The sequence below is a fragment of the Tympanuchus pallidicinctus genome, unplaced genomic scaffold (assembly GCF_026119805.1).
Source record: "Tympanuchus pallidicinctus isolate F22 unplaced genomic scaffold, pur_lepc_1.0 scaffold2, whole genome shotgun sequence".
NCBI lineage: Eukaryota > Metazoa > Chordata > Aves > Galliformes > Phasianidae > Tympanuchus > Tympanuchus pallidicinctus.
The window spans coordinates 8,060,877-8,173,116 of record NW_026294721.1 but is presented as its reverse complement, the minus strand read 5'-3'; the positions used below and the strand labels follow the sequence as shown (position 1 = coordinate 8,173,116).

At 40.2% G+C, this 112,240-nt stretch overlaps 1 protein-coding gene across 2 annotated transcripts; it reads right to left on the bottom strand.

The window, feature by feature from the left end:
* Positions 1-8,253: 8,253 nt before the first annotated feature.
* FAM193A (family with sequence similarity 193 member A) lies at positions 8,254-106,997 on the bottom strand. Of its 2 annotated transcripts, XM_052683049.1 has the most exons (25): positions 106,870-106,997; positions 80,652-80,717; positions 77,957-78,202; positions 75,779-75,945; positions 75,358-75,525; positions 71,993-72,227; positions 69,581-69,705; positions 64,632-64,776; positions 60,304-60,381; positions 58,691-58,803; positions 58,299-58,541; positions 56,246-56,399; positions 55,969-56,148; positions 51,312-51,563; positions 48,776-48,974; positions 47,219-47,491; positions 46,613-46,895; positions 45,229-45,415; positions 44,131-44,361; positions 41,598-42,441; positions 38,854-38,935; positions 33,199-36,548; positions 31,583-31,849; positions 12,286-12,506; positions 8,254-8,344 (listed from the first exon to the last, which is right to left on the bottom strand). In XM_052683049.1, the coding sequence occupies exons 3-22, from the start codon at positions 78,044-78,046 to the stop codon at positions 36,455-36,457; spliced, it is 4,143 nt and encodes a 1,380-aa protein (XP_052539009.1). In that variant the 5' UTR covers positions 78,047-78,202; positions 80,652-80,717; positions 106,870-106,997; the 3' UTR covers positions 8,254-8,344; positions 12,286-12,506; positions 31,583-31,849; positions 33,199-36,454. The 2 variants fall into 2 exon arrangements, with proteins under 2 accessions (XP_052539009.1, XP_052539008.1); XM_052683048.1 differs by having other exon boundaries at positions 31,583-36,548.
* Between the last annotated feature and the right edge of the window lie 5,243 nt (positions 106,998-112,240).

The following is a 112,240-nucleotide window of genomic DNA, read 5'->3' as shown; positions in this document are numbered from 1 at the left end:
ATCACACAGAGATGCCTGGGTGTTTTTTGTCCAGCTACCTTCATGACCAACTGAATCCCTTCTCCTAGAGTTGCTCCCTCTTTAGAATCACCCTCCTCAAGTTTTGCTCTCCAGCGCAGCATGAGTTCAGAGCTAGGATTGGCTCAGGGCTCCTGAGCAGCTCTCTCACTAACAATGTTTTCAGACCACAGATTCAGTCTGAGTGCTGGCAAGTTAGCCTTCGTGGCTGCTGGATTTAATGATACCATATTTAGGATGGGATTTCAAAGTAAATGCTATTTACTTACAAAGCCAGACTGTGCAGGTTGCCATGCAGAAATAGGCCCTAGCATATTATTGTGACAGCAAATGTAGGCGAGAGTGAATCACAGCAGAGACAACTGGGAGAAAACTCAGTGAGTCCTCACCCCAAAAGCCCCAAGAGAGAGAAGATCAACAATAAAGTTGCAGTACATATCATAAAGTGCAGAACTACAGAACCAAGAGCCTAAAAATCCTCTCATTTTTCAGCAACTTTAAGGCAATGCGTTTCACCCTCAAATGATTTATAGGGCATCAGATCTTTTAAAACAAGCCTTAAGTGATGGCCCAAGATTAAGTGCTCACTAATGATAAAACCAATGACAAGAATAAAATTTGTTCAAGAAGATACCTATGTTCTATGGCTGTTTTTTTTTTTTTTTTTTTAACTTCTATTTCCTGTGGCTTTGCTGCATGTATATATATAGAAAGCAAGGGAAATTCCAAACAGCGTGCTACACCATCGTACTCAGAACAGCAGTGCTGCTGATTCTAAAAAAGAGAAGTCTCAAATTCTTTTTCTATAAAATCAATGTGAATTCAAAGTGTGTTGTAGTAAAATTTCTTAGTAGCATGTTCCAGTAGCAATCAGCCTGTGAGTTTCAGCTAAAAATCTAAAGCATGAGAAATACCTACACATTATTAGGTCAAAGCAGCAAAGCAGAGAGATATGAGGTTAAGCAGCTCTCACTGCTGCTGTGTGCTCTGCTTCTCATCTGCACCTCACATCCCCGGCTAAGGGCAGTGCCCAGCCAAACTCATTCACTGTAGCTTTCTAGGCACACGCTGCCTGTGGGTGTCAGAGCTCCAGGAAAGTCAGGAGAGTTTCTGAAGCCAGTGGATGTTCAAGGCATCAAGGTTCAAAAATGGCTCTGAGCAATCTGTGCATTTGTGCAGAGGTATTGGTGTATCTCTGCTCCTGCTGCCATTCAGTGTGGTCTCTCCTTTTCTCATTCTTACGTCCACTTTTACCTCCTCATTTTACATTTATGGGCGAGAAGCCATTGGTGAAAGAACCTTTCATGACATGTGCTAGTTGTCCAGTGTCTATAATGGTTGCTGACCTCCCACAGCTTGTGGTATTACCACAGCACAGAAAGCACTGGACCAGTGGGGAGTTATGAGAAAGCTTATTTCTAGAAGGCATTAAAAAATAAACAAACAAAAACACAGCGTTAGAACATAGAAACATGATAAGCTTAAAGGCACTTGTTCCCCAGGCCAGTTCCTAGCATCAATCCAGGGACCAGGCCGGGCAGCGAGCAGGACAGCGCTGACTGCTCATGCTGTCACCCACCCCGTCAGTGCCACACCAACGCATCCAATCTCTTTGCTAAATCCTTAATGACACAAAAGGCATCTCTTCCCTCCTCCAAGAGCACCTTACTACCTTGGCTATACGCATGTATCATAGGCAGCTTTCACAGGTGGAACACACGTGTTGTGAGGTGAACCCTGCATCGGCCCCACCAAGTCTCCTCGTGGTTGAGAGACCAGCTTGTGCCTGGCTCCAGCTGTGCCCCCGCAGCCCTCCCCAGTCAGAGCCAGCTGCAACTCACCCCACAACAGCCACCTGCACCAGCCACCTGGGTCCCCAGCCCAGAGAGGCAAGGTGATGCTCACAAAGCGAGGCCATGCTATAGGGCAGGGCCTCCACCTCCATCCGGACACAGCTGAGCCCTGTCACTTGCTCCGCATCTCCTTGGAGCAAGGCACTGAAGCACATAAGAAAGGGGAACAAGTGAAGAAAGGAGCCACCCACAGCCCTCACCTCCACCATCACCTCTGAAAGAAGATCAGGCATCCACACAGGCATGCCCATGGACAACTGAACATCATCTACCAAGAGACAGGGAAAATAGGCAGGGCATAAGACCACAAGTGCAGATCTAGTTTAACAGCTCTCAGCATGGCGTACCCACTCCACCTCCTTCAAGGCCTGGTCGTGCCCCACCGAGTGGCAAGGACAGAGCTTTCCTAAGTTCTACCCTCTGCAATGACTTGCAGGTGACAACCAGACACCTGCAGAGAGGGATGGGGATCTTCGGTCCTGGCTGCACTGATATGGGGCCTCCCTTCCCTCTACCAAGAGCAGCCCTAATCTGAGCCCTACGCTGGTATAGTGTTGAATCCACCAGCATGTCACCTGTAGATGCACAAACTGCACACATTTTAGTAACTGTTATTTGAGTGCTGACTCCCCTCTGCTCTGCTAGAGACACGCAGCAAGCCCCTGAGGAGAACTGGTGCCTAGAAAACAAGAGCCAGAGCAGTCCCTATCCTTAACAGCTTTCAGTTGCACAAGACCACCTCTAACCTTCATGTCACAGTGGGACAGTCCCAGAGCCAAAAGATGACAGCAGCACAGGTGCTAGAGTCCACCCAGCCAGAGCCTTACTTACAACATAGCATTACCCCTAAAGCACATACTTTCCATGCAAGTAAACAATGCACCTAAACAGCATCTGCTACACGTGTGGTGGGAACTAAGGATGTGTTTTCAACCTCTCCCCATGTTCCCAGCTCACCTGGGCATGGCAGTGGGGAAGGTCTCCTTCCTGGAAACAGCTCCAGGGACACACATCCCCTGCTATTGGGTGGGCAAACCCTAACCTGGGAGGCACAGCCTGTACCTGGATCTCTGAATCAAACAGCTGCCCACTGTGAATGGCTAGGATGATTCTTTGGGTGAGGGATGTGTCCCATGTCCCCTGTCCCCAGCAAGGAGGCTGGGATGTGTGGGAAGACAGTGCTTTGCTGCAGGAACATCATAAGAAACAGGAATATGTACAAAGTATGCCTATATCAAGGTGTAAATGCTGTTAAAACTTTCATTTATCAGCTGCAGGAGTCCACATTGACTACAATTACAGAATTCAATTTAAAAACAAAAAAACAAAAACTCAGTGACCTACTCTAGTGCTCTTAATTGCTCTTAGAACAATAACCTTCCAGTTACCAGCATTCATTTGCTCAGGATGCTCTTAGCTGGGTGAGCAAGTTGTGAGGGAAAGAGGTACAAGAGTCCAGAGCATGTAGAGACCCTGCTAAGATGAGTTCTGGCCTCCTGTGAGAGCAAGCACAACCTAGAAGAGCAGCACCAATCAGTGTCCCAGACAGGAAGCTGCAGCACACAGCACCTGTGACTGAGATGAGGCCTATCTTCAGAAATGAAAAACAGCCCTCTGAAGAGCAGGTGTGGGATGAAAATGAAAGCAACACGGCAGCACAGAGGAGGGAGAGAGGAATGCAATGGCTTGAAATCAGGCAAGAGGGATGCATGTGCACAAGTCTGGTGCTTGTGCAAAGACGAAAAGGAAATTTAGTCTTTAGTTTCCCATCTTCTCACTGCCAGTCTTCTATCACTGAAAGAGAGATTCCAAAACCGTTGCAGGTATTGTGCTGGGAATAATAGGCATCCTCTGACACCTGAAAACTACTACGTGCAAGGCAGGAATTCATCTCTGCAGAGAGGCTCTGCAACACCCTGCTTTGCACTCACTGCCCGCCATAGAGTGGAGCCAGTCTGAGGAGAATATGGTGAAGCTTGCTTGAAAGAGACAGCAAAACAAGCAGGTGACACTGAGACAAGGCAGTGGGACCGCAGCACAGTGCTTTAAAGGCAGCTCTGTACACCGTCATCTTTTTAGATGAATCTCTGTGGCTGACATGAGGAGCCAGTGTGGGGTGCAGGCAGGCTTCCCCCTCCCACACAAGATCCATCCTTTGATAACCAGACGTGGAATCCCCTAAACTTGCTGCACAGTGGCAGCTCCTGGGAAGGCACAGCATGCAGTGGAAAAAATTGATTAGCACAGCCACCACCACCCCAAGAATGAGTGGCAACTGATTTTGTGAACTCTTCTGAGGCTTTGTTGTGTTGCACTTACATACCCTTTGCAGTGATGCATCCCCTCCCACAGAATGTCAAAGGCTTCAGCCCCTAAGAATAACCATTCAGGGCAGAAATAGCATGTGCTGTGCAGTGCTCCCATGCAGGGTGCACTTCATTGGTCTCATCATTCTCCTGAACTCAGGATTTGTGCTCATCTAGCCCTATGTTCCCATCTCCCACTGGTGGCATCTCCCTTCTCAGGTAGTTTTATCTCTGTGGTTTCCAGGTGACTTTTCAGGGAAAGTTTACTGGAGCTCCGTCCTTCCTGAAACAGCAGCAAAACTGAATAACCACATCCTCTTAGCACAGCCGAGGAACTTCAAAAGTGCAGTGTTGCAAAACAGCGTGCGGACACACTCCCTTCTGCCTCTGCTATACTCTTGCATGCACTAATATCAGTTCTTGCACACGATGCAGCAATAAGATTGAGAAATACTTAAGCAGTAAAACCAGTTCTAACAGGCTGAGTGCTGCTTTTTTTCTCCTCCTTGCAGTCAGCTTTGGAGTGAATCCCTGCAAAGATTCACTTGCACTGAGAGTATTTGCAAGTATTTCTATTTTGCTGCGATAGTTTTAAAACAAATACTCAGAATAGATAACTTCTAATAGGGAAGTTTCTTCCCTAATGAAAGGGGTACATAATACCCCCAGTACCTAGAGAAAAGGATCCCCATAAATAAGAAGCTAGGTATGCGTGCTTACAGTGACTCTTCCGCATCTTGGAGCGGTTGGTCTTCAAGCTATAATATGTTAATACTGCTATAAGGCTTCATATTAAATGGTTAAGATTTGACAAGACTTGAGAAGTCAAATTCCACTTTCCTCCTGTACTGTGTAGCTTTCAAGGAAAACAAGACTGTGATTTGTTTGAGCACTGAGCTTCATGGCAAAACACAAAAGCGTCCAACAGTTCTTATAGAGTGTGCTAACAGAAGTCAGAACAAGCTTTGTGCAAATATTGCAACTACTTCAATGCATTTTCAGTGAAGCACCCCTATGATTTGACTGAGAAAGTCCTTGACTGAGCATGCAAAAAAGTGGAGTTTCGTGCCACCTGTGTAGCCACTTCACAGAGTGAAGCTACAGGCTCTGCTGAGGCTCCTCTTCCCACAGGTCTCAAGCAAGCTACGTTTTTCCTCGTGCAGCAGACACTGAACAAGCAAGCTGTGAAATGTGACTGCACCGAAGCCGTCCCAGCCGGCTTTTGTGACAGCCAGCAAGTAGTCACATCCACCTGCACCTTCAGGCAGTTGCAGATTCCACGTGCCCAGTTTGAAGAGGCTATTTCTAAAGCCTGATGCACCACTACTGTTTAAGGCCATGCCAATGTTTGGGGTTATATACTTGAATCACTACAATGATCGTTCTGTGCAGAGCAGCACTGAGAACCTCTGAAAGCTATGCTGACTGAAAACCCCAGATACAGAATAAGAACACCTCCAGCATGGCCAACACCATTCCATTCCTTGTTTGCCTTGATCAGGCTGTGATCAGGATATCAACATCTCATTAACCTGTACTTCCAAATAGGTGTTGCTTCGGAAAGCAAAAGTTCAACCACTGAAGAGTTCAGAGAGCAACCTGTAACAGCTTTTCAGTGCATCATGCCAGCACAACCTGTAGTTCCACTGTTGCTTGTACAGCTGCAACTACTCCAATTAACACTGCTATTACTTAAGCATGAAGAGTCTGAGCTAGCTATACAAGAGGCTTAGAGCTGAGGCAGTTAACAAGCTCAGCTGTCAGCGTAAGCAGTTCAGGCTCCTTTTGCTGGAAAGCCAGAATCTCTGTGAAGCAAGAGCCACAGAGTGTGGGTTCAGAAGATGGCAACTTGTTCTCATGTCTGGAACCTAGGATTTCCACTCCAGCCCTTTGCAAGTGAGAAGTCAAATATAAAACAGGGTAATATAAACACACCAAAGGGTTACAAAAGTTCACTGGTGTGAAAAGTTAGGGTGACTGTGAAAAAAGATTATTATTTTTTTTTTTAAAGGAAATAAGCAGTGTAACAGTTTTCAGGCATTCCTAAAATTAATATTGGAAAAATCTGCTGCATGCAAAGAGAGTGATAAGAATTGAACTTCACAAAAGGTCAGTGGCACGGAGCCAGCATCAAAGTGAAATACAGAAGTAAAATTACTGGAACTTCTGAATGAAGACAGCAGGCCTGAATGTGAATAATTTTTTAAAAATCAAATTTATGACTCAGAATCCATGCCAAGTTTGCAAAAACCACCGAATAGTTGGGTGGAAGGAAGGAAGGTGAGAAGGAAGCTCTGCAGATGGTTTAAGTCCAACCCCATGCCAAAGTAGGCTCACCTACAGCAGGTCACCAAGGGCTGCAGCCAGTTTGGTTTTGATCATCCTCATTTGTCTGGATCACGTTCAAGCAAAACCATCCAAACAACAACAAAGCACAAAAAATAAAATGAAGCACCTGCTGATTTCAGTGAATTGTTATGCTTTAAAAACAATAAATAACAGATCTATTTTCTCTCCTTTACTCAGACCTCATCCTGAGAGAGATTTGTTTATTCAACTGTCACACACAACATTCAAGATCTACAAATAAAAAGACACACTATGGACATACAGAGGAGATGCCTAAAATCTCAGCTGAAACAGAACCCCAAAATTACACAGTTACTGGTGCTTAACAATCAGAAAAATGGCTTCTTTGGCACAGTTTCCAAGACAAACACTAATTTAAGTGCTTGTAAGGATGACTGCCCATTGCTGGCAGGGGTAGACAGTGAAGAGAAAAATAAACCCTTCACTTTTTTTTTTTCTTTTGACACTAAATAAATTCCTCAATGCACAGACTTAGAAAACCCAGCGAACAAACTGGTCCAAAGAGAGAGCCTTGAAACCCTATGAGGTCGAAAGCAGATACCTTTCCAATAACTTGGGTCCCCAAACTACAGCAAGGTAAAAGCCCCACCACTATGTTTTCACTATAAATCTCTCTCCTTACTGCATTTTTTAAAAGCTGTTATCCTTTATTTTCTGACTTCACAGTCTGTAGCTTCTGTATTTTTTGCTTTTTTTTTTTTTGAAGGTTTTATGGTAAACCTGGGGTACTGCAATTATTTCCATTTGTTTGTTGTGCCTGATTTCCTCACTACTCTATTGGATGATATTTCTAAAATTGTCCTTTGCAGTTGCTCTCCCACTTTGTGAAGACTATGAATCACACCAGATCATGTGCAAACTAGTGGGCGATAATAAAAATCCCTTACACTTGTTGTCAGTTTTTGTAGTATTCCCCCGTCGGTATTAAGATGTTGATGTGAGTCCTTTGTTCATCAAGGTGAGGAAATAGCAGCATTGACTGAGACTATGCAGTCACATTGGAAACTCTCACATGAGTTTGCAAGTGCATCACGAACACGGCCTTGCAGCCTGAGCGCTTTTCCTGGGCACAGAGGTGACCCAGTGATGCTGATCTTTGTCTAACTCAGAAACTAGAACTGCCATGGTTTTCTAACCCAGGATCTGAAGTGCCAATACTTACAGTGAAGGAAAGATGCTGCTCAGCATCAGTGTTACCAAACTGCTGAGCGTAATGACAGATATATATATATGTAATGATCTTGTGTATGTTCATTTGAGTCTCATTTGGGTACATATTACATTCAGGATTAAACTGAAAGAGGAAGACAAAGGAAGAAGCTGGACTCTAACCAAGAGAAAAGTATTGATACCTAATACGAGAAATGTACAACTACTCTGCCTCCTCTGTGTGTTAACAGCACTTAAACAACAAGTGATGGTGAGAATGGAGGAGCACGAGTTTAAACTAGGGAGTCATTCTCTAGGGATAAATTAATTTTTCCAAATGGCTGTGCTGCTACTATTCATCACCAAAGCACATATGAGAAGCTGCTGAAATGCTTTGAATTCTCAAACATACGTGGTCTTGTTTGGGAAGCGATGGAGGACAGATGAAAGTCCAGAGATCAAAAAGGACAAACGTCTTTAAAACAAAGGAAAAAATTGTCTAGCTTCAAATCCCTTACCTCCAGAAAAGAGCAAGCATGTGAAATCAAGTACCTACCTGACAGCAAGGAAGTGGTTTATTCTCGACAAATCCATGCTGGCAGCTACTCACGGTCAAACTGATCGTTTCCTCTTACAGAATAGCAGCTCCTAGGGACAGGAAAAAGAACAGATATCATAGAATCATACAATTATGAGACTGAGAGTGTCCATACCTTTTTGACATGTCATTTTCCATAAGTCAACTGAGAAAAGTATTACCTTGAGGTGTGCAAAAGCCAATCAATTGAACAATATATCATCTAGGTGACTTAAGGATTGGTCCTAGATCAAATACACAAATATTTCCATTACCACCAATGGAGCCAGGTCAGACATGTTAAAATTCACATGCAGATCTCAAGCTAACAGAAGGTGCTAGCACACAGCTGACAAATCAGAACAGCTTTGGCAAGCTGGACAGCTGGTTTGAAAAATGCAGACAATTCATCAAGGACACTGCAATGTTAGGTAATTTCAGGACTCATTAATTGCATAAACACAGGACAATCATTAACCCCATTAACAGGGCAATTCCTTAGAGCAGCTCAGAGGCTGGAATGAGTCACAGGTTGCTGTAAATAAGTCAGACATCAAACTGCAGAAAGCAAACAGGAGCTTTGTCAGCTGGATGATGAATTCCCTTCGTGCTACATAGCACTAGCAAAGTGCAGCTGCACTGTGCTTTGAAACCTCTACATCAAGAAAAACATGGGGAAAACAGACAAAAGAATGAGGGAGTTTCTAAGGAAAAGATTAGAAACTACGACAACAGGCCAGAAGACTTAGGAAAGCCAGGCTGTACCCTTGCTGAAGGCATGGAAGCTACAGTCTCCTTCCAGCCCAGCGAATTTCATCAGCTTTCCCAATTAGAAAACTCCTTGCAGTCTTCCCAGGAAAATTTTATCTTTCCTGCCATTGCTTGGGCTTGGATCTACATCCCTTCTCCAGGAAGGTTGTGAAGCCCCATGACAGCTGACAGCCCTGATTCCTCTACTCTGCCCTAGCGAGGCCTCATCTGGAGCACTGCGTCCAGTTCTGGGCTCCCCAGTACAAAAAAGACAGGGATCTCTTGGAAAGAGTCCAGCAGAGGGCCACAAAGATGGTGAAGGGCCTGGAGCATCTCTCCTATGAGGAAAGGCTGAGTGAACTGGGTCTGTTCAGCCTTGAGAAAAGAAGACTGAGAAGGGACCTGATCCAGGTCTATAAATATCTAAGGTGTGGGGGGCAGAATGGCGAGGCCAGACTGTTTTCAGTGGTGAGTGGAGACAGGACAAGGGGAAACGGCTGGAAACTGCAGCATAGGAAGTTCTGCACAAATGTGCGCAAGAACTTCTTTACAGTGAGGTGACGGAGCACTGGAACAGGCTGCCCAGGGAGGTGGTGGAGTCTCCTTCTCTGGAGATGTTCAAGACCTGCCTGGATGCCAACCTGTGTGACCTGCTGTAGGGAACCTGCTTTGGCAGGGGGTTGGACTCGATGATCTCTGGAGGTCCCTTCCAACCCCTACAATTCTGTGGTTCTGTGATCTCCAAGCCCAGTTCAGGCACTCCCAGGGATGGAGAAATCCCTCCCTCCATTTCAGTTGACACCAAGCACAGCAGCACCTTGCTGCTACCCCACCCTTCTCAGACACGGCATGCATCACACAGAACTCCTGTTCTGAACTCGAAGGAAGCCAGGCCATGCATTGCCTCCCATGCTTGCTCACAGCACTGCCCACAATGCATCGTCCAAATCCACATGTGCAAGTTAACACAACAGCACGTGTCTAGGGTCAGTACACGTGCATGTCTGCATCTGGTGCCAGGGCACAAACCTTTTCTGCTGTAGGGCACTACTGTGGCCAGTAGGCAGCTCAGGGATGCCTTCTGGTTCGGTCCTGAACTCCTCAACACTGATAGGCACAGGAAGGAATGTCAGCGTGGCTCTCCCAACTCCCAGGTTCACACAAACTTTCTTTCGGCTTTTCTCCTGGCAGAGCCAACAGTTCAACTGAGGTTAAATTTCAATAAATGTTTTTGTTCTTCTTGATCAGGTTTCTCCAAGATTAAATTAGCTTCACAAAACCTCACAAGTATCTCCAGTCCTGGCATTTTTAGTTATTTCAAATATTTAACCCTGTTTTAATTGCTTCCCTAAATACTGCAATTTGGAAATGACTTGTTCCATGTTTGCAAATTGCCTGCCTAAGAGCTGGGAAGCTGTGCTTCCTCAAACTCATATAAAATACAGAGGAACATTTTGTATCACCACGCACTACTCAGGACATCCAGCAAATTAACTTCCTTATTTGCCTGAACTGAATAAAAGACTGGGAAAGTTGCTCTTCCAGCCTCCCCAAGCCCCCAGCTGTGCAGACCTAAGTCATTCCTCTGATGCGCGTTTCAAGAAGCTGAATCCCTTCTGACAGCTACTCTGCTCCTCTTTGCAGCCACCTCTTTCCTTCTCCACATACCTAGGCTGAGCCTTTCATTTCTTTTCTCTTGGCCCTTGCACAAGGCACCACCACCTTTGGGCAGACAGACATAAGGACAGCTACCGTACATGCAGTTAGATTCAGCTATAGCACCCTCCTATCAGTTTTCACCTTCCTTCTTATCAACACTCTGGCAGTGAAGTCATCTTAATAACTTAGACTTTAACCAACATTGGTGACTAATGCAAAACAATAGGTGTGAAAAAAAAGTACACTCCCTGTGATTTCTCTTTTCTAGACTGAACAAGTTCAGCTCTCTCAGCCTGTCTCCACAGGAGAGGTGCTTCAGCCCTTTGATCATCTTTTTAGCCTTCCTCCAGACCCACTCAAACAGCTCCATATCTTCCTTGTGCCAGAGGCCCCAGACCTGGAGGCAGTACTTCAGATGGGGTCTCATGAGGGCAGAAGAAGAGGACAACCCCCTCCCCTTCCTTGGTGGCTGCCCCTCTTTTGATGCAGCCCAGGATAACGTTGGCCAAGCTGCAAGAGCGTACTCCTTCTCATCAACCAACACCTCACGTCCTTCTCTTCAGGGCTGCTCTCAACCTAACCTCTGCCCAGCATGTATTTGTGCTTGGTATTGCTTGACTCAGGTATTGCTTGACCTTGCACTTGCCCTTGTTGAACTTCACTTCTCAAATCAGTTAATGTCCCTCTGGAAAGCATGCCATTCCTCCAGTGTATCAACTGCACCACACAGCTTTGTGTTGACAAACTCTGAGACTGCATTCAATCTCACTTTCCATGTTGCCAGCAAAGACATTAAACAGTGTCTGTTCCAAAACTGACTCCTGAGAAAATGCCACTCATCACTGGTCTCCACTTGGATCATCTGGTCAATTTCTTTTCTACTGCGTGGTCCATCCATCAAATCCACGTCTCTCCAATTTAAGACAATGATGTCATGCAGGACAATGTCAAACACTTTGCATAAGTCCAACTGGATAACATCCATTGCTTTTCCCTTACCCCATGCTATAACTGCGTCATAGGAGGCCACCAAATTTGTTGGGCTCAATTTGCCATTAGTGAAGCCATGTTGACTGTCACCAGTCATGTTTGTTTTCCACGTGCCTTAGCTGTGTTCACAGGAGGAATGCCAGAAAAAAAATCACCCAGGAAAACAATGAGTAAAAGCAGGTGAAATAGAAGGAAACACAACATGCATTTGCCTCAGTCACAGTAAGTGACTCCACAGACACAGCAGAGTGGATGGAAGGTGACAGAATTCTTCAGAAATCCAAGTCAAGTGCTGCAGACTGAAGCCTTTTTTTTTTAATGTGCTGTTTCAAAACAAGGCTCTGTACAAATAAGCTACCTTTTACTAGCCTGCTATTTGTAAAAGAGATAAAAATGAATGGTTTCAGAAATAAGACCAGCATTCTTTAGAACTCATTAAGATTCTACAGAAATTCATGAAAAGCTTCAGCCATAGCACTGGTGACCTCCTGCTTTTAGCTTTCAGAGCTCTGCTGAACACCTGCATTTCTGGGTGGACTCTAGCATTTTTGTAGTAGTTTTTTTTGTACTTTTTGTAGGATCAAGAATGCATAAGCACACAACACCGACATACCAAGTCTTATGTTTTCACTTTCCTACAGAAGAGAGAGCAGTGCGAGCCAATGGCAGAATTCCTCAATTGCTGCAGAAGTCGTGGCAGTTTGCATCCCTTAAGCCTGCATTTGGGAAGGCTTTTGAAATCAGATTCCTCATGCAGCACAGATCAGATTGCCAACATCAGCTTCCTGTTTTCTTTTAAGCTCTTTTCTTCTTAAAATCAAAACTATTTTTTTCCTAAAAAAAAGAAAAAAAGGCAATTTTATTTTTGTAATCGGGCAAATTATCAGAACTCTGAAGAATGACTCAAGTGTCCTCCTTTGAAATCAGAAAAGGAACATAAACATTTTTAGGGAAGACCTTCCCCTCCTTTGCTCAGAAACTGGGAAGGGATAGAGGAAAAAGCTGAAAATGAGCACATATGGATCTGAAGGCAGTGGATACTGTAACTTGTAATAGCAACAATATAAAGACATCTCCTTCACTAGTAAATCATCTTGAGAATAACCACAGATTCATGTCTTAACTGTTATCTACTGGGATTTCCTTCCACTGTAAGTCTAAACTAGTACTCAGAGGAAGAATGTCTGTCATGAGCATTCCAGGAAATGTTACATCCTTTGGCATTTCAAGATCTGAGTTCTAAGCTCCCTGAAGATATCAAGGCAGGGATCAGATGCCACTGCAAGACAAAGTGGAGTGGGGAATTATCAGGGAAGGGTCAGACACTGTGGTAATTATTAATCCATTTCTCATTGTTAACTGAACAGCTTGGGTCACGTTCTAACAAATGAGATACAGACTACACATAGAACACAGAAAAAGGGAACAAAAAGAAACATATGCAGAAAGGTTGCCAAACAAAGACTAAATAAGCTCAGCCTTTTTAGGTGGGAAGAGAGATGACTAATGCCTTAAGTTATAAAACCATGAGTGAACAAGAAGGTAAACAGAGGATTATTCGTCGTTGGTTTTCATCATGCAAGAATTTGGCATCCACTGGAAAAAAAACCCACAGAATTACTGCGTGAAAAGGATTAGATTTGGGAATTCACTGCAGCGGGATGTTAGGAGTAGGAAAAGGAAGAGTGGTGTGAAAAATGAATAGATGAATTGAAGGAAGAAAGGTCTTTTGGATTGTAAGCACAAGTGAGGATGCATCATCTGTCTGAGGAAGTCCCTCAAACACTAATTGAAGAAAAACAGCAGGGAATCCTCAGGGAAGCTACATTAGCAACAGACCAAACAGTCCTCTCCATGTTATTCGTTACTGGCCTCTGCCAGAGGCTGAGCCTTAGGACCTTTATCAAGGATTGCCCCTTTGACAATTGGATATTAGCATGCACAGAAAGGGAGCAGTGCTCCACACTGCTTTTTGTTTCTGGAAGGTTCCTACTGCAAGGTCAAGGACTCCGGTTGGGGATTTGTGTAATTAATTTTAATTCTGCTCATTCTAACAAGATCAGAATATCTGGAAAACTGATAGAACAAAAGTCAGATTAGTAGATCACATAAGTCACTCTTACAACCACGAATCATCTGCTAGTGCACATATAGCAACAACCGTTTGAAAGACAAAGTGAAATTGCCAAGAGCCGGATGTTACAAATAGCTTTATGGATCCAGGTACCCCTACTCAATTTTTCCCAGAACGTGCACCAAAAAGGGCCAATCCAGGCAGCAATTCCACTGAATGGACAGATATGCCTATGATACAAAGCAAGCAGATGGTTGGCTTCTTGCATTTATTTACACTGCTTTCTTCTCTTAAATTACTCCCACGAATTACAAAACATCTGAAAGATTAACAATTAGATTTTTATTTAATCTCAAGACACCTCCAGCTTGTCTGTTCAGAAGAAGTAAATGTGTTTATTCAGTAGAGTGGATTCTAATATACCACCAGCACAAATATACAGCCTAAAACTCAAGTTTGCTGTATCAATTTTTTTTTTTTCTAAGAGGGACCTTTTTGAGCAAGACATTCTAATTGACTGGCAAACACACCAGTGAGCACAGCATTTGGTGAAAGTACTCAGAAGAGCCCTTTACAGTAGGTAGACTTAAGTACAGTCTGACAATGCACCTTGATTTGGCTAACAAGACAGAATAGCAATTCAAGATACCTGTGGTGCCACACATCACTCTCCACCCACCTCTCTGAATAGACCAGAGCAACGTAGATATGAATTTTTAGCATCTCCTCCACATCCTCCACCCCCAGGATTTTTTCTCTGTATGCCCACTGCATGACCTGGAGGAAGATGCATGTTTTGTGGTTTCCTATTGCCATAGCAAAATGAAATTCCCTTTGGTTAACCACCTGCCAGCTCTAGACCATGGCATTTGCTTCAAAACCCATGCAGGCAGTGTAACTGCCTTAGGACTTTCTCCACAAAATACTGCTGTTGGAGATTTGCTATTTCTAAAAATTCAGTGATGTTGTACCTATTACAGTCATTTTCTGGAGTTATTTGAACTTGCTCCCCCCCTCCCCCCCATTTTATCAGGGTAATTTTGAACATGACCATGCAAGAGAACTGAACGTTCACTTCCTCCTCTAGCTTGCTGAAATTCCCTGATTTCATCACACGCAGCATGCTGCAGAGCCTAAGGACACTGCACAGGAAGCTGAGAAGCACACTTTTTAAACCAGAGCCAAAGAATAACAGCTGCACGGGAAAGTCTGATATATGCTTTGCTGTAACTTATTCAAACAAGCTTTGCAAATAACCATGACCCAGGGGGCACATGCACACAAGAACACCTCAATTTATCACGAAACTCGGGCTGACAGAAGCAATTCCTGCTGGCAGTTATGAACTTCTCCTAGAACATCATGTTTTTAAACTTGTCACATCACAAAACTTGATGCAACAGAGAAACTCACCATGTCTTATCTAATATTTGACTAGGGGTTGCAAACCATTCCAGGAATGAAACAGAGGCATTAAGAGTCCTGTTAGTCACTGTGATACCATAATGCTTAAGTGTTACTTAAAGGGGGGAGCATATTGCATGTTTATAATGAATAGTTTAGCAAGTTCTCAAAGAAGTGACAATAAGAATCACCTCAGGTGACTTGCCTCAGAACTGACCCTTGAGAAACCAATAACACCAGAAAACCTAAATTGTGAAATTAAGGGTGAAGACACACACCTCCTCCTCAGCCTCATTTAAATAACTTTAAACACACTGGCCTAATGCATCTGTAGAGGAGCAGCAAATCTTTAGGTGTTAAGTTAAAGCAAACTACCAGCCACATTAATCTCTTGCAGAAATGCCAACTTCTTCTGTTATTGCACTGCTACCTACCAGTACAGTTCTGCTTGCCTCTATGCTGAGAGCAACCAGAATCAAAATCACAGCCCCATTACTAGGAACTGCAAACACACAGTGTTACTTACAGCTTCTCATTTCCATAAGATGAAGTCCATCTTTGGACTCCAAAGAGCATCCATAAATGCACCAGACTACATAACATTGCTGGGCACTTCCATTCATTCATTCAAAGAAATAAGCAAGCCATTCTCTGTCCCTGGACTCCCCTGACTGTATAGGAACAGGAAAGGGTTTCTCACATTTCCTTGACAGAAACACAGAGGCATCAAATTCACTCCTGAGACAGAAGTGTCAATGTCCAAAATAAAAAGCAGTGGCTGCACGCTAAAAGCTGTTACAAAATCAGTGTTAAAGCAACCCTTAGGGGCTGGCGTCACCGCGTAACCAAGAGGACTCAGAAGCAATGTGGAAATTCCATCCTTAAGTCATCAACTGCGACATCCCCTGGCAGTTTTCATCACTAGTACATCACGTCAAAAAAAATCTTTCATCTTGCAGTGTGGCCTCTTTTATGGCTTGTTACTTGAACATTACGTATGCAGTTTTTTCTAGCTTAATGTTCAGCCAGAGGCTACGACTTTTTTTTTTTTTTTTTCAAGTAGATTTTCAAATTCTTTTGGGTTTTCCCCCTTGTCTCCCCATCCAACTGCTGCAGTCTGTACCTGCGGTCAGAGCTGCTGTGTGCTAGACGTTATCTCACAGTCACGCAACCAGGGCTCTGCCTTATCTCACAGCCATGTGGGGCACATCGTCCATCCTGAACAGGTTCCTGATGCTGCTTGTCCCCCAGCCACCAGGCCTACGCCAGAAGCTTACAAACAATGGTGGCTACTCTTGTCATTTTCAGTAGGCAATCCATGAACCACAACCAGGCTCCTGATCGTGTTTCTGAGCCCTAGAGACACACAGTGCTGTAAAGGCTTTGGAGAGGCAAGACAGTGTTGAAGCAGTGCATGGACAAAAGAGAAGTGACCACACCTGACAATTCACACTGTATCAAAACACCTTTTTGCCATAATAGTTTCTTCTTTCTCCCACTCCAGCCTGCTTGTAATACTTTCAAACAATTCCTCTCTTGACTCTGGCACAAGCCATCTATCCAAAACAGAAATGTACACAGCAGCAAACATCAACACTGCAAAAACTCAAGGGGAAGGATGAGGTAGAGAAGATTGGAATGACAATCTCCTTACATGCAACATCACCTAAACTCCTTCACTCTGTTATGTGAATGATAGTTCTAAAGCATTAAATCCAAGTGGTTTTTGTCCTTTTCCTTGCTTGCAGGTAAGAGGTTTGAGACCTCAGAGCCTTTGAAAGATGCTGACTGATAAGTGTGGGGACCCAGTGCAGGCATCACACATGGGTGAGCTTTCACCTGCAAGCATGGGGACACAACAGCATCCTGGTGGGTGCAATTCCTGGGTATTGACAACAGCCACCTTCAGACCTGCTCCACATCCACACAAATTCTGACAGCCACTGTTATGACTTCCTGGAGCAGGGGGAATGGGGCCTCCTTAGCCATCAACTAAGCCCTACATAAAATGTAGTATAGCAATCAGACCTAGAGAGATTATAAGAAAGGTATGAATTACTGTAGAAAATAAATACTAACTTAAAACTCGTAGAAGTAGTAATTGGCTATTTTGCCAACCAACACCAGAAGCAGGATTTGACCCTTCACTGATTATCACAAATCTTGAGCCTAATTATTCCCAACAATGAATTGCAAAAGAATAGGGCTGGAAAACCTCAGATAAACCCAAGGAGTCAGAGCCAACAACTGCACAGGAAGAGACACTTCCAACAAGATGCAGCGTCACGCAAACCCACAGGTTCTTATTTTAATCTACAAGACTTTCTTCTTTCTAATCAACACAAAAATTTGTTTTTGTTCCATGAGGATGTTGTAAATAGGGTGCAAAAATTCTTGGATGTGAGAGAAAACTTGAACAGCTTCAGATGCTCCTGGACAAGACAGCATCTAGGCTTTTCAACAAAAATTCCAGTCTCAATTCTGATTTTATGTAACCTACTCTTAGGTCTTGTTCAAATGATTCTTTGTACCACTAAATTGAACTAACAAATTATTACCATCCTTTAACAACCTGAATAGTGAATACAACACACAACTAATGTTTTTTTTTCCTTCGATGCTTTTACCTATAAACTGTTGTATAACACAGAATTTTGTTTTTCTTGACCCCCAAGGACAGTTAACAATTAACAGTGATGACTCACTGTCTTTTGTTAATAAGTATTACTTAAAATTATCAAGTTGAATCAAATAAGAAACTCGCTGACCATTACTGACACAGCAGTATTTGTTTGCAATATCTAAAATCAGAGATAGCATGTTAGCAGAATGTCTAATAGATAGCATTATCTTTTAGCAGAAAAAAATAAGCCTAAGACTCACAGAGGAGAAAGATAAATAGCACACAACCAGAGATAATTCACAAATTCCCCAAAACTGGTCACCAACTAGAACACCACATTAGTACAAACAAATCAAACCCTGATTTTGTACCGATGCTGAAATGAGTTCACATTTTAGTAAAAATAAACAGTAGGCACTGGAAAGAAGAAAAGGATCATGACAGGTAGGCAACAAATAACAACTTGAAAAAGTTTCCAATTCATTCTCATTTGTAGTTCAATCTCATCAAAAGTCACAATGACCCCAGTGCACAACCTCTTCAGCACATGCACGGCCTGGATGAGATCTCCTGCTATTTGAGCTAATTGTTATGCAGGTGAAAGTCAAGTCCCTCACCTCCACCCTCACACAGATGAAAAACCCTAAGAGGAATTGATATGAGACTAAGCAAAGGCTGGCTCTTTGAGGCAGAGGCAGTGGAACATCTTGGGATTTCCTATTCAGTGTGTGCATTCCCATTGCAAAGCAGTGAAATTCTCAGGGCTGTGAAACTGTGCCACTTATGTGATCTTTCAGACAGTTTTGGGGAGGGGGATAATTCTGTGTGACGATTCTGTTGCTGTGGTTTGTAAAAGATGGTTTCCTGCCAGGCTGGGCCTTCAACACAAGTTTCATAAGAGAAAGAAAAAAAATGAAAAAGGTCTGACAAGCAAGCTAGACACAAGCTTAGACTCTCCAGGAAACCACAAAATAACCTTTCTGAAGATGGTAGAATGTGCTATTTCTACACACCTTTATCATCTTTTCAGATGAGTGATGGAGGAAGAGTGAGAGAGGAGAGCTGAGCACAAAAGCAGAGATGAATGAACACAGGCATGAAAGAAGCAACAAGTGGGAAATGCCAAGCCCTACTGAAGTCAACAGGAATTTCATCAGCAGCTTCACGGAGCTGGGGCTGCAGCCGAAGATACAAATCCTTCAAGACAGGAACAAAGACAGACGTCCAATGTCAGCCTGGGAGCATTGCATGGAAATGCCCCAGGATAACAGAGCAACCTATGCATGAACAGTAGGCTGGAATCACCAAGCTGGCCAGAATTACTGCAAGATTAAGCCACCACAACCAGACTGTGGTTGAGGTATGCTGATATTTTCAGCAAGCCTTCTGCATAGCAGGGAGGGCAAAAGGGTGGAAATTGTTAGCAGGATTCTCTTTGAGCATCACTAACCTTCACCGCAAGGGTTTGAAAACCTCGTGGTCAAGAGCAGAGGTTAGCCTCAACACTACCTGTGTTAATGTGCTCTATATTTGCTCTAGCTCAAAAAGCTGTAACTGAGAAACATATAGCTTGTGGAACATAAGTATGATGCAGAATGGTTCATCTACTTCATTTGCTTTTGACACTTAAAACTGGGCAACATTTCAAAAAGAGAGCAGCTAGGTGAAAGCATTTGTATCAGATTAATGGCTCTCAAATGTCAGTGAACTCTTACCCTCTGCCTTGCCTCATGGCTCACGTTCATTCTCTAGCAGTGAAGAAACACAAAAAGCTGCATTCATTAGGCCAAACTCCAGCTTTATGTTACACATGTGCACTGCTGGACGCCACACAAACTTCCAGTTATGACTACTAAGAACTAGAGCACAATCAAACACTAAAAATGAAGAAATATCAGTTGGTCAAAACCAGATCCTCATCTGACAAAGGCAAAATACCATTTTGCAGAAATTATCAGAATGCTTGCACCTCTTGCTATCATTTTTCAAGATTAGGTGAAAAAGCTCTACAATTTTCTACAGCCAACTGGCAATCTAACAAAGAAAACAAAACGGAATATTTAAGCCTAATAAACTCATTCCTTAGATATATTTTGAACATTTTAGTCTTTCAATCAAGTGACAGATCCTCTTCAGCAGTAGTTCCAAATATATTCATGTTCTGCATTCAAATCACATAGCGTTTATATTGATTTATTTATTTTTGGCAGCTACTACCTCAGCAAAGAAAATTTGCTTTTAGAAAGTTTTTTTTTTTTTTTTTTTCTTTTTTTTTTTTTCTTTTTTTGCTCCAAGTGGAACAGTAAAGCCATAAAGCCACGAGGGGAGAAGGAAATTTCTTCTTCGGAACAGTAGTCAGTTTATACTTCTAACACATGCTGCTAGCTTGATTTATCAACTTCACTTGCTACAAAATTGTTTAGTCCAAGTCTAAATGAGTCTCTGGCTTAAACATGAAGAGGAGCCAGCAGACAAAGTGAGATGCCCCATACTTAGCAACTCTAACTTTCAGCAAGTCACCTAACTTTGCAGTTTATCTCCAGTTGACCTTACAAATGTCATGCATGCCCTCAGCATGAACAATTTATATGAAAAGTGCTAGGCAAGTGTAAAATAATCTTATCAGAGCACTTTTTTTTTTTAATACTTGTTTAAGTAGCATATACTACAGAGAAAGGTTATTGGGGTTACAAGCATAAACACACTCAGAATTAAGAAGTTGCTCTCTCCAGCAAAGCATCAAATCAGTTCCTTTGCTTACATGCTATGGCTGCATATTTACATCATCACCAGGAGACCCTTGCCTCACACAAAGCTTAGCATGGACTCCAGGCATTCTCTAACTGGAATCGTGAGGGGGTTGGAGCTCAATAATCTTTAAGGTCTCTTCCAATTTAAGCTATTCTGTGATTTTATGAGGTACGTTGCAGAGAAATGACAATAAAAATCCTTCATTCTTTGCCAATACTTTGATTCCTCCCCCCTCCTGCTGCCTCTGGTAGAACACTGCACTGCCTTCAGCTGAAGTCAAGTTGAACCAAGGCCGGAGGCCAGTTACAGTGTGCTTGCATAAGACAGCCTGGCTGGCTGCAAGCTGCCTCTTTATTCTTCCAGCTTCCAACTCTGGCTCAGACCCATTTTCCCTTAAACTTAAACGGTTTTCAGCAGCTGTGCTTCTCCTACTTTGCTCCCTGCAGGTGAATCTGAGTCATAAGTCAGCAAACTAAGAAAGTTACAGTAAGATATTCTGGTACTGTCAAAGCACACAATAAGGTCTATCTCCTTCTTGAAAGTGATTCCCCTATTAATAAACTGTTTCTACCTTCATATTGTATCCGTATACAATAATATGACACAGCAAGGCACTCCATCCCAAGGGTTCAGAGCTTGCATCAGTCTCTGGTCTATTTTATTGCAGTGTTTTTGCCAGAACCAAGCATTGCAAGGCATGTTCTTCTGGCTATAGGCAGGGACAGTGAGGGAGAACAAACCCAAGCAATGTGATCACTCACTCTGACAACAGCTGTTGCAATAGTGCATATGCAACAGATAGACATCGGTGTGACAACAGACAAGTGCTGTGCCATAAGAAGTACATACATTAAAGAACATGGACCCATCTCTGGAGCTTTTATAAAAGAAATTCCATCTGACAGAAGTTTGAGGAGTCGAAGAGGAAGGGATAAATCACAAAGGTCAGCTGGTTTCTCTTTTGAAAGATTCTCTCATACCATGCAGAGCAGACGTCCCTCAAAGAGAAAGGACAAGAAGAAGCTACTGAGACACTACAGCAAGTAAGCACATAGTAACTTCCACAGCTATGGAGAAGTGCTATGGGGAAGTGCACACTGAGCTCCTAATAATTGTTCTAGGATAGTTCCTCTTCAGATAGTCAGGGCACTGTTTAGGAGCCATCACAATCTTACTGGAATTCACCTGAAGTACCCTGGATTTCTTATAATTATCAATAGTTGATGCACATATCTGAGTAGAGATGAGGATGTGGGATGAAGGAACTGCAGTCTTCCAGCTTCTGAGAAGAGGAGGAGGAAGTGACAGGTCAGACACTATCTGATTCTGCTCCTTTATAATGGAGAGAGGAAGAAAAATTTCTTTAGTTCTTCCTCACTGGGGACTAATTCTCAAGCTCACTACATGACAAACAGACACAATCCATCATATAGAAAAGCACTGAACATAAGCAAAAGCTGGACAAGTGGTTTCATCTTGGGACTGGAGGTCTCCAGCATCTTTATCAATGATATAGTGGGATTGAGTGTAGCTTCAGCAAGTTTCCAGACAACACCAAGCTGAGGGATGCCGCTGGTATAATGGAAGGAAAGAATGTCATTCAGAGGGACTGGGACAAGCTTGAGAAGTGGGCCTATAAGAATCTCATGAGATTTAACAAAGCCAAAAGCAGTGTGTTGCACGTGGGTTGGGGCAATGCCAGGTATACCTATAGACTAGGATAACCCCCTTGACAGCAGCCCTGCAGAGAAGGACTTAAGGGATCTGTGGGCAAAAATATGTATATGAGCCAGCAGGAATATGCTCTTGCAGCCCAGAAGGCCAACAGTAGGCTGCTAAAAGAGGGGTGGCCAGCAGGGCAAGAGGAGATTGTTCCCTTCTATTATGTCTTTGTGAGGCTCAACTGGAATACTGCAGAAAGGCCAAGGTTCTCCTGCAAAAAAGAATCAGAGTTGTTACAGCAGGTTTAGAGGAGGGCCAAAAGTTGATCAGAGAGCTGGAGCACCTCTCTATGAGAAAGGCTTGTTCAGCTTGGAGAAGAGAAGGCTCCAGGGAGTCTGATAGCAATAGGAAAAAGGGAGATGGTTTTAAACTAGAAGAGGGGAAACTTAGGTTGGATGTTAAGAGGAAAGTAAAAAACATTTTACTCAGAGGACGGTGAGGCACTGGAACTTCTCTGCACTGGGCTCTTCAGAGAAACTGTGGATGCACCATCCCTGGAGGTAGTCAAGGTCAGGTTGGATGGGGTGCTCAGCAACCTAATTTAGTACCTAATTAAGTGGTTGGCAATCCTGCCCATGGCAAAGGGGTTGGAACTGGATGATCTTAGAAGGTTCCATCCAACTCAAGTCATTGTATTATTCTATCATTCTTTGATATCAGAAATACTGTTAACACCACTTCTTCCCCCCAATCATCAAGGCTTGACATCAGGGATCTGGTGGCTAAATATTATTCCCATAATAAACACTGAAAGGCCCCTAACCCTTAGAGCAAGCACGAACACAGCTTCAACAATACAGTAAAATGACTAATTCAATTAGGATAAAAAGGGACTAACAACTTTCATGTGGAAGACACCCAATCCCACTCTTATTTATTTACTTTTTTTAACTAACTCTTCCAGTATTACAGAGCCTCCTCCTTTAAAGCTTGGATGCAACTGTTATCCTGGAAAAAGTTTCTTAGTAGAAGTCATCAGCATCCTGCTGCTGCTTTGTAAAACAGCAGTGTTTTGACGTAATGCCAAAGTAACCATTAGCACGAAGGGGTTTTAAAAAAAATAAGCATACAAGACCACTCTCCAAAACTACTTACATCATATTAATTTTACATCATAGTAATACCCAGTTTCAAGGAGCTAACCTGCAAATACAGGAGAATCAGCACAGCAAAGGGAACAAACCAGACAAAAAGTAGGTAAATGAATAAGAATACAAGGAGCATCTCAGCAGTTCTCAGACCTTTTAATTGAACCACTAGCAAGATAACTCCATGTACATGTTCGAAATTCAACTAATAAAGCAAAGCTGCTGCAACTACACACTTACACCCAGTGCTACAACAGGAGGCAGCTGAGCTGGAACAGTGTGTGTCTTGAGACAATGGAAGCTTTTGAAGTTGAAGTCTTTTTCAGACCCTTCTTGACACTGCAACATTCTCAACTGAGTACATGCACTCATAGAAGCTTGCTTTAATGAACTGAAAGCCTCAACTTCCCATTGGTGTGGCAGCTGGACTTTTTCTGCAATGGAAATGATTGTCTAGGCAGCATTTGCGTAGGGCTGCAGACACCAGTGAGCTGTTCAAGTACCTTTCATAATAAAAATGAAACTATGAGGAGAGACCATTCATTCTTTACCTCTGAATCAGGAAGTCCACTCATTCAAGCAACCATCAGCCCACACTGCAACTGCAGCATTCACACCACCCCTTACGTTCTTCCCCCAAACATTAACTCACAAAAAGCTGTTTCAGAGGTGTCCTTAAGCTCACCAGGAAAATCAGTGGGGGCTTTTAGTAATGCTGCTTATAGTAGCCTAAGGTCAACAACTAATTTCATCCAGGGAAAACCCATTGCCATTTATTTAGTATTTTCTTTACTTAACACACAGATCGTGTAGGTCAAAAAAAGGAAAGGCCTGAAACAACCATGATGCACCCAAAGTGGAACAATATTCTGTGTCAACAAAGAACAGCCCACAACAACACTGACAAACATATCACACTGCGTGCCAGTTGCTACACTATTCTGAGGAGAATAAACACTTACCGCAATGCTTACAACACTTTGTTACATAGTGTAACCTCCCATAAGAACTGAATCTCTATCTCAAGACTGAGCTAACCCAGGAACTTGACCATCCAGCATTCATTAGTAGATACAAGTTATTTGAACACAAATTGTCAAGAAAAGTTGCTGCTTTAGAAACAGGAGAGCTGGATTCTGTTCTCATCTCACTGTTCAGAACCACTAGTTGTGGTGGTAACTAGCTCACTAAAAGGAACATCAATGGTTTGAGATGCATAAAAGGTATTAAAACAATTCCAAACAGCCCAGAACTCACGAAAAACAGTCCTTCCTCTACCACTATCACAAGGATAGATGAGGAACCATGAAAGGAGAAATAAGTAGGTAAAGACAGTGGAGATTTAAAAAAAAATGCGTGGAGAGAACAATCAAAATGAAGAATTGGGAATGCTGCTTCATTTACAAATCCTTTAACAGCAAGAGTTAATACATGTCCAGAACTTTGTTAGGTGCCTTTTTTTTTTTTTTTTTTAATGTAAATAGAAAGTGACACAAAAAAATGAGGTAAAGCTAGAAAATGAACAATAATTACTAAAATGCCAATTTATTACAACTAATAAGTCATTACACAGGCTGCAAAAGGAGGTTGCAGCTTCCATCTTGAAAGGTTTAAGGCCAAACTGAGTAAACATCTACACAATTTGATCCATTCTCAAAGCTAACCCTGCTTGGAACAGTTGCATTAGAGAATTCCACAAGTCCTTTCTGACCTGAAAAATCTTACCCTGTGCTCCTATTCTGAGATTTTTTCTGGTTTCAGCCTCTGACTGAAGAGACCATCCAATTTTTCAAGGTTTGCAATATGGACATGAACACAAGCAGCATTCAGAGTTAAAACTCCCTCTGCAACCAAGTAACTATTTTCCCCAGCAAAATAGAAGCCATCTTGTGATCACCTGTTGCCAAGTAATGCAGCAGCTTTGAGAGAGCAGCAGAGAGCTGGCAACAGCCATACAGTCTGCACAGGGAAGGTGCTTGAGATCACCTGGTGTGGCCTTACCTCAAACAGAGGGTGCAGGTTTGGTACCACAATAGAAGGACAAGAAACTATTAGAAAGCATCCAAAGGAGGGCTACAAAGATAGGGAAGGGTTCAGAGAGCGAGATGTGTGCAGAACAGCTGGAGGCTCCTTGTTTTGTTCAGCCCAGAGCAGAGGAGCTGAGGAGAGGCCTCATGGCGGCTGCAGCTCCTCACAGGGAGCAGAGGAGCAGCGCTGAGCTCTGCTCTGTGTGACAGCAACAGGGCTGAGGGAACAGCATGGAGCTGTGTCAGGGGAGGGCAGCTGGGGGTGAGGGAAAGGTCTGCACTGAGGGCGGTGGGCATGGAACGGGCTGCCCAGGGCAGTGGGCACGACCTCAAGCTGTCAGAGCTCACAGAGTGTTTGGACACCACTCTCAGAAAGATGGTTTGAATTTTGTGTGGTCCTGTGTGGAGCCATGGGCTGCACTCCATGACCCTTTTGGGTCCTTTCCAAATCAGGATATTCTATGATTCTGTGATTTCATCTGTAAGGAAAGCCCAGGCTGTAACACATTACACTTCAGTGCCCTACCAGATTTCAGGGCTTACTGCCACTATGAAAATTGCTGCCTATGCTCCATGTTTGCAATTGGGCCAGATTACAAATACAGTAGGCAGCGATGCTGCGACTTGGCACCTTGCAGCATGCATGGCCTAAGTCCACCTCCTGGAACTGTCAAACCCTGCATGTGGCAGGGGGGTTGGAGATTCAAGATCCTTAAGGTCCCTTCCAACCCTGGTCATTCTGTGATTCTGTGAAGTTATTTAAAATCCGGATTAAGTTTGAAATAGTCCTGATGCTGATCTCTATTCATGAGAAAGCATCTACTGCTGGCAATGGCAGACAGCAGAAGATGACTGTGAACATAAACAGGAAGCTCACTTGGCTGCAGAGCAGATGAACTTCTGTACAGGCCACACCATTCTCACTATGGGCAGAGCATTTCCTTTCCAGGGCACCTCCTCAACTAGGGACCAAAAGAATGCTACTAAAAAAAGGAGCAGAAGTATTTCAACAATTCATCCTAGGGGAAGAACAGTACATAACCTCCAGATTTCGAAAGGATTGGATCCACAGCAATTACTCCTGTGGTTCCAACAGCTGATACTCAGACCGACTGTATTTTAAAGATGAAGCTTCCACAGTGTAACCAAACTTCCTCGGTTACACACTGGGCAAGTAGGAGATCGCTGACATGAGCATTGCTACTTCAGCAAAAGGTACTCAAATATTTCAAGTTGCCTGCTGGGTCTTCTCATTCCTGAAAAACTTGCAGCTTTTGCAATCCCAGTAACCCCACTTTGGCTAATGTAAAGCAGTCAGTACGCTCACATCTTCTGCTCAGATTACGGCAATTCTCTAAAAGCATCATACCCTCTTTACAGAAACCTAGTATCCAGTGTTTTGTACTGTTGGATAAAAGGACAATTATTTCCCAACTAAACATTCCATAAAATCAAAGGTAATGGAAAACTTCTTTTCTTTTTCAAAAAAAGTAAATCGAGTGTCAAATTTCATATTGAATTCTCAATAAAAAGCTTGAAGAGGCAACTTTTCATTCTACTGGAATACAGTTGTCCTTCCAGACCAGGAGGCCTACATACACTTGCCACACTATTTGCATATTCCTTGTCTCCTTCCCTCATGTTAGCACAGCAATAGGTGATTTCAATTCTCTATACACTTCTCAGAGGGAAATGGCAAGATTTAGCTGCATTGGATGAATCCATTCTGAGCTGATCATCTGAAATTAGCCCACTCTATGCAAATGAGTACATCTGCTATGAAACAAGAATCCTCACTCAATACAAAACTCACTGCTTCTAATGAAAGTTCTTAGTTTCTCTCTATAAGAGAAAGTAAGGTGAACAAAATAAGTCACGTGCTTTCTTGGAAATTCATTTCTAGTGGGTAGATATAATGATCACTGTACACAGTAGACAATCACTGCTTGAAGTCACATTTATACCATAGCTAAACTCCTTCCACATATTCAACATGTAAGCTGTAACTACTTCGTACGTAGGATGGTGATATTGTAGCAGTTAAGTCCATGCAGTACTGACCCCAGAACACAACCCACAGCATTAATTAGCTTTTAATGTTCCTATCACCTCATTTGCTACTAAAATTTGGCATGACACCTTTCAGATGAAAATTTCCCCCTACCTCCATTTTGTGCTCCACAGAACAAGCATCCTTCAGAAACATAAAAGAGCTATTTAATAATGATTAAAACATCTTTCCATGTAGAACAGTGATATGTGGCTTTCAGATCACTTCACAGTTCCCACTCCCTCAAGGAAATGTAGTGACAGGAAAAACTGCAACCAAATCAACCTGATTCCCTGATGTGGTAAGTCAAAAGACAAATTTACTAAAACTAGGAGCAGGAAGGGAAAGGTGCACAGAAAAACAAAGCACCAGAGGTCTGTATTACTTCCTGGTCACAGCTTTGAGTTATATGCTTCCTGCTTTATGAAATGACAGAAGACCAGCAGATCAACAGTTCCTACATACCTCACTTCTCCAGCACATGAAATGTCATTACTATGCTTGGAATGAAGGAGTTAAAAAACACCAGACCTCTTCTACGACCACGTAGAGAACAGCTGGGAATTTTACTTCATTTTGACCCTATCAAGCTTACTCACAACATGGTCTGGCTATGGTACAGGCTGCTACATCTGGTTTTAGCCAAGCATCTGTCCACACATGATAAGAAATGCTATGGCATAATTGCAGCCTCACAGGCACATGTGAGACAACAGTTTAACCAAAGAAACTAGAAAATGTAGTATTAATTCCTAAGATCTATTGCCACAAAGCCTCTACAGCACATCATTACTTACACAACCCAATTTCTTCATAAGTACTTTCAGAAAACCTCAGTCACAAGGTCTGTTTAAAAGCAAGAAGGAACAACTTGTTGAGACAGCTTGGGATACAGTGGCTTAAGTTGCACAAAAGAACAGAACATTTGGTACATAGAACACCATGAAGCCAAAAGCTCAAATGCTTTACAGCTCTGCAAAAATCACCTCTTTCTTTTCTTTTAAAAATTGTTAAATCCATACCCTCTACAAGATCTCACAACATAAGCCAGGCATGTAATCCAGCCACAGGTCTCTGCTGAACTGGGTTTGGTGTTTCAAACTCCCATAGCAACTCGGGCAAAGCAGCTCTTTGCACCCTGCTTTTTCTATGAGAAGGAAGAAAGTGTCTCACCTCTTTCCTGGCCCAGTTATTCCAGCTGTACGCTGGTCTGGGAAGTCAGCCAGTTTGGAGATATTTTAAATATAACTATTCATTAGTAATTATCATAATGAAAGACCAAATCTCAATTTGGCAATTTGCTACTGAATTACAGGAGTAACAGTAAATGAGAAATACTGTCAAAGCAGGTTGAAACAAAAGCTTTTTCAGAAAGTAAATGGATTAAATCAGTCCTCTAACAGAACAAAGCAATTTTTCCAAAAAGCTGCAAGCCATAAGAACTTGCACTCAAAAACTTCTTCATGCTTTACAATTCAAGTTACAATGCAAAAAAAAAAAAAAAAAAAAAAAAAAAAAAAAAAAAAAGGAACTACTAAAGACTTCATGATGGAAAAAATATCCGTTAGTACACATTTTAGAAATATTTTCAAATTATCTTTTTTCCTCTTCTTCATTTACTCACAGCTACCTCATTTTGGTTCTCACAGAAGATAAAATTAAGTGCACGTTTATTGAGCATAGCCACGAAATAAAGGGTTCTATAAAGTTTAGGCCTACAAGATAATGTTACCACAAGCAGAAAAATATAAAGAGGAAGTAGGATCTGAAGTCAGCATCTCTAGGCAATGTTTCAACTCGACACATTCAAAACAATGTTATCTTAACACCACAGGCCTGTTACACCATTTAATCACACACTGAAACAGAACATCAATTTTCATACATGTAATTGAAACAGGTAACATGCATGCTTTTCTCAATTATGTTGCATTATCTCCTGCAATCTAACACACAGAAGGCATTCCAGACCATACCCAAAGAGCATTAGGCTTTTGCTTTTCTCCTCCTCAGTCATTTCAAAACACTTGGAATTGTGATTCCACAATTTCTCAACCAGCTGCCCTGTTTCCCCATTAGGCTACTTTGTTTGGTTGAATCTGTATTGCCAGAAGTATTATTAAGAGTGTCAACTGCTATAAAAAAAAAAAATCAATCTAAGGTATAGATGATAATCTCCCAGTTTGAACACATAAGTTTTTTTGTTTGTTTAAACAAGAAAGCTGAGCAACAAGCAGAATCACCCAGCCATGTCTAGAGATTACCATCTAAGACTGTATTTGGGCTCCAGCTCCCAAAATCTCATACCTTTACATGCTCACATACTGCTGGTATGAGAAAAAGGAATTGGCAAGCAGACCAACCCCTACACCACATTATTTAAAAGACTGACATTGAGAGACAAACATATCTTTATATGGGTAATAACTTCATTTTAAGACTTCTCTTCTGTGTTTAGTCTACTTGCATGCATCACCATGCAGATTTTGGCAATATCTCAAGCTAGAATCTCTGCCCAGACCTAATCCATTCAAGACTCCCTCAGTTTCTATGCCTAAGATGTTTCAAAGCGTGCAGAAATGATGTTCCTATTGCACAAGCATAGATTGATGTAAAAAAAAAAAGTATTGAAGTGGAGGAAAAAAAAAAAACCCACAAACATCAGCTACCAGTAACAAAAGCAGGAGACTGCAAATTCAGACCAAATAAGAAGATGCCAGCTCTCTCTAGTAACCCAGCTGTGGCACACAATGCCCAAGAGGGCAATGGTCAAGAGGGGTTTAAAAAGCATTTCAGAAAAGCCATTGCTACAATGATCACAACTAGTGGTCTTCGAACCGAAATTAAGAAATATTTTTTTAAGAGAGTAACACTTCTGATGTTGCTTGAGAATTATTTCTCATACCACTCAATCAGTTCACTGGCCTGCTTAATTCTCACTTTCTCACCTTCTCATCTTCCTGTGTAGCATTACAACCCCAGCTGCAGCTCATTAGAGAATTTCAATAACATCTGAAACTTCTTGCAACTTTACATGTGCCTTATGTCAATTCTTTCATCATTATTGGTGCACAGCTACCAATAATGCTTTTGTATCAGTTTACAGAGCAGTAAAATACAGTCCTAAGCAGATAAGTGATGTATTCAAAACCTACTTCTTGCAGGTTGACAAATTGCTATAAAGTGTTTAACACCTGGCATAGCTCAGATAAGGAGCAACACATTACATAACAGACTTTTGCCTTTATTCTGTTCTCACCCACTCTCTATATACTTAGAAACATCAGGCCAGCTAATCACAGATTACACTGAAACAACAGGCACTCCCAGGTTTATTTTATTTTTAAAAATGTACAGTCCATTTTACACAGTGAAGATACCTCTCACTCAAGTAACATAACTCATGGTATTGAAAGAATAAGCTTTTCTACAGAAAAGCATTCAGAAATTTTCCCCACCTGGTGAAATATGTGAAGTATGATCAATGTAAATGACACAGGCTCAAAGGCAGCTGGGAGAATGAATGACTGAAACAGTTTCACTATAGACCACAAACGGCTTGGGCAAGTAACCTGCAACCCAGTTACATTATTGAAGAGGTTCATCAATTCTTTAAATGGACTTTTCAGATAAGCCCTCAGTCTCAGAAAGGAAGACTACCTTATAAAGCTTGTAAGATGGATGACAAAGAAAGATGCAAGTAGAAGCTGCACATAAGATGAATGACAGCAAGCCATGTTTCCATTATGCTTTTCAAACAGAAGAGCCTGTTCACTTGCTAACCAGGAGGCAAAGACTTAATCTGCTGGCTGCTATAGAAAGTAAGAGTAAACTCAATTAAGAAAATTGAAAATATGACACTGCATAACGGAGCAGAGGAAGGCAAGAGTACCACTACTCCCACTTTCAGGAAACAGTTCAAGCAATCACATCTTTCACAGTCAGCAGGACTGCAGAGCTGTGGTCTCACTTACAGTCATGAAAATTCACTCAGTAGAGCAAAGAACTTATACCCTGATATAATCAACATATGTCAGTGAATGTGGTGATGAAATGCTATATAAAATTTGTTTTTCCCCACTAGTCTGTTAAAGTTGGTCCAAGAAGAGCCGTTTCTCTCAGAATTTGGCTACTTCTTACTTGCTCTTAACTTATCAGTGCCTATAAATACCTGAAGGGATGACAGAACCAGTTTCTTCTCAATTGTGCCCAGTGCCAGGACAACAGGCAGAGGGAATAACCTGGAGCACTGATCTATCTGAACATCAGGAAATGCTTCTTTCTTATGCAGGTGGCGATCTGGCACAAGGACCCAAAGAATTTGTGGGGTCTCCTTCTGGAAAAGCTTCAAAAGATGCCTGGGCCCTGGATGGCTCTGCTGGAGGCAGGAGTTGGTCCAGAGGCCCAAACTACTCTCAGCCATTTTGTGAACCTGATCCTGTGAAAACAAGGCCAAAAAAAAAAAATAAATTAGAAAACCTCAACTTAATTGCTCTTAGCTGCACTGCAGAATCCAGTTAATGGTCAATTAACAAATGGACAAAAAAGCTGCAAAATGTCCTGAATACAGAGTGTATGAGATAAGGCTTATATATCCAAATACATGATTCTGAGTGACTTGATTCCCCCCACTTCTTTGTTTTCTTGGAAGAAGAGGGCTTTGCTGTTTAGGTATTGCCAGTTAACAAAAAATCACTTGATGTAGATGAATGGTTTGCAGCACACAATCGGTTGGAGCAACAGCAGGCAGCAATACAGCTATCCGGTCTGATGAGTTCAGCATCCCAACCTGCCACTCTCCAGAGCTCTGGATTTCAATCCTGTACTTGAGACATAAGAAAAAACCCTCACACAACATCATGCTGCTCGCATGCACAAGACTACTATCCCAAACCGCTGTATAACTTGAGTCGCCTGTCTTCTTGAAGGAAAACAAAATTGGAAAGCAAGTCTAGACATCTTTCCTTCAGAAAAATCAGACTTGAATAAGCTGTGACATACTTAATGTGGAATGCATGCTCGTTCACATAATGTAAGCTGCAGATAATCGCAAGTTAATTACAACAGTATTTTATTAATTTTACCATGTAATACTATGCACTCTTTTTTTCTTCCACAGGTACCACACCTACCTACTGCTTCCTTTTATAATAAGCTGAATGTAAGTATTTTTGCAGCAAAAATGTTAGCTTCCTATATGTTCTTTACCCTTAACATATTTGAAATGATCATTTTGTGGCTATTAGGGCCTATCAAAGAGATGCTGGCTTGAGTTCTCTGTTTAGCCTTCAGGAGAAGGGGTGAAGAAAACAAAGGCAGATGTTGAATCAAGATTACCAGATGCTTATCAGAAGTCAGTTTTCTGAGGATTTCTAGAGAAGAACTATCAAGTTGCTCTCTCGTGCTATGTTGCACCTCTGCAGATTTGTGGATTGCTGTACTTCTGTCACACAGATGTACTGGAATGAACATTTAGGTTACAGACCCAGATTTCACACCAACTCTTGGTGACTCTGCATAAAGAATAGCTAGTGACATAATATTATGTATTCATGATAAAAAAAATACATTCAGACTGGTAGAAGATTTACAAAAAAGTAACTGTGGAAAACTCAGAGTACATGATCAATACACACCTTCTTTAATCTTCATTCTACAATTTCTACAAACCACAGGACAGAAATTGGACACTAGCCACTTGAAAATCCTATTTGTAACTACCATCTTTGTAAGCAGAACAATAATATTTCTTCTGGACAGCACAGTCATAGAAAAACAAAGCTTTACCTGATGCATTTTTCATCAGCTTATGTAGATTCAGAGGGCAACGACAGGTACTTTCTTCAATAACTCTAAGCACTGAGCTGGAGGAGGCCCAACAATACAGCTAAAAGCTGCAAAGCTGAAACTGAACACAAAAATGTGAAGAACAGAAATGATGCCAGAGGTCTGGTGTTATTTCTTTGTTCAGTTGGAAAAACAGAAAAGAAAATAGAGAAGACATCTTCCTTTGAACAACAGTTGTCTCAGAAAAGAGCAACAGCAAAAAATTTACTCCATTATAATGTATTTAGAGGACTCTTCTACTGGAAGTTCTACTGGAAGTACCTGAATGTATTGTCTCTGGATTTAATACACCTGAAGTCAAAAAGCATTTTTGTCCAATAAGACGCCTTAGTGTTGCATTTCAACATATTTCACATCACTACTTGGGCACTAGAGAAACATGCTCATAATTCAGCAAATCCTTATTAAAACCATTTAATGAGCAAAGTGGCAGTAATTAACTCATTTGCCCAAGGCCAGAAAACTCATAGAACTCAGTTTATTACTTTTACATCTCATGCCTCCCAGACCGCTCTGCACTTATCTTCACTTAATTAAGAATTGAGAAAAACAAGACTTGCCTTTAAGTTTTCATCAAGGTGCAACAACAGATCCATTCAGATTTGTTCTTCATGCTTTCTGTGCACTGCATGCAATCACATCAGTTATACTAATAACAGACAATGAAGCTTCAGGCAAGTATATTTGAAAAAGATAATGAATGCAGACATATATTCCCCTAGACTTTCCAAAGGAGGCTTGTTCTCCTAATTGAGGATTTCAGAATAAGGAAAAGCATGTCATAGTCATGCATCATTCATAACATCTTTGTTAACAAAGAATAAAGACTACTTTTTCCCCAATTTATTAGTGGAAACTATAACGAGTTTTCTAACCCCATCAAAAATAACTCAGTATTCTTCAAAGCTTTCCTAATCTAGAGAAAATGGAATCCACATCACTGTTTGGTCACATGACATCAACTCATTTTTCCACTCCATGCCCCAATTTTAGAGCAGACGTAGAGGGTACAAGTGATGACATACACTGCCACCTTGTGTTATACTTTATAACTGAGAAAACCTGCAAGGATTCCCAACACACCCAGCTTTAGGTGTTCTAATAGCATTTTTCACAGCTGCTGTGCCATATTAAAAGCATCTAAACTGTTATGTAACTAAGACTGAATTCAGGCTGCAACAGATGCAAGTCTCAATGGCCCAAGAAACAGCAAAGCTCACTCTTCTCCAGCAATTGTTGCAGATATTTTGAACATACACAGTATTTGCAGACAGTGAAAGCTCAGTGGCATTGATACTAGCTTTTAGTTTTGAGATGCTCTTCCTTCAGCATAGGTAAATAAAAATATTATTACTCCATTATACGTTACAATACTCCATTAAAAAAAATGAGGCTATGCTATTACTTTCCTCCTCATCTTGAACCTGAAGAGTAACAAAAAAGTTTTCCCCTTTAAGCCCCAGGTCAGTAATTTGATAATGGGTATTTTATCATCCCCTCCTCTACATAAGGAAGGCTGAAATCTCATTTACCTACAATGGATGAATGTAAACTGAGCAACTATATTCTGAACGAGAAGCACAATCCAGGATGGGAGCTCCAGGACCGGCAGAAAAGGGATATGAAATTGTAGGTGTCTCAGTGGTTTGTAGCCAAGGCAGCCCTCCTGCTACATACTGGCCTTAAAGGGGAAATGGAAGCAACAATTCATTCAACGTTCTCAAGTCTCGAGCCAAGTGTAGTTGTACTGTGTCTTGCAAAGCAGTCTCAAGCCCAGCAGCTACAGCACAAAATATGTTAGCAAGTAGAAGAAAAAAAACGGCATGGGAATGGTTCTAGAGAAGGAAACTAGTGGGCTCTGAAACTGCACTGTCCTTTCAAATATACATTGAATGGAAGTTTTATTTTCTGTAAAGAAAATAAAAATGGAAGACTGCCCTTATAAATCGGGTAAATACAGTCATCCAAATGAAACATAGCTCTATTCTAAATAGTAGGGTATCAGAAAAACGTTTTTAAGTACAAGACTAAGACACTATGCAACCTGTAAAACACCACTAAATTGTTAAATACTTACACAACAGTAACACTGAGCCTACCTACTTCATTTCTACACTAATATTGCATTGGAAATATTTGTATTACCTTGTTTCTCAATAGAAGCATTATAGTAATTCACAGAATTCACAAACAACTCCAGCATTCAGCAGGAATCTTTGCTGCACTAGCAGAAAGTTTTTCCCATCATGTGAGGTGGAAAACAAGAGTTCCTACAGAAACATGCTAAAATTAAGCAGCACTCACTGACCAATCCTGAGAGAACGTTAGATTCAGTGTAGAATACCACTCTATCCAAGTACATTTCTTCCCTCACCCCACCCACATAGAAAAAAGCAAGACACAGGTCTTCTGCCATACTAATGTATTCCATCTTTCAAAAAGAAAGACATGATTTTAATATTACTTAACAATATGTTAAAAAAGTAGCCAGTTAGGCTTCAGTGTTAATACAATTATACACTCTATAACAGATTCGATAGTGTGAGTACTGTTCTTTTTTTTAAATTTTCTCCATTCTGCAAGTATTCTTACACAAGCTGGCTACAAGTCAGGAAAAAAAAATCAAAACACAAATAGCGTAACTTGTACACTCTTAAACAGTAGATTGTGAAAGAACTGAGGAAATACTTGTCCTGTAAGAGCCTCTTTTTCATGAAGTCATGTCAGGAGAATTTTGGAGCAGATGAAAGCACAACTGACCAGGTCCATTCCTTTGTCAGGAGTCAGAATGACAAAACATAGCTAGATGCAGAAGTGACAGGAGCCACTGCAGATGATGCAAACTAGTATTTTGGCCTCCACCCAAGCCTAAGCAATTTAAAGTCTTTGAGGCCAAGGCATTCAGAAGGAGATGGAAAAGAGCTATTGTTTCATCTCCAACGGCATACAGCTACAATCAAGTAAGTCTCACTCACAGACTACAAGCACACAAGCTAACAAATTCAGGTAGAAAGTGGCAATTTTTCAGTCCGCAAGAATTATCAGGCCAAAGGGTTCAGTGCAGATCCACACAGCACTGGGGACAAGGCAAGGCAGCACTGGCTCAAGACCAGATAAGCTCTCAGCACAGCAGGACAGGTAAGTGGAGTTGTCGTTCATTGATTCCTGCAGGATTCCCTCCCCATATTGTGTCATTTCAATGTGCAGCAAAGGTGGTTTTTTTCAAGCTAAAATTGGACCAGTTGATGGAAAGTCTCTGCCTTGTCTGTCTGGCAGAATCCAAGCAGAACCTGAAAAAAAAAGTAAAAAGTGAAACCAATATATTTAAAAAAAAAAAAAACCAAAACAAAACCACCACTGATGGCATCCCTTTTCTGAAGGGCAGCTCCCATTCAGAAGGGCAAAACTTCACAAAAAATTTTATTAAAAAAAAAATGACTTGCCCATTATCCATGTAGATCAGAAACTGGTTGTTTTAAATACCACTGTATTGGCAAGAGCAATTGGGAGAAGAAACAAGGAATACTGCATATTTATCAGCACAGAAGCTCACTGGGTGTTAACCAAAACCAGAACTGACATGACTGTATTTATCAAAAACCCTGTAAGAACAAGAATGAATAGTAGGTAATTGATAAAGCACAAGAGTCAAGGGCACAGAGCACTGCTCTTTCCTCACACCAGTCTGACTACAGCAAAGTGGCATCTGAAATGAATATTTGAGGAAAGGGTGTTTGTAATACAGCAGACAAAGAGTCCACACACTAGAAAAAGAATCTTTAGCACAAAAAATCCACTTGTATTCACTGGGCACAATGCATACTTAGGGAGAATCTGTTGGAAAAGATTGGCATGCACTAAGAAAAAGGCATTTCAGAGACTGTTAATTCATGCTCAGGACCTTTATCAAGGTCTGGTGTAGCTTGTTTGGGCTAGAAGTTCCATGACAGCATAAAGGTAACTCCTATGTGAAGGAGTTCCCTCTATGGAAGGCTACATGATTTCTCCAAGAAATGAAAACCAAGTAAGGGGAACAGACAGAAGGAAAGAAATAAGAAGGGTACAATGGATAGTCAAGTAGATTTCTTTTGTTCTTTCCATGCCAAATTTAGAAGCAGTTTGCAAAATTAATTCTGAAGTCAGGGTGTAATAATGTATCTGTCACTGCTCCAAAGCAACGAGAAAGGATGATAAATTAACAAAATCAGTATAGAGAACAATTCCTGCGGAGCTTACTGCCATGGAGAACAAGCAATATTGCTAGCTTGCTGTTGATTACATTGGAAATTATTAAATGATACATATTAAAGGTGTCTCCATGGTGATTGCCTAGAACAGCATTTATAGGGGCATTTCAGGCACCTCTTCCAAACATGAAAACTGGCATGTGTGCAAACTGTACAGTTACTTCCTCACAGATGAAAGTTAAATAGATTGTATCGAGCTGATTAACACTCATAACTGTACTATTTAATAGCTGTTCATCTGGAATCATCTATGGCAAACTCCTGTATAAATTTCAGCCCCACTTTTACATGTAAAGAACACATTTCTTCACTAGCACTATTTAATATATGTCACGTTCCAACTATAAAACCTTTCAATCTAAACAGCTAAATCTGTTAGCTGGTCAGTCACTCGAGTATTTCTGGATATTTTAAAACACTGATTTAAATAACATACAAATTTTGTACAGGAATACTCAGCACAGAGAAGCAGCTGTCCTTCGCAAGATTCAGATGTGTATTAGTGCCCAGCACACAGACTATCAAAAGTATGTAAGAAAAGATTCAATATCTATATGGAAAGCCTGATTTAAAATCTATTCTTTAAAATCAATGGCTTTAGTTGTCTTGTGAAACAACCACCGATTCTAAAGTATCCAACTACTGAAAGTTTATTTATCTATAAATCTTTTTTTAAAATCATGATGAAAGACTTACTAAGAAGTATTCATGGGCAACTAGCACAGCCAGCTCTAACTGAAGAACATACATGTGAGTAGTTTACAGTGCTATGGAAGAACACACTGTATTATGCATGTATGAGCTGTCTGCCCTTACCTGAAACACTTAAACATAAATAACAAACTCCAAAAGCAACCAAAATGGAAAAACAGGCTCAAGTACCAGCTCATTTTATTGTTATTGTCACTGCACTAGCATAAGCATCTCCTCTGTCATTAGTAGAAACTAATATTTGCATTTGGGCTATCTCTATTTTATGTGCAATATAAAATTCCAAAGTAATAGCTCCCATAAACATGTAAAAACCTCATGAAATAAAACTCATGAAATATTGAAAAATAGCATCTGAAATGTAAAAGTTACTTGTCCAATAATTAACACCTTACATAGTATTTATCACCTTCACTTTAAAAAAAAACAAACAGTAGCAAGTATTTTGTCTGTATTTTATCCACGTGGATAATAAAAGAAATATTCAAATTTTGCTTACAGAAAAGAAAAGATAGCTGGGGATATTCTGAAAATCTTGATGAGAACATTGGAGACATAAAGACAATCCTAGGGTTTGGTCACTAAGCGTAACGGAGGAACCACAACAGCTTTCCATGCAGGAATTACAGAACTTTACCTTTTAAAATACTCCACTTCTCGCTCTGTTTCATCCATTTCCACACTGTCTAAATCAATGTCTTTGGGTAGAAAAACATCATCTACAAAGGAAAAAGGATTACATTACATTAGATTTCACAGGGGATGAAGAGAGAAGAAAGTAAGAAAAGAAGCTGATTTTTTAATTTTTTTTTTAAGAACTGTCTGAGCTTTTTAGACCAGTGATTATTCACATTTAGGCTGAATTAATACAAATTTGTCATTGAAAATGTGTTCTTAAAAACCTCAGACTATTATCTCTGCTCAATCTCTCAAGGAGTTACATTGGAAACAAGGAAGAGACAAAGTAACAGAATTTATTGATCACATGGATTGCAAAAGATGCGAAAAGCCTGGAATACACATGAGAAACATCAAATTATAGGAAGAGGCAGGTAGGAGATCGTGCTTGACTGCCTGAATTTCGATGGCTTTGCTACCATAAAGGCAGGTTTAGAAAAGACTGAAGAAGTTGTATTTCTAAAGAAAAAACTTAAAGAATTCTGGTTTTGCAGAACTTCAGTTCCCCTCTGGGACATCACAAGTTGCTTGTGCAAGTCACACTATTTGTGAGCAGGATTCTTTTCCAAACATTATTCTGATATTTTAACATGGTCACAATTGAGCATCAGCTACTGTAGCTACTGGTATACTATACTGTCCTGGTACTTATTTTTCTTGTACTTTCTATCATAGATACTTCAGAAAATGTGATTTGCAGCAGAAACCAATCGCTTTCCTCTTTCTTTTAATTCTCCCTTTGCATCATGCACCGTTCTCCTTTCTGAGGCAGACTCAGAACACATTCCAAAGACAGCAAGACTCAAAGCACACAACTGAAAACACCTAGCACACAGCACTACTTTCCAGAATCCTTGGAACTATGAGAGCAGATAACTCTTCCCTAAAGACTTTCCTGACAGCTCAAAAATTACGTATTTTTGCCTTGCAACTTACTTCTGAAGAACCTGAAAGCCCTGTGCTCCCTACATCCCAATCTCTTCAAAAAGAGGAGTCAGAATGCTCTGCCAGACTATTTCTTCAAGAAACTGAGATCATACCAGAAGCAATGTTTGATGACCTTATGTTTCTTCTGGAAACAAATTCTTTGTTGCCTCAGTTCTGCAATACCTGTACATTTTTCCACAGCTGATCTTTTGTGCCTTTGCTAGTTTAGTCCAGCAACCCAATATCTTGAAGAAATTACAGCCAAAGAAATTATTACACCATATTACACCATCTTTCTTTTAGTTCTAAAGACAACTACTCCAAGTAGCTACCCAGACCAGATCCAGAGAGTTGCACAATTACCTCTTTATAAAATCAGACTCATGTTTCTACATTTGAACAACAGCTTTCAGAAATTGTTAAATATATTTATATTAACAGCAGAAAAAGCATCTGTCTGTGTGTATCTACATACACAGAGAAAAAGAGAAGAAAAGATGCAAGAAGTGACCTAAATTCCTTCTACAGTATAACACTCATCCCTATGCAGAAAAGATTAGAGTTTTGTCTTACTTAAACGACCGGAATACACTGTTCTCTGCAAATTAAAAAACAACAAAGCAATCAAAACCTCATAACAATATAGTATTCAGAAGAACTAAAGTACAGGAGAAAAAAAGTTCAATGCTGTACTCAGGCACAGGCTGCCACTGGAGGATTGAGGTGCTACAGGCTTACCAGGCAGCACAGCAGCATGAACTGCAGTGTTAAGTCATTCTAGCAAACACGTCACTTGTGCACTGCTGCTCCTCAGCTGTGTGCTCTGAGCAGACATTTCTGTACCACAAAGCTGCCCCGACCACCAGCCCCAGGAGGGACCAAGTGCACTCAGGAACAGATCCAGCAGATAGAGCAGCCCGCTGCCAAGGCAAATCAGCTAGCAGTGCATGTGTTCAGCTGCTTTGCTGTCGGCCTTAGCAGCTTTCAGGAAAGCAGAACAAAAGAATGCAATAGAAAGAAAATTATGTCAGTGCAATTTGTTTGAGTTCACTCAAATTTCTACGCTTTTACTATTCTTATCGGGTGTATAAAACCTATTTCCTAGCACAAGCTGATATTCACATGGAGAACACACTCAATATATTTAATTAAACAACATTTCACTAAAATTTTCACGCTGGCAAGTGAAAAAAAACAGTAAATCGGTTTACTACACCTGTTAATGCAAATAGTAAATGAAAATAATTATTACCACTGATAAACGAATCGTTATTCTTCAACAACAAAATCCAATAATTTTCCTTGTGCACAGATTAAAACTATTTTAGACGAAATTCAACTCTATTTGAGGAACATCCTTGCTTTTACACAAGTTCAGAATGGAATTCAGCAAATTCATGCTTTAATATATGGAATATTTCTTAACAAGTACAGGCTTTATGGATGAGACTGCCTTTCTTAGCATACAAAACCTGACAAAACAGAGGCATATGCTACCTTACTCAAGCTTTAAAGCCTTCTACATCTCTTCACTAGAAGCATATACACATATCCTAAAAGGAAAATGCTATCTTTAGATTGTGCATCACCAGCGAGCACCCTGAAAAACAAACTGAAGTTACAGTGACCCGAGTTTTTCCTGACACCAATTTCTCTGGACTTTTGCTGTTGGATTTGTTTTACATTACCAGATTGAGTAAAAAACGATTTTAAGCTTCTGGACTTAAGTAGTAACAGTAAAAAAAGAAAACGAACAAGCAACTTCATTTTTCTTACCAATGGAATTGTTGACTTTGTCCCCTTTTTTCTTCTTGTTTTTCTTGTTCTTGCCTTTCGGTTGAGGAGAATCTGCAAGTATTAGCTTATTATTCTGCTGCTGCTCACTTGGTGAAGGGGATTCACTTGTGATGGGTGCTTTCTCTTCCTTTATGTGGTTCAACTGTTTTTTGTTGTTGTTGTTTAATTTCTTCTCTTCTTTTTTAGGTTCTGCAAGCACTGGGAGCTCTGCTGCTTTTGCTTTGGATTCTATTTGGTTTCTGGTTTTAGTCTGAATTTCAGTTGCTTTGGAGGATTCAACAGGCTTTTTCACTTGTTCAGAGCACGGTTTGTTTATTTGCTTTAGTTTCTGTTTGTTGTTTCCTTCTTTATGTTGATGCATAATATCAAGCAGAAAAGAGAGGGGCTCATGCTGCTTTACGCTCCCCTCTTTCTGATAAAGCAGTTTTGAGTCTCTAGTGTTCACAGCATTGGATGGTTCACAGCCTGCCTCTGAAAGCGGCCTCTGTTCTGTGTGATTCACGTGTCTCGACAGTGAACCAGAGGAGGTTTCTATCTTTTCTGATTGCTCAAGTGTACCATTCTGAATGTCTTCAGGTGCATTTGGGACAGATTCCTTTGCTGCCTGACAGTTTTGAGTAAGCACGTCCACCTTTTGACAGTCCTTATTTGTTCGCTCTTTCTTCTTTTTCTTTACAGCCCTCAACTGCTGAAGTTCTTGAAGCCGCTGTAGTTCTTGTTTCAGCCTCTCTTCTTCTTCCTCCTCTCGCCTCCTCTGCTCTTCAAGCAACTGGTGATGCTCCCTTTCCCTGGCTTCTGCTTCAAGTCGAGCCTTTTCTTCAAGCTACAAAATAACAATTAGATTACTGGAAGTGACACAGATTTTGAAAACAAGTTTTAGCTGTCATTACTCCTTTTCTGTGCAAACATTAAGTCTCAGAATGTTTGCATAACAAATTTATTTGATCCACAAGCATGCAGTAAAAAAAAAAAAAGCTGCCTTTTAAAGTACATTGAAATCCTTTTGGAATTTCTGTGACACACCTGACTGTTGTCAGTACCAACTGTTCATCTTCTCTTTGCTACTGCTAAGCTTAACTTCATACCAAAGATTTCTAAAATCACAAGAACAAAACGTTGAAAATGAAATTTCCCACTTGATTCTTTCACCTATTTGTGTATTACTGAGGTAACCGAAGTTTTTGTCATAGGTTGCATCACTTATCTGTTCTCTTGCTATGTATGCCAGCAGCTTCTCTGTTCCAGTGTTTAACATTAGAAGTAATCATTAAAAGCAACTCAAAACACAACAGCAAGCACATCTAAGATGCATTAAAAGCTGTCAAGAACAGTAAAGATGATGATATTTTGTTACCAGCAAGCTCACAACTAAATATAACAAAGATATAAAGGACTTTTACCAGCTGTTACTGAAAGTTCCTGAAACTGTGCAACATTTATCTTGCATGACAAGCAAAAAGAAAGCTGTATGCCGAGAACAACTGTATTTATATACTCTTCTCACACATTTCAAAGCATCTACAGAGGATTCCTTTTCCACAGTTATAGAAGTCATGCAAAAAGCCCCATCACCCTGTTACGGGAATACCAGGTCTTTCGAACCTATGGAAGCATTACAGCATGCAGAATTAGTGCCAGCAAACTAAGCCACATACACAAAATAGTTACTGTGAAGTCACATAACATGATTATCAAAATACAAAAACTTCCAGCAACAAACCTCAGTTGGTTTAAACAGTTTCAACTTCACACTTAAAATTGATAACTAAATTGCAATAAGAAAAGCAATTTTTCCTCTTGTTCAACTTAGAAAAATCATTTTCCTCTGTTAACTCAGCAAATGTTTTTGGAAAATAATTTCCTTATTAAATTTAAAAGGCTTTTTTTTTTTTTTTTTTTTGCTTTACATGTTTTCACTAATTTTCATTTGAAAGTGATATATTTTCTTTTTTATTGCCCACTCCTTTGCAACTTTGCACTTCACTCTAACTTACGATGGTCTTTGTGTCACTGTGAGCCCCTTTTAAGGTGCCCAATGCAATCATGCTACAAATATCAAAACTTGACTTTTCCACTTTCTCAAAAGCACTAATCTCATGTTTTTTGCCTTCCTACAGTCATCCATCATAACTATCATTCCAATAAAGAGACACTGATTTTCTAACTTCCTGCACTTCTAAAATGCCCATTCAGTGCAACAATCAGATTTTTATTTCTGAAACTGATTAACTGTGTGGGAAATTCCCACATAAAGATGACATAAAGAGACTAAGAACATGACAGCAACGTTGTGAGAACTCTTCCTAGTCTAAGTAACTTCTAAGAGAGCATCAGCAAAAGTAAGCAAGCCTCACTTAAGCAAACAGACAGAACCATCACAAATGACACAAAAAACCAAGTAGGCCACTATTATCAAGTCAGCACATGGTCATATACTTACAGGGAGGTCACAAAACATGCTTACAGATTCAAAAGTGTGAGGATTTAGGATAAACACACTCTTTTATCTTACCTTTCTTTGCTTATGTCTTGCTCGTTTGGCTGCCCGAGAACTGCTAACTGGTTTGGTTTCAGAGCTGTTTATGAACTGTAGCAAGTCTTCCACCTTTCGATGGTCAACAACACTTTCCCTTTCAGAGATCTGATCCGGTTTCTTGGGCTGTTCCTCCTTCCTTTTGGTCAGACGTAAACGAAGTTTTTCTCGCATCTCAGCATAATTTCTACTGGTTGGTGCAGCTGGTGGCTGAAGGACATCAGGAAAATATTTTGTGACTAAATCTAAATTTCACTGACCTAACACAAGATTTTGAAACTGCAGAGACCTTAAAAAAAACTAGGAGTTCAAACCAGAACACTGAATTCCATGTTGTTTGTAAGCATATCTGAAGGTGTATTTAACAGGCAACAGACGTATCGGGCTTGTTGCTAACTTGTGAAGTCTATTTCTTTAAAATACCTTTTAAATTAAGTCAGCACTTATCAAAATGCTCCACTAAGGTAGATTGTTTACAATAATAAAAACAGAGAATGCATTGTTTGGGTTTTCCTTTGATAAAAATGTTATTTAAACTTACACTGCCTGACTTCTTTAAGGATAGTTGTTGGGTTTTTTTTTAGTATCACGTTTAAATGAATACTTCAAGAACTGAGATTTCTATAGATAGAATTGCTACAAATACTTTTTTTTTTTTTTAATAAATCATCTTCTATTAAGTGCATTTTTACTTGAACTTACCACATTATAAATAATCACACTACCCTAGATAAGTGCACACACTCATGAAGATATCTACGTGGCAGAATGCCCATTTGCAGTTTCACAGTCAAACATGGGATCTGTTATCCAAGTTAACTGCTTGCTAAAGTGTTTTTTACATTTTACATTTTAGCCATTTTTATTACTTTTTATTTGCCTTCAACTGGTCTTGTTTCGATTTTTCATTTCAAAGAGGAAAATTAAGTTCTGCCCACACACTCAACTTCCTTTTGCTACTTATGTCTTCAGTGAGTTCCAACACAACTCCCACTTAGCTGCAGTCTAATAAGATCCATGCAACTGATGATACATTAATAAAACAAGCAAAATAAAATTGAAAATCCAGCAACTTACTCCGCCATGGCCGAAGAACTCACAGTAACAACAGTCACAGTATTTTCCTTCCTTCTGGTTTGTGGATGTTGAGGTACTTGAGCTGTGCTCTGAACAGCTGTCTTCATCTTGACTCTCCTCTCCATCATACTGCTGATGATCATAAGTGTTACTGTTCTCGCAGCGATGGCCCTCACAATCAGGATCACTGTGTGAAATTAAGTAAAAGTTGGTAAAAAAAAAAAATAAAAAAATCTGGATAATAATGGAAATAATGTTTGAAAGAAAAGAAACAAAAAAGCATACGGCTATATGTACATCTACCAGGAACAATGATTCTCAAACTGGGATGTCAATCACCAGTGATGTATCAAATTCTAAGGCCCTCATACAGTAGCTTTCAAAGGGAGATGCTCAAAACGAAGCAGAAAGAAAAAAGTCATGCATGGCAAAGTGAATTATGAAAAACTCATCAGGTGCCTCATTAGATCAGCAGCCTACAGAGTGAGTTGTGGAACTGTTCTTCTTTGTCTTAAACCAGGAAAAATAATTTCAGAGGCAGAAATTTTTAGCTTTAATATTGAATGGTTTTGAAACTGTCACCTGCCTTATCACTTGTGCACTGCACAGCTCTCTTCATACCACAACTTATTCCTAAAATCCCCTGGTTCTAGACACATTTTTTTTTCTCAACTTAAAAAATTGAGGATCAGCTAAAAACAAGATGGTGCCACAAGATCCTGTTTGTCACTTAATTTTTTGAGAGGGGAAAAAAAAAAAAGCAGGTCTCTTCAATAAGCAGTTACACTTTTGTAAGCACTGCTTTGTAACTGCTTATTGAAAAACCCTGCTTTTTTATCCCCTCCAAAGGGCTGCTTAACTATGGAACATATCGTGGTTCCAGAAGGACTGAATGACAGATCTGATTTTGCTGTAACTGTAAAGTATTTAATTTAAAGGAAGATCTCATCTAGTGTTATTACTTCTTTGTTCATATGTTAGCAAGGTGAAAACGCCATAACCTTTCACATGCCAAAATGTATGTGCATCTTCTTTCTGAAGCAAGAAGCTCACTCTTCCAGCTCCCCCAGAAAAGGAAATTTATCAAAAATTAGTGATCAAAACAGTGGGAGGAAAAAAAAAACCTGTTCAAATTCAGTATTCTAATTAGGGGAAAAATACGAGAAAACATAACATATAACAACAGGTAACTGCTAGTTAGCTCAAACTTCCTGGCTAGTCAGTCTGAGCAATGCACCTACTATTTTCTCTTGTCTGGAGAGAGCTAGCATTACTTCTGCTAGTGCCCAGCAGAACAGTGAGACAGCACATGCTATGGAACAACAGATACAACTCTGCCGAAATCAATGCTTTACTGATTCTATCACCCAAGCGCCAGACTCACCTGCAGACACTTGGTGGGGCACTTACAGAGCTGTCTGTGGTGGAAGTAGGAGGTACAACTGTAGTAGGACAAAGACCTGAATGGGGATCCACAAACCCAGGGGCTGTTGCAGCAGTTTTGGGAAAAGAAGGAGCAGCAAGGTTTGGAAGATGGGGTGTAGAAGCTGGAGACAGTGCAGCAGGAGACAGCGAAGGAAGCGATGCTAAACTGGTAGGACTATTTCGTGGTGCAACTGGTGCAGAATGTCTATGGTCCTCTTTATTAATATTGTGGAACACTTCACCTAAATTTGGAGGGGAAAAAAAAAACAACATTACAACTGGAAGAAATTAAGTCTCCAATTAATTACCCAAGCAGTCACTTAAAGTGGTAAACTTTCTCAGCCTCTCTAAAAACTATGTAGTACTTCCTGATCTGCCTACCAGGAGTCCCAAATCCTAATATTAAGATGCCTTAAAAATTTCTTCAAGCCAGGAATACAGAGATTAAAACTCAGGAGTATTAAGAACACCAACTAAAGATAATACAAACTACAGCAAACATACATAGAACTTCGATGTGTACTGGAGACAGTTACTAAAAAGTGTGTGAATTAGAAATCCTTACCTATTGATGAAGGTCTCTTAGATGATACTTTGAATTGGTTGCTGCTTGACTGCACTGTAGTAGCTGTGCAGGAGACAGAAGAAGTAGCAGAAGAGGTTGCCATGACAACTTTGTTAGCTTCCATAAAGGCATCCTGGAAATTGTACAGACATTTCTTCTTTGCAGCATTTTTCTTTTCTTTGCCATCATTAACTGCTGATCCTTCATTGCTAGATGTGGTAGGAAGTGCTTCGGGTCTTATTTCTGAGAGTGCTGGCGTTAGTATATCATTCCCTTCAATTGAAGTGCACAGAATAATTAAGTATCACAGAATTACAGAATTGTCTTTATGGTACTCAGAATTAAACACGTAATAATTTAGATAGGATGTTACAAGACCAACAAGGACACTTCGTTCAAGTTGGCTTAATCAGTTCAGCAAAGCGATCCCCTCCCTCCCAAGGACCTCTTGCCCAGAATACAGATGCAATAAAATGTGCTACTAAGTCTCAAAGCAGAAGTCAACAACCTTGAAGTTACAGTTTTAAGAATCCTGATATATGTGCAAACAAGTAGCAAAGATGCTACAGACCCATATACATTTATTGAAGAATTAAAATTGGATACTTTATTACATGCTAAGCATGTAAACTTCAATATCTGAAGTCCACATTAGCCATGCAACAATTGCAACACATGAAGTAGCAGCACATTCTTCTATCAACATGGTACGAGACATCTTTAATTATTAATGATTCCAGCTAACTATGGTAACACCTTTGTGATCAGACCTCCCACAGAAGCTTGCCACCAACCACCTCTTAGAAAAGGTACTCCTAACCAAGTCTGCACAAAGACAAGCTACACTACTGGTGAGGTTCTCTGTAAGTTTCTCCATTTCATTTCTTTTTAACATCACTTCAGTAGCTCGATACAAGCAAACAGCAAACCACTCTGAAAAATATTCAGACATAAAACCAGGCTTCCTTTTTCACACAAATTACATTTTACAAGAGCTTTTCTACTTCTTTGCTATGAGGTGAATGGAAAGGCACATACACACTTATTTCTCTATTAACCTCTTCTATTTAACTTCAACCATTAATATCTCCAAAAGCTTCCTGGCTTAAATCAACCTCTTTGTACATGTATGCCTCTGGAATGACAAGGTTTATTTCTGTGCAAGGTAAGGAAGAGAATGCAGTACCACATTACCAGTGCTCTTGCAATCCTATAGAAAATAAGCAGATCTTTGTGGCAGATAAAAAGCAACTTAAGTTCTCCCTGACTTCCAATTTCTTTGCAGTCTTAAACATTCAAGATGAAAATATTTCTACAGTGAGCAGAGGTGAAAAACATTGTTATTCTTTTGCCTTTGGAGTCCTATTTCTAAGATGTAAGAATATATTTTCCAATTTTCAGTCCCACTCAAGTAGAAATGGCAGCAAATCCCTGCCAGAATCCCATCTCTTTAAGAACATGATGATGAAGCCTATCATTCCTGGAAATAAGTGCCACATTCCACCGCATGACATAAGGATTTTAACTAGTCAGTGTCAAGTAATAACAAAACCTCACCAGGAATTGTATCAGGCAAAAACGTAGCAGGATTCCAGTTCTTGTCATTCATCATCTCTGATCCCCAGAGACTTATAAATTTAGAGCTATTCCAATCTGGAGTGCTCCCAAAACAGCTTGGATAAATATGATCTTGGAGAGATGCATTGAATACTTGATGCTTGTTTGAATGATTCTGAACTGGAGCTGGCGGTAATGCCTACAAAAATAGAGAGTATTTTCCTCATTGATATTCTATTTGCTTACACAGTCACTCCAACAGCAACATTCAAATCATAAATTGTTTCAATTGTGAAAGGCGTCATAAAAAGCTAAGGGTAATAAACGTTATTTCCCAGAATGATAAAAAGATCACTCTGTTGATTTTTAAAAGCAGATAATGTGTTACACAGATTTTATGTACAAGTGTGTGTTTTATGATCATAAACTTTTCCTTCAGGTTTTGATAACAGATGAATACAAAACAAAGCATCCTCCAAAAATGTTTGGGTTAATATATATTGGTGGATCCTCACTTTTCATCTAAAAAAGTACTTATGTCAATGTACAACTTAATAGGAATTATTATTACCTTCCAAAGCCCAAGATGCTAAAAGCAATCCTCCGTGACATGACAACCATTACTACACAAAGCAGCTGTGATAAAGGGATTACTAACACTTCAGGATTGGAAACAAGCACAGTAGAAAAACAAAACACTTATCTGAAAGCATCATTTTCAACTTGGTTCTATTTGTCTGCTTTTCTCATCTAGAAGTATTAACAGGTTCCTGACTTAAAACTTCACAGCAATGAATGCAACCTTCTGTTCTTAAAAGCAACCAAAAACAACAACAAAAAACCCCGCAGAAATACTTTTTCTGTTTTATAAAGGCAAGTTGTTGCTCAGGGTTCAGAGACCTTGAGCAGTGCAAGCATTATGTTCAATTTCCACCACATTTAAAAAAGCCAAAGGGAAGTGATTCTATCCTATTTCTGCACTACATTTAATGCAATGAAAAACCTAGACAGATGTAGATAAGTATCAGTTGAGTTCAGTAACATTTCAGACACTAACATCTAAACACAATGAAGAAAACTCATCATATACCCAATTACTCTTTTTTTAATCCAGACATTTTCATTATCTGACTGATCTGGAAGGCTGAAGCAGCTCAAGCATCCTCCGTAAAAGAAAACTTGCACATGCGGGTACAAAAGAAACATCACAGGAACAGAACAGCCTATCCATGATATAATGAACCAAGTCCTGACCTGATGGGGTTTATTAGCTGCTTTACTACCAGCTCTGCCAAATTCATCTGGCTGTTCAAATACAAAAGCTCCCTAAAGCTTCAGCTTCCATATACGTCTTTCTAGCTTCCACATAACAAAAACACACAGAGCCCAGCTGATTCAGGTGCTGTGCCAGAACTAGTAGATCAGGGCAGTACAACAAAGCCACTCAGTGCTAGCAGCTTGCCACTCCACATGGGGCTGCTGGTGTAGCCTCAAAAATACACTGCAGATGTTCCACCATGCAAAGATCTCTTGAAAAGAATGACAGCAGAGATAAGGGTATCACATGGATGGCAGCTTGAGTAGACTGCTACAAAGGGATGGGGAAGAATGCAAGAAGGATGGCAGAAGATGGTGCAACAATTTGGGATGTCAGAAGAAAGGCTGTAGGCTGTTAAGAAACGTCAACACAACACAACAGAGAAGGAAGAGGTAACAGTAAGATAGGACAAACAAAGCTGATGTTAATAGCGATGCTAAAAATTACTCAATGATCATCACAGTGAGCTAATCTTCTCTCCTTGCAACCACAAGATCTCTGGATCAAAAAAAGGAAGGTGAGAGGAATGCATCATAGTAACCAGTCTTTGCCCCTTTAAGCAGGGCTCATAGTTTGACTGAATGAAATATGTGAAATGGCACCACATCAATGTCAATTCCTAATTTTTGATTCATGCTTCCAAAAGGAGACACCAGGCCTTAATCCATGCTCTGTACCACTTGCTTTTTCATTAATTACATGCTGAGTCAAAAGAATTTTGCAGAACCTGCAAAAAACCAAGTTCTCTCAAAGCACAAAAATCATTTAAAAGACTCCTATGCCTAACTGTCTAAAAATAAAAAAGTGCTAGCATTTTGAACTAAAAATCTCAGAACATTATCGCCAAAATGGAATATTAAATTTTGACCTCCTATATATTAAATGAAGATTTAATTAGTCCTATTATACTGACGAAAGTCTCATTACTCTTCCCACCATTCCAGACCCATTTGACTCTAAATTCTTTCTAAAAGCAAGGAAATTATCAGTCTTCCTGTTGCAAACTACTCTTAGTTTTGCTGTGCAAGCCTTTCTCCAGTTCTGACTATGCCCCATTCCTCACACTTCACTATTCCCTCTAACAGGGAATCAGAATCCAAACAGACAACGATTTAAAAAGCAATGTTTACAGTTTTACTGATACTCAGTCACCTGCTAATTTATGCCAGCATACAGTAATTTCCTAGGATCGGGACACATCTACCTTGACAGGCTTACCTTATTGTGTGTAAAGGGGGAAGCTGTATACAAGGTGGGATGGATAAGTGGACGAGGAAGGTGGGGAATTGTATGCAATGGTATATGTCCATGGATATGAGGATAAAGATGAAGTGCAGGATGTGCAGGCTTTTCAGGATTCATAAACTGATGGCCAGCAGGCAGGCGCCCAGTTGCAAGTGCAGAGGCTGTTAGACCTGAAGCTTCTTGTTTGCAAACATGACATTCACAAGCATTTGGACCTTGGTCAGCCTGTAAATGCACAACAAAATACAATCAATGTACTTGACAATATAATCAGATAATTCTATACATCCTTTTTTCTTAATAATCATAAATACAGTTTGCTTTTGAATACATCTATTAATAAATCCAGAGCATTCGGAAAATTCCTTCATCATGAAAAAACATTAATTAATAAGTACTAATGGAGGATCTTCATCTTAGATAAGCATGGAATGCTCTCAAGATCAACATAGTTTGATACCAGATTTTGAATACCTCCTATCAGTGACAGTAAGATAATTTGTATCGAATTATCAAGGACAGGCAGGAAGAGGAAACCTTGATAACATGAGATAGTTGCTAGATTAATTCCACTATAAAAATGGAATTGGATGTTTATATTTCACAATTTCCCAAGTATATGGAAAAACAGTACACACAACAGTAGTGGTAAGGGCTGATTAGCTGACAAAGTTGGAAAAAGAGTTAGAGAGAGTTAGAGAGAGCATGGCCAGTAAGTCAAGGGAAGGGATTTTTTCCCTTTGCTCAGTGATTGTGAGATAAACCTGGACTGACGGGTCCTCAGTACAATAAATGAGGACACACTGGAGCAAAGGGTCACAGAGATGATTCAGGATTTAGAGCACACATCTAGGGAAGACTGAGAGGGCTGGGATTGTTCGGCCTCCAAGGAGAAGACTCAGGAGGATCTTACCCATGTGCATGAATACCTGACTCAGGGAGAGGAGGTAAGCAAAGATAAGAGAGCCAGGATCTTCTTGGCTGTATCCCATGAAAGGATGAGAAAAAACAGGCATGGATTGAAATACAGGAAATTCCACTCCAAGTGTTTATGTACTTATTCTATTGTGAAGGTGGCTGAACACTGAAGCACGTTATCCACAGCAGTTTTGAAGCCTACAATCCTTTGCGATATTCAAAATCCAACTGGACACAGAGCAGAGCTGAGGCTCCTCCTGAAGAATTTGCTTTGAGTAGGATGGTAGGACTAGACCACTGCAGAGGTCCCTTTCAAATTCACTTACTATGCAGCTGCCTTACAAATAAATGCATGCCTTCCTGGAATCTTTTACTGATCATCTTCAGACTCTAGTCTTTAAAGGACTCAGGTACTCTGAAAGAAAAGACACTCAGGAAAGAGCTGTGTCCATTTTCTTCTCTCAGCTTAGTACTCTTTACTACGACTGTCAACTGACATTTTACTGAAAGACAGTTTTACCAGAAGGAATACAGGAACACTTCCCAGCTATTACTTCTCCCCAGTAATGAGGCTTTACACATCTTTTCCAAGAAGCAACAGTAGCTTCTTAGCTTAGCTTTCTAGAAAAGAATTGACAGGTAGCATTTCTCTGCAACATGCATGCTTTCCTCTCAGAAACACATAACACTTCATCTTAACTTAGAAATACTACAGCCTTTGACAAAGGTTTTTTTCAAAACATGAAGATTTCTTAAACCATATACAACAAATGAATGAATTAGATCTATTAAGAGCAAATACAACTTTCTCCTGAAACAAGTATTATCACAAGCAACAAGTAATAATCTAATAACAAATTAAAAAGAGGAAAAATAAGCAAAAAAAGCAATGTGAAGATTCAAAATCTGATTCTGACCAGCCTTTGGGTACTTGGTATGAAAAAGGAATTTAAAGTGGAATTAAGAAGTCGATGGAATCAATTAATGACAGAATCACAGAATGGTTTCTTGGCAGAGACCTCTGAGCCTTCTGGGCCAAGCCCAGCCCCAGCAACACCACCCTGAGCAGGATGCACAGACTCACATCTAGGCTGCTTTCACAGATGCCCAAGGAGGAAACCCCTCAGGCTCTCTGGACAGCCCTGTGCCAATGTTACATCATGCTCACAGCAGAGAAGTACTTTGTGGAGTTCAGATGGAATCTTCTGAATGTTGCTCTCATTTGTGCCCAGTGCCTCCTGACCTGGTACTGGTCACTACTAAGCAGAGTCTGACTCCATCCTTTTCGCACCCTCCCTTCAAGCCTCTCATCCATCAGAATCCCCAGGTCCTCCTCCAAAGGGCTGCTGTCAATGAATTCTTCTCCAAGCTAGTGCACAAATCCACCAATGCACAAGATCACCGGAATGCGCAGGCATGATCAGCCCTTGGTGAAATAGTGCTGAGTGTCTCAGATCATCTCTTCATCTCCTACATGTCTTAATGTGCCTTCCAGGAAGATTTGCTGCATGATCTTTCTGTGCCTCTAGTTCACCAGGTCTTCCTATCTCACTTAAAAGCAGGAATGATATTCCCTCTTTTCCAGTCACTGGAAACTTCAACTGACAGCCATGATTTTTCAACGTGATGGAAACAGCAAAGAGATCCCCATGGACCTATTCGTCTTGAGGCTGAAGAGTCCCAGCTCTGAGCATCTCTTCAAAGAAGAGGTTCCCTAGGCCCTCCATCATCTCTGGCAGCCCTGTATTGCACTCCTTCCACGGTATCCAGGTCTCTCTTACATGAGAGGCCCAGAACTAGATACAACACTCCAGGTGTAGCCTCACCAACACTGAGTAGAGGGAAATGATCACCTCTTTTCAGTGCTGATATTCTGCCTAATGAAGGCAGGAAATTAGAAATTTCAATAGATGGTACAAAATGATCTCCAACACATCAGTGAAATGAATCACATGAACGCAGCATTACAAAGTAAATACTCAGCCTTGATAAAAAAAAAAAATTATCAGGCAAAAAAAAGTCATTAGGAGTTCTTCAGAATTTTTTTCCCCCCCAAAGCAAACAGAAAAAAAGCGTTAAATAACATCTTAGGGAAGTAACCTAAACTGTAGGGTGAAATGGAAGCAGACTTATATAATTTCAGCATCATTTGATTTTCTACAACAAATGTGAAATCTGTTCACCCGTTTCCAGTTAGCTTGACAAGCTAGATGTCTCAGCACATTTAATTACTGCATCAGTAAGTCATACATAGAAAAAAGATTTCTCAACAAGCTTGTTGAGAGAAGTTACAGCTTAATACTCAAAAGACACTAGAAAATCCTTCCACCAAAAGGCCTTACAGACATGCTAACCACAGGGGACACCTAACAGCAGCTCCCACCTGACTATCAACTAATCACAGAATTGCTGGGGTTGGAAGAGATCTCCAAGAGTTCATGAAGTCCAACCCCTCTGCTAAAGCAGGTACCCTACAACCTACCCTGGTGTCCAGCCAGGTCTTGAAAGTCTTGGCAGGAGGAGACTCCAGAACCTCTCTGGGTAATCTGTTCCAGTGCTCTGTCACCATGCCATAAAGGAAGTTCTCCCACATATTTGTATGAAATCTCCTCTGTTCAAGTTTTAGGTCACCGCTCCTTGTCCTATCACACCACCAAGAAGAGCTTGGCCTCATCCATTTGTCTCCCACTTCCTTTTAGATGTTTTTAAACATTTTCAGATACTTCCTCAGTCTTCTTTTCCCCAGGCTGAACAGACCCAGTTACTCAGTCTTTTCTCATATGGAACATGCTCCAGGCTCTTAAATCACCTTTGTGGCCCTCTGCTGGACTCCTAGGAGATCCCTGTCTTTTCTGCACTGGGGAGCCAAGAACTGGATACAGCATTTCAGATGTGGCCTCACCAGGGCAAAGTAGAGGGGGAGGATAGAACCCCTCAAAGACTTCCATTGGCGTAGAATCCTTTGTACAATAAGAGTGATTTTTAGAGTAACATTTCCTCTCTCAAAGTAGTAAACTCATGTTAGAACTGTAGGATAACTCAGATTGAAAGAAACATAAAGACAAGTCCATCAGATGAATTATTTTGATGGTCATAGAACTATTTGTTTAGCTGTTAAACCAGACCCCACTACCTGCTGAGCAGATACTCTGGGTAATGTTTCCTGTGTGTTTTAGTGAACTTACAGAAGAGAGTGCAACAACCTTGAACAAAAGCAAGAAAACAAAAAAAGAAAACATGCAAATACCCAAAAAAACACACAATAATAAAAAACCCACACATTATCCATACAACAAGCTACTACCCAGCATTTCAGCAAGGCAAATTAGTCCTCAGATGTGACATTAAAAAGCACCCATTAACAACATGCTCTCATTGTAATCCCCCCAACAGCAGTTTCACATAACACCAACATTTAACAAAGACCGAGCTGAAACCACCAAGATACATTTCTTAGTATCTGTTTTTCATTCATATAAGGACAAGATAGAAATCACCTCTATTGAAAACATCTTTAATATAATTAATGCGTTTCAGGTTGTGAAAAAAGGATATTACCTAGGACAATAGACAATCAACTGAAACATATTTTAGATATCACAGCTACCTACCGATAACTCAATATATTCAAGTTGAAGATATAATTCATATTGACAGTCAAATTTCTGATGTTACTAAAAGGTTGTATTTTTTTCTTCATAGGTTACAATACCTGTTGACTAGGGTAAGAAGGTGGTGGACTATCCATTTTCGCTTCATCTTTCCTTAATGCCCTTTTTCCTAGAGACATTTCCTCCTTTTGAGTCCCTGGTGGCTCACCACTACTTTCTCCATCCGCTTCTTCATCATCTGCTTCTGAGGAGCTGCTGCTAGTACTGCTCACCTGAGGAGACTGTGTAACATTAACTCATTAACATGGGAGTGAAGGACAAGCTTTTCTTCAGCAGTAAGATCCAAATGCCAGAAAAAAGACAATCTAAGTGTTGTACCTCATCTTTCAATGCCATGTTTTCATCTCCGCCATTTAGCTCACTGTGAATTCCATTCATGTTGGCTACCACTTCTGCATCATCGTAATTATTCAGTGGGTAGATATCAGCAAACTTTGCTGATAATGGTGCAACATCTTCATCATCACTACCACTGAGAGGAAAAGAGGCTTAGATAAATCCCAGTGCTTAGTAACCTCAGTTATTATGAAGAAAGTAGTCACCAAAAATAAAGTTGAGAACATCACTTGTATAAAAATCCCAATTAGGAATTCAACTCTTCTGAGTTAACTGACCTTACTTTTCAAATTAATAAATAAATAAATAAATAAAATCAAGCAATCTCTGTACACTCCTACTAGATACAGTGGCTTCATGCCAGAACAGAAAGCAAGATTCTCTGCTATTTCTGTGTAAGATATTATTCCATCAATGTCTTGTGACCAAGAAATCTACTGTCTTTGTAATGACAGGATACAGATGACCTTTAATTTGATGAAAAAATGCCAATGATTTTGCTTAAAGAAAGTGTGAAGTGACAAAACAATATAATACATACACAATATGTCAAACAAGTAACTTTAAGTAATCAACATTGAACATGTCAAAGTAAATCTTGAATTTCTCAACTGCAATTAGTTCCTAAATGACCCTTCACCTAAGTGCTTTCCTGTTAACCTGCTTTCAGTCTTAACAGAAGTCTTGTTTCCTCTTTTACAGTCAGCTAGAACATGCATGTTTTAGTACCCATTCTAGGGAAATGTTGCAAAGATTCTTTAATTCATGTTTTTACAGCAATCCAAAGCTCTTAAAAAACAGCTCTCACACTGAGCACCGTATCTTTTTACATTCTATGAGACACTTCACCAAAATTTAAGTGATGGCACCATAAGTCACGCTTCAAATGTGCAACAAGAACATAAAACAAGCAGGGTTAGGTCCAATACAAGAAATGCCTCTCCCTCAAGAAGCAGTGATATTTCCCTTTAAAAAAAAAAAATAATGAAATAGACTACTTACACAGTATATACTTGGATACAACTTGTTTATTTTCTGAATTCTGCATTCTTTGTTTCAATTTCAGCATCAAAGCTCATGAAAGTTCACAGAAATAGCAAAACATGCTTATGCAGCAAACTGTATTGCCACATAACCTGTTTTCAAACATGTCCCAAATTGATACAGAAACTCTAGTCCTGTTACGGAAGTGTAAACCATACATTGCAGTGGATGCAACAGGAAACTGAACTTAGTAAAGTCATTTCATCAGAAGCATCCTTCATCTGTGCTCCCATCATTCATCACACCACATTAACACAGTTCTAATGACAATTCCTTGACTGTACAATCATCATGTACTTCAGTAGCATTCCGACCAGTACTGAAGACTTTTTTTTCTCCTATTTCTTTAAAACATTCTTCTGGAATTTCACCTGATTAGAGACTGATGGCTAGTTCCGCCCAAACTGCATACAGAAGTCAATCCACCAGTTTTATACTGCCAGAATTATGGTGGAGGCAGAAGTCTGCCATTAGACTAAAGCCTCGAATCTCACTGTGATCTCAACAAAATAAGAAAGGGTGGCAAACACTTCTGACAGGGAGAACTCTTGATGCAATTCTCCAGTTAACACATCTTCAGGAAGCCTAATAAAAGCTTTTTAAGAACTAAAGAAAAAATACATCATAAGCAGCAACCATTACTCAAAGAAAAAATATCACCATTTACCTTGTTCAAATTAAGAAAATGTGCTATTTTAAACTGATGCCTTAAAGCATGCTTGTAATCTCAAAGCAGAAAAGTACATATGATGCATACATCTAGCAGTGCTGTTAAGTCCAAATCTTCGGAATATTAAAAAAAAAAATCAGGATTTTTGTTTCACAATGGATAGAACTGGACTTGGAGGATTTCTGAATTCAGTATCAGAATTAACTTATTTTCTTATAATTTTCTGATGTTAAAACAGAATTATCTAACAGTGGTCAGCCTGCATAACTTGCCTTCTGAAGTTCAATTCAGTATTCCAAATTTTTAAAACTGAGAACTTACAAAGTTGGCGCAGAACCATTGTCTGCGAGGATCAGCCTCGGATGTTGCTGAATTGTTATAGGTGAGCTGGAACCCGATCCTGAACTTGCTGAAGACATACTAGGTGGGCGGATCTCAGATAGATAATCCGGAGCTGAATCAATTTGCAGTGGTAACTGGTTAATGTGGATATCATCCGTTATAGGAGAATCCATGATGCCACACGTCAAAATGTGTGAAAGGCTGCAGTCATCACAAGTACATCTGTTCAAGAATTAAGATTACACACTTTTATGACCTTCAAGCATTCATTTGAAGTAACCAGACTCTTTCTTGTAATAATGTTTCCTTTTTTCCTCTAACACGAGAAATAAATCATTTATTACGATTTCAAGTTAAAAACATCTGCTCACCTTCTTCTATAATTACAGTTGGGACAGTCAGGCATGCTCAAACGTGATGACAGCATGTGCCTCATTGTATCTGTGAAGTTGTTCTCCCCAGCTAGTGCTTTCTTGTTATTAAGCTGAAGTAAATTATAAAGGCATTGTTTTAGTAGTGCAAGTCTTTCCATTAACAATTCAATAGCACATCTGATTAACAAATGGCATAATAAAAAAGGGTTCTTTGGGCAAGATATTTTAAAAGAAAGTTTTATCAAAGTAGTGTTTTAACCACAAGTTAAAAGATTCTAATTTACAAACAACACACTTTTGGCACTCAAACTTCAAAAGAAACTGTGTTTCTTCTATGAAAAAGTAAAGTAGTCATGTCCACCTCCTTTAGTCATTTGTAACTGCATCCTGCATGGTATTTCTGCTGACAAATACTGAACTTGAGCAGTTCTCATCTTGTTTCATGGTATGAACAAAGGACACAGATGACAAATGAAGAAAGAACGCAAACTCATCCTTATCTTGCAAAGAAAAAAATATTAGGACTAATTGTGCAGCCACAACTGGATAAACTCAAGCAAAGAAGTAGCTGCCCAAAATAAGATTTCACCACTCTAGTGAAAAAAAGAAAATCCAAATAACCCCCAACTGGCAGACGCCTAATCCTGAAAGCACTTAATTTCATTAGATACCTACAAACCTTAGGTTAAACAAGGATATGCCTAAGCTACAGATCTGACCCTTACCCAAGCAGCCATTTGCTTACAGCTCACTTAAGCCCAATTAGGATCAAGTAAAAAGAGCATTTTTCCTCAAGTCCTCTGAGGAGCCCTGTTCAACCGATGCTCTGAAGTTGCAGCTAACAAATGCTTATGTTCCATATAGACAAAAGTACTGATGACCTTTTTGAGCAATTTAAACTTAAGTTTACTAAAACATACAATCATACGCTCTAACTCATGACTAGCATGTCTTTCCATACAGTGGTACATGAACAGAGATCCAATCTTGGCTTCAGCCTAATCACTGTATACTATTATGGAAAGGATAATACACGCTTGAACAATTTCAGGCTAGAGAATAGAGTGTGTCTTAAACAGCAGATACAGAGAAGTACAGCTGGCCCCTCCCTGGCTACAGTTTAAAATCAAGCAGGTAGCTCTGCTCAAGCTTTACCCCCAGAACAAATTTAAGAGCCCTCTCCAGGATTCCCAGCTCCAAAGTCTGAATAGATGCAATCATCTTGCCCTGCTGCTGTTTCTCTCAATCCGCAGCTCTGCATACACAGGAGAATTTGATACATTCTCAAACACAATACTCCCTATCACATACATCAAGGCAGCTCTATGCTCAACGTTTTAGATCCCACTCAGAGGCACAGAGAATTCTCCTTCCATAGCATCAAGAATTTTAACACTGCATATTCAGTGCTAAGACCACAGTGCTTATTTTTACCTTTTAGTAACTCTTCTTGGATCTCGCTTTGTATTTTAGCTGATCAGGTTTAAAGCCTGGCATAGTCACACAACCAGATCATACAGAACTAGTATAATACACTATGCTCAAACATTTGCATTTTGAAATACACATGGAGTATTAGTATTTCTTAACATGGTTTAAAAAAATCCTACCTGCTCTTCAATAAAACGCCTCTGTTTAAAAAATTCCCAGTCTTCCTTTAGCATGCGTTGTTTTGTTTTCATTGCCATCTAAAACAGAATTAAAGGAAAACTCAGTGGTTTAATCACAGAGATCATATGCTTATAGTCAGTTGTTCTATCAAAGTTTTGTGAAATGTAACTTACCTGTATCATTTTTCAAGCACTTGCATATTCAGTCACTTATTTTATTTCCTAACCCTACTATTTGAATCAGTTAAATAAATAATTTTTATTCATTTACACTTCAAGTCAGATTTTTCCACTATTATTCCTTAAGGATTTGCGTGTATTTGCTTCTTCCTCTCAAAAAATTAAGTATTTTCATAGTATTTTTCATAACTCGTGCTTGGCATTAAATCTTCCACATCTCAAATCCACTGAAATCCATTAAAATGTAGTGACAAGAGTTTTGGCAAGGCCTCAACACAGGCACAGTGCCAACCCATGTACCACATGTAAAACTAATCTATGAGTGTAAAAAATTAGAAGAGTAAACATAAAATGAAGTAGTGACCTCGACTAACACTACTCCTTTTATCTCTATGTATTTCAGGCCTGTGATTTACTTAAAGCTGGAAAAATATTTTATAACAAGTAGGCCTCGAATCACACTGTAAATGCACAGAGTCCACAACTTCTTGCATGGAAACAACTTTTTTTGATTTAGTGAACAAACTCACTGACAAAAACCAAAAATTTCCATGAACTTTAATGGAGCAAAACACAAGAATAGAAGTTTCTCTTGCTGTATGTTGCACCTTTTTAAGAGCACTGGCTTGCTAGTCAATAAAATAAATTATTTAGGTTATCTATTTTTTTTTCCATTTATTTTGTTAATAAAGAGAATTCTAACACTGGAATATACCAATCTTCTTCATAAAGATTTGTTAAAAAAAAAAAAAAAAAAATCAGAGTTCAGTAGGTTATGCCACTGCAATCTTTCTTTTTTCTTCAGAAATGTCTCCCAAAACTCATACTTGAACTGAAGTTGTATGCCAGAATATTAATTGGAGTTATTGCTACTACCATTATTTAACCAGGGAAAGTGAAGTTCTAAAACTGGGAATATGAAACAGTGTTAAGTGGCAGAGTTTCACCTAATCAATTTGTAACACAATCAGCAGCATGGAATTCTAATTACTACTGTGAATTTTGATTTCCCTTGGTACTGTGAGGCTACAGGAGTTGCAAAAAAAAAAAAAAAAAAAAAAAAAAAAGAGTTAATTGTGCTCATGTATGTGCCTTTTAAAACAGAACAGCATGTATGAAATATCCTTGAAGCACTGGTACCATTTCTTAGACACTACTAATTATTGCAGAGCCTGAGACCAGAAGAGGGAGAGATTTCATCTTGGTTGCATTATCGCCATCTGAGCACCTTAAAGCTACATTCAAAATCAACAGAACTCATAGCTTTCAATGCCCAGACATGTTACCATTAAAGACAGGCACCTACACTTGTTTAAAATTGCCAATGCATTAACTGGGAGCTGCCTACTCAATCAAGCCTGCCAAGAAACTGACAAGGAAAATAGTATGGTTTAACTCTTGGTACTCTCAACTATTAATGGAGGAAGGAGCTGGAATTAATGTTTTCCTACTTCCAGCTTAGCAGTCTTTCCTATAGCCCTGTCTGCAAGTATCTTATTAATTCCATGAATAACAGGCTATCACTTGTACCATCTTTTTTTTTTTTCCATCCATGAATATTTGTTATTTCAGTAGAACAAAAGCAGCTTCAACACAAACCACATGATTCATGCCCAAGAAATCTTTTGGGACATTGAAGATACAAATTCAGATGTATCAAAAAGAAAAATTTACATTTCAATCTTGCATATCTGCAACAAATACACTAGCAATGCTGCCCAGTGGGGGAAAAAATGTCCGCTGCCACGCTTCTTCCTTCTGCCCTGTTTATTCAAAGGCTAAGAAGCATTTGAGATCAATTAGACATGCTTAAGTGAGACAGGCAGGTGAATAAGTACTTTTTCCCTCTGAAACAGATTTAATCATAAAACAAAACCAAGTATGGTCAGAACTGACATATAACCATGATCTCCTACAAGAAACTCTGATGCTTGCACACGTTTGGAAGCATCAAATATCCTGTAATACTTTAAAATCTATCACATGTGGACAGTACCTTTGAGCATCCTAAATTCCATCTGTCAAAGTGATCAATTTCCTACCCTGTTTGATTTACGTAGGTAGTATAAAGATAACAAAATAACACCAACAAATATGCCTGTAAAATACAAAAATTATTTTCTACTCTGCTCACCAGGACTCTTAACAACCTCAACAGAGAGCTGAACAAGAAACTCTGTGCTCTCAAGGCGCTGTGCAAAGGCAGCTCTGTATTCCTTCGTTCTATGGGAGCCAGCAGTATTAAAAATGGAAATGCCCACAAAGTACATATGATTATCTAGCCATTACCTATGGTAATGATCCAAATATATTTCAGACTTCTCAAGTTAAATACAATCTAAACTTGGTAAGGAAAATACTAGGACCTGGAGGCACAGACTACATTTATTTAAACTCTTGTATTTCAGATACTTTGAACATCTTCCTCAGACCTGAGCTAGTCACAAATAAAGGTGCTGACACAAACAAACGATTTGCTTGAATTTTATTACAATGTATACCCATGAAAGAGGAGTGCATTAGTACTACAAACCTGTGTGTGATACAGCTGTCTTACAGTCTTTTAAAAAACTGCATTATTCGTATAGAACAAGCATCAAAACACCATAGGAGAGATCTGTATTATCTCCATTGATTCCTTGTCTGAACATTGAGGTATAGTTCCAAAGACAAAGAAGGATCATTTATCTGTGCTGATCTGCGTGTTCTAACCTTTGATACACCAGCAATAGAACTTAACTGTTTTATTGAGCCAAGAAGCAAAAAATGAACATGCATTCACAGTTAAGATCAACAGTTTCCATAGTAGCTGGGCTCTCCAATTTCTACTTGACAAAAATATCCCTGCAAATGCAGGTAAGATGGTCATACTGAATTGCACATTTTTGATTAAGTATAATAACCATCCACAGATAACATCAACATAGGTTTTAATGAGAGACAGTGAAAATTGTCTATGTGCAAATTACCAATTTTTATAGAACGTATTAATATTTAAGTTCCAACATGATGAGAACTGAATTGGGATCCCTTTCTTACTGTGACAGCAATGACAGCCACAGCACCCTGATATCATAGGGAAAATGAATTGTAGTTACACAACATAAGAAATTTCACTGAGCTGCCATCTATAATTTAGGTGCACAAAAGCAGCCTGACCAAGAGAAAACTTGGTAATTGATAGCTCAGTGATGCAGACCCTAACTATAGAACAATCTCCAAAAATAAAGTTAGTTATGCATCATCTCCATCTTGAAGGCTCTGAAATTACTAGAAATTTACTTAAATCTTTATCACACAGAAGAGCCACTGAAGGACATTTTACAGTGTTACTATAACACTTGAAGGCATCTTACTACTCATAAGAGTAGCGCAGCATTAGTAAGACTTACATTAGATCTCCGTACTTGTAATGCTCATAAAACTTCAAAATACAAGTAGATCTATAAAACTCTACCTTCAGTTACTCAAGTTGTTTGAACTAGAGACAAAAAGCAAGTAACTTTAGGAAAACGTAAACTTTCCAAATAAACAGCAAACTTTTCTAAAAGCAAGCTCTTGATAATATACGAATCAGAACAGTAACACCACGCTCTGTAAAACAGCATAGACACAGAATAAGCTGTGAACACAATTAAAAAGCAGGTGACCACAGATGTCTCAAATACTTCTGTAGTGAGACTTACAAGCTCTGCTTTTGAAAGCTGTACAAAGGTCACTGTCATGCTACAAAACACGTATAAATACAAGTCATTTTAAAGCCATCTCTTCTTATTAATTTCACTCAATGGAATTATTTTTGAAGCCTAGTATTCAGGGATTTTTCTCCCCCTAGTAATAACCAGGGAAGAAAGTTTCATATTCATGCACTACAAGTGTTTTATAGACGAAAGCCACTCAAAAATATCTCCAAGCCACAGCATAACAACTTGCTACAATAACTTGATGGTATTTTTGTAAAATTACTGTTCCATTCTGGCATATTAGAGTTCTTCTCTATTTTGAAAGACCGACATCACTAAAAAGGTTACATTTTGCAGCTTCAAAGCTCTGGAAAGCAATACCAAAGAAATTCATCACCAGAGGCACAGCCTTCCATGGGCCACTCCCAACATAATTAGTCATGAAACTGTTTACACAGTTCTTACCTGTTCATCAACATAATCATCTATTCTTTTCTGGCATTCAAGCCATGCTTCAGCAACTTGCCCCATTTCCTGTTCCAGCTGATGATACCTTTGTAGCAAGGTACTATACATATCTTCACTACAGGAATCGTGTGTTGTTCCAAGCCTACAAGATCAAGCAGCACTTGTTACACATGAGATATTTGACTGGAAGAAAAAAAAATAAACCAATAAAAACAATCACACATAGTTCTACCAGTCCATAAAGTGTTGAAGTGCAATTATTGATACACCTAGGCCCACGTAGCTGCCTGCATCTCAAAATGAATACTTTTAGTCATTTTTCAAAAAATACCCAACAATTGTTCCAGTTTTCTATAAGCAATAATAGAAAGAATGTGGGAAGTGCAACCTTTCTGGAGCCTCTTTCCCATGGGTAACCAGATGTCAACCCTTCTGAGCAATACTTACTCTCAAAATTTCGATGCTTGATATATTTATCCTTTCAAATCCTACAGGCTAAATATACCTGTTGGCTGTTTACTGAATAGTTAGATTGTAAAAATAAAGCCAGAAGCTCATTAATCTGAACTCTCATGATCAATGCTAAAAACATTACTAGACAAACTGGAGGTCCAGTTGGGGAAAACACTGTGAAATGATGCAAGAGAAATAACTTGGTTGTATGCAGTAATCTACTAACACTTGAGATGCAGCATCAATTTCAAAATGCATTTATGCCATTCACTGATGGCTGTCCCCAAAAGGGGTCCCAGGAAAAAGACTTCATTTCTTTTCAAATACTTTGCTTTCGTAATTGATTTACTTATTTATGGTATTTGCTGTAAAGCACATCATCACAATGACTCAAGTAAATAAGCAAGCTCCCTAAATCTTGACTACAAAAACAAGGAGAAGTCAAAATTATCTTAGGTATAAGATTAAAGCACACTGAACTGTAATGACCTATGAATTGGTACAGACTAAAGCTTCTCAACATTACTCTTACTGGGTAATTAAGGAGAAACCAGCTGACACTTAACTAGGCACAGAGGTTGTACATTGGTCGAAGGGCTTGACAAGCCACTGCCAAAACCAAATCCCAAACATCTTAACAGTTGACATCAAAGCCAAGATCCAGCATTTCTGGGAGGTTTGTCACAGATTTCAACCACAACAGGATGCTAATCCAAACCAAGAACCTATCACCTGCCTATGAGCCCTTAAATTTAAGGTGGCAATTAAGTATAAACAAACTGAACAGACAACTCAGCCATCATTAACTTACGGCCCTTAAACATCACTTCACCAATGAACTCAAGTTTCATATTGTTGGTTTTGCAACCTGCAACACAACCACTTTAGAAGGCTATGTGAACAATTCTGTACACTAGAAGCTCAGGAAATCCTCCTATGATAGGGTGCAAAAACTACTTCAAAGGCATACGGCCATTTTAAGAATCAATGTTTCATGATTTTTCCAGAATATCAGTCCAAGCACTGACAATTCCTAATCTTAGATCACAATTCACTCCTATTCCTAAACCTGTGGTTTTTCTTTATATAACATTGTGCAAAATTCTGATCCTTACTTCACAGGAGTCAAATTTATTCTCAGAGCTGCCACTGAATAGTACTACTCTTACAAAGATCAGTTCTGCATAAAGTCTAACTTAAGTAGGATTTGAATTTACAAGTAAAACTTTTTAAAAGATTTCTGTTAACAATGCAGCAGAGTCAATACTTTCAATCTTTACTGTGACTCTTGAGTAGAGATCAACACATTTACATGCTGTCATTAAATGTATTGGAATCCCCAAGGCATGTGTAAACAAATAGGTGATAGGATTATTTTAAATACTGAAAATAAACCCTTACGAATTATAGTGTCTGATCTAAAAGTCCTCCTGATTGATTAATTGCTTCTAAACATATGGGCAGTTCTTATTGCTGTCTGCAGACTGCACAACTCAACACAACTCCTAAAGAAACCAAAGGCAGCAGAACATGCTGCAGTTTGCTAAGATCCTGCTAGTCCACACTGAGTAGATGACCAGCCCTGGAACAGCTAACCTTGTATCATCTAGTTAACACATCTCCCCCCCAAGACTGCCTATATTTAAGTGCCCTTAAGAGAACATCTTGCAGATGTCAAACATGTTTGATAAACACTTTAGTTGGTGTGCTGTGATAATTCCAAGTCTTCTGAAAAAGCCAGAGACATACAAATGATGTAGTAATTTAGCTAAGGGATGAAAGAAAGGGGTGAATGCTCAAAATCTAAATAAAGCCAAGATGCCAAAACAACACTATTTCACATCTTGAGAAGAATAAAACAAGGAAGCCAATGTCTTCTGTCATGGAACTCTGGCAGCACTTTATCTATTGCTTAAAAGAAAGACTTCCTAACTGCATCAAGGCAAAATTGAAAAGGGTTACATGTCAATTAGGATTACAACCAGAAGAATACCCCTAACAGACAACTTTATTGCCATTTGTTATTTTGCATGGGGTGGGAAGAAATGAAAGGGTCTAATCAGCAATCTGGACTGTGGCAAAAAAAAAAAAAAGTCCATTTTGTATCCTAAACAAGGAATAAGACCACCTGTACTTCAATAAGTTTGAAAGAAAACAGGTGATTACTCCTAGAATTTATAAGAGGAATAGGTTTCTGTTGAGAAAATACACGAAGTCCAAAATGCCTTTTTGTAGAAAAAGCAGACTACGTAACACTCCTGCAAACTCTTCAGAAGAGTTTTCCAGTGCTTTGCAGTTAAATTGAAGTATGTGCTAAAGGCAATAATTCAATAAGGGATTTATTCAAATGAGTCTCAAATTTCGGAACATTTCAGACAGAGCAATCTCTTCATGACAGCTACAGGAACAATTAAAATGCAAGTATTTATTGTAATTGTATCACATCAAATAGAGTTTCCAGAACTATTGACGTCTGAGCTTAGGAATATTTCTGTGAGAGGTGAAAAGATCTATCCCAACCAAAATGTTTTCTCTTTTGTGAACTAGCAAAATAGCAAGAGCCTGTTTGTTGAAATGCTAATAGATGCAACATCTAGAAATAAGACCAGTTAGGCGATTAAGGAACCTCAGACTCTCAAAAAATAATTTTTTTTTAAAAAAACAACAATATATGCATGTATAAAAAGGATTTTAGCTACAAAATCTATGGCATCTGTTAGACACAAACTACTCAGATGTTCCCTCTTTGAAATGGCTGAACCTCTCATTTCCTTGGGAATTTCTAGTGTACACATTACAGATCACCACTCTACAAATGCAACCCAGTTTGTAAACTGGGCATTATTCCTTCAAAGAAAGGTTCTTAAAGGTATGAAAGCAGCAGCAAACAGTGAAAAAAAGCCAATACTCATCTGCTACTCAATAAGAAATGATTGAGAAGCTAGACTGATTCTGATGCTTGCCCAAGTGAGGCCTCTGCTATGATATCCTCTATTGTATAAGATACCAAATTCCCAATAGAAGGCAAATTACTCCAATTTTTCAGGAAAGACTAAGGACTAAAAAGCTCATAAGTAAAAAACATGCAATATATGAAAAGTAACAGCAATAGTCCATGCTTACAGAAGAAACAGGATAGAAATCATGGAATAGGAGAAGTCTGTGCTGAATCTCTCCTTTCAACAAGGCTCAAGAGAATCAGTGTTGGCAAAACCATTGCTTCTTAACTGAAACACTTTAAGACTACCCAGGAAACACAGACATATCCAGAAAGGAATTCCTGAAGGAAGAGGATTCTGTCTTTAAAACTTGATGAACACTACAGTGAAGATCTGTAAGGAAACAACTTCTCTTGCTTAGGTTTGAATTCCAGTAGCATTTGAGAACAAGGTAAACACAAGCATTCCAACACCTTTGTTAAGAAATGACTCTAAGTTTCACATAAGACCATTCTTATCTCTGTAGGTGAAGTATCAAAAGCCTCAATAAACCAGAAACTGATGGATCAAGAAGTGCAGAGAAGCCTTGGCAAAAAACATTCAAGGTGGCTGAAGACAGCGTCACTGAAAATAGTACTGGGAAGTCAAGCACAGATCAAAGAGATCAAAGGGAAAGCATGCAACTGAACAACACGTTTAACAGAGTGACAGAATTACCTGCCCGAAAGAGAAAAATGGGGCCTTGGTAGCAACCCAGTACTGAGTCCAGTGACAATTAAGTTTCCCTGCTTTCCTTTCTAACAACTGCTAGCAAAAGAGTAACTTAGAAGTTTCTTCATTTACCACAAGGAACATTTCTTGCAATTGAGATGCTAAATCAAATTGTTCTCGTAGCTTGGAAAAAAATACCCAAAACAACACACTTGGGACAAATATACAGAGAGCAGTAACATCTTCATCAGAAACAAGTCTGAGAGGTCAACATGAGCAATATGTGGCTGTACGTTAGGGAGATTAAACAGAACTCAAGATGAATAACAATATTTCTTTACATCAGTAATACTTTTCCCTCACAAAACAAGCACTTTCAGGTACACAAAACAAATAGAACCATCTGGATAACAAAGCACACATTGTAAAGTCCTGGGAAATGCAATATGCCACACAATCTACAAGCACATAGCTAGGGTGGGTTTTTTGTTTTGTTTGTGTGTGTTTTCTTTTAGCCATCTATTCATTTGTAGAGAAAAGGAAACAGTACCAGTGCCTTTTGACAAGTGAGGATATTTTTTACTAGGACACTGTCATCTTATTAGGTAACCTACAAGTAAAGGAGAGTAGAGCAGTAATTCTGACAAGCAAGTCATGACAGCAGGTTGCTCAATTGAAAACAGATCAACAAGACTTTTTACCTATCAAGCTGGACGAGTAGCAGACTTGTTCGTTTTGTTGTCGCTGCCTGTTTTTTTTTTGTTTTTGTTTTTTTAAATGGTGGTTGCAAACATAGATCTTGCTTTCCTCTTTAAATTACAAAAATGAAGTTTAAATCTTTACCTTAGCTGTGACACCAGTGTTGGCAAGCTATTCTGCAGGAGTGGCTCAGAAAATACCAGATTTTCAAACAGATGCTTGTTGTGCAATTCCCATGTCACCTGAAATTTCTTCAAATGTTCATTTTCCTATAATGAATAACAACCACAAATAAGCTCAGATTATAAAACATTAAGCAAAAAAAATGCTTTTCTCATGTCAGAATATATATATATATATATTTTCCATTAAATCCCTCAACCAACAGGCTGCATTATCCAGCTGAGATATTACTTCATTTTAATATTCAAAATACAGAACACTTATTTAATGATTAATATTTTAAACAGATGTAGCTTCATACCTTTTCTAAATTGTCATGGATAGGGAAAAAACAACAAAAACAGACTGTGCTGTTGAAAGCTTACACTCTTTTATGCACTGTAAGATTTATTTCATGAATCAGTTATTGCTTCTCAGTTCTTTTCACCTATCTAGTAACAGACATACAGTGAAAAGCTGTAATTTTTATTTAAAATTGACAGAAGTGAAGCAGAGTTCTTTCAAAGTGCAATTGCTTCAAAAATGCACTTTTTCTAAATAGCCAAGGGACCAACTGCTCATTCTTTATAGTGTTTTTCTAATTAAGGTTACTTAATATACAAATGCCTTTTCAAGACCTAAAAAGTAAATCTATTATTACGATTCAAAGACAGGAACAATTTTTCTTTCAAGTTAATTTCTTCCATACACAGATAGCAGTAAACAGTTTTTTCTATATTAGGACTCTCTCATACAGCAAAGTTAAATGCAACTGTTCTATCAGATCAGCAAGCAAGGCCTATGCACTATAGCTTTGAGGAGCCAGAAATAAAAGAATACTTCAGAATTTCAAAGTTTTGTTTAGCATGGTGGTTTAAAAAATTAATGTGTTTATATAGGATCTCAATACTAGAATATCAAGATTTAAAAAACGAATTGAGAAGTTTGAGGTTCTTCTTGTAGCTGTTATTGTTTAGACATGTTGCTTTTTTTGCCTCCCAATTGCACAAGAGACAACGCACCGTATCAGTTTGAATACTCCAAAATATTCACAACTACTATAAAATGCTTTTTTAAAAAAATATTTGTAAGACAAGAGGCCTTTTGCTTTACTTTTTGAATTTTGTCAAAAAAAAAAAAAAAAAAAAAAGGGAAACATTGGAAAAGATAGGCATCTTCTGTCCCAAAGTCTTTATCCTACTTTCCTATAGCTGCAAAGTTTTCTTGAACACTGACTGATAATATGCACCAGAGGAGGAATATGAGAAGACTATTTTCTGATCGGCTTTATAATTCTGGCACTACTGAATTCATTACTGGTGAATCTAATGCGATAAAGCAAACCTTGGTACTGTAATCCATTTGCGTTGCAGCTGAAAATTCATAAGTTCCCCTGCCACTCCAGCTTGAAGAGTTACTTTTTCTACAGCACCTAGATTTAATTACTTAAAAGGTGCCAATTAATGGGAAATGGCAGTGACCACACATCTCCATCCAAGTGATAAAGTTGGGAAAGAGAATGCAGTGAATAATAAATACAGACCACTGACAACAGCAAAAAGCACCAAATATGCCTGCGTTTCTACAGAGACATCTTGCTTCGGTCAATTTCATTTCACAACAGTCCCTCCTCAGAAGTGACACACAGGTTCCCCTCCATCTCATAGTTCTTATCTGTGATCTCTTACTTACTGCTCTTTTCCTCTCTTACATCCCCGGGCAATCACTTTTACCTAATTGGCAACACAAAATTTCACCACTTACAAGAAAAAGGAAGTACTGGACACAGCTATTGGAAATGGATGTATAGGAAAAGGTTTAAGGACCAAGGTTATTAATCAACAGTAACATTTGTTTACTGTATTAATTGCACATGATGGACAGTTTAACAAGAAGAGGCTACTGCTCATTTTCTACCCACCAATACAATTCAGCACAGTCACCTGACAAAAACAATTAGACAGAATATTAATTCCTGAGAAAAGGTCATCTTTCCAAGTAGCAATTCTTGCTTTTATGGAAAATAACACAAAAACATTAAAACAATTTGATTTAGTGCTACACATAGAAGTCTGCATCCTTTAAATGGGGTTCTCAAGAGAAGAGTGAAAAATCAATGGAGAAATTGATTCACTCTTCAGTGGAGTTATCTAAAATTCTGCAGATTTCAGAACACGTACAACATGCCACCTTTTCCTTCACACAATTTTCAATGCATTCATTTTAGGAGATGTCTGACCTCCATTTGTGAAAAATGGAATTTGCATTTTCAGACTGTCCTTCACTTCCAACCATGTGCACACAGACCTTACATTTCACAAATCACAGATGACTTCTTCACCCAGAAACAGCTCAACTAGCATCACCCCTATCAGGTTGTTTTCTCAGTCTTACCAGAGTAACTAGGAAGGCGCTGATTGTGCATGCTGCCTGACAGAGAGCACTGTATTCTTCAAGTAGGAGTGAGATGAACTGATGTGCCTGTGGTGGCCCTTGTATTGCTAATGTTGATGCAACTTTAGATCCCAGTGACAAGTGTCTGAGCAGACGGACCTTCATTTCAAGCACATATTCTCTAGCTTGCTGTTCCAACCGTTGGTAAAGCTGATATGGATCTCTTTCACAAAGCCTGTAGTTTTAGAATATTTGTGATTAAAAAAGATACCTAATCAACAATTTTCAGTCTCCTAAAAACATTTAGCGGTTATCATCATTATTATTACAAAAAAGAAACAATGATTAGGGTTTACAGAACTACCCTGGGTTCGGGAGAACACAGCGCAGTTCCCTAACTCTACACTATGGAACTCAATTCCTACGTAGCAAAGGACATTTGCACCTGAGGAACAAATTAATCTAGGACCTCATTGCTTCACTACTAGTTGTGAGCTAAAAACCCTTACTTATTTGGCACGCAGCTTTGCAGACATACTTCTTTAGAACTTCTTCATATTCTTCCATACAGCCTTAATAAACGTCCCACTTAGAACAGCCAGATCTGGGCTCAATTAATGTATGTAGGACATTCCTTTACCTCAAGCTATTGGAGAAGCTTGACACATTAGGCAGTCAGCATTTGCCTAAACACATACCAGCCAGGCTGGACTCAACAGTGAATGCTTTGTGTGACTCTTCTATTGCTAAATTCAACTGAAAGAGACAACTCATACAACTACCACATTTTTAACACACTCATTCATTAAACTCACTTTCATCAAGTTTCTTACCCTAAGTTGCAGATCTTCTGTACAAAAACATTTTTTACACTTTTATTAAAAGCACGTTACTACACAAAGAGACAATACAGGATTCACAGGGTCATACATGATGTCCTTCATAGAACATGACTTATGGTACTATTTAGCATATAAGCTGCAATCATTAGAAGTGATAGGTGACTGTATTTCAGTTTTGTTTTGAATCCAGGGTAGAGACCAGAACTTGGCAGCTGTTTGTTCTAAGGAAGAAGACTAACATAAAGGCTCTAGATATACACTGCCCTCTATGCATTCTTTCAGCCATGCAGTAAGAAGCATTGCAGATATTGAAAGACACAGCTTTTGAGAGGGTCAGGACCTCCTGCATAGGACAGCACAGAGCTGTCTGATACCGTCCTGGAAATGAGACATGGGTTTGAACCACCTCACATAGAGGAAAATGGTTCTCTGGCTCCTGGACAGGTGCTTTGAGGGCTACACCAAAAATCCCAACACTGAAGAATTTTGTACTCCAGCTGAAGCACTATGTGAACACTGTCCAACAAGAACTGCCTCCTGCTGATGGTGTGTCTGGGCACAACTATTTGGTGGGGGGAGATAACATGAGCCTAAACTGGCATACAGAAGAAGAGTTATACATTAAGAGAGTTCTCACACTTAACAAAGGTTTAGTCACCAGCCTCTAAAAGGACTTCATAATTCATAATCTCAGTGGGCACTTAAGTTAAAAGCAGGAACAAGATCCGAGTCAGCCATCTTCAGAGCTTCCTACCAAAGCAATACTCAGAATGAGCCACTGGACACGATGGCTGCTTTGAAGCACTTTAAAAGTGAAATTGTACTATTTAAAGTCCCGTAGCTTGGGGTTTAAGCATTTGTCTCAGGTTTTTGGAGTGGAGGGAAGTGAGGAAGAACAAAGAGATTAAATGAATAAGTTCACTGCTGTCTAGTCCCTGCTCTTCCCTCATCACTTATAAAACAGACTATCACATGCTGTCATGAACTGCTACGATGTACAGTAGGGACAGTACTTAGCACCACTGCTTACTTTTAACAAAGCAGGTAATTTTTTTCTTCAATTGCATTTAACACAGCTGAGCATTAAGCTATTAATAAGGAATTTGCCTTTTAAACTAGCCATAGCATATTTGGCATGCTACTATATATTTTTTTCCCATTATTACTTTTTAAAAACAAAAGTCATTTTCAGTACCTATACTGACAAGTTCAGTTAAATTTTTGTGTGACCTCAGCATCACAGACTGGACTCACCAGCGTCTGTACTATCCAAGCATCCTAACTTTATTTCATTATTTGAAGACTACAAGAAATTCTAGAGTGAAAAAAACATAGCAATATTGAAAGTCTTCTTTTTTGGGATCTTCTTCTTGCCTTTTATATTTTAATCATGTTTCTCAACAGTAACAAGCAGTTCTAGAGAAAGGCACCCATGTACATAAGAAAGCTACAAAATACGCACTACAGTTTTCAAAGCTTTTCCATTAAGGAAAACTATAGCTGTGATTCAGTTTTAATTAGACACTACATTACAATTTAAGAATCTTTGATTTCAAAAGCTATGTTGCATGTTTTGATCACTTAGTTTAAATAAACCAAGTCTGACTAACAGGAAGGCATATATTCTACAGTTACACAACTCACGTTCAAAACTGAGCGTTCAGTTTTTATAGCAAGAGCACAAAAAGATTATTCAAGTATTTATTAAGACTCATTCGGAAATACAGTCACAAAGAACTGTACTAGATTAGAATCTTTCAAAAAATTTCTCTACCTTACCAGCATTGTCTCAAGTAGAAACTCTGCTTAAGAACTATGGATGCTTAGTCCAGCCAGACCTTTGTAAATTAAGTACAGAGTCAATAAGAGAATCTACTCTTTTTTCCACACAATAAACTGGACAGAAAATGAAATGAACATGCTGGAGCACTTAAGAAAACAGTGTGGCTGTCTCCCAAGGAAAACAAACAAACAAATAAACAATCAAAGAATTCAAAAGCATATCCTTGACTTACACCTAGAAAAAGATGCACTTTCAATTTCTGATAAGAAAACAAACTTCTCATAATCTGCCTCTCCTAATGATCAAAGTCCAAATTTTTCCTTCTCTGACTTCTAGCTGCTACAACTACTACAGAATGCAATCACTATTATAAAATCAAGTTAGTTCAGCAAGGAAAGGTGTTTCCTGTGGGGAAATCCAAGCCAGACAGACTTACTATTACTAGTAATCATCTCAATATCTTTTGAGGATTAATGCTTTTGGGATCTTTTCATAATTATTCACTAATATTCCTATTGCAGATGCATACAAACATTTTTCACGTATTTCACACACTCAATCCAGTACTTTAAAATCCTGCATGGAATACAGCTGACCTCTATAACTTCTCATTCTAGTTGAGAGGCAATCATTCTAAGTCATCAGACTTAGAGCTGGTAAAAAAAGAAATACACTAATTTAGTACTCATTAAAAGACACCTTTTAGTATTTAATAAGTAGTTTTTTTTGAAGTGCTATACCTGTCCACCAGCTCTTTCATTCCTTCTTTATCTGGTACCAAAGATTGGTCTTGGTCATCTGCCAAAGGGGTCCCAGCTTGACGATAGATACATCGAACCATGTATCTTACTTCTGACCAGTAATTTTGAAGCTGCTGAGATTCACGTTCAGTCTCTGCTGAAATTTCTCTGCAAACATGACAAAAAAACTCCTCTCAATTTGTACATCACACAGGTGTATTTATTCCCACTATTCTGAAGACTCTTCCCATGAAAATCATGTCTAAAACAGCCCAAAGAGTACATGCAGAAAATAAAATCAAAAATTGAATAAAAGCCACCATCCCTAAGTTACTGCTATTGTCAGATAGCCCCATTTAAGCCACAAGACTGCTGATAGTCTGAGTACAGGCATTATTCTAAGTCTGAATTCAGTTCTTACCTGCGCTCATTACAGGCCTCACAGTTGCATGCTATGTCTGAAGGAGAGGAATTGTTAAGATCAGCAGCAGGCACTGTCTGAGCACCAACAGTTATCCTTCCTCCTCCTACAGATTCCTGCTGTGATCCACTGTTTCCAAGAGGCATGTGCAAAAGGAAATCTTGGCTCTGAAAGAAAAAAAAAAACAACTGGTAGCAACTTTGGTTTGCAAGATTCAAGTGTGAAATGTTCATATGTAGGCAAATAACATGGCATTTCTTAGTGCTGAATATTTTTTGGAAGAAGACTCAACTGGCCACAAAGGATTTATCTTTGAAAAGCCTAATAAATGCCCAAGATGGACTGAGAAAGCCAGCAATGTAAATAGTTTCATTTCTAATAACTGAAGCACGTTGGTTATAATTATCACTTTTATGCACTCCAGCATAAACAATGAACTAAGCTAAAAGAAGGATTGCATCATCCACAATTAACCACATAAACTAGTAATATCTCTTCAGTCTCTTATTTGACAGTGTGTTTGATTCTTTTAGTTTAACAACCCATTCCACAGAAAGCATAAAATCTCCTTGTATATAGCAGCAAGGCATATTACTTGACCACAATGGATGTTAGCATCAGTTCCCAGTCACAGCAGCTTTCCATCTCCTGTGTGCAGTGCTGCTCACTGCTAACAAATGACACCGCTCTCTCCAGAGGCTCCTGGTATTTCGGTCTCCAGTTTCTGCTCCTCCACTGCACTCCACCCACTGAAGCACACTGACCCTCCTACACCCTCCCCAGGTTGCCACCACCTTCTGTGATGCCAGGCAGAAACCTCTCTCAGCTTATGAGAACTGAACGGATTTCTGTGCTTCACCCCAAATCCTGGAGCAGGATAAGACAGACATTAAAACAAACTTGTACACATCCATCAGCAATGGTATGCACAGGTACTGTGGCTGGTGCTGAGGCAAATCAAGCATCAGAACATCATGGCAACGACAGCAACAGCAACCTGAGCACAAGAACATCTGCAGCAAGCCACTCACACTCTGGCTCACAGTGACTGAACAGATTTCAGAGCTTCCCCCCCACTCCGCCCTGGCTGTTTTTTCCAGAAGTGACTACCCAGTTAGGTGCTTTTTAAAGTTGCTGGAATTGAAGGACACTTTGCTTTTAAAAATTCCTCTTGCCAGATACCAACCACTTTGATCTTATCTAGAGTATATTTAACTGAACAAGACTTTTACAAAGCAAGTTCTGCCTTGCTTGCACATGCAGGATGATTTCTTTTCCATTTGAGCTCAGTTACAGTGAAACGCGTCAGAACTTTTTACTCAGTTGAACAATAATGTGCTTCAGTCCAGCTGTTCTTTGGCATCTCTAGAATATATTATCATCCAGCTACCAACATAACCCCCTTTGATATAATCTTTTTGGATTAATTTCCGTAAGCCTTGTTAACAGTAAGAAAATTAGCAATCTTCAGCTGTAGGCACATAAGGACATACTCTTAAATCTTCCGTATTATACTCCATAGGAACTCATATGTTAATATGAGTTTAACTGCATACACTATACAAAAACAATCTTATTTCACACTGATATGCTTACTGAAATAAAGTCTGTATATGCCCACAGGCTATTATCAGAAATGTAAGGCTACCCAAATCATATGTGAAGATTTGGTTTTTTGGTATAGTACTGCAGTTCAAGTCAAATGGAATTCACTGGACATGACATCAAACTTTTTGTATCTTAGTCATGAAAAGACAACTCTTTATGAGGTTGAATTCTCCTTTGAGAACATATTTTAACAGTTAATTAAAAAAACCACCACTAAATAAGAAAGGCAGCTTGAAATATTTACACTGGATATTAAAGCAGTGTCTGCAGTGCTGCAAACAAATTATTGTTACACGCACACTATAAAAAGTTGTCCTTTCTTAAGGAAAAAGAAACAATCACAAACAACAGCACGAGAAACTTCTCTATTCAGCTATCCGAATCTCAGACTTGAAACTCCCCATTTTTCAAACACGTGGAACTTACCTGCTTCACTTAGCTCACAGAAAAAACCTCAAGACCAACTGAAATGCCATTTCTGCACTTGCAGCTGAAGTGGTTCCAAAGCACAAAGTAGCGCTCAGCATCTCACAGCACATCATCTTATTCTATTGAAGTACTTCAACTTACCACAAGAGATTGCTCTATTGTAGCATGCCTCTCCTCCTTTTCGACTGTTCGCCTACAGTCTGGACACACCCACAGTGGAAGATGCAGCATATTGTTTGCTTTTGGAGACGTGGAAAGTGCTGTTTTGCTAGAATTTTTTATTCCGCTCTCTGAAAGCGAACTGTCCTTTCGTTCACTTCTACAAAGAAGACAATGCTCGCCAGTTGTATATGGTGCCCTTTGGCCCAAGCCAAAGGTAAATGGTGTCTACAAGTAAATGGCAGGAGGGAAAACTGGTTATTCACAGAACATATACTCAAAAAAACATCCTGAGATTCTCAAAGTAAAACTTGCCATCATTCAATGGTGAATATTTGGATTGTCTTAGGATCAAATACTGCAGTCTTAATATCAGTCTGGCAAATAATCGTGATCATAAATAAATTCAATATAAGAAGCAATTTTTCCAGGGATACAGCTTTCCTTTCTAAAATAATTCAGCCTAAGAGCAAAAAAAAGCTTTAAAGTAAAAATTAAAAAAAAGATAATTCCTTTTATTGTTGTCACTCTCAGAACTGAAAGGGAAAGAAGCAGCTCTGAAGGTCAGTGTCATCTCTCTTTTGAAACGTGTTGAAACAAAAACACTTTTAGCTAAGCTTGTTGCTAAAGAAAAGCTTAGCTTCACTTTAACAAAGCCAGTCAAAGAAGCCTTAAACTCTACTATCAACTAATGAATAAAATAAACCTATGAGGACAGAGGCAACCAAAAATTTACTTTCCCTTCCAAGATTCTACTGTGCATGAAATTGCATTTCAGACCTGAAATTATTATTACTCATCAAGACTGATGTCCTAAAACATGTCAAGCAGAGCAAGCCAAACAACTTCACAAGTGTTCAAAGTAATAACTGATGGAACAAAATACGGACTAATTGATCTTGGAGGTTTTTCCAGCCTTTGTGATTCTATGATCTTATAAAGGCACAACTCAGATTTGTCTCATGTGACAGCTACTAGCTCTGCCTTAATTATTAACACCCTCCATGCAAACCTCCAAAACATGGAAACATGTGAGATAGAAGAGATCTTAAAGACCAACTAGTTCCAGCCTCTTGCCATGGGCAAGGACATTTTCCACTAGATAAGGTTGCTCAAAACCACACAGAACCCGGTCTTGCATGCCTCCAAGGACGGCACCATCCACAACTTGTCTGGGCAGCCTGTTCCAGAGCCTTAACACTCTCATACTGAAGAATTTCTTCTAAATATTTAATCTAAACATATCCTCTTGAAGTTGCTACCCCTTGTCCTATCACTGTTCTCCCTGATAAAAAGAGCTCCTTCCAGCTTTCTTGCAGGCCCCTTTTAGATACTGGAAAACAGTTTACAGTTTCTGAAGGCAAAAATCTTACAAACATCAGCAGCAGAACATCTTCCAACAAGGAGGAAAAGCAGAAGACAACGATGTAAATATCCAGAAGTGAAGGCAACCTGACACTTTTTCCTAAGGTAAGGTTCAAGGTAAACAGACCCCACAGGACTTCCAGAAGCTGCAACTTCAGTTACGCAAGTTTTATCAGTACCATTAAGCAAACAAAAACACACAATGGCGAATAGAGCAGGAACAACTATCTTAATGGCTGTTAACACACTATGTAAAATCTTAATAGCCTCCACCAACTGGGCTGATATTCACAACCAAGAACTTCAAAGAAAGATTTTAAGTTCCAAACAGAGAGCTGGTTCCCAAAGCAAGATGTAGTCAACTGCTAAGAATGAACTTGGGATGGTTCATCATTCACGTGTCCAAGTGCTCTCACTAAGTAGTTTAATCCTAATAAAACTGATAGCTAGAACCAGAGAATCATAGAATCGCTCAGGTTGGAAAAGACCTTAAAGATCATCAAGTCCAACCACAACCTATCCATACTACCCTAACTCCAACAACCCTCCCTTAAATTATGTCCCTGAGCACCACATCCAAACAGTTTTTAAACACATTCAGGGATGGTGACTCAACCACCTCCCTGGAAATGACACCACAATAAAAATCTATACCATCATCTAGATCACCGAGTTCTGTAATAGCTTTGTCATGTGGAAAGCAAGCTACAAATTGCTCTTTTGTATTTAACAGATTACGAACGCACTGAACAATCGTGAACATTTCAACAGCAGTGATCAACTTTCTCATTAGCTTGGATTTCAGTCATGCATATATTTTCTATTTCTCCTAAGCATCGTCAGAGATAAGGGTACATTTTAAGCAAAGCAAGAGACTTTTTCACCAGTCAAGCTTAAAGAGAGATGGATCTCCGCAAGAAAACATCCAGTCTCACTTTTTCTCTCTGAAACATGTTCAGATGTAACATTCATAAAGGAAAGTTGGAAGTAGGACAAGCTGGAACAGAAATAACTGCCTCTGCTACGTATTTAGATTTATTTCCAAGAATAGCTTTATTACCATAAAACTGCATAGCTTTTTTCACACCCATGTCCAATTTCAAGCTTATTACAACAATAAAACTTTGCTTTCACTGCTTTTTAAAGCTTGAACTGTGAAGTGATCAGAAACTGACTTCAGTTAGCAAAATCCTTAATGCAAACAGAACTGCAGATCATTTCCAAGGTTTTTCCTCTGTATGTCACTGTAATTCTCTCTCCCATTGATATCTTTCTGCTACCATACACACCCACAAAATCTGGCTGTACTTACCTGAGAAACCCCTGTGAACTCTGATCCAACAGAACTGTCTGTAAACTGCGTACCATTTAGCGAAACCTGGAAAAAAAATTCATAACAAAATGGTTACAATAACCAAATTTTATGCTAAAAACAGCAATAAAAATTAAAAAAAAAAAAAATTAAAAAGAATAATCATATCCCAAATCTGAGGGCTGATAAAACAGCTTCTGAAATTTCAATGATTGACTGCAGACATGGATAACTCATTTTCAGTAATAGAATTCTACAGGTGTAAAAGTTAACAAGTTATATATTTCAAGCTTTTGCAGTACAGCTGTTTTATTAGCAGTGCAACTCTGATCAGAAAGAATTGATACAGGAAAAACTAAGACACAAGCAAAACAACTTTGTTCCCCTCTGTATTTGGTTGTTTGCTTTCTGCCTTTAAGCTTCTATTGTGAATTGAGACAATTACCAAAGATTCCCTCCTTCAGAAAGCTGAATACAATACAGCTTAGAAACACACTCTATATTAACAAGGAAGACTTCCATAGGAAGCCACAGAATTGCATCCAGCTTTTGTACTGCAGAAGCTTTCCTCCTACGCCACTTATAATTCATACAGAAATCTCTCAGATCTCTTCTGCACTGAGTGTTACAGAAACTACACCAGATAGTAATGAAGTGCTCTTCAAAAGCCACAAGTGTTTTCATAGAGTATTATCTGAGGACGCTAGAACAAGAGCAAAGTTAAGACAGCATACGAACTGAAGTTGATGATGGCAAAGAGCCCTAGACCACACTGATGTGAAGAGAAATGTAAAGGCATCTGATCGAAAAAAAAGGGAGGGAGGGGGACAGGCAGTCAATTTTCTTCCCCCCCCCCTTCCCCCACCTCCTCTCCCACCATCCCTTTTGGTGAGCTCTGGTTCATCACTCAAATATCAGGCATAATTTAACTCATGCCTCCATTCCACTTCTAGCTTTGGTAACCTCTTTTGCTCTCCCTTTTTCTACCTACAACTGTCTGATATTACTTTTAAGACTCCTTCCAAGATAGCTACAGCAACTACCCTGTTTAACTTGCGAACCTCCACATCTTCTATAACAGACGGACACATCAGACAATACTATAATTAAGCTCCAAGGATATTTTTCTGAGAAAGTCCTAGTGGACAACTTTGTCCCACATCCCCACTTTGTCATTAAGAAAATCACAGAATCACAGAATTGTAGGGGTTGGAAGGGACCTCCAGAGATCATCGAGTCCAACCCCCTGCCAAAGCAGGTTCCCTACAGCAGGTCGCACAGGTCGGCATCCAGGCAGGTCTTGAACATCTCCAGAGAAGGAGACTCCACCACCTCCCTGGGCAGCCTGTTCCAGTGCTCCGTCACCTCACTGTAAAGAAGTTCTTGCGCATAAAATACATCTGCATTCTCTACACTCAAGATTGCAATCACACAAAAAACCACCAGCCGTAGTATTTAAACACGTTGGTACTCAGTGACCACAAGAGCACCCAGAAACGTTACAAAAAGACAAGAAAAAAATATTGGGACGTTTCTAATATCTGGTAAATGGCAAGACAATATTGGATGTCAGGAGTGCCTGCTTTATGAAATAAGTTGCCTTTTCCTTTGTTAGCAGTATTGTTTCTCTTGATCTTAGGCACTGTGCATTATTTGATTCAAAATATTAGTATGAAACTCCCCAAATTTAGTAATGATCTTAATATCTGGAAGAGGAACAAACATGAAGGAATTTAAAGTAAGAACGTTGCCTGTTTGTTTTTTTACCACACAAGATGAAACAAACAGAGGGAATCATCAAGGGTAAAATGTCTGTAGGCAATGAGAAGATTCACAACATTATGTGAAACAGACAAAATACAAAAAAAATACAGCAAAGACTTAGGAATGGGGAGGAAGGGAACAATAACATGACAGGGAGGAGAAGGAGATGGCTGAATAGCATATTAGAGGAAATATTAGAAGAATCTTGTAGAAGTAATCCAAATGGGGCTGAAACAATAGCAAGCTTACAACAGACAGAAAAAAATGCAATGAGATACTCTCACCCAGATGTTAAAGAAAAGAGGAAAAAAGTGTGAGAACTACAACCATCACCTTTTTTAAAGCACATGAGTAATAATGGTGAGTAGGGACCCTGGTAGGACCTGTGAGGTTCAAGTAAACAAACAGCAGATGCATAAGGTAATGCTAAAACAAGCTAAAGTCTTGGCAGAAACACTGAGCGTGGTCTTCATGGTCGCTATGCAGCAGCTGAATGATATTCTCCCAGAGAAAGCCTTGATGAAAAATGTACTGGAAGATCTGCTTCCGAGCAAGGCACAGCTCAGAGGGGTGGGGGCAATACAAGAACTAGCCAGCAAAAGCAGATCACATTCAACCAAGAGTCCTAGAGAAGTCTAATGATCTAACAGTTACACTAACAACCACAACACGAAAACACGCGTTTCCTATTTCACCGCTGCCAAAGGAGCAAAAGGCATACATTTTTTAAAATATTTATTAGGTTCCCAAAGTGAACCATGGAAACTTCCCTTGTCCTAAATCTGTACCAAGAACGTCCCTATTTGACCAAGTTAACCAATAACATCAAATTCTTCACACTACTCAAGACACTGCAGGATGGCAGAAGGACCTTATAAGACCTAGTTACTGGGCCATATGCTGACAGATACAATTCAGTGTGCACAAATCTTAAGTAAGAGACAAACTACACAGTTGTCATATCTGGACAACCAAAAGCTCTTTTTTTTTTAAAAAAAAAAAAAGATATATATGTATATGTGTGTGTACATGTATATATTTATATCAGACCTGGATATCCATTTCAGTCATTGTAAAACTTCTTGTTTCAAAAAGATATTTTGTACAGGTAAATGATAGAAGGAAATCTGACATGGATCAGGAAAACTGGAACTGTGCACACCTACTTTCACTGCACGTTAATTGAAAAAAAGAAATATCTTTCTGTCCTTTCTATAGATTGTTGTTTACAGTGGGAAAAAAAACAAACAAACTCAAGCAAGCTGCTGCCATGATAAGTCACTTCTTTAAAACCTGAATTTTCTGGCAAATAGGCAGGCTGGCACAGGATAAGTACAAAGTACAAAGAAAGTGAGAATCCCAGTCATGACCAACACTCCAAGCTCACCTGAGTGACCCTGACGAACCGGTTGAGCAATCAGAGTGCACACACTCAAACAAAGTCATTATCTGCTGTAACAGCCAGTCGCAATCAAAGTCAGAGCTGAGGGGTGAATTCCTGCACTGGAAACACACCCCAGGCTTTCCTGGAGTGGAAGCCTGGTTATGTCACACTCCATGAAAAAAAGAGATGCAAAGTCGCATGAAAGCTCAGGAAAAGAAGAAAAACAGAGGAAATAATAAATTAAGTTCAACTCATCAGCAAGGAGCCCTCAGCAGTTCATCAGCAACGTGATGCTGAAAAAAAATAAAAAAAATTAAAAAACACAGAAACACATAACCTTAAGGCTGGGAAAGATCAATGGGATCATCTATCCCAAACATCAACCCATCACCACATCCACTAAACCACATCCCTCAGTGCCACATCTGTAAGTCTCTTGAACACCTCTAGGGAGAGCGACTCCATCACACGTCTGAGCAGCCTGATCCAAATGCAGCATTTAATCAAATTTCTTCTACAGGAAAAAAGATGGGAAACACAGCATTGACTTTGTCAAGAGCATTAAGAATGACACAGACTGGAGACAGCAATGTCACTGAGCAGAGATTAAGTTTACATTACATTCTATATGTCCTAACGTAACAAAGGTACCCTGTACCACTTCAGTGTATTCCTGTATTTTTATAGGGAGCTGAACAACTGCATTTATTGAAACACCCGAACTTATGCTTTCTATGAGTGTCACAGCAATAGCAAAGAAACATACTGCTGACCACCCTTCCACTTCCCAGAAAAGCCTCCAGAAAGCCATCAATGTATCAAATTCATTTTACTTGCTCTCCTGTCTGCACTTCTACCAAAAACATTTCCCACAGCTGCTCTGTACCCAAGCTCTCTGAGGAGCACCCATCCCAGCACTGCTGCTCCCCATAGCAGCACTGCCCACTCCCAGCAGACACTCTGCAGACAGCAGCCTTGGTGCCCCCTGGGTGCACACCTCCCTCGTGCAGCCCAGTAGAGCTCTGCCTTGGGTGTTGTCCAGAGCCAGGCTGAGCTGTTCTGCTCCTCTTCAAGCTGCAGTTCAATCTGTCACTGAGCTACTGCTGGCAGATGAATGGAGCTGACAAAATCCTGTGTGACTTTTGGATATGCAGAAAGTCTTCTTTGTGCTTAGGGTTCAAGAGATAAGAAGAAATCCTAAATTTTCAATTTCTGAAATCAGATCTTCGCCCCGTGCTCACAAATGATAAAAGCATAGGGCATCATAGAAGCCAAGTGCAGATAACCTCAAAGAATGATTGTTAAAAGTGCATGAGATATAGGTTCAGTGTGAGATTAAATCCAACATGATGCATGATATCTCTGGACAGAGCACAGAAGGGTTATTCTACGCACACACTACTATTCCTCTCTCCACTCCTCCAGTACCAAGCACTGTCAGACAGGACAGTGCTGGGCAGACCTCTGGCACAACAAGGTCTGCAAATGTTGTTTGGCAATCCATTTCAAACATCGCTCCTTAGTGTTCTCAGTGGTGACTATAACCTCTGCAGCTAACCAATGTTACCCTATGTCTTCAATTCTGTTAAAAAAAAAAATACACACACACGCATGCAGAGTAAACCACCAATCCACCTCCCTGGAGGTGACCACCACTCCCTGTCCACAGTCATGGAAATCCCACCATGAAGAAGCCCTTGACTGCAAAGTTTTTGTAACAGAAAGTAGATTTCTACACTTCTTTCTTTTCATTTTGCTTTCCTTTGTTAAATAACTAGAGATTTTGCAGTGAGAGGTCAAGCCCTTTTAAGAAACCATATCAAAATAATATTTAAAGAGGATTAAATATTCTTCCTAGCACTAGAGCACGGTGAATGCAAAATTAACAAGCAGGAAAGTAATCAGCAATGCATAACACACTTTGAGGTTTATTAGCACAGCAATGCTCATGAAACTCAGGAAGCTATCAGAGTTAATTATTATTGTTTTAGACAAAAAGAAACCCTTTTGGATTTAATTCCAAAGAGCCTTTAAAGGAGTAGCTTGCAAATTGGTATAAATATGTGACTGGCAACAGTGAAGAGCTTGGAGGTTCCTTCCTACAAGCATAACCGTGATTTAACATGACACAGCAGTGAAACTGTCCTGAGCTTCATTTTTAGGGGGGCAAGTTGTACACAAATAAGCACCTGCAAACAGTTTTGGTTATTATAGGAATAAAAGACAAAATATCATAGTATCCAACACTGATTTAGAAGTAGCAGCGTTTTGCTTTGGAAACTGATACTAGAACAACTGATGTGAATGTGATAATTACACACTTTAGTGACACTTGTTCATACAAGCTGGCTTGCCAGAGAGCCTCAGCATTGCAGGGGGCAGAGGAAGTGATTTCTGAGGAGCTGCAGGAGTCACCAGCTGAAAGGCACCAGGAAGGAATGCTGGGAAGGTTTTCCACAAAAGATAATCTTTGTTCCTACAAAGGATTTCAGAATTACAAATAGAAACCAGAGAAAGCAAGATAAGGTGGTGAGAATCAAAATGCAAGTATCTGTATCAACTCAGCCACCTGATTAATTGTGCTGACCACTAATCCATTTTACCAAGCATGGTATTTAGAGCACAAACTCACAGCATCCTACGTGATCCTTTCCGAGGTTTATTCTAGCACAGATCAAACTGTTGAGATTGAAAAGCTTCTAATTAAGAAAAACGTAACCATAAATCAGTCAGTGAGACACATCAGCCCCTTCACATTCCTTCAACAGCTACTGGACTACTTGCAATTTTACAATGAATCCACCTCAATTAATGAAGCTTGGGGAGAAATAAGCATTCCAAGGAAAGTTATAAGGCCTTGAAGACTCTTGCTATACCCCAAAATTTGAAACACCGAACCTCAATGTTATTCTCAAATACAGATAAACTACCTCTTAGCTCTGAAATAATTAAGCAGCGGGAGAAACAGAAATTGCCAGAAGTTGAACAGCTGCCAAGCGCATTAGTGAGAAATCTGGCACCGGTTCCAGATGGCAGAAAGCTCTCCACATCAATACAGCTAATGTGTCCAGTTAATCCATACCTATGCTAGGGCCCAACATACAGCACATTTACATTTAACAGCTATAGTACTTAACAGAAATCATTAATATCATAGCGTGTCAGAGAGCTCAAACATTTCATCTCACCACGCTGATCTCAAGTAGAAATCGCCAAAGCTCCATCAGCAGCCAAGGAGAAGCACAAGAGAATTGTACAAACTCCTCGAGGTCACAGAGGACGTTTGGGGAACAAGAGGAATCAAAACGAGGTTTGTGGCAGAAGAGCACATTAGCTGCAAGATGCATCATCCAGCCATGACAACCAGCAGTATGGCACTAATGGTGATTTAAGATGCTGTGAACAGACAGGTGGCTGCAGCAGGCTGGACACCTTGTGACTGCAAAGCACACCAGCCAGCTGCAGTACGATCCCTGCATCCTGCTTAGCCACTGGCAATTATGTACCCAAGCACTAAGCAGGAGAAATCAGCTCTAATGGGAAAGGAGGAAGAGAGACAATGTTGGCATCACAAAAAGATGATTCATTTAACTTGAGGGAGTTTGCACTTGTTTTGTCTGTACAGACAAGCAGAAGACAGAAGAACGCTGAGCAGATAGCTCCAGTATTGCTCTCAGTTACAAAACCAAACACTCAGTTCCAGAAGCTAACAAGGCAGATGCCAAGTAGGTCACTCATTTCACTCTCTGGAAGGTAAAGCATGATATCATTTTAACATGTTAGGAATAAGATATCAAAGCAAATCTATTAAATGTCTGAAATACACCTGACAACACATAACCACACATTCACCAAAAATCAGGTACTCACTATGCAAGCACCTCCATTAAAAATATCTATAAGCAAAGTGACTTTTATCCAGTTTAACTTACGTTCCCACCAAAACAGAGTTGGTGTGATCCCAGATAAACTTATTTTTAGCCAATATAATAGGGGTTTTTTGTTTAAAATTTCCTCACAAATGCAAATTATTCGTATGCTATCAACTCCGCAAGACTTCAGTTTGGTGACACTCCTACTGCAATTTTTGTTTAGCTGATGCCGTAACATCAGCTGGCCTTGCAGTGCTTCACCTATCCATTAGAATTACAGAATTGGACTAACTTGCAAGACAGGTTCTTTGAAGGCTTCCCTTTGACAAGTCCTATTACTAAAAACTTGTCACTGGGATTTACGTAAACAATACTAACTCCATGGCTCTGTAAATAATACACCTAAAATAAACTTGTGTCAATGATAAAAGAGGTCAAACGAGCTGACAAACTGAGGCAGATTTATGAAGAAAACTTGATCTACCTTGCATATAGACCATGAAACATGAACGACTGAAAACGCCTGCAAAGTGGCGTCCTTCTCCCATCCCCAAGATGCCAGATACAATTTGTGCTTCTTTTCCAATAGTGGTTCCTTAGGGCGTTCAACATTAGGTGAAAAAATTTAAGAGACTTTTCAACAAGCTGAAATAATTACAAAGGAAATACTTTTTCCAACTGAAGCATTTATCACTGCAGAGGTTCAGCCTAAGAGAGAAAATATTAAAGAAAAAAAATTGAATTACTAGGCATACACTGGATTTGTTCAGAGAGATCAATACTCTCTGAGTTAGCAGAAAAGTTAATGCAGAGGTTGGAGTTTGCCTGGCAGGGCTATCCAAAACCAAAATGAGGAGACTCCCCTACCTCCTGCTAAAACTCAGCTCTTAGTTACCCAGCCAGATTGGGCTGGAGGGAGGTAGAAGCCAACCTGTACGCACCCACAGTGTTCAGCATACAGCATAAAGATTCATAGTTTGGGAATGTTAAAGACATTTGTTTCTCCGTTGCTTGGAAAACTGCTAGCCATGCACTGCTAGCAACTGACAGATCAAATACACAGGTTAAAAAAAAAGTCACTGTAAAAAATACACATAACCAAAGTTTTGTTTTGCTTTTAAGATGACTTAGAGACATACAAGAAAAACAAGTTCAGAAATACAGCAGGAAGGAAATACAGCATTGAACAAAGCAGAATAGCTTTAAAAAAACCTTGCAACTTTAAGTCCTTTAAGAATGCAGGTCCTGTGAAAAACACTTCCTGTGAACGTACACAGAATTGTTTATTAACCAGATGCATTTTTTTTCCTTCAGGTCGTCAGAGTCAAGATATAACATTTCTAAACACAGTAATCAGAACAGACTGAACTCTCAGCAGCCTCTTAAACTCACAAACCACAAATCCATCAAACCTCAACAAAACGATATGCTCAGAAACAGCCATCTTACATGAGCCACACTGCAAGAATACTGGAAGTGTTCTAGGAAAGGCTGGTGGTTTCCTTTTTCCCTCCCCTTCTTAAACAATATCTACAACAGGCAACGTTGAAGCTGTACTTTCACAGGAATGCTGATGTCCCTGTCTTGTACAGAGCTCCAAAGGAGCCATGTCTGTATTTTAGAGTTCTTCCTCCTGCACTCTCAATTTCTCTTTTAGCTGAATCAATCTGAATTACATCCTTCAGGAAATGAGCACTTGTTAGGAAGCTCATGAGTTGTAGTGCCAACAATAGGAAAATGTTAGCATACAGAAAAAAAGCCATGCTATCTTCTAGAATAAGAAGCATTCATAACGAAGAATTTTAATGGTACTTGGATATAGATCAGACTTGCATAGTATCATGACCAGCCATCATTTAACTTTTAAACTGGAAATTTAGAAAGATTATACTGGAGTTTTACATTTGTTTTCATTTTGTTAAACAAGTAGAAACGTATTCCTTGGAAACTAATCTCAGTGATGCAGACTTGAACTATTAACTCTCTGAAACTTATAGATGGGTATTATTCATTCTCATGTCAAGCACAGCAATAACCTTCTCTTTTTCTGAAGTCTGATGTGACTACTAATGACTATCAAATACTGTCCTAAGGAAAAAAAAAAAAACACCAAACACACAAACTAAGTACACAGCTGCACTGTCGAATCAAGTGTCCAGATCCCACTTGACGTGCTGTCTAAATCTGTAGACAATCTAAGCTGAATTCCACCAATACAAGCAAGCCCACATAAGTTGTACTTAAATATTTTTAAGTACTGCCTACCATGTGAAATTTGTCTAACAAAGGCCAACGATCTTCCTGAATTAATTCCTGCTTGGAGGCTTTCTCAAAAGACATGACCTAGCAAAAACCCTATTTCAGGATTGCAAGAAGTAAATGATATAAACTAGAATTCGCACAGGCTCAAAAGAACTACCAAATTTTATTGTTTATTCTCCATCACTTCTTTTTCTTTCTTTATGTGTTCAGACACTGCCATCTGATGAACTGTTTATTCCTTCAGAGAAGCCGCAAAGTTAGAAAGCGGGCCCTTGGAAGTCAGGAGCACCTCGGCAATCCTTCCCAGCCAGCAGTCAGAAGAGCTGGTATTCAGGAAGAATTCACAGCCAGATACAAAATAACCATCCTCCTCTGGATACTGTGATGAGTCACAGACTCAAGGCCCAGGCTACTTGATGAAGTAATAAATTCTGTGCATCTATCTGCACATAGGTGCCTTCAGCACTGCAAGCACAAAGGTCTGTCTGTCTAGGTAGGTTACATGACACATGCCCACACTTGCATCAAAACTGTCTGTTCATCCTGTACCATCTGAGAGCTTTTTACTATTCTTTTTTTTTTTTTTTTAACCCAAGATGCTATGCTCTTTAGAAACTTCACTGATAAAATTTCATGTTTTCTTCCAAGGCAACAGAAACACAGGTTCACAGCACTACTACAGTTCCCTGAACCCACCAGGCACACACCCTTTTACAGCTGCAACAGTAATTAATAACCAACAGCTTTCCAGGACCAAAAGATAAAGGCTATAGAGAAGACACAGCCCTCCTGCCCCAGCTCATGTCCTTCCCATAGGAGGATGCAGGCTTCCAAGCAACGGCTATTAATGGCACGGCGAGCAGTGCTGCCCAAGTCTCCTGTGGTTAATGGTTAATTGCCTTTCAGAAGGGAAGGACTGCCGCAGGAGAAAGCAAGAGGTCCTGGATGCTATGAGAAACACCTCCTGCTCGCAGGTCTGATCTTGTCTTCCCCTTCCTCTGAGCCCAAAGCCATCCGCCTTGCTCACAAGAGAGCTTAAAGTCTCAGAATGATAACTGATACCACGTTTAAAACCATAAACACATACTAGCGAAATATTATCTACCATAGTGAAATTCATACCGCACTGCAACAGATGAGAGATATTGCCCTTGGGGGACAACAGTAAGTAGTTTTATCTAACTGTCAAGTTTCCCTTTTTAAACAACAGCGTCACTCCGTGCAATTGGACAGCCTCGACCTATGAGCCATTTTCCCACAGCATCACAACCAGAAGAAAAACCTCACTTCCAGAACAAAAACAAAACATTAATCTTGGTCATAAAAATCTATGCTTAAGTTTAACGAGAAAGAACAAGTGAAAATGGAATTTAGCATAGAAATATTACTGCTTACGTGAACAAAATGATGCGATGTCTTCACATTCACCGCTCCTTTGCAGTGACGAGAAGAATCAAAACCCTGTGTTTTGAAGTAGAAATGCCATACAAACCAGAAGGCCACAAACCACGACATAACTCATAAGTTTGCACTCATCCAGTTTGTGATTATATCTTAGGTCTTTTCCTAACTTAAAAAAAATGCCTTTTCCAACCAAACCCAACAAATGCCAACAAAGGATGAGGCTCTCAGCTCTTAAGCTGTGCAGCCAAGAAACTACAGTATTCCTGTGTGCTATCAACTACTTGGCTGAGTAAGAACATTCAATCAATTAAAGCCAGCAGCAATTAATACCATTATCTTCTCCAAATTCTGTATTGCATCCATCTGGGATACTGCATGGAAACTGAAAAGCAAGTATTAGAAATTGGTTAGTTGTTTTCATTCATTTTATTTTTAATACTATGACTGCATATGTTCGTACTTTACCATTTGTACTGATAACTTTGTCTTTCTTTCATCTTAAGTTCTTCCCATCATCTCCTACACTTCACACATCCAATTGTCAAAGTTTTTCAGTCACTAGCTCCCTCCAATCAAAACATTTCTCATCTTAAAAGAACATTAAATAACTCAGAAGATTTCAAGCATCTCCTGCTGTATTTGCAACCAAACACTCTGAGATGAATTCTCTACCAAGATTTGGAAGTGAATGGGCAAAAGGATTTGCCTATACTAACGGTTTGAGCTCATCCCAAAGGCTGCTAAAAGGAAGCGCGATTCCAGGATGCACTGCGCTGCATTTTGAGACATTGGAAAGTATCAGTGCTGCTTCACAACCCTCAAAAGTGCTCACTCACTATCTTAAGTTTTGTAAAAGTATTGACAATTGGAAAGATAAAGTATGAAATACAATCAAATTTAACACTAAGCCACAATGGGAGGAAAAGGAGGAGAATCGTGTCTTTTACTCATTAAAATACACTAATTAGTTGTGTCTTAAGAGTTCCCTGCAAGCGTTAAATGCAGTTCCATAGTTCACAAGTGAAATGGCAGCAGGAATACAGAATAACAGAACTTAATAGCCAACAGAGCCCATCCACCTCCTCTCAGGTTCTGCTTTCCCTCTCATAGAACAATGTCCTACAGTTTCATAGTAGATACACAGCAGCATATGCTAAAGAAATATCAAAAGCCAATAATGATGATTCAAGCACTTGCTCACCCCCCAGTGTAACAGCCAGAAGTGTTCTGAGCAGGCAGTTAAAGCACCACAGAATTCTCTCAACCAGAGCTGGCAAGAACCAACCATGCATATGCCTTTTTTCCCCCCCTAGGACAGAGTTATCAGATTTTAACCTGCTGTTCACACTTCAATCCCAAACAAAAATACATGAAACTAAGAGGACTGTTGCAAAACAAAAACCTCTGAGAACATCAGCCTTTTCCTCCAAAAACTAAGTTGTATTTAGTCAAATGCAAGTTTAAGATACTAAAGACAAAGATTTAGGAATTAATTACTTGACCAGATAGCTTCAGAGATACAACTGCAGACACAACCTAGAACAGGAACTGTGTTATAAGATACTGGCCTTCTCTGATTAATCAGGCACACTCGTAAAGGGTTAACCACACTCACTCTTGGCAGCAAGATCTTCCGAGACATGAAGGAAAGCCTTGCATAAGAAACAGCATTTTCAGAAGGTACAATGAAATACAGTATTTGAAACCAGTTATGTTTCTTTTCCCCCACAACAGAGAAATGAAGTTGTGAGGTAAATGGCACATGCTGTATTTGGACAGGAACAGACAATTAAGACAGAGAAAGTTCTCTAGTACTTGGTGCCTTTAATTCTGCAAGATGAGCATCAGTAAGATGCAGAGCCCTGGAATAATAGCCAGACTTAACAACAATCATCAGAATTACAGAAGACACAGCAACTAAGTGTTAACACGGGAATTGTAACAACCAGTTAGAGGCCTTACTTGAAACACAGAGCTAATGAACTGCAAGTTGTGCTAGCATCCATATCAGACTATTTATCTTTGCACCTCATTATCCCAAAATTGCCCAGCTCAAGCTGTCCACTGTACATTCATACATTATACCATTTATTAATTTTCTCATAGCCAAGTGAAATACACTACTGAAACATAACATCTGGTGTGCTTCACCTTCCACTCTTCTAGCTGTTGTCTGCCCCCCTTCAGCCCCAAGTAACTCACTGCAGCAGCTCCTAAGAGAAGCAGATACGTACTTTCTTCACAGTGTCTGTTCAGTGCTCTCTCATCACATCAGCTACTGCTCCTGATTGCTTGTTCATGCAGGTACTGGTCACACTGCTAACACAGATTGGGAACAGGTAAGAAGCAGTTACACAACCCTGCAGAAAGCAGAGGCTGAAGTTGAAAATTCCCAACCAGTCTTCATATCACAACTCAGACGTGAACTAATTAATCATGCAGACAACCCCAATCCCATGTGATTGGATGTGGTACCAGAAAAAAAAAACACTGCTTACTCTGATCCTATGATGAGGCTTTGCAGGCTGAAAAGCAAGAATGAGAAAGATTTCAAGGAATTAAGACATAAAAGAAGCCTGTCCTGTTTGCTAACTTCAGTAGTTTCTTCTTTACACAAGCAAAACACAAGTGTTTCTAGATAAGCAATGAAAACCCAATAAAAGACCAAAGAAGTTAGAGAATGTAATTATTCACACCAAGTTAATGTGAAACAAGCAACCAACCCACAAGTGCTACCAATGTGCACACTACCGTGTGATGAGAAAAGGAGACAATTCTTCGCACACAGTCAGGACTATGATCTACTGCCTCAAGGTCTATTTCCAGCTGGAAGGCTAACAGAAAGAGGATACAATTCATTCACAGAAGAAACAAATAGCAAACAAACTATTTCCAAAAGCCCAGGTATGCTAAGTCTTTTAGCTAAAGGATATAAACATCACAAAGCACACGAGCACTACCAAGCTGCAAGTGTACTGCACACCATCCCAAACAGTGCATGAGTGGGTGATACCTCTCCTGAGCACAAGGCAGAGTGAAGAAAGGCAAAGGACCTCTTCTCACAAGGAAGTAAGAACTTAAGCACCTGCTGGAAACAGAACACAGAACTCCACCAGAAGCTGAAGAACTTGCTGACTTCTTGTTTTAAAACATATACAGCAACCAGAGAGTCTCCCTTTAGCTGCAGACAGCAAGAAAGAAGTGGTTGACAGTGAACACCGAGAGACGGTTTCATTAGAAGCAACAATAAAGTCAATGGTTATTGAAGAGAACAGCAAGAGACAAACTCAGACAGATTTAATATCATCAAATGAGAACTCAGAAGATAAGTCTAAGGCAGGGAAGAGCTAAGTCTCAAACAGCATAAAAGATACAAAGTCAAGACAACCAAGCACAACAAGAGAACAGAAAACAGAGCAAGTGAATAATGATTCAGAAAAAGCACAGAGAAAATGAATAACACACATAACAAGCAAGAGGATGGAGGGGACAAATCAAAAAGGCTGAAGGCACAAAATGAAATAATTCTCAGTTTGAGGCCACTATGCTGAGTACATTAGTAATAATGAGAAAGAATCTGTCCATTACTGAAGAGGAAAAAACATATTAGGAAGAATAGGTCCTCACTACAGAAGGAGGACTGTAGTGAGTGCAAGCCTCGCACAATCAGTACCAGCAAATGAGGAAAAATGTCCACTCAGAGTCAGCCTATGGGAACAGCCATATCGTGCGGCTTTTTTGTTTTTTGCTTTTTTCCTCCTGAAGTTGGCTTCATCTGATAACATTCAACCAAGTTGCTCAAGAAGCCCTTCAAGTCATCTTGAAATCAATAACACCATCTTCAAAAACTCAGAGGATGTCCAAGATACCAGAAGTTTAGATTAAGGTGAACAAAGACCCTTTCTTTAAAAGGAACAAACCAACTAACTAACTAAAAAGAAGGAGTAAGAAGGACAAACACCTGGGGAACAACTCTGACTTGCTACAGTTCCCAGAAAAGTCAGGTAAGTATACTGAGCCTATTACTATTGAACACTTGGATGATATTGAGAAGAGGAACACCACTCTGGTTTTGTCAAAAGCAAGCATTGTCAAATCAGTACATCTTTTTTTCCATGACAGACTTGCCCAAGGGGGGAAAAAAGTGTCATGACTGACTTGATTAATCAAGTTTTTGACAGCCTTACTCAGGAAACTGTTTAATAGACAAAAATCAAGATCTGGGTAGAAGTGCTGTGAATTTCCAAATAGATATATGCATGAGAGTTAGCAAGGTCAGACTTGGAAAAAAGCTATATGTCCCATTGTAGCACTAGCCTATGTGACACATGACATAATCCTTCCACCTAATACTGCTCCAGAAAGTCTTAGATGGAGAACTGCAACTCATCCCGAGCACAGTTCTTCAAGGCAAACACGAACAGCATGGAGAAACACTACAAGAGAACAAATATGACATCCATGCAATATTACCTGTCATGAAGGGTTGTAGGAAGCAGGGACACCCAGTTTACTGCAGGAAGGAACAGTCAGTTCTCAAACAGAATAAGCAATGAAGTAGTTGAATTGCAGCACGGAGAGTCAGATCATACAGCAGAAAACTAACAGTAAAGCACTTCAGGATGAAAATAAGCTGCATGGTGAGGTTGTGGTGTCTCCATCAATAAGGTCATTGTGAGAGCAGACAGCTGACAAGTGTAACCAATGCTGCCTCCATTGGCCAGGAGAGGGAGAAATGATTGAGATAAGAGAGAATGAAACTCAAAATTAAGATCTTACAGCACAGATAGATTCTGGAACATTACATTCAGGCCTGGTATGAAACGGGAAGATAGTTTTTAAAGTGCAGAAGGAACCAAAAGCCTATCCAGCAGCCTGAGCTCCCACTGAGAGTTACTGGGAGTCTAATAAGCTTGGATTATGAAAAAGGAACTTGAAGGGAATTCTGTCGCAACATACAAATACCTCACAAGAACAAAACATCAGATTCTGAACGGCTCCTTAAAAAGAAAGCCTCCAAGACCCACACCCACGAACCACTGCACCTCCCAACTATTCAGCAACAGTATCTTATTACCGAGTGACACGGAAGACAAGCATTTGGGTAAGATTGTAGCAAAGCATTTTCAGAGAAAGCAGCTACTCCGGAGCAGCAGCAGGGCTGCCTATTTAGGTGCCATGAAGTTCAAACGGTAAAGCGTGGACATGGAACAGTTGTAAGTAACAGTGTAAAATGAAAATAAATTAAATAAATGGAAATACAGGCCCAGAATAACTTGAAACATCTACAAAAGATTAATCCCGTTCATTTTCATTGTAAAACATGTGCCAGTCAGGTTTAAAGAAATGCAACAGACATAGTATTCAAAATATGCACCATTAAGGCCGTGATTCCGCCCGTAACTCTCAAAACCAGTCAGTACGTTGGGTGGCCAGCAACAGCCCTTCCTAAAACATTAGATATCAATTAATATTTAACTTCATTACAATGCAGTGTTCCTCAGTACAAAGTTCCTGCCTCTCCTACTTAAGGTTTCAAAATTCAAGCTAGGAGAGAAAAGTGTAAGAATGGTAGCTACCAGGATAGAAATAAATTACCTTTTTACATTGAAAATGTAGGTTGTTGTGGTTCTGTTTGTCCGAAGTAATGTGTACCTGTACATCACGAAAGCTTTAGTTTGTCCACTCCTCCTCCTGCATTTCAGCCTCTCAGCCAGCACAGCACTAACAGAAAGCCCCATCAGCCTCAGCCCACTGCTCCGAGCTGCCTCAAATCACAGCACATACCAGTACAATTCCCCACAGAGCCTGTGACAAGGAGCACAGAATCACAGTCAGTGGAGAAGAATCATGGGAATAGCCAGGAAAAAGAAGCAAAGATGCAATACAGATGATCACATGGATGAAGTTCCTTCTGACAGCACAGAAGCTTCCCATCTTTGGCTGAGTGACAAAAAAAAATAAAATAAAAAAGCCACCACAAAATTCATCTGATATCTGTACCAACGAAGATTCTGTTCTCAACTATGTACTTTCTACAGTCACACACATAAGTTATGGCCAATCAAGTGGTGAAAAACTTCCAGTCAACCTCAGCTAAACCACTAACCTGCCATCTGTTGTGGTAGCGGCTTATTGAAGATAAGCAGCCTGGAAGCATTACTGCAATTAAGAAATCTTTTGGTCATTAACTCCACACCAATTAAACAGTAAAGGCTGGCAAAATTGTACTGCGGCTCTGATCTGCTTTTTCAGGCACACTCGCGCTCCCAAATGACCGACTTCACTACGCAACTCAGTGTTAAAAGAAAATGTCTTCAAACATTTACTTAGGACTATGAGCAGCCTTCACACTCAAATACATACATGTTCTCCTAAAGCAAAAATTTTACATGCACACAAACACTGGTTCACAACTACACACTGAGAGCAACATCATCAATCCACGTTCAAGAATGCCATATTTAAAGAGCTGATACCTACATGCACACATATGAGCACGCAGGCAGTCTCACTCACGCATCTGGCCGTGAAAGCCTCTGGGCTTACATCAGCATTAGGATTATCCAAATACATACTTCGTGGAACAATCCCTACAAGTGTGAAGCAGCCAACTAATGGGTGCTTCTGTGATAAGGTTACAGAACTTGAAAGAGGTTCCCTAACTTTTTGTCAGTCACATCCGAACCAAAGTTTGCTATGGTAACTCCATTCATTCCAAGTATTTCTAAAATTACTGTTAGTTTGCTGCAACTAGGCCAAAGGGAGAAATAATAATAATAATAAAAAAAACAGCTACCACATAATACTAAAAAATAGCTGAGAACGTTTGTGTACAACTCAGCCTTAGCACCACCCTCACAGCCTTGAAAGAGTTCTGCCCTGAGAGCTACTGCTACCATTCCTGTATGCAGGAAGAAAAAGAAAAAACTACTTTAGTCCCAAAATACAGAAGAAAGCAGAAAGTTTGCAATGACCACAGACAGCACACCAACACCAACAGCACCAACACGCAGCTGTGTGCACTGCTTCTCTTTGAAAGAAGCATCAAAGACAAGAAGCGGGTGGCAGCGTGCGTTCAAGTCTGGCACCTCTGCTTAAAGCTGCTTCTTTTGTTTGTGAGGAGCTGCCACTGACAGCCTGACAGTACAAAGCTTCAGGCAGAACAGGAGTCAAGGTAAAGCCTCACAGCACTCTGAAAAACATTACACGTACATTACTTTTAATGCACTCTCCAAATTCCAGTGCTACAAACAAGGTATGTTTTAATTAAAAAAGAAAAGCATATTTTGAAGACTCGCGGCTTGCATTAATGGACTTCCTCCATAACTGGGATACAACGGGCTGCCTTCTTTGTGTCACTTTACAATGTCAATATAATTAAGTTTTGGTCATGTCCTTCGTAGGTTTTGAGTGTTTGTCATTAGGGATACATTTAAAAAAACCTTATTAGTCAAGTTCAATAGAAGTGGGTTACATAAAGTCATGCCCGGCTGATGTTTGAGAGTCCTTCCTTCCTCGACTCATTCATGTATCTCAAAAGGCTAAGCTTCTTTTCATGTAACATCAATAATGTTTGCTCTTTTAGAGTTCTTTCTCCTCATCCAAACGAACTTTTCTCCCACGGCACACAGGAGAAAAAGAAATAGCATTTTAGTCTTATTCTTTCCTTCCTCATTCAACCACAAAACAGACTTGTACTTCCTTTAACTTACCAGACCTGTAATTGCCACCCATTTCTTCTGACAGATGGGGATAAGCAGTATGCCAACAAAACCCAACACCAATCCCTGAGATGGGAATATTCTGCCATACGCAAATTGCATCAAGATGCTGTTTCTGGGTCTTGGTCAGAACTTGGTCTCTTTGATATGTACCCAGGTTCACAACTCCTAAACAGTTGTTAGTGGTGGAAATGGCAGTACAAGAAGATCATTTAGGGCTATTCCACACCAGCTAGACAGCCATGCTATTGCAAACCTGTGCCAAGTCCACCTGAGAGACAGATTACTACCACAAATCCAGACCATTTCTTACCTCGAGTGGCCAATTTTACATGAAAGCCACCTCACGAAATGGATGCTCCTAACACAACGTGCCACATCTGTTTTTGTCCCCAAGAGCTGAGTATTATTAACTAAATGGGATTCCCACCACTGCCAGCATCTTAAGTCTTCCATAGAGGAACACACGCCTACTACTCCATCCTTTAGTCTCCAATACTCTGCTTGGGGAATAATTTCAGTGGTTACCTATTGTGCAGATTTCCAAAAAAGGTGAGTTAGCAGACCTTAAGGGGTAGAGGAAAAAGAAAAGTAAACAAAAACATCTCTCAATTATTTCACTGCTGTCCACAGAAGTCTAAGTGCTAAAAGCCCTAGTGCAGACTTAAGCTGGCAGTGTTTACATTCCTAATTAAGAAGCTACACATTGCTATGGGTCCGTGGAGCCCTTTACAGACTCACAGGACGAGTATTGTACTTATTTACTATGGGGAATATATCAACTAGTGTTTAGTAAACCAATACCAATCAGCAGAGTTGCATGATTTTATACATAGTATTTAGAAAACTTACCTTTTCAGCACATGCACAGATCTGGGAAATAAACCAAATAAACCACTGTCCCTACACTGTTTGATTCTGCTTTAATTTTTAAGCAGAGAAGCTCTAATTTCCAAAATGAGCAACAACTGACTTACGGGTAAATGCTGACATAACTGACATTGTGCTGCAAGGCATCATTTAACCAACACTTTGGATAGCATAGGCATAATTAGCATCTAGAAGAATAAAGATGGGTATCTCAAGATTTAGATCTAGAACAGCAAAGTCCCCTGGGCTGCCAACCAGACACACCTACCCAGCCTGGTACCTTTTCCCTGGAGAAGACAAGCAAGAGCTATTTAGAGCAGCAAACACTGCCCCAACAGCTGATCACATCCTCCATCTGTTCACAGCTCACAGACCAGTGAACTCCTTTCTTACTTCTTAAAAGTGAACAAAGGTTGGTTTTTCGTGGGGTTTTTTTTTCAGTTTTAAAAAACAACCAAGATTAAGATGAGAGTGAGCTCTCAACCCTTCTGAGCTCCAATTCTATTTTATTTTTAACGAGAAAGCCATAACTGAAGAGACAAAGGACCAACACAGGCTCCTACAGAGATTTTCACCCTCCAATTCTGGGCACCCAGCTTGTACCAAATTCCCTTAGCACTTTCTATAACAACAAGTGGGGAGAGATGATTCTTCCACAGCATGATTCTGAAGTGCCTCTCTCTCAGGTACTCAAGTGTCCCCTCTTACTATTAGAATGGAGAGAACTACACTTTCCTTAAGTTACATAGCTTGTACAAAAGAAATTAAGTTGATTATATAAGAACACAGCTAAAGCTTGCACTCCAAGGATGTCTCTCTCCAACACTATCACCAAACACAAACAGCTCCAGTTCCACAGCCTCAAACAGCTCAAAAGCAACCCCAGTGATTTGTTCCCCTTTCTAAGGTGGTGCTCAGACTAAGCTCTGCACTATTAGAGCAGTTGTACATTCTATACCAAATTATTTGCCCTGAGAAAATATACTTCAGGAGAATTACTACGCTGCTCAGACATAGCTTTCATACTATTTCTGGTTTATTTCCTCACAGGGCTATGAGGTGAAGGTCAATAATGTCACAGGCTGCCTTGAATCTTAACAATATAAAATTAAATAACTCTCATGTCAAAAAAATAATGGTGTATTTATTTTATTGCATCCCCTGACAAGCCTCAATTTTGGCAGTTCCCATAATAACGTTAAGGGCAGCATTATAAATGTCACCTCCCAGCTGTGCTCTTCATTTACAGTACGAGAAACTTGTAGATTAAGTTATTAACAGAGACAAGGAATTGGACTGCAGTACTCATCTATCCATTTACCTCAAATATTTCTTTATTTTAAATATCCTATGAAGTTTTCACATACAGACTGCCCCTCCTCAAAACAGAGCTGTTCAAAGCTACCTTGGTCACCACTAAAATCAAAAATCACCGCAAGAAAGGAAAGTGTAGGCACAGTTTTCATAACTCAAATAAGAGATAACAAATGGCCTCTTTTCCCTACACTGAAGAAGCCCCAGCAACATCTTCTCTGATTACCAGGATCCATGTACCAGAGCCCTGCCTGGCACACACAAGAAGCCCTGTATATCCTAAGCAATGCAAGATAATTTCCAGTTATTTCCCCTAATAACTTCTTAACAACACAACTGCTGCAAATGTGTATTTCTTAAGGACCACCCTTGCTGAATACACACTAGGGAGTAAATATTACCCATTTAGGCACCAAGTGCCACCAAAGTGAAATTCCACACACGCTCAACAACGCCAGAGAAGAGCAATAATCCCTTCCATACAGGAACTGGAGACGAGAAGGGATCTGAGGACTCCCCTCACGGTGGGACACCACTACAAAAGGATAAATGCAGTAACAAAAAAAATCCAAGATTAAATACAAAACATGAAACTTCAGGTACTATTTTGGATCAATTAAAAAATGCAAGACTGAACTGAACCCTGAATACCGTCACCAATATGCACCCATTTCAAGAGGAACTTCTCATGCTGGTCAAATTCTGATCTAAATCAACTGGGTTTCACTTACAGTCAGAGAGCAAAAGTTGAGAGGGGAATGGAGTTACTTTTTTTTTTTTTTAAACAGTCAAAACTATTTTTTAATCTCTCAACCACTTTGTAACCAACGTAGCAACAAAGACAAACCCACCGCCTTCATAACAAAGCCATAGTAGGACACTGCACCAGTACCGATTAGGCACCACTGCCCAGATGCAATTTTTTTGGACACGCTTTCCCCACGTTTCATTTCACAGCTCACAACCAATTATTCTCGTTATCAATTGACCATGATACAGCAGGTGCAGAAGGTGGGAGAGAAATGGAGCCATCGGGGATTGGAAATACGTCAAGGTCATGAGCACACGCAGGCTCTCGCTTCCCAGGAGCGGCATTACACGATCTGAGCCACCAGCTAATAGGCATGCCTGTGGCCTCACATCTATTAGCAGAAAAATGCCTCAACTGATCATGAGAAGACGCTAAGAAAGAGCTATTAATGTGAATGTTATGCAACCATTAAGCTTGTTTTAAATGAATCTAACTAGAACACTTCAAACTTTTAGTCGCAATAGATTCCCCTTCTAAATTAGCAAGTTAACTCAACCATACCACCTAAAACCAATCCTAATAGTTTCATCTGCTATCTTGTATCTCCTTTTATTAAGGAGCAAGCAGAGCATAAGCTCTTCAAGGCAGAGATTGCACCTCCATTTAAAGTAAAGAAAGACTGAATTGCATTTAGAGGAATAAATGTGCTCCTGGACTGTCCAAAGACTCTTTTTCTTAAAATAAGTATTTCGAGCTTATAAAAATATCTGCTTTCTTAACCTGAAGTTACAGCACCACTTGAACTATCTAATTTACCTGAACCTTAATAAAAATTGATCAAAGTACATTTGCCTTTTTTGGGGCTACACAGAAGTACAAAAGCTGGCTATTCAATCAACTTCTGAGCTCTTGACAAAGCTCACTTTCATTTACCTTTTCTTTTGAATGTTTGAATCACTGAGGAGGAAAAAGAGAAAAGGGAAAACCTCAAGCAACAAATCAAGCACAGATACCTGTAAAATGCAATCAACTGGAGCACTGAACTACAAAGCTGATGGGCCAACCTGCTCTACAGAGTGGCAACGTACAGTCCGCTATGAATAGAATATCTACTGAAGAAACGATATTAGAAAAGTCCAGCAAAATATGTTAGGAAAATTATGACAGCTCTCAAATGTAAGATTTAATCATTGCTACACTTGACAGATATAAACAATATAAACTTTGGGAAAGGAAACAAGAAAATGGTAAAATGGCTTCTGAATTATTTAGCTGAATACAAGGCAGCCAGGGCTACAGCAGATCCCATCACAGCAGGGCAGCCATGGACAGCAGCCCTTTCAGCCCCACGTGCCCCAGCACACCAAGTACAGCCCACCTGCCCACAGCAGTACTTGGGGTTGTGCAATTGCTGGTTAAGATAGCCCAGAGCTCCTTACAGCATGAACAATCCAACCAACATCCAAAAACGTAAAGGAAGAAATGAACAAGACCGAATGCAACGTATTACTGAATTTAAAACAATTCAAAACAGACAGTATAGCCTGTTTCTGTAAATACATCTTCGAAATTTCAAAATATCTCACTTTCTGGTTACAAATGACCATCATTGATAGGATACCTGACTCTTCCTAGTGCTGCTGTGATCAGTTCTGTAAGAAGAAACACAACTCTTAGGGAAGCTTTGCAGTAGCACCACACCAGAATAAGTAACTTGGTTTCCAGTTCCAGTTTCATTAGACTCAGCTACAAGTTTCCAATAGTAAGATGCTCCCTTACACTGAAACACTGCCATAGCATCTTCCATGTCACTATCACTCTAAAACATTTGCTTGTGCCGTAAAGGGTGAATTCTGACGCTCTTCAGCATGTGCACGGGGCAAGGTAGCTTCCAGTTAGGTTCCATTAGGTGTCACCCAGCTGAAGCTCAGAGCAAAACGTAGCACATACTCTTAACACACAATTAAGCCTCCACTCTTAAAAATAATACTCCAAAGATGATGTATGAGAGGCTCAATTGAAATACAATACTTAGCTACAACAGTCTCAGCTAGAACGTCAATTCTGGAATACACACCTCTATTTTCAACCACATATAAATCCATTTTATAAAAGATACTTAACGTATACTTAATTCTAAACAATTATAGATAGAGAGAAACATAGAACACATTCTGGATCGTTTCTTAAACCTCTTATTTCATTCCATACTTTAGATAACTTTTGGGAGAAGCCTTTTATGCAACTTCAATAGAGGAACGTGCCTACAACATCCAGAACGGATGACCTAAGCTCAGGGAAGTAATGCAAGATGGAACAGAAAAGTACATGAACAACTAGAAAACGCTGCAGAAAATGTGAAAATCTCCTTTTTTCTTTTTTAATGTTTTATATATATACATATATATATATATTTGCTTATGTTTCCAGTTACACGGATCCAGCAGAGATCTGGCTGCTGGTTTTCTTGCCCACTAACAGGAACCTTACAATGTGCTGTGTAAGATGCAAGTAAAGCAAGTCTGGTTACTACTTCACAGCTATTAGAGCGTTGCTTACTTTCCATCCAGCCAAAACAAACATTGCACCTAATTTAGAAGCAATCAGTCATCTAAAATACACAGTTTTCTTTCTTAACTTCATCCAGAAGCAACATATGCCAGTCCTTCGTTCACAGAATGCGCTCTTGTTTTGACCACGTACCCTCAATTAGCAAATTATTAACCATTAAGGATATCACATTTACAAGTAAGTAACAAGTTAATGGTGATTTGAGACTTCACGTCCGAAACAAAACTGTCATTTAACTGTTAAATATTGGCAACTCCTGTGCCTCAACACCACTAGAGAGGTATTGGAAACATCAAGGAAAAAGCCACTGTAACAAGTATGGAGAAAGTAATGCCAACTTTAAAGGTGCATCTCTAAGCACAGGCATTTACTGTTTGGAAACTGAGCACAGGGATTTACCTATCCCCATGATGAACCAATTTTAATGTTTAGTGTTTGATCAAACAAGATCTTTGCAAAGGTTTAGTCTAGCTTAACTAAATGGTTTATTTGACAAATTTCTTAATTCCTCATCTGTCCACCAGCCTTCAGGATCACTCCTACCATGCTAACAACTAAAAGACAGAAACATCTGATGAAATCATTTGCACATCTGGGCAAAAAAAAAATAAAAATCTTAAAAACTAGGACAAAGTGACAAATGTTTTCAAAGTAACGTTGCACATACTTGGAAAAGAACAAACAATGCATTGGTAGAAGTAACAGACAAAAGTACTTTTCCAGAAATATAATGCTGAAATACTGCATTTAATTTGGGAAGTACAACTTATACTTTTCAATCAAAAACCCCTGAAGACTAAGAAATCTTATTAAGAACCACCTAGTCCAAAATGAAGAAGAAACATGAAGTAGAAAATCTAGAAGTGCTGCTGCCTTTTAAGGCAAATTTCAGCACAAGATCTGATGGAGTACAATTAGTTGCCAACCAAAGTCCTGGACTGCATCTTAACCATAAGACACAGAGAGATTAAAACATCAGGGATAGTGGAGCCTTCACTATTTGAATCACATCCATGTGCTGCTCTGCTCATCACTTCACTGCTTGTTTCCTTTGCCGTTATCATGTTTATTCCAGTGATACCCAGGGACCTGTGCCAGGAAGAACTTGCATTCTAAGCCATCAAGCAATAAGATACATCTCCTGGCAAGAGGTTTTACCAAAATACTGTTCTGTGACAATTTGCATAGTTACAAAGAAGTTCCACATCTCTTCATCACTCACAATGATATTCTGAATAAGTCATATAAGTGGTACCGTCCCAAACAGAAATGACACTTGAAATAAGCAACAGATTAGAACACACAGATAGTTCCTCTGAACCTCTGCAAGCCCCGGGTAACTAAAATATGATGGCACAAAAAGACAAGCTTTAAAGAAGAAAAAAAAAATAGCCAGCTACAATTGCCAAATTGCTTACTGATCCAGCAAAATAGGTGGGAAAAATTACATAGAAAGTTAAAAATAAAAAATAAAAATAAAAAAAAAAGAGCATTAGTTACATGGTGGCATTTCAACCAACCCAAAGCACAAAAGCCATTTCTTCTGTTTCCCCCCCAAGTGTACAAGTTCACGAGGGTGAGAGAGGAAGCGGAGCAGGCTGCGTGACACACATGGCCGGCTGAAGATGCTGTCAGCAGGAAATCCTTTTGTCAGTATAATACCTCAATGCAACCTTTGTGTGGGCAACATAAAAACCTGAGGTAACCTTTATAAGGGAAAGGCACATCAACTTATTTACTCTTTCATCACTCGAGCCATCGGACACCTTGCTAAAGGTTTAATCCTCGAGCAATTTCCCGGGAGGAAAAAAAAGAACCAATTATACCCCACACTCTGCTCCTACTAAGTGTCACCATCTTACGGAATAACGGACCAAATCTACACGATTTCGAGGCCCCAGCCCGACCCCCAAGGTAGCCCGATGCCCAGCCGAGCAGCCCACCGCCAACAGGGCTCAGCTCCGCTCTCCCTGCCGCCTCCTGCACGATTTCCGCTCCCCCGAGGCCCGTCCCTTCAGCTCCTCTGTCAAGGTGGGGCACGAGGCGCGGACCCCGCAGCCGGGGGCTCTCGGCAGGGCGCCGCGCCGCCCTTCCCCCACAAAGGCTGAGCGGCCGGGGCCTCTCCCATCCCCACAGCCCCCGGGGGCCTCTCCCGGTTCCCCCCGCCCCCGGGCCGGCGAAGAGAGGGCGGATGACACGGCGAGCCCCCCTCCGTCCTTCCCTTCCTTTCCCTTCCCTCCCCCCAGCCCTCATCGCACCCGGGGGCCGTGCTGACGTCCCGGCGGCCAGCGCCTCGCCTCACCTCGCCGTGTCCCGCTGCCGCCCCGCCGCCGCCGCCCAGAGCTCCGCTGCCGGCGGCCGGGGCCGTCAGCAGGCCGCCCACCGCGCTGGAGGAGCCGGCCGCCGCCTGGCTCGCAGCCCTCAGAGGGACCGCTCCCGCCGCGGCCCCGGCCTTGCCCAGGCCTCCGGCGCCGCCTCCGCCGCTGGGTCCCGGCCCGCCGCTGCTGCCGAGGCCGCCGCCCCGCTTGTTCTTCCGGCGCTTGGCTCCGCGCTTGGCGTCGGCCGGACTCATCGCGCCTGACACCCGGGCGGGGAGGAGGGAGCGGGGGGGAGGAGGAGAAGGAGGAGGGGAAGGGGCGCGGGGCCGCGGCGAGCTCCCGAGTGTGGGGGGGGCGGGCGGGGCCGGGGCACGGGGCACCCCGGGCGCCGAGGAGCGGAGCGCACCGACTGTCACCGGCAACGAGGACTCCCTCGGCCCCAGCGCCGCTGACCAGAGTTACCGTCCAATATGGCGGACACAAGGGGAAAGTGATCCCCCCTTACGTCGGGGGGCTCCCCCTCGCGCTGACGGGAACCCGCCCCGCGGGGCGCGCCGGGAAGCGTAGTTCTCTTGCGCCCCGCCGCCGCGCCGAGAGTGGGTCGAAGGACTACGACTCCCGGCGTGCACCGCGGGACCCCGCTGGGCGCGGCCGTAGACGTCACCCGCCGCCGCGAGGCCGCCTGGGAGCGGTAGTCCCGCCCGCCGCCGTTAGCCCCGCCGGCCGACGTTGCCACCCCGGTCAAGGGACTACACCGCCGCCCAGCTGCCGGCGAGCGCCACGTGACGCACGCCCCCGCGTCTTAAAGGGGCCGCAGCGGCCGGACGCTCCCGCAGAGGCTGAGGCGCGAGGGGCCGCCTTCCGCCGAGGCGAGCCGGGCGGAGGCCTTGGGCTAATGCAGGGAATGGCAGCCGCCTCCTGCTCCTCTCGTTCACATAAGCATCGCGGAGCCGGGTTTAAGCGGCACCACAGGCCGGCTCCTCTTAATAAAGAGCTGTGTGGGAGCCGCGTTTCATCCTCCGTGGGTGCAGGCTGTGGGAGGCACCAAGCCCCAGCGGGGAAGGCTTAAAATGGAGGTTACGCACGGTGGGCTGCACGCAGAGGGCCCTGCTCCTCACAGGTGGGGAGGTGAGCAGGCTGCCAGCAGGGCTTGGCCAACCCAACCCAACCCACCATAGGGACTCACACAGATCATCGAGTCCAACTCCCGGCTCCACACAAAGATCAGAGACAATGTCCAAACACTCCTTCAACACCACTGCCACAAACTGCACACACAGCCACCTGGATTTGCCATAGCCATTTCTCTCTGTGGATTGCAAACCTCCATCCGGAGTGGCGGTCAGCATCATTTCCTGAGATTGTTTTCCCTTTGTGGCACAACGTGGTGCTGCATGGACAGACCGGAAAAGGTGAAATGCTCCAGCACTCTGCTCTGATGCGATTTGGTGATGTGACGTAACATTATAGACATGTTTAGGCACTAGAGTGTTGTTCTTCCCTTCACTGCAAGCAGGCAGCACAGCTGGGCAACCAAAAGACACAAAGGGTGTAAAACGTCTGAAAGGTCACAGAAACAATGTCTCAGGACTTTGGGAAAAAAAAACAGAAGAAAGCTCTGATTCCAACATGTTCTGCTGAGACATTGGCAGCTCCAGAGATAGCTTCCATCTGTGCTGAAGCTGTTCCAGGCTGTTTGCCCCGATGCACATGAAGGAGCTTTGCAGGTATACACAGGCATCAGCAAAACCAGGAGAACATGTTTGTTCCTGGTGTGGTCTGGTAAATGGCAAGTTTTGGAGGAGCAGGATTCCTCCAAATATCCTTGAAGGGAGCATATAAACAGGAAAGGGAACCGTTGTTTACGAGGGTTGATAGTGATAGGACAAGAGGGAATGGTCTTAAACTGAGACAGGGGAGGTTTAGGTTAGATATTAGGAGGAAGTTCTTCACATAGAGGGTGGTGATGCACTGGAATAGGTTACCCAAGGAGGCTGTGGATGCCCCGAACCTGAAGGCATTCAAGGCCAGGCTGGATGTGGCTCTGGACAGCCTGGTCTGCTGGTTGGTGACCCTGCACATAGCAAGGTGGTTGAAACTGGAACAGGCTGCCCAGGGAGGTGGTGGAGTCTCCTTCTCTGGAGATGTTCAAGACCTGCCTGGATGCCTACCTGTGCGACCTGCTGTAGGGAACCTGCTTTGGCAGGGGGGTTGGACTCGATGATTTCTGGAGGTCCCTTCCAACCCCTACAATTCTGTGATTCTGTGATCATTGTGGTCCTTTTCAACCCAGGCCATTCTGTGATTCTATGATTCATAAACACACAGTGCTGTATGAGCAGCAAATTGCAGGATGACCAACCATAGGGTCATGCAATGCTCGCACAGTTGTGTGCAGCCTTTTGCAATGAATAAATAAATTCTAGGCCCTGTAGTATGAACTCAAATTTGATTTCTTAACATCTCAATACACAGAATTATTCTTAGGGTGCATGTCTTTGGTTTGAAATGTTGACACGTCTTATTTCAGACCGATACACAGCCAGCTTTTTCTTCCTTTTAGAATTATATTTTCACACGGTCTCAGCTGTCAGTGTCTGTATCCCCTATGTTACAGATAAAAAGCACTGTTATGAGAAACTATTACTGTTAAATCACTCAACTGCGCAGCAGCTAAGTCAGCTCAGTGTCACCACAACATTTAATTCCAGTACTCTCATCACAGAAACATGTACATTTTCCTTTCACTATTCAGAAAACAAGGATCATCCATACCACTTTTTAAAGTCAGTTTTCAGTGTTAAAGACAATTGGCAGTGTAAGACAGAAAGTTTTTATAAACTGTTGAGGTCAAGATCTCTTTTCAATCTGCAAATAAATACAGGAAAATGAAGTACCTTTATGGTTTTGAACAGCACTCAGCTACCACACCTTATTTTTAAGTTGCAATTAGACTGAGCCTGTAGGTTGTTTTAAAAATGAACTTGCCAGCTTGGTGGTGGATCTAAAGATTTTATGAACTGGAGCAAAAGAGAGAGGAAATTAATTTGACTGCTGGGAGGACATATAAACAAATTTCTTGCCTTTTCTTGAAGTAAATTATTTAAAATGCTCAACCTCATTCCTAAGAAAATACAGCCAGTCTTTTGAGAAAACTAACATTAATTTACCTCATTGTTAATTTAAAGCATGGCATCACAATTCAGTGTTCTTTAGGAAGAAAAATTATTTGTACTACTAAAATTTTTCAAATTTTCCAGGAACAACATTTCTGAAAATTCACTACATAAACAGTACAGAGTGCTGCAGTGCACTCACCTGACTTCCTTTGACCCAGCTGTATTTCAGTAGTTTTGCTGTTTTATCTGCAAAGCATAAAGTCAACAAAAATCTGTGAGGGTTACTGGTCACAGTTACCTTTAAGTTCTGCCTTCACAATGTCTGGGAAAACTCAATGTGGTTTTACCCTTTACTGGAATATTTGTGCTGGTCTTCTCTTGCATACACATCTAAGGTATCTGTATTACTTGTTGGAGTTTAACCTGGTAGCTGGCTAAGCAGCACACAGTCATTTGCTCACTCCTCAACTTGCAGTGGGATGGAGGAGAGAACTGGGGAAAAAAAGTAGAATTGTGGGTTTAGATAAAATCATTTACTAAGATAGAGAAAATGATAATAATTATGACAAATATACATGTGTATGTATATATGAGTATTTATAACAAGTGATGCACAAGCAATTGCTCTCCATCTCCTGACCAATGCCCAGATGGGCCCCCAAACATTGAAAGAGAGCAAGATGAACTCCACCCCTTCAACACTCCTTCCACATGATGCCATATGGTATGGAATTTCCCTTTGGCCAATTTAAGTCAGCTGTCCTAATTCTGTCCCCCCCAGCTTCTTGGGCCCTTTGCTGTGGATGGCCTTAGCTGTGTACAACACTGCTTAGCAGTAATTATAAACAGTGGTGCATTATCAGCATACTTTTTCTCCTAAAACCAAAATGGAGCATCATACCAGACATTCTGAAGAAAACAATTCCATCCCAGCTGAAACTAATGCAGTACTGAACAGTTGTTGTAACTGTAATTAAAAAATAAGTGATCTGTTAGTTACTACTGTTCTTGAAAAAGCAGTCTCTGTGTCAGGGAGGTTACAATTTATGGTTTCTTTGATTTCAAGAGGTTCTTAATTATGCATTTCATTCCCAATTCAGTGAATGCTACTTAATATTAATGTTAGTAATACACTGAAGTCCAAGGAGCAACTGACCTGCATGGCAAGCCTGACAAGAGTTAAAGCCATCCTTCTGCTCCCCGCCATTTTGTAACTGCTGTCATTCACCAAATGACTGCTTTATTTACATTTCCAAAAATTGCTTTTGGATCCTCGCTTTCTGTCAGTTTCCCCTATATGGTTACATTTGTACAGAGGCCCTGGGGCTTTGCACTGAAATCAACGTTATACAACTGAAGGAATTTGTCAACATAATTATTCTGCAGCTAGCACTAATTTGTCTTTGCTGTCCAACAATCTGTCATTTTAATAGCAATTTTGTTCCCTAAAAGCCTTTTCTACAAAGAAATGAACATGCACGTGTATGGGCATAGGCAACTGTGTACTTACACAGAAGTAAAAAACAGGTGGATGATACGGCGTGCAGACACTGTGTGCTCACAAAGGTCCTCGTCACGGTGAGAGCCCCTCTCCATGACCAACACATTGAACTCACATCCCAGTGCTGTCTGAGAAAGCATTTGGGAGTCACTGGGGGCTCATAGAAGAGCTCTGCCTGTGGTCTCACAGCAACAGCACCATGATTACAAACCAGCACTGATGCAGCACCACAGCAAACTGAGTGCCTTCTCATCAGCGTCTGTTCTCATGTGCAGTAACATCTGAGCTCCTTCCGCATGCAGGGAACATTGGAATCACATTCCTGGATGGCCTTCATGGGGCCCTGGGCACTGCCTCCTTTCCAAAGCCTTCTTGGGATAAGGTTGTTGATCTATCATTGAGGGAGTATTTGGTTGCATGGTGGGATGAGGCAAGCAGAGCATTCTGCTAGCAGGGCTACCTGTACAGCAAAGGACTGCGGGCTGTTCTTCAAATGACCACGTTCAGTATTACCTCACCTCCTCTGGAATTTGTTTCACAGCCAGATGTTTCAACTGAAATAAACTTTATGGAAAGCAGAGAAAGTTAAAGCAAAATAAAAGCAGTCTCACCTGCTGTATAATAAAACTTTATTTCATTAGCTTTACGACCTTTACAGCTTTATGGTTATTGGCTTTTTTATCTGCACAGTTCTCACTGGTCCTTAAACAATGTGTTTGGTAAAGCTGTGAGCAC

Coding starts and splice junctions, on each gene's coding strand:
- FAM193A (XM_052683048.1), bottom strand. CDS start 78,046: ATGCTGCATCTTCCACTGTGGGTGTGTCCAGACTGTAGGCGAACAGTC. Junction 75,526..75,778: donor GAGGCCTGTAATGAGCGCAG/GTAAGAACTGAA, acceptor TCATGTTTGCAG/AGAAATTTCAGCAGAGACTG. Junction 47,492..48,775: donor TTTGCCTGATACAATTCCTG/GTGAGGTTTTGT, acceptor CTTCAATTGAAG/GGAATGATATACTAACGCCA.